Source organism: Bufo gargarizans, chromosome 4, assembly GCF_014858855.1.
Source record: "Bufo gargarizans isolate SCDJY-AF-19 chromosome 4, ASM1485885v1, whole genome shotgun sequence".
In the NCBI taxonomy this organism is placed as follows: Eukaryota; Metazoa; Chordata; class Amphibia; order Anura; family Bufonidae; genus Bufo; species Bufo gargarizans.
This window is the reverse complement of record NC_058083.1, coordinates 457,933,853-458,078,031: the sequence shown is the minus strand read 5'-3', so window position 1 is coordinate 458,078,031 and position 144,179 is coordinate 457,933,853. Positions and strand designations below refer to the sequence as shown.

The 144,179-nt window shown below is 45.3% G+C and overlaps 3 protein-coding genes across 3 annotated transcripts; 1 reads left to right on the top strand and 2 right to left on the bottom strand.

Moving 5' to 3' along the window:
- The first annotated feature begins 10,316 nt into the window (after positions 1 to 10,316).
- Positions 10,317 to 50,246, top strand: LRRN4 (leucine rich repeat neuronal 4). Its single transcript, XM_044291406.1, has 5 exons — positions 10,317 to 10,444; positions 22,964 to 23,636; positions 33,247 to 33,451; positions 40,582 to 40,716; positions 49,149 to 50,246. Exons 2-5 carry the CDS (start codon positions 22,997 to 22,999, stop codon positions 50,230 to 50,232), a joined length of 2,064 nt encoding a protein of 687 aa, XP_044147341.1. The 5' UTR covers positions 10,317 to 10,444; positions 22,964 to 22,996; the 3' UTR covers positions 50,233 to 50,246.
- A 10,608-nt stretch (positions 50,247 to 60,854) lies between these two features.
- On the bottom strand, positions 60,855 to 75,491 carry CRLS1 (cardiolipin synthase 1). The gene is made up of 7 exons (XM_044289842.1): positions 75,005 to 75,491; positions 72,688 to 72,825; positions 68,871 to 69,000; positions 66,454 to 66,539; positions 65,770 to 65,838; positions 62,985 to 63,076; positions 60,855 to 61,320 (listed from the first exon to the last, which is right to left on the bottom strand). Exons 1-7 carry the CDS (start codon positions 75,341 to 75,343, stop codon positions 61,233 to 61,235), a joined length of 942 nt encoding a protein of 313 aa, XP_044145777.1. The 5' UTR covers positions 75,344 to 75,491; the 3' UTR covers positions 60,855 to 61,232.
- An 8,813-nt stretch (positions 75,492 to 84,304) lies between these two features.
- Positions 84,305 to 143,072, bottom strand: MCM8 (minichromosome maintenance 8 homologous recombination repair factor). Its single transcript, XM_044290857.1, has 18 exons — positions 142,883 to 143,072; positions 141,111 to 141,203; positions 135,369 to 135,451; positions 131,786 to 131,932; positions 126,349 to 126,452; positions 126,071 to 126,269; positions 124,349 to 124,434; positions 118,077 to 118,228; positions 113,331 to 113,529; positions 111,245 to 111,275; positions 109,314 to 109,454; positions 108,710 to 108,851; positions 102,298 to 102,493; positions 99,713 to 99,932; positions 99,417 to 99,626; positions 98,760 to 98,836; positions 95,986 to 96,175; positions 84,305 to 84,896 (listed from the first exon to the last, which is right to left on the bottom strand). Exons 1-18 carry the CDS (start codon positions 143,034 to 143,036, stop codon positions 84,804 to 84,806), a joined length of 2,517 nt encoding a protein of 838 aa, XP_044146792.1. The 5' UTR covers positions 143,037 to 143,072; the 3' UTR covers positions 84,305 to 84,803.
- Between the last annotated feature and the right edge of the window lie 1,107 nt (positions 143,073 to 144,179).

The window sequence follows — 144,179 nt, the reverse complement described above, 5'->3', positions numbered from 1 at the left end:
CGTTTATGTAGAATACAATTATACTTATTATAACAGACATGTCAGGAGAGGTGACGGGTCCTCTTTTAAGGGTTTTCCCACTTTTCCCATATTGATGACCTATCCTCAGGATAGGTCATCAATATCAGATCAGCGGGGTCTAACTCCCAGCACCCTCACCGACCCGTTGTTTGAAGAGAATACAGCGCTCATGCGTTCTCTTCACTGTTTGCCTGCTCGCTGTCGATATTGCAGAGGCGAACAGTGTAATTAAAGGGGCTGTCCGCTTTTTTTATATTGATGACCTATCGTTCTCTTCACGGTTTGCCTGCTCGCCATCGACATTGCAGCAGCAAGCAGTGTAATTACAGCTGCTCCATCATATTCACTTTAATGGGACGGAGTCTAACTACAACTGCTCAGTCCCATTCAAGTAATTACACTGCTTGCCGCTGCAGTGTTGGCGGCGAGCAGCTTTGTTCCTGGACTGATTTCCCCTTCCGCAGCTCATGAGGAAACTGCTGTCACTGTACAGACAGTCCCTGATGCTGAGGACTGTGTGACTCCCTCTGCTGCAGGGGGGGCTCTGCTTTCAGTCTGCACATATTCACTCCCTAAGGCCCCTTTCACATGAGCGAGTTTTCCGTGCGGGTGCAATGCGTGACGTGAACGCATAGCACTCGCACTGAGTCCTGACCCATTCACTTCAATAGGTCTGTGTACATCAGTTCTGCATTGCAGAAAAAACGCAGCATATTCTATATTCTGCGTTTTTCCCGCAGCCCTGGCCCCATAGAAGTGAATGGGGCTTCAGTGAAAAACGCATTACATCCGGAAGCAAGTGCGGGTGCGATGCGTTTTTCACTGATGGTTGCTAGGAGATGATGTTTGTAAACCTTCAGTTTTTTATCACGCGTGTGAAAAACCCATCAAAACTCATTGCACCCGCGGTGAAAAAACTGAACAACTGAACGCAATCGCAGATAAAACTGACTGAACTTTCTTGCAAAATGGTGCGAGTTTCTCTGAACGCATCCGTTACGCTCGTGTGAAAGAGGCCTAAGTGATTCTCCCCCATACAAACTTGTGCAGGATTGACTAGAGAACTGGACGCCATGATGAGCCCCTGACCCTTCATAAATTAACTGTTGGACTGCAAGGGGCCCACAAACTATTCTTGCTCAAGGGCCCTTTATTGTCTTAAGTCCACCCCTGCAGTCCAAGCTGCGGTTTTGTGTCCGGTCTGCGAAACTGAACAAACCAGGTCCGGCATGAAAATCAATGTCAGGCCTCCTGCACACGACCGTATGGCTTTTTCAGTGTTTTGCGGTTCGTTTTTCACAGAACCGCTGTTCTGTTTTTTGTTTCCGTTGTGTCTCCGTTTCCGTTCCGTTTTTCCGTATGGCACACACAGTATACAGTAATTACATAGAAAAAATTGGGCTGGGCATAATATTTTCAATAGATAGTTCCGCCAAAACAGAACGGATACGGAAGACATACAGAGTACATTTCGTATGTGTTCTGTTTTTTTGCGGACCCATTGACTTGAATAGAGCCACAGAACGTGATTTGCGGGCAATAATAGGACATGTTCTATCTTTCAACGGAATGGAAAAACGGAAATACGGAAACGTAATGCATACGGAGTACATTCCGTCTTTTTTTGCAGAACCATTGAAATGAATGGTTCTGTATATGGACCGTATACGGAACGCAAAAAACAGCCCGTAAACGGGAAAAAATACAGTCGTGTGAAAGAGGACTAAGGCCTCTTGCACACGACCGTATGGCTTTTTTAGTATTTTGTGGTCCACAATAAGGCTCCATTCACACGTCCGTAATTTGCATATTTTAAAATTACGTTTTTAACAAATTCTACTGGACCGAAATGATTATTTAGCTTATGTATGCAGAAATCGCACTATAGGGATTATAAATTAACAAAAAAAAAAAAAAAAAAAACGGTTTAGTGGGGTGACAGAAGCCCTTTAAATGTGGAATTATGAGTAAAGCTCCATGGTGACAGAGGTTCGCACACAAGCCATAGTAAAATTGTGATATTACTATGACCAACAAGCAATATTTCCTTAAGGCCTCATGCACACGACTGTGTTTTGTTTCCGTGTCCGATCCGTTTTTTTTGCGGATAGGATGCGGACCCATTCATTTCAATGGGTCCGCAAAAAACACTGTGTGCTGTCCACATCAGTATGTCTGTTCCGTTGCTCCGCAAAAAAAAAATAGTGCATGTCCTATTTTTTTCTAGTTTGCGGACAAGGATAGGCATTATTACAATGTATCCGCAAAAAAAACGGATCCGCAAAAAAACGGATGCCATACGGAACGTCATCCGTTTCTTTTGCGGATCCGCAATTTGCGGACCGCAAAACACATACGGTCGTGTGCATGTAGCCTTAAAGGAAAAATCCCCTAGTGCATTGTGTTGAAATATTCTAGAAGTCCTGTGCCTCATTATCCTATATGGGATCATTGAGGTATGGGGAGCTCTAACCTCATGACAATATTCTACTTTCATATACTCTATTAAGTACTTCTAAGTACTTATTGCGGGGGGGGGGGGGGGGGGCTGTACAGGAACTCCCTATAGTAGAGAATGGTTACAACAAGTATATCTCACTGGAGGACCTGTCCTGTCCAGCATTAGGGCTCCGTCACACGAATGTGTGAAGCCCGTGCCCGTGCTCTGGACCGCAAATTGGGGCAGGCGCATGGGGATTGCAGACTCATTCACTTGAGCAAGTTCTATCTTTTTGCGGTGCGGAACCCCAGAAAGCAGTCCGTAGTGCTTCCGTAGTGTTCCGTTCCGTTCTTCGGTTCCGCATCTCCTGATTTGCGGACCCATTGAAATGAATGGGTCCGCAATACGGCAACGGGCATCACACGTTCGTGTGAACGAGCCCTTATTCAGATCCCACTGATGTGAATGGGCAATGTGTAATACTATATCTCCCCTGTGGTGGTGCTGTAGGGAAATTAAACACTACCAGGTTTGCTAACGCTTTACATCTGATTGCTGGGAATCCTAACATGCGGAAACTTTGTCATAAAGGAAACCATTCTGACAACTCGGAAAAAGAACCGCTTTATGGATTCGTGATCCGGGGAGGTAGAATCTCTGATTAGTACATGTACAGGGCACATTTAGGTTGGCTGTATACATACACTGTACACTTGTTTTCTTATCCTCTTTCTACATCATGTCTACAAATGTACTTGGCTCTGCTTAGTCCTCATGGGGGATTCCAGGCTGGAGATGCTAAAACCTGGTACCGTTTCACACAAATGGTTCATATCAGGCTGTGCTTATCTCTCCTGCCAGCCAGGAATGCTCGGCTCATCCTTAACATTCCTCAGATTCAGCTTCTTCAAATTTACGTGTCATAGGGTATCAATCCACAGGCAACATTGAGATAAATTGCCGAAGAACACCAAACACCTTGCTTTCAAGCAGGTTCAAAGGCTAGGAAATAAGCATGTAAAAGGATCACGTGCATCATACATATGTAGCATGTGTAAACACTGCTGCCATATTGTTTGTATCAAACCTTTATGATAGTGTCATATAGCAACCAACAAGATTCAAGATTTAGCTTCTTATTACCTTATATTACGGAGAACAAATGAGAAGGTGAACAATACTTCATTCTTAGACCGTATTTTGGGTTCCTGTCCAATCCGCCTTTTTTTTTTCTGGATCACATGTGGACCCTTTCATTTCTATGGGTCCGCTTCCATATGGCCATTTCGCAAATTATAAACCATAACCTATTCCTGTCCGTTTTGCAGACAAGAATGGGCATTTCTATAACGAAACTGTGGCAGGCACAGAGGCGGTATCCGCATTTTGCGGATCAACTGTTTGCGGACTGCAAAACAGATACGATCGTGTGCATGAGGCTTTAACTGTAGCAAAAACTAGTTGATTCTCTAGATTCCACAATATTATGTAGAAATGGGAAGATTTTGAGGTCAGTATACTGTGATCTTTTAATACTAGGACTAGAGTATGTATGGAAGGTCTGAACTGCTGCTTGCCACACCAAGAAAGACAGTTAGTCAGGGTTGGCTTGTCCCACCAGAGTATCAGAGGATCATGGTCAGATTGAGCCCATGTTGTGGGCTGGTCCAAATTGACAGGAGGCAGCTCCAACAAAAGTAGGTGGGGCCAGCAATACCATATTGCGGCACAAAATACCACCCCAGCAGAGCCAAATAGCACTTTGCAGCACAATATAGTACCCCAGCAAAACCTAATAACACAGGGTATGACAAAATAATGCCCTAGCAGCAAAATACCTCCCCAAGAACTGCTCCTCTGTGGTGGTCAGGAAGCATCAGATCATTACTTACCATTCTGGATTGGTGGTCGTGAGGAGGTCTCAGATGCCCCCTGGGAAGTTTCACTGTAGGGTATATGGCCAGTCCGCCACTGTAGAGGATCCTCCAGTGAGAAGGAACTCTATATCATACAGTAACTGTCCCTGGTGGTCCAACAGAAGACAATCACATATGGAGTCCATCACTTGCCACTAGGGTCTTCTTATTTTTGACTCATGTAGGTACCTCTAAGACATACTTCCTGTTAAAGGGAGCATAAAAAGAGCCCTATGAGTCGTGGGTGTCAATTACTCCTTACTGCTCCCTGGCTGACACTTGAGGAGTAAATTCTTAATTCCAATTAGAGATGAGCGAATTTCCTGCACGGATAGACGGATCAGTTTTGCAGCCCATAGACTTCTATTATGACGGAATGAATAACGGAATGCCTCTAGAGGCACCGGGAGCAAGCAGTTCCGAGAACAGTCTGATGAAGGCCCCCGGCAGCTGTTCTCGGAACTGCCTGCTCCGGGTGACCGCATTTGATTTCGGACCGGCTCCCGACACAGGCACAGGTAAGGGCTTACCTGTGCATCGCCGGACGGGTGAGTCAAGATGGCAGCCCGCATTTGTTCGTTGGGAAACCCTGCGAACTGACCATCACTGCTGAACACTCATTTGTCTGGAAGTTAATCCTCCTGTCCCCCAAAACACATGCATGCTTAGCTCAGCTGATGAAGAGAAGGACATAAGACGTTTATACTCAGCTATCTCCTGCCGTCCCATAGAGTTGAATAGAGGCAGACATGCATGTGTATGTGCCACTTTATTCAAACAGAGAGCATGGAACCATGTTCTCAGGATTGGTGAGGAACCCAGTGGTAAGACCCCTGCCAATCAGACACTTAGTACCTATTGTGGATAGGGGATAAGTCTTTATAATGAGACAACCCTTTTAAGCCCTCAGAAATAAGCCATTCATTTACAGCAAAAAAAAATGGTTTTACCGCTTTGATCTTTAATTATTACATAAGTTGAAGAGAAGACCACGGCACTCAGTGTCTTCAAGATAGTTTCAGAGTTTATTCACCAACTGTGCAACAATTCGACTCCTATGAAAAAGACTCATAGGAATCGAAACGTCACACAGTTGGGAATAAACTCTGAAACTATCTTGAAGACACTGAGTGCCGTGGTCTTCTCTTTAACTTATGACTACCAGGGGCCCAAGGGTAGGGCCTAACACTGCTGCCACTGCCACCGTTTGGATTTACCAAATTGGGTTAGTAAGTAGTGCTGTCTGTAATCTGGACTTTATATTAATTGCAGCCACCATTTCAGTTATTTAAAAGCAATACAGGTCAGGTACACATTTCTGTGGCCTCTAGTGTGTGTGTATGCGGGGAAAGGGGTCACAGGGTCCTAAATATCTGACTGTGGTCAAGTGCTGTTTGTTATTTCTCAAAGTTCTTATCATCAGTCTCATAAAGATAACCTTAAATGGTACAATGAATTGCACTTTAGCACCTGCTTTTAGAAGACACTAATCTCTCCAGAATCCTTGGCCGTCTGTTTTTCCCCAGTTTCCTGGAATGATTGCAGCACAAGGATCCTAAATATTTTAGTTGTTTACGTTTCTTAAAGAGGGAATTTCCTTTTAGCTCAAATTTACTGGGACAAAACTGGACATCAGTATGTTATTCTGGTAGGGTAATATACAGTACAGACCAAAAGTTTGGACACACCTTTTCATTCAAAGAGTTTTCTTTATTTTCATGACTATGAAAATTGTAGATTCACACTGAAGGCATCAAAACTATGAATTGACACATGTGGAATTATATACATAACAAAAAAGTGTGAAACAACTGAAAATATGTCATATTCTAGGTTCTTCAAAGTAGCCACCTCTTGCTTTGATTACTGCTTTGCACACTCTTGGCATTCTCTTGATGAGCTTCAAGAGGTAGTCACCTGAAATGGTCTTCCAACAGTCTTGAAGGAGTTCCCAGAGATGCTTAGCACTTGTTGGCCCTTTTGCCTTCACTCTGCGGTCCAGCTCACCCCAAACCATCTGAATTGGGTTCAGGTCCGGTGACTGTGGAGGCCAGGTCATCTGGCGCAGCACCCCATCACTCTCCTTCATGGTGAAATAGCCCTTACACAGCCTGGAGGTGTGTTTGGGGTCATTGTCCTGTTGAAAAATAAATGATGGTCCAACTAAACGCAAACCGGATGGAATAGCATACCGCTGCAAGATGCTGTGGTAGCCATGCTGGTTCAGTATGCCTTCAATTTTGAATAAATCCCCAACAGTGTCACCAGCAAAGCACCCCCACACCATCACACCTCCTTCTCCATGCTTCACGGTGGGAACCAGGCATGTAGAGTCCATCCGTTCACCTTTTCTACGTCGCACAAAGACACGGCGGTTGGAACCAAAGATCTCAAATTTGGAATCATCATACCAAAGCACAGATTTCCACTGGTCTAATGTCCATTCCTTGTGTTCTTTAGCCCAAACAAGTCTCTTCTGCTTGTTGCCTGTCCTTAGCAGTGGTTTCCTAGCAGATATTCTACCATGAAGGCTTGATTCACACAGTGTCCTCTTAACAGTTGTTCTAGAGATGTGTCTGCTGCTAGAACTCTGTGTGGTATTGATCTGGTCTCTAATCTGAGCTGCTGTTAACCTGCGATTTCTGAGGCTGGTGACTCGGATGAACTTATCCTCCGCAGCAGAGGTGACTCTTGGTCTTCCTTTCCTGGGGTGGTCCGCATGTGAGCCAGTTTCTTTGTAGCGCTTGATGGTTTTTGTGACTGTACTTGGGGACACTTTCAAAGTTTTTCCAATTTTTCGGACTGACTGACCTTCATTTCTTAAAGTAATGATGGCCACTCGTTTTTCTTTACTTAGCTGCTTTTTTCTTGCCATAATTCAAATTCTAACAGTCTATTCAGTAGGACTATCAGCTGTGTATCCACCTGACTTCTCCACAACGCAACTGATGGTCCCAACCCCATTTATAAGGCAAGAAATCCCACTTATTAAACCTGACAGGGCACACCTTTGAAGTGAAAACCATTTCAGGTGACCACCTCTTGAAGCTCATCAAGAGAATGCCAAGAGTGTGCAAAGCAGTAATCAAAGCAAAAGGTGGCTACTTTGAAGAACCTAGAATATGACATATTTTCAGTTGTTTCACACTTTTTTGTTATGTATATAATTCCACACGTGTTAATTCATAGTTTTGATGCCTTCAGTGTGAATCTACAATTTTCATAGTCATGAAAATAAAGAAAACTCTTTGAATGAGAAGGTGTGTCCAAACTTTTGGTCTGTACTGTATATACATGTATATATTTTCATTTAAGCTGCTAATTATTTCTATACCCAACGGGCAAATGTATTCACTCTACACTCCTCAACACTAAAATTGTAACACCAAAAAAGACAAGACGTAAGATTATGCAAATCAAGGTATTAGCAGTTTTTCTTAAGATCTGCAGATGATTAAATTTTCAAGCACCTAGCTCCAATCTGTGGCATGGGAGAGGGGTCAGATTGAAAGTAAAGTTTTTATCCGCATGTAACCTCAAAAATTGGATTAAGTCATGTGGGATGATTGTATGATGTCCTGTTCGTCAGTGTGCCAGTTATCACAACCTGTCTCAAACTGAAAAGGTCAGAATCCTTGGTTTTTCACTGTGGCAGATCGCTACACACTTAGGCCAAGATGTCAGCATTCTTCAACATTGTGTTGGGATAAATGACAACAAACTGGAATGATAGCAAGAGGCACACAGAGGTGAACCTCTGCACGGGAGGATCATCTGATTAGAAGAATGGCACATAGTGATCCATTCTGTACTGAAAGTGAAATTTTATGTCAAATCCCATGCTTAGGGCGGCAAACATTGTCTACACAACATTGGCATACAAGCCAGATGTCCAGCTAAAGGTGTTCGACTGACCTCACGCCACTACTTTCAAAGGCTATCATGGCACACAGCAAGATGGCAATGAAGGCTGGAATGGAGGCCTATCCTCTTCAGCGATTAGCCCAGCTTTTTTCTTGGATGCAATGATAGCCAGAAAATTGTAGACTGGATGAGCAACTCCACGAAGAGTACTTCAAAAGCGAACATCACAACGATCCTACTCCTAGGATTATGTGAGGTGCCATAATGTATGGTAGTACAATAACAGCTCGGCGTTACATTGATTTGGTCATGGAACCAGTGGTACAGCCATTTCTCCAAAGTGTGCCAGGAGCCATTTTTCAACAGGATAACACCAGTTCATATGTTGCTCGTGCTACAGTGAGCTCACTGCGCGCCACCATGGCCCAAAGCATCTTTGGACTTGTCTCCCATCAAGCACATCTGCCTGGCCTATAAGACTCCTCGCGCCGTTTAAGGCGCTCTCCATAATGATCTATTATATTTCCTAAATCCTATCCTCATTGATAGCACGGCAAGGCATGTAAGCGCATGTACTTCAGCATGTGGCACTCATACTCGATACTGATTAAATAGAGTGTTTTGAATATTTTGTTTCCATTTTTTATCATTGGTGTCCATAATTCTATTACTTGTCTTTCTTGGTGTAGCAATTTCAATGTTGAGGAGTGTATATCTCCTATTCTTTATATAGCACCAACATATTCCTCGGGATTGTGCAGATATTGCAATCATTCATCAGACACCATCCTCAATGAAGTTCACAATCTAAAGCTGTCCATACACATTTAATAGCTTTCAGTGTACAATTCGTTAAGCCAACAGGTATCCCTCCAAACTCCCTCATACACATACATGTTCTCAGCCGAATATGTATGTGTTGTCGATGGGGAGAAACGTGGTGTCAGACACTTCTTCTGGAGGCTTATCTCCTGGGATGTGATGCTCAACCTGCGGCCCTCCAGCTGTTGCCAAACTACAACTCCCAGCGTGCCCGGACAGCCTACAGCTATCAGCCTACAGCAGGGCATGATGGGAGTTGTAGTTTTACAACAGCTGGAGGGCCGCTGGTTGGGCATCCCTGTTTAGATGAAAATAATTATTTTACCCAATCCATCTCTCTCCCGATGTTATCTGTCAGTGGAAAGTTGGGAGCTCCCCACACATTAGTTAGTCAACCAAACAGTTCAATCAAATCCAGGTTCTCTAACCCCAAAAAAACATGTTTTAATCAATATGCTACTTAGTTTGAAAAGAGCCTAAGGGGCTGTACCTATCCATTGTGGAGCCCGGAGGTGCCCATCAGCAGTGAGCTCAGCTCCTCCCCACTCTTCTTCTTTCCTCCTCCCAGCAGTGGTGACATCATCATGCTACCAGACTAAAATCTCGGGCCCCTTTAAATTTTATTTTTCGTCATTAATCTTTGAAGAAGATTTTCATTATTCCATTATTCCATTATTCCAGTTGAAAGTCCATTTGCACTAGACCTTGGTACTTGGTTGGTCAAAGCCAACTTGGAGTGTTCAAGAGGCAGGAGGCAACCAAGTATCACTTTTCTTTATTAAAACCATACAAAATCTCCCATATTAAGGTATTAACTTTACATTTGTTACACTATATCTTGCACTGATGAGTGCTACAAAAACTTAAACCAACTGTAAGAAAACATACAAGTTATATCTGTACATCTGAATTATGCACTCCTTCATGCTCAGCCGCAGGGACAAAGAAAGGGCAATTGCGACTCTTCTCCTATCCTAACATGAGGAATAAACCCCTTATTTTTGGGAACTGGAAGCGATGACCTATAATAATCTTCTGTTCAAGAAGATAGCGCTGTGTACTTTTATCATAGAAATCCTTGTCTTGTTCTCTAGGCACTATGCTATTACTATCATGTGGTAGGTTTTCTTCTCCAAAATAACATGTAATTATTATTTATACACAATAACCAGACCAATGTACAGGGTTCATAGTGATTAAAGGGAACAAAGACCTCCCACCGCATACCACAGGCACCAGTGTCTCATCAGAGGTGGGAGAGGGAAGGAAACCAAACACATCTTTGACAGAGCTCTTTTCTTGGCTCCTACTCTCTTCAGATTTTACAGAGCAAAGTAAGAAACTGAGATTCCTTCGTCAAGTTTTATTTGTAAAATTACAGGTAAGATGTGATTATTATTAATGTCATTTTCTATTCTTAGCATATTTTGGAAGCTTTTATTTTTTTAGTGTATACACATTTAGGAAATGGTATATATATATTATTACATATTCATGTGTATGACTTGATACCGCTTTGCTGTTTATTATTACTATTATCATACAGGTCAGTCAATATAATCATTCTGATGTCAGAACCTGATGATTATACAGAGATAAGAGGCGCTACACAGACATAATTCCTCTCTTTCTTCAGAAGTAGTTGCTTTTGGAGGAATTTTTTTCTTCTGTGCCAGCAAATCATTGGCTTACAGTAGACGTCACACTTCCTCTCTCTTTAAAAAAAAAAAAGGAGGTTCTTCAGCAGCTGCAGCTCGGATTATACAGTTCTGTGTCCGCTGCTGCAAAGCATCATAACATCAATCAAATACTGAAAACCTGCATTTTGAAAAAAAAAAGCATTTTGTATTAATCACTGGTGGGCAGTGAGAAAGAGGTTATGCAGCAGCTGAGGTATGAATATTGTACTTCCCACCCAAATTATAAAGAGTGTAGGTACTCATGTTGCAGTTCCTTAACCGGTAGATGGACTCAGCCTGCTGCGTCGTGCTGTTATATAGCCATGTAACTACTCAGTTACTTCTAATAGCCTATCTTATAGTTACTGTATCTCATATTTCAATATCATTGCTATGTTACTGTAGATTGTACAAAGTTATCACTGCAAAGTCAAGCGGGGTTATTGAGTATGCCCCTTATTATTCCTGACCAGTGGGGTGTACAAATACATACCACAGCAGCATGGTGACGCTTCTTGGGGATGTATTTTGTGCTGCTGGCGGTATTTTGTGATGGACTGTGGTATTTGACTCTGTTGGGGTGGTATAATGTGCCACAATATGCTACTTCTGGCCCAGCCATCCATCAATTTGGACCAGACTACAAAACACGGCCACTTTTGGTATTTTTTCCAGGGCCACTTTAAGTTCCCAGTCCGCCCCTGCTGGTGCCTTGCAGCGCTGGGGTCCTAGGTTCGAGGAGAACATCTGCATGGGGTTTGTCTGTTTTCCCTGGGTTTGAGAGGGTTTTTCCCCACCCTCTTAAGACAAACTGATAGGTAATTTAGATTGTGATCTCCACTTGGGACAGGGAGTGATGATAATGTCTGTAAACTACTACAGAATATGTTGGTGTCATACAAGTAAGGGCTCGTTCACACAAACGTATTTTGCGGTCCGTATACGGTCCGTTTTCTGCGTTCCGCATACGGTCCGTATACGGAACCATTCATTTCAATTGGTCCGCAAAAGATGCGGACAGCACCCTGTGTGCTGTCCGCATCCGTTGCTCCATTCCGTGGCCCCGCAAAAATTCAGTTTTGCAGACAAGAATAGGCATTTCTATAATAGGCCTCCTGTTCCGTTCCGCAAATTGCGGAAGGCACATGGGCACCATCCGTGTTTTGCGGATCCGCAATTTGCGGACCGCAAAAAACGGCAGGGTCGTGTGAACGAGCCCCAAGTATAATAAACACAACATATACATTTGATTTCTGTAAATCTTTCTAAAACCAACAAAATCTGCCCCCATAAAACAAATCTGTGCATGTTCCTTTAATTCTCTATAGGGTATAATTTTAGAAGGTTGTCAAGAAATATGTATTCTGCTAACAGCACCTGCAGAGGACTGATGTCCCCATCACCACACTACTACCTCAGTAACTATAATAATGTGGTCACATGTGACATCTGGGGTCTGGCCAATATACAGCGGTGCGCAATGCACTTCAGCAAAACGCTTCTGTTATAATAATACAACCAACTGCATCCGTTCAGAACGGATCCGGTTGTATTATATTGAAAATGAAGAAACTGGATCTGGCACTGAAACCATTGTAAGTCAATGGGAACCGGATCCGGAAAAAATGGAGCTGACACCATTGACTTATATGGTTTTTGGTGCCGGATACGGCTTCTTCAGTTTCCCATGCCACACACAAAAATGCTGCTTGCAGCGATTTTCTGTCTGTCAGAGGAAAGCAACAAACCGGAACAAAATGCATTCTGGTTGCACTGACATTGATGCTTGTTCAGTTTTGCCCCCATTGACAAAGCACTTGGCTTTCCTTATGTCATTGCTGGCTCTTAAAGGGGTTATCCAATATCATAAACAGCCCCCCATGTGCCGGGCCCCTCACAGGGAATATACTTACCTGGCTCCCCGCTCCCTGCGCCGCTCCTGGTCCCCGCACCGCCGCTGCTCCGGTGTCGGGGGGGAGCAGCCAATGGCAGACCTAGCATCGCTGTTTATGATATTGGATAACCTCTTTAAATGTCAGGGACTTTCAATCAAACAAGAAGGGATGCCCTGGGACTTTAAGGTGTTATGGCAGAAGAATGGTGCACCAAATGGAGTGGCACCATCAATGGCGCACCCAAAACTTTATTTGCATAAAAAATGCAGTTTTCTAAATTAAAGGAGCGGATTTTCAAAAAAAACGTATATGTTATGTTTCAGGGCACCTGTATGGCGGTATGCTTACTTTGAAACTGATTTTGGAGGTGAGAGACTTACTTAAAGGGAACCTGTCACCTGGATTTTGTGTATAGAGCTGAGGACATTGGTTGCTAGATGGCCGCTAGCACATCCGCAATACCCAGTCCCCATAGCTCTGTGTGCTTTTATTGTGTAAAAAAAACGATTTGATGCATATGCAAATTACCCTGAGATGAGTCCTGTCCCTGAGATGAGTCCAGCGAGAAGGAGCCCAGCGCCCCGCATCCTCAGAATCTCCTTCCTGCTCCCCGACGTCAGAAAGCCAGAGCGCTGTAATCTCGCGATGCACGAGCTAGCGCATGCGCAGTGTCGTCATAGTGTTCCTTACCTGTGCTGGCATCAGCCTCAGGGAAGGAACTGTGCATGCGCTAGCATAGCGAGATTACGGCGCTCTGGGTTTCTAACGTCAGGGAGCAAGGAGGAGATTCTGAGGATGCGGGGCGGCTCCTTTTACGCTGGACTGATCTCAGGGACAGGACTCATCTCAGGTTAATTTGCATATGTATCAAATTGTTTCTTTTACACGATAAAAGCACACAGAGCTATGGGGACTGGGTAATGCGGATGTGCTAGCGGCCATCTAGCAACCCATGTCCTCAGCTCTATATATCAAATCCCGGTGACAGGTTCCCTTTAAAACGGCATACACCCTATTTGTTTAGTTTTCTTTGGTGCTGATTAATGTAATTATATATCTATATAGCTCTATTTTTAAAATAAATAGAGCTATATAGATATGCAAATGGTTGATACAACCGCCATTGTAGTTATGTGTCTCACTTCTACGGTAGGTACTGCTCTGCTCTACTTACCATCAGATAAAAAGTCAGGGATAACTGAATGACAGTGGATGCCTGTGGATGCAGTTGACTATGAATTATTCCGTCCTAGCTGTATGTGGCCATCTTACAGCCACAGAATCTAGCTGTCTAATTAGAGTAAAAATAAATTAAAGGTGTTGTCAGTTGCAACTAAAATGTATCAGCTTTTTTAGGTTACAGCACCACTCTTGTCCATAGGTTGTGTCTGGTATTACAGCTCACTGGAACTATTCTGTTTAAGCTGCAGCACAATAAGGGCTGATTCACATCTGCATTTAACTGATCCAGCAGGCTGTTCCGGCAGAGGAACACCCACTTGAAGTTCACAGGACCCCATTGACTATAATGGGATCCGGCAGTGATCCAGAGGCTTTGCGACATAAGTATGCATGACTTTTTGTCTGGCCGAAGCCAGAAAGAGGCCAGATCCCATTATAGTCAGTTGGGTCTGGTGGTGCAAAACCATGTCTGGGCCGGGGCGCGGACTGGCCATAGACCCTACAGGGAAAATTCCAGGTGGGCCAATGCCCAGGCCCGGCATCAGCCCACTGAGCCCTCCTCATATCCGCCAGTAGTAATTAATGCTAGGAGCACCAAGTATTTATGGGGTATGCACTGTGGCCTTTGGTTCTGCTAGAGCGGTATTTTATGCTGCACTACGGTATTACTAGACCCAACTACTTCTGTTGTCCCTGCCTTCCTATGCTGCCTGGTCTTCTGTCGATTCGGACCCACCTAAGACATGAGGCCTCTTTTGTTTTGTTGTTTGTTTTTTTCCAAGACCACTGTAAGATTCCAGTACATCCCTATGTCTGGCTATGCTGGATCCAGTGAAGTTCAGCAGACTGTTCCTCTGCCAGATCAGTTAAACACAGATGTGAATCAGCCCATATAGCCCAATAACAACTGATTCTGGGGGGGAAAACTGACCTTTTTGTAATCATAGAAAACCCTTTAAACCAGAGTTTCTCAACTCCGGCTCTCGGGACCCACCTACCGGTCATGTTTTCAGGATTTCCTAAGTATTGAGCAGGTGATATAATTAGTGTCCATGCATCAGAACTTACCACATTCGATCTGTTGGATATTCTCAAATCCTGACCGGTGGGTGGGTCCCAAGGACCGGAGTTGAGAAACCCTGCTTTAGGGCTCATGCACGCGGCTGTTGTGCGGCTGTTGTGCGGCTGTTACCTGCCTTGGGGACCACAATTTGCGGTCCCCAATGCGTGGGCAACATCCGTACGGCAGCCGGGATGGGTCGAGACTCATTCAACTTGAATGTGTCTGTGATCCGTCCGCACCGTAAAAAAAAATAGAACATGTTCAAGTGAACGGGTCCGCATCCGTGATGAGGGGTGCACAAGGCCGTTGCCTGTGTCTAGCGAACCCGCTGTATGCGGTCTGCAATACGGCCACGGGCGGGCAACGGCCGTGTGCATGAGCCCTTAAAATAGTCATTGCTACAATATAGAGATCACAGAGTCTTTAGTATTTTAGAATAAAATGCATCGGTTTTATTGTTACGCCCACAAATGTCCTGCACCCGTGGTGTACTGTAGCTATGTGCAGGTGTCCACAACGGGCAGAGAACAGGAAGGTCATGGTCATGCTCATCCAGAAATAAGATTTAATCTTCCAGAATCTTTCTGATGCGGAGCAAATAAATCAAATGCATCTTGTACGTGGGCCGGTGCTCTGCTCCAGTGAATAATACGCTTCAGGTATTTCTGAAGATCCTCTTTATATCTAACTTATTAGAGATGTATATGGTACTGTAAAATCGTGCCACAAATACATTATTATTATTATTATACATGTTTTGCGGACAAGAATATACATTTCTACAATGGGCCGCCCGTTCTGTTCCGCAAATTGCGGAAGGCACACGGACGGCTTCCGTTTTTTGCGGATCCGCGGTTTGCAGACTGCAAAAAAACGAAACGGTCGTGTGCATGAGGCCTAAAGGGGAGATCAAATCAGATTCCACCTTTCATTTTTCACAGCTCCTTTGGAAAATGAAAGGTGGAATCTGATTGGTTGTTGTGGGCAACTAAGGCAGTTCTACTTTACACCAGTTTGATAAATCTCCCCCAAATACTTTTATCCTTAATGCAGATAAGGGCTTCAGTGCACTGTGGGGGGGGGGGGGGGGGGGGGCATTTCCAGCAATGTTTTTGGGGTTTATTTTTAATGATTTATTCTATGGGTCAGTACAATTTCCGCAAGACCATATTTATACAGCTTTTTTAGGGCACGTTCACACGCGCCAAATACACTGCACACATTTTCTATTCTTATTTGCAAACGGAAAATCTACAGAGTATTACTTTAGCCGCAACGTTTCCATTTTTTCTGCAGATTTTGCTGCATAGTCATCTTACCCGGCCTTGTCAATCATAAAGGAGAGGTAGAAGCTAGCAAAGGAAGCAGAAAGAGCAAGGGTGCACAGAGCAGTTTGGGTCTGCCCTCAGTGCACTCAACTGCTCATTTGTATATGGACTAAAAAGTTGGATCAGCAATGGATCACTAAATGAAAAGTAGCTGAGCCCTCTTCCTCTGTGTAACTGCAGTACTTAGATGCCATGATCACTGTTGACCATGGCATGTAAGGGGTTAAAGAGCTACGTTTTGAGTTATTGCCTATCTGTTGCAGCAGAGTGTCAGCTCTAATATATACCATGCCGCACATTTCCGACATAGCCCCAGCAATATAAATGGCGCCAAGGGGTTAAATTTAAACTGCATTAAAAAAAACAAGGGGTCGACTGGCAATGGCGATTTCTGACTATATATCCTATTGTCCCCCCGTTCATCAGAGCAAAGCACTAATAAAAAAGAGCGTTTCCCGCTCTGCATTACATGGTTACCCATTCATGTACCATCTACAAGAGAACTGCGTGCTCAGCCCCAACTTTCCGCAACACGGACCTTTCTGTTGATGAGAGTGAAAAAAAATGCTGAATGCACACAGAGGTACATATTTTGCGGATCAGTGGTTTGCGGAACGAAATATGGATGTGGTTATGTGCATGAAGCCTAAGGCCCTTTCACATGAACGATACGGATTGTGACAGGATCTGTTCAGGGAAAAACCGATGGTTTTGCATGCAAGATAGGCCTCATGCACACGTCCGTTGTTTTGAGCCGCAGTTTTTGCAGTTCGGGTGCGGACCCATTCACTTCAATGGGGTCGCAAAAGATGCGGACAGCACTCTGTGTGCTGTCCGCATCCGTTGCTCCATTCCGTAGCCCTGCAAAAAAAATATAACCTGTCCTATTCTTGTCCGTTTTGCGAACAAGAATAGGCATTACTATAATGGGCCGCCCGTTCCGTTCCGCAAATTGCGGAAGGTACACAGACAGCTTCAGTTTTTTGCGGATTGGACCGCAAAAAACGGAACGGTCATGTGCATGAGGCCAAAAACTCATTGCATCCAGATGTCATCTGTATTTCACACAAGCCCCATTCGATACTGTGGAGCCAGGGCTTCGTGAAAAACACACAATATAGAACATTCTGCTATTTTTTTCTGAACGAAAAAACAACGCTCGTGTGCACAGACCCATTGAAATGAATGGGACAGGATTCAGTCCAGATGTTATGCATTGACTACACGCATTGCACCCGGACAGAAAACCCGCTCGTGTGAGAGGCCTAATGGTGGGTTTACACAGCCAGAGGAGCAGCCGATTATCGGGAAGGTGGTGAAGCGCTGCATGTACATACGGCTGCATCGTTTCTGGGCAGTAGAGTGCTGTTTAGACTGCGCAATCTGCTGCCCAGAAACCATCATTTACTTGCCTGCACAAACAACAGTTTCACTCATTCATCGAGTGATCGGCTACACCTTTAGACGGGCAGATTGTCGGGAATGAGCATTCGTAGGAACGTTCATCCTCAATAATCTGCCTGACAATCAGCCATGATTGATGAGAGTTTAGGGGCTAGCCACACAGCAGTCAGAAGATTAGTCACTGTGTGGAGATACTTCTTATCTCAGTGGCTTCTGTGAGGAATGATACATTTGGCGCATCTGTGTCCTGTCCAGTGCAGGCCGGAATCAGGGCTGCAAGGCTGGGTGGAGGCCTGGCATGACTGGGGCTTGGAGGGAGAGGATTACAAAGGGTTAAGGAGGAAGGATAGTGACGGAAGGGATGGAGGTGTGGCTAAGGGGTTAAAAGGGTTAGCAGGGGCGGGAAAAGGGGCCATTTTGTGAGGACGGCAGTGTGGCAGCAGCCCCCGCCCACCCACCCCTTTTTGTTGTTATTTTGGCTGCTGTTTGCCTGGGTTAGGTTGGGGTCCTCGAGTGTTGCTTCGTGTTGGGGTTAGGCCGGGGGGTTGCGAGTGGATTACGGATGGTCCGGCAGTGATTGGAGGGTAAGCTTTGTCATAGCGGCCTGGGGCGGTGGGGGGTCCTTCGAGTTGGTGGTTATGGTGGCTCTGGCGTGGTGGGGAGGGAGCCAAAGGAGGCTCTGGACTCCCCATGTACTGGTTTAAGGTGTGATATGGCGGGTAGCAGCCCAAGTTGGTTGCCCTTGGTTACCGGTTCCTGCCTCTGAGCTGGCGTTTATCGGCTAGAGGTAATTTAACTGAGGGCGAGGCCAGTTATCCGTCATTTATGGGGCTCCAAGGACCCTCCCCGTGTTGGCATTCATGGGTTCTTGGTAAGGTTTTAGGGCGGGGCCTTCAGGTGGGAAGGCCAAGGGTTAAGTTATGTATTTATGATATTTATTTGTATTTATGTTATTAATAAAAGGCTGCTGTGGCCATATAATCCACTTGCTGAGTCTGTCATTATTGGGAGGGGGAGTGGAGTTTAAGAGGTAAGCGACTCGACAATACGCCGGTCAAGGCTTATTCTCCCTCTAAGCTGACTACTTTGCACTAGAATTTTGCTGAAATATTTTGGTGTACATTGTTGCATCTTAAGCCATGCCCCATTTAACGATAAACCATGACTGCAGGGAGTGACCCACTATCTTACAATTAAACCATCCAGGCTCAACCAAACCTTGTAAATAAAACCATCACACTCTTATTGGGCAGAATTTTGGGGTGGCCACGGCTTTATTTAAAGGGGTTCTGCACTTTTATTTAACTGATGATCTATCCTCTGGATAGATCATCAGCTTCTGATCGGCGGGGGTCCGACACTCGGGACCCCCGCCGATCAGCTGTTTGAGAAGGCAGCGGCGCTCCAGCAGCGCCGCGGCCTTCTCACTGTTTACCGCCGGGCCGCCCGCCCACTGACGTCACGACTTGTATCAACTAGAGTGGGCGCGGCTAAGCTCCATTCAAGTGAACAGAGCTTAGCCGCGCCCACTCTAGTTGATACAAGTCGTGACGTCAGTGGGCGGGCGGCCCGGCGGTAAACAGTGAGAAGGCCGCGGCGCTGCTGGAGCGCCGCTGCCTTCTCAAACAGCTGATCGGCGGGGGTTCCGGGTGTCGGACCCCGGCCGATCAGAAGCTGATGATCTATCCAGAGGATAGATCATCAGTTAAATGAAGGTGCAGAACCCCTTTAACCACATCTAACATTGTGAGCCCTGAAAACAGTCATTTAACGCAACCCAACTTTCTGTTTTCCAAAGACACATAACCTCCTATTATGCCGACCGCTGTAGGCAGCGACGCATGTAGGATTTCCCACTTGTTTCAGGGCGACCTTTCGCCAGCTGTGACAATTCTGAAAGAAAAAACACCACGAAAAACCAAAAACCTCCAACAAAATCAATTGATATTCCAAAAACCAAATCAGGGCGGGCAGGCGGGCATGTCCTGTCTGCCCTTGGTGGGCTCTGCCTTAGCCCCTCCTGCTCTTTTATATCTCGCTCCAGGCACTCCTCTGGTTGTGCATTAATCAACCCTTTGCCTGGATTTTCCCACCAGAGCATCAACCCCTCATGCGCCTTTTCCCTCCTCCCCCTGCAGTCCCAAGCGCCCTCGTTATTCACTTTGTCGCCACATGCTCCCTTGTCAAAAAATAATTATATAATGTGATGCAAAGTATGTTACACCAGCTTTCTGGATCCTTTTGATTAGTAAATTTCCCCCATTGTTGAAGTGGAAATGGCATCTCTCTGTCCATCTCTGTTGTATTCCTCAATAACAGCTGATTCTATTGTAGGAACTCTGGAGGGAATTTATCATTTGAGGTGTTTTTGGTGTCAGCTTTAAAGTGGTTGTTCGGCTTTTACTACTGATGACCCATCCTCGACGGGGGCAGGACACCCGCCAGCCTCAACGATCAGCTGTATCAGCAGTGCGCATATGCCATCTCCCATCGTTCTTCCTGTTCACCACTGCTGTCTATGGCAAATACATAGACGTACAGCAGCGGAGGGGAACAGAGAAGGGAAACGGCAAATGCGCACTGCACACGCCTTCTCCTCATACAACTGATCAGCAGGGTTGTCGGGTGTAGGACCCCCGGCGATCTGATATTGATGACCTATCCTGAGGATATTTGATTATAATCTAACTAATGATATACAATCATTAACTACTAAAAAGTGCCTTAGATGTATTCACTTACTGGTGTGACAGATGGTTACCTCATAATATACACACAAAGATGCCACATGCCGCATGCTAATGATCTGATTTGAGTCCAGCGTGATGTCAGTGAGTATAGCGTTTTTTTAATTCAGAGCTATAGCCACTCCCCTGCCCACCTGCTGCTGATTCATATGGAAAATAACTGTCAATCAGCAGCAGGTGGGCTGGGACAGTGAGGAGCTCATGAATATTCAGGACTCATCATTATGAGCTGGAGCTTTTCAATACAAGATGCTGGCAGATTGACTAGGTAAATTAAAGAAAATCACCCAGCATTTTGCTAAGAGAATCAGTCACTTATTTATGTTGCCCTTAGTTAAGACACCATAAAACTGGTGACAGGTTCCCTTTAAGTCTGTCTTTGGTTTGTGTTGCTGCACCAAATTTATAAAGTGGCGCTCAGTCTTATTAAATTTTGGCGCAAGTGCTATGTTGTTTTGCAAACTGTCAATGAAAGTACACCAGGGGGTTGGCTGGCGCGGAGGTGCGACTTTTTTTAAAGACTTTTTAAATAGTCACACATCATAAATGAAACATAACACTATTCTAATCTCTAACCCTGACAAACTTTTCACATCCCTTGTGAAAGTGGCGAGGCTCACCAAATGTCGCAAAAATAAGCACAAAATGTTGCACGTGACATCGCTTGCAACATTTTTATGCCACTGGCTAGCAGATTTGATAAATGTCCCCCTCTATGTTGTCCTGTTCTTCTGTTATTTCACCTACAAATGAATAAATAAATTGACAACTGGGCATTTTCATTATCTTTGTCAACACCTATAGTCTTCAACATAAATATTCAGCAGTTTGTGTATACAGTGTCTATGCAGACCTACACATCTCCATGGTCAGACTAAGATCAAAACCCTATGTACAGTCTGATCCTCCAGTCATATGTTACTTCTTTCTATCTGCCCTCCTCTAATACTGACTAAAACAGAAGGTGCGGATGGAAGGCCACTGTAATGCTGTCTTAGCTGGGTCTTTTCTAATTCGACAAACCTCTTACAAATGGATAAATCTAAATTTCTAAAAACAAATTTCTTATCACAGAATTGAGGAGCGTAAGAATATGGGAGAGGATAGCTTGAATATCCCAGCCACACAGGTCTGTAGAGTAGCCTTGCTGATTAGTAAAGACTTGTGATTATAGCAGCCTCTGCACTGTTTCGAGCAGACAGACTCTGCTGCGTAAACAAAAAAATGTAACATAGTAACATAGTACATAAGGCCGAAAAAAGACATTTGTCCATCCAGTTCGGCCTGTTATCCTTCAATTTGATCCAGAAGAAGGAAAAAAAAAACCCTGTGAGGTAGAAGCCAATTTTCCCCACTTTAGGGGAATAAAAAATTCCTTCCTGACTCCAATCAGGCAATCAGAATAACTCCCTGTATCAATGACCCCTCTCTAGTAGCTATAGCCTGTAATATTATTAAGCTCCAGAAATACATCCAGGCTCCTCTTGAATTCCTTTATTGTACTCACCATCACCACCTCCTCAGGCAGAGAGTTCCATAGTCTCACTGCTCTTACCGTAAAGAATCCTCTTCTATGTTTGTGTACAAACCTTCTTTCCTCTAGACGCAGAGGATGTCCCCTTGTCACAGTCCTGGGGATAAATAGATGATGGGATAGATCTCTGTACTGACCCCTGATATAGTTATACATATTAATTAGATCTCCCCTCAGTGGTCTTCTTTCTAAAGTGAATAACCCTAATTTTGATAATCTTTCAGGGTACTGTAGTTGCCCCATTCCAGTTATTACTTTAGTTGCCCTCCTCTGAACCCTCTCCAGCTCTGCTATGTCTGCCTTGTTTACAGGAGCCCAGAACTGTACACAGTACTCCATGTGTGGTCTGACTAGCGATTTGTAAAGTGGTAGGAATATGTTCTTATCACGGGAATCTATGCCCCTTCTGATGCAACCCATTATCTTACTGGCCTTGGCAGCAGCTGCCTGACACTGGTTTTTGCAGCTTAGTTTGCTGTTTATTAAAATTCCTAGATCCTTTTCCATGTCAGTGTTACCGAGTGTTTTACCATTTAGTATGTACGGGTGACTTGCATTTTTCCTTCCCATGTGCATAACTTTACATTTGTCAGTGTTAAACCTCATCTGCCACTTATCTGCCCAAGCCTCCAGTCTATCCAGATCCCTCTGTAGTAGTATACTGTCCTCATCAGTGTTAATTACTTTACACAGTTTAGTATCATCTGCGAAAATTGATACTTTACTATGCAAGCCTTCTACAAGATCATTAATAAATATATTGAAGAGTATAGGGCCCAGTACTAACAGAGGAAAGAGGAGTGACAAGTCTACTGTGAGTTAGCATGTTTGTACAAATAGGGAACGGTGGCTGGACGGCAGCAACACTGTGTTTATAACATGGAAGACAATCATACAATCGAATTAGGAAGGGGCAGTCTTCAGCTTAAGTGGGTGAACTTTGATGAAAAGGGTTCCACAAGGTACTACATATCTGGATCTAAGACCACTATAAAGGTTTTTTTTTCACTATAGGTACTGTTTAAATAAATGTAATAATGTTATTTTTTTATTATTTTGCTTTTGCAGGTTTGCATTAAATTTATTGGCAACCCCCAGAAAATGTTCACCTTGCTGCTGCTTTTGATTAAGATGGGGGCATTAGTGGCTCTTCTCAACAGCACAGACCAAACAGTTACCGTCTCCAAAAATCTAGCAGAACAAGTGAATATTACCGACCCTCACTGTGGGGAGCAATGCAATGTCAAATGCCACCTACAGAATCTAAACTTAGATGCGTTTCCAACGTGTCTTTCTCGAACGATAGAGGAGTTGGATTTGAGCTTCAACAACATAACTGTAATTGAGGACCATGACGTGGTTGACCTTTCCAAGCTCCGCATCTTGTCTTTAGCACACAACCAAATCGAAGAGATTCACTGGGGAATTCATGTCCTGCCTGAACTGGAGTCACTGGACCTAAGCAATAATTTGTTAACAGTTGTACCAAAGTGTCTGATGTTGAAGAATCTCAGAAAGCTATCCCTTGCTGAAAATCTCATATTTCACATCCAACCATTTGCCTTTTCCTGTTTCCCAAATCTGATGTCACTTAATTTATCATTCACGTCGATTGGAGCCAGTCGGAGCACAATGGGAGACATTGCCGAGTCAGCTTTTGCACTTAATGCAACACAAGCCCAAGAGGATTCCTTAAAGTCACTCCAGTTACTTGATCTAAGTGGTACAGACATTAGAAGTGGTGAGTCAAAATGATAAGGGGAAAAACAAGAATAATTCAGAAACGTTATACTATTAAAAGAACGTCAGTGTTCACCGTGGGTAACAAGCTGACAAGAGTAATTAATACCTGCAAAAAGTTAGCATTTTGTCCTTTATTTCTATTAGGCCCCTTTCACACGGGCGTTGCGGATTGGGGCCGGATGTGTTCAGGGTGCGTTCAGGGAAAATGGTGCGATTTTGACACTAAAACAAGTCAATTTTTACTGCGATTGCGTTCCATGTTTGCGTTTTTTCCGCGCCGGTACAAAACATTGTAATGCGTTTTGCACGCGCGTGAGAAAAATCGGCATGTTTGGTACCCAGACCCGAACCCGGACTTCTTCACAGAAGTTTGGGTTTGGTGTTGTCTAGATTGTATTATTTTCCCTTATAACATGGTTAAAATGGAAAATAATAGCATTCTTAATACAGAATGCATAGAACAATAGGGCTGAAGGGGTTAAAAAAATAAAAATAAAATTGAACTCACCTTAATCCACTTGTTCGCGCAGCCCGAACAAGTCTTCTTCTTCTGTCTTCTTCTTTGAGGAATAGGACCTTTGATGCGCTCATCACAAGGCCCATCGCATGATCTTTTACCATGGTGATGGATCATGTGACGGACCATGTGATGAGCGCAGTGACATCATCAAAGGTCCTTTTCCTGTGCATAGCAAAGATAAAGACAGAAGAGAAGCCGGGCTGCGCGATCAAGTGGATTAAGGTGAGTTATATTATTTTATTTATTTTTTTAACCCCTCCAGCCCTATTGTACTATGCATTCTGTATTCAGAATGCTATTATTTTCCCTTATAACCATGTTATAAGGGAAAATAATAATGATCGGGTCCCCATCCCGATCGTCTCCTAGCAAACGTGCGTGAAATTTGCACCGCATCTGCACTTGCTTGCGGATGCTTGTGATTTTCACGCAGCTCCATTCACTTCTATGGGGCCTGCGTTGCATGAAAAACACAGAATATAGAACGTGCTGCGATTTTCACACAACGCACAAGTGATGCGTGAAAATCACCGCTCGTGTGCACAGCCCCATCGTAATGAATGGGTCCGGATTCAGTGCGGGTGCAATGCGTTCACGTCACGCATTGCACCAGCGCGGAAAACTCGCTCGTGTGAAAGGGGCTGTGAGGAACTGCGACCGCCGCGGCCACAATACGTCACGAAACCGTTACAGCTCCCCTAGTGGTCAATCCGCAAACAGGCCTCCCAGCCACTTTCAGCACACCGACAGTCTAACTTGAGTCCGTACAGTCGATAGGCTGAAAGCGCGGGTTGACCACAAGTAAGCATGTGAACGAACGGACTGGAACCACACACAGGGTAGTTTAACTGCCACCACCTTGCAATTTATGGGAGCAAGGAACCTACTATCTGGATAACAGAACTGAGTAGCTTCCTCTTCGGAGAGGCTAGGGTAAGTTTTTGCAGTGTTTGAAAGCAGGCATATGGCTAGAGAAATGACTTGGAGGTCATTTATTATATATATACAATACAACTTCTCAATATGTGCAGTGATTAAGGAAAGTATAGTCCAATAAACAAAAAGGGAGAAAAGAAAGAAAATACTTATTTTCCGCAGAAGAGATGGTGAAATAGTCAGTTGCAGGGATAAAGTCCAAGAAACCTTTGTCCAGAGTGTAATAATCCGAATCTGCTTACAGCCCATGGGTTCTCTGGCTGAGGCCCTCTTCAGGTGTTGTTAAAAGTGGAGAACTCCTTTAGCATATTCTAGGCCCTTGTTATAAGGATCCCAGAATCAAGGCGGAGAATTGAGAGTCCGCCTGCTGGGGCCGGCTGTATTTCTGAGATGAATGCCAGTTCTGAAATATATAATGTGCCATATCTCGGGATGTCTCCGCTGTACATAAGTAACAAGCACAGATTCACATTCCCCGCAAAATATGGAGTCCAGGGATACCAAATATGACTATTATACCTGGTTCTATGATGGGGTAACACTATAACTTTACCTGGGCATCTCCTAGAGTTATGTTTGTCATATGTAAATGTCCAGTGAATTCTGAGTGACACGATAACGTAATTTTTACGTCCGTAAGATGCATGGTCTCTCTTAAAAAGGGTAAAAATCATATCTCAGATTCATGTGGAACCTTGGTGCTGGCCTGTCTCAATTCAAGCTAGCTTACAAGCCCCTTATGGCAGCGACACCAAATGGCTCCCCCCAGGTGTAGTCTTCACACCTAGCTGTAATATCTCTGCAGAAAGGGAAGTTCTTTTGTGTAGGATCAACCTAAGGAAACCAGCTGTAATTGCGTTACCTGCTGGGCATCTATTGGCTGACTTGAACAAAAGGACCCTTTTGTTTTCTGGGTACACAGAAGGAGACACTCTGAGTAATCAGATTGTAGGTTCTGGGGCCTGTAGCTTCAGGGACCTATGGAAATAAATACTGTTTAATAGACCCATTGATCAATAAGGGATAGTAATATTGATAATATTGGGAGGACGGTTCAATATTCTCGCAGATCATCCGTGACAGGGGCCTTACTTTGTTTTTACACTAATTGATCATGCTTAAAGGGGTTGTCCATACTCTTCCGCCTTAACTGACATTGAGTATGGAGAGACACAATTGCACGTTGGGCAGTCAGGTTTCCAACCCGACTGCCTAAGCATGCAGTTGAATCACTCCATGCTCAATAACAGGAAAAGCGAAGGAGCATCTATGGACAACCCCTTTAAAGAGCACCTGTCAGCAGGATCAACAAGATTAAACCAGGCTTACTCTGGTGGGGTTGATCTTGCTGATTAGAATTATACCTTTCTTGTGAAAATTGATTGTGATGTTCCCAAGAAAAAAAATGGGGGCTTTGGTGCAGCAGGGGACAGGCCCAAGCTCCTCAGTGCATCTCAGCTCCTCAGTTTTTGAGGGCTGGCCAAACCCCTTGGTCCACCCCAGATCCTTGGTTTTTCAGGGCTGGCCACATCCCTTGGTGCACTGAAGTCCTCATTTCCATAAAGAATAAAAGTCTTTTTTCTCAGGAATGTCGCCACTGATTTTCAAAGGACAGGTATCATATTAATCAGCAGAGTCAACCCTATCTTGGTCGCTTCTGCCAACAGGTCTTCTTTAATTTAACTGAGGAAACTGAACCAACATGTGCTTGCCTGAAGCATGGAAATAAGACCAGGAGCCTCACTGAGGACAGGTACAAATGGAGGGCATATACAGTGTGTATCATATTTGGAACACATTAATGTTACATAAGATAATGTATGCCCTGTATAACTCTCTGCTCGCAGGGGCCCAGAATTACTAATGTGTTTGAGCCAAAAAGTATCGCAAATTGGCGCATCCACAGTTTGTACACTTTTTTCCGATATGCTCAACAAGAGGATGGAGCTGAGCAGAAAGGAGTAAAAGGGGCGCGCCATAAGTTGTGCTATTTTGTGCCAAAATTGGGCCACAATGCTAGCATAAAGGTCTGTCTTAGGCGTCTTTCACACGTGGCTGATTGCGGTCCACAATGCACAGGCACCGATCGTAGGCCATCCGCATGCGGATCGCGGACCCATTCACTTGAATGGAGTCCGCAATCCGTCTGTTCCGCAAAAAGATAGAACAAGTTATATCTTTTTTGCGGAACAGAAGCATGGAACGGAGCCCCACGAAAGCACTCCATAGTCATTGCGCCCGCTACTTACAAATAAATGCACTTTGTGACTAAGTAATTCGTCCCGAAGAGAATTTCTTTGTGAAATTCGGTGAAGCAGCCAAATTGAATTTTCGGAAACTTCTCTCAACACTAGTGATGACTTCAATCTCGTGCAGTTTCTTCAATCAAGATGGCCGCCTCAGCCTCTCCGTGAACAAACGGATAAGGTGAATATATATATATTTTTTTAACCCTGATTAACCCCTGAAAGGCTTCAATTTTAATATCGGATGCCGCAATCAGCTATGAACATGGCATCTGAGGGAGTCAATGACAGGGGGCGGTGCGATCGCTGTTTCCTGTCATTGCGCATGCAATGGAATGCGATTCTTGACAAAGTCAATTGTTGCAAATAAAATTTCTTTGTGAAATTCTATTAAGTAGCGAATCCAGTTTTGCTCATCACTAGCAGTGACATTCAGGTTTACGACACGTGACCACTGCAGGCAATCAATGCTGGAATCGAAGGTATCTCTGATGTCGGCAGTGAGAGCTGGGTGCCTGCTGTATAATACAACTGGCACCCACAAGTAATGGTGCGATGGTATAGCAAAAGACTTTGATTGGCTGCAGTGGTCATTTTGGTAATTAGCTTGGATAACCACTTTATGAAGGTTACAAAAAGGATGAAATAACATTGACATGCATATATGAGCAAAACAGATCTAGTAATAAAAAGGGATAAAATAAAAGAATAACAGACCTCTGCGGTGAACAGTCGCTGGAAGCTGGACAGATCTGCAAAGCTGGGTCCCATCTCTAGAGTTTGGCCCTGTGTGTTTCACAGTATGAGCTTTTTAACCCATTCCCACTCTGTGATGTGCCATAATAGTGTGTCACAGTGATGGTGCAGGCTCAGGAGCTGGGCCCACACCATCGCTTGTGGTTGCCAACTGTATTATACAGCAGCCAGTCACCCAGCTCTCACCCTAAGTTCACACCTGAGCGTTTTACAGCGCGTTCAAACGCGCTGTAAAACGCTCAACACATGAAAACCAATGCTTCCCTATGGGAATGGTTCTCACCTGGGTGTTTTACAGCGCGTACGATCGCGCTGTAAAACGCCCGACGCATAATCAAGTACTTGAGCTTCTTTGGGGCGTTTTGACGCGCGTTTGTGGCCATAGGACACTGCAGTCAATCACACAAACGCGCGTCAAACGCGCGTTTACTATTACAAAAAACGCGCATAAAAACGTGCGTGAAACGCTCAGGTGTGAAAGCAGGGTCACTCGAGATCGGAGATAACCCAATTCCATAAACAGAAAAGAAGTGTCTAGGTTCCCCAATCATAGACAAATCATAATAGGTCTCTTAGGGCTACATAGCAAAATTTAGTATAGGGCCCACGTCTTTATCCCATGAGATTTCTAAAAAATGTTTGAGTTTACCCGGCTTCCAAGTCAGAAAAAGCGGAACACCATATTTCTCAACGTAGTTACACCAGAAAACTGGTATAAGCACGTAAATCTCAGCAGCTCTTTGTCTCCTTCTTTCCCTCATATAGTATATTTTAAAACTGTCTGCCTGCAGCCACCACTAGGGGGAGATCAGTTCATAGGAATACAGCTGCCACTGAAATTAATGGAGGCTCTCTTTGCACTGAGCTCCCTCTAGTTGTAGCTACCGCTACCGCTACCGTTAGCAGTTGTTTTATAGCTCCCCTCCACCTGGAGCTCATTACCATAATCTGACCCCCATTTTGTTTATGACTACGGAGCTGCGTGAGGGCTCATTTTCGATTTTTGGGGGGAGGCGTATCAACCAAAGAACAAATCAGCCATTTAGATTTTTTTTCTGTTACTCTGTTCACGAAAAATGTTTTCAAATGTATTTATTTTATGCTTTTATATAGCACTACTATATTCCACAGCGCTTTACAGATGTTATCATCAAGCTGTCCCCGATGGGGTTCACAATTAGAGATGAGCGAATCGAAGCTGACGTGGAATTTGATCGGAATTTCAGGAAAAATTTGATTCGCAAAATTTGATTCTAAAATGGCTGCTGCACGTGTGAGGACATGGAGCAAAGAACTCTGGGAACGCGGGATCAACCATAATACCATGCATGCAGCAAACCAGCAGCCAGCCAGCCCTGTGATGTCACAGCCCTATAAATAGCCTCAGCCATCTTGGATTCTGCCATTTACCAGTGTACTGTACTTAGTGCAGGGAGAGACTTCAGCAGGCGCTAGGGACAGTGTTAGAAAAAACGTCATTGTTGTAAAAAAAAAAAGATTTACAAGTTCAGGGAATGATTATTCAAGGTGTAGGGAAAGGATAGGGAGGAATCATTCCACTGGATTTATGTAGAACAGGGTTCAGTAGGGGAGGTTACAGCCTGGGTAATAGGAACAATCCTATTACACCTTGCTGCACTGACTGGGGAACCAAATTGCCATTATACAGCTCTGTAATTTCATCAAACCGTTCTTGTTATTTGGGTAAAAGTGCTGTTTGGTACAGACATTAACAAGGTTATCTACAAGGAAATATTTTGATGTTTTATTTGCCCATGTGCGGTGCAGTTGTAAGCATTTTTTGGCTTTTATTAGTGGGAAAAAGAGGGCTTATTTGCCATTGTGTGGTGAAGTGTGAAAATTACAGCCCTTTTTGTCATGTATTAGTGGCAAAAGTAAAATATATTTGCCGTGCAGCGGTGCAGTTATATGTTCTAAAGCCTTTTGTTGAGTGTTTTAGTGGAAAAAGAAAATATATATTTGCAAATCAGAGGTGCAGTTATATGTTCCAAAGCCGTTTTTGTCGTGTATTAGTGGCAAAAGAAAAATATATTTGCCGTGCAGCGGTGCAGTTATATATTGTAAAGGCGGAGGCTCAACAGACAGGATCCGTTTTTTGGAGGTTATTGTTCTGACGGATCAGAGGAGGGGCAAAATAATCTGTGACATCAACACAAACTTACTGCTGACACCCTCTCCACTCTGTCGGGGGGCTCTACTTGTATAAGCGTTTAATAGAACAGGTTCTGTAGACATCTATGTGGAATCAGCTGACGACGGTGTAAAAGGAGTGCGCTTCTTCTTGACGCTAACATTGACCTGTAAGGCTGAGTTCCTACTTGAGTTATTTGGTCAGTTTTGGCCCCGTGACTGCCCAATAAGTGAAGTGTGCAGTGATTCTAAGAGTGACGCCTGTCATCTACATGTCATACTGACTCACAGTATTGTTTCACTACCACAGCGGACTCGCTATGTCTGTTACTGCAAGGCACAGTGTTCTACACCACTATAAAGGCTCTCTGCAGCCAGAAAAAAGCCGTTTTTTTTAACGAAATTCACTGCGAATAAATTCCGATCGAACCACATTTTTTCCTAAAAATTAGGCTAACCGGCTTTTTGAAAAATTCGCTCATCCCTACTCACAATCTAAGGTCCCTATCAGTATGTCTTTGGCGTGTGGGAGAAAAGCCACGCAAACACGGGGAGAACATATAAACGCAGGATTTGAACCTAGGACCCCAACACTGCAAGGCACAAGTGATAACCACTGAGCCACCGTGCTGTATAGGTATTCATAGAGGTGCTGTTACTAAAATGGGGAAAGGCGGTAATTTGAATTTTATTTTTTAATATTTTTCAATTTTTTTTTACTTTTCTTACACATTACTTACATACATTTTAGTTCCCATAGGCCAGTGATGGCGAACCTTTTAGAGACCGAGCGCCCAAACTGCAACCCAAAACCAACGTATTTATCGCAAAGTGCCGACATGGCAATTTACCCTGAATACCACAGTCCAATATAGTATATCTTCAATGTACTGTATCATTTAGCTATGATAGCTGCCTACATTCAGTGCGCTGCCTGCGCTGTTCATAGTGCGCCTGCGCTGATGAATGGCAGGAAAAGTCAAAGGCATATTGGTACACCATAGACTTTTATCAGGGTTCGGGTGCCCACAGAGAGGGCTCTGAGTGCCGCCTCTGGCACCCGTGCCATAGGTTCGCCATCACTGCCCTAGGCGCTAACCATAGACTGCAATGATTTACTACTGCAGTCTATGTAAGACTCAGTGCAATAGGAACTTCCCTATGGCAGGCTTTAGAGCAGGCATCCTCAAACTCCGGCCCTCCAGCTGTTGTAAAACTACAACTCCCACAATGCCCTGCTGTAGGCAGATACCTGTAGGCTGTTCGGGCATGCTGGGAGTTGTAGTTTTGCAACAGCTGGAGGGCCGCAGTTTGAGGACGCCTGCTTTAGAGCCTTCAAAAGGCCCAAGGCAACCAAACGGCTCCCACAATCTCGCCATGGGGGAGCAATTCGAATGCCAGGAGAGCAGAGCTCCAAGTAATTGACCACTCAGGTGCTGTGGTCACAACTGACCACGGCATCTAAAGGGCTAAAAGTCTATGATCAGCATGATCGTAGAATCACCGACTCTGCCACCAAGTGTCTGCTGAGTGCCATCTCCTGAGCTGGTGCCATCCAAAGACCTTGCATCTGGGGCAAATGAACACCTGATGTCATGAAGGGTGTTCTGATTAAAAGGTAAGGAAAAAAGCTTCTGGTGGGAACGCATCTGGAAGTCTGCAGCAGAAAAAGGATGCAGATTTTGTTGCAGAATACATAACCAAAATGCTGCAGGTTTACGGTTGATTTCACTCTCTGAATTGCAAAGTGTAAAATCTGTGGCGAAAATGTAAAATCCACACGCACATCAAGTTATGTCCGGGATCCATTTTAAAAAATCTCATACAAGTTGCTGCTACTATAAATGCTGCAGATTTTCAACACACATGCGTCATGTGAGGCTGTACCCTAAGGGCGCTGGTCATATGGTACATGTAGTGCACCGTGCTGGCTAGTAGCCTATCGGGCAGTCATATAATGTTAGATAAGACAAGATGCTCAGCATTGTGGGCACTCTACACAGAGTACTGGTAAATATGGCCTATGATTTTTTATGATTTGTGCATTTATAGCCTTTGTAGTCTTCACTTTCATGGTTGTCCTTCAAAACCTGAAAAATGATCCGTTAATTTTTTGCATTTATACGTTTTGCACCCATCTGTATTTCAGAGAAGGAAATAATGATTGGATTAACAGTTAAAAGAGTTGTCCCATTATGAAGATTTATCTCTTATCTACAGGATAGGAGATAATTGAATGATCTGCAGATGTCTGACTGATGGGGCTCCTGCCGATCACAAGAATGGTGACCCAGTGTTCCCCTTTTGAATGCAGCGGCAGTCAGCATGTGCTCTGCCACCCCAGTCAGCTCTGTCGGACTGCCAGAGATAGCCGAGTACAAGCATTCTGATCTCTACCAGTCCCAAACAGAATAAGGGCTCATGCACACAAACATATTTTTCCTCCGTTTCTGTTCCATTTTTTACAGGTCCGTATACAGAACCATTCATTTTAATGGGGCTTGAAAAAAAAAAAAACACGAAATAATTCTGTGTGCATTCCGTGTCCGTATGTTCGTTCCTCAAAAAATAGAATATGTTCTATTCTTGTCCGTTTTGTGGACAAGGATGGGCATTGTTACAATGGATCTGGGGAAAAAACGGATGCAACACGGATGTCATCTTTTTTTTTGCATATCCATGTTTTGCACACCCCCAAATACATACAGTCGTGTGCATGAGCCCTAATAGAGCGGTGCTGCACACGCCTGACCATTGCTCCATTCAGACATTGGACACTGGGTCGCTGTTTTTGTGATCGGTGGATGCCCCAGCAATCTGACCTCCACCAATCAGATACATCCCAAGAGCTGCCGTAGATTTGTATTTAGGTGCACGGACTGCCTGAGTATGCACCTAAAATTAGACACATCCTCAGGCAGCGCTGGGGGTATCACTGGCACAGAAGGCGCCAGCCTTTATAAATCTCCTGCATGGTGATTTTTATCTTTGCATTTTAGTGAATCATTTATGGAGCAAAGATCTACCAAACCTGAGGGAGCTTCGCATCAAGGAGATGACTGTCATGGAAGTTCTAGAAGATGATCTGATCACATCATTTCCACACTTGACTCTTCTAAACTGCGCCAATTCAAAGGGAATCCATGACATCAGAACAGAAATATTTGAAAATGCAGCACATCTCAAGTATCTTAATTTTCAAAAGTAAGTGTTTGTAAAAAAAAAAAAGTGCAAAGTCTGTATAGACAGTGCAGCACAATGTGTGCGCTTAGAGGGAACCTGTCACCATGAAATGCAGTTTCATCTACAGGCAGCAGGTTATAGAGCAGGAGGAGCTGATTGATACAGGTATATAGTTTTATGGCAAAAGATACAGCAAAACTTGTAATTTATTCAATTCAACCTCTACTCTTTTTATGAGAGTCATTTTGGCAGTCCTATATACTGATTGACAGCCATCTCTCCAGGGGTGTAGCTAAAGGCTAATGGGCCCTTCCCTCAGTGTTTTGTGGAAAGGGGTAGGTGAGCACCTACCCTTTTTGCTGCCTGAGGTGAAAAATGAAAACAGTACCCCGCCATGCCAAATTCTCAACCTAACCCCTTCCCTCCTAACATTACATACAGTACTATAAAACATGCAATGTATTACAGTGCCACATACTCCTCTGAGCTAGATGTTTTTTTTCCTTGTCTTTTCCATTCAAAACAGACCACCATGATGATTCCTTCCATCCATCTCTTGTCTCTGCAGAGTTTGATAACAGACATCTTAGTTTCCTACTTTTCCATCCTCCTCCCTTCTTCTGAACACCCCATCCTGCCACCCCCAAGACTGTGCTCACTGTGCTCCCCAATACTATACTGTAGAAAGAGCCCCCCTGAAAATACTCGTACCACGCAGATAGTGCCCCCTTCAAAAATTATTGCCAAAATAACATCATCCAACAAATAGTGTCCCTGGCACTAACATATCCCACAAAATTAATTGTGCTACGCTGATACTGTGCCAGGATCCCCCCACAGTAATACTGGTCCCAAAAGTCCCACCAATAGAAATAATTATCTCCCAGAGTGCATAGTGTTAACAGTTCTCCCAATAGTAATAACATCCCATTGTGCCTATGCCCTTACTATGTGTGCCAGTACAACAATACTCCCTTATATTGTGCGTCAGTACAAAAAATACCCCTTTACCTTTCAGATCAGACCCGCATATCAGACCTTAGATCAGATCCCCATATCACACCTCAGATCAGATCTCCATACCAGATCCTCAATCATACCCCCATATCAGATCCTCAGACCCCTAATATCAGATCCTCAGATCAGACCCCCATATCAAACCTCAGATCAGACCCCCATCAGACCTTCATGTTAGACCTCCATGTCATACCCCCAAATCAGAACTCAGATCAGACCCTAGTTTCAGATCACAGATCAGACCCCTATTAGACCCCCCCCCCCACCCCCAATATTAGACCTCAGAGCAGACTCCCTTGAGAGCTCCATGTGAGATCTCCATATCAGACCTCAGATCAGACCCCCTTCAGACTTCCACATCAGATAGATCGGGACTCCATGTCAGATTCCCCCCCCCCCTCCTCTGTATCAGACCTTAGATCAGAACCCCATTAGACCTTCATGTAAGACCCCCAAAGTATCAGACCTCAGATCAGGCCTCCATGTCAGATTATCCCATATCAGACCCCCATTAGACCTCCATGTCAGACCCCACCAGTATCAGACCTTAGGTCAGACCTTAAAATAAACAAATTAACTAACCTCTCCTGCTCTGCCGCTCATTTACAGGTCTAGCTGTCTCCCTGCATTCTCAGCTCCCAGTCTTCTTCTGCAGCGTCAGGCCATAGTGCATGCCTACAGTATTTCCTGATGCTATACAGAGTCAGGACAGTGCAGCGTGGCCTGCAGGAGACCAGGGAGGACCAGAGGTGACCAGCAGCACTTCACTCCCCCCATCTCCTGCAGACTAGTGTGCGCTTTCATAATGGAAGCGCTCACTATTAACTGCTTTGCATCCTATAAAGTGAAAAATACAGTGCCACTGTCAAGGGGGCCCTATGGGTCCCCCTGGCTTAGGGGCCTGATCGCAACTGCGACCCCCTATAGCTATGCCACTGTATATCTGTATGCCTAGTTAATTACTGATCAGAATCAGGACCACCCAACTGGCTCCTAAGCCCAGAATGAGCAGAGTTGGGAATGAATAGGTTACTAGTTACACTGAATCTTTTCCGACATCGATCTTCTCAGCTCCTCCTGCTCTACAACATACTGCCCGCACAATGCACAACATTTCACTGGTTCCCTTTAATGGGCAAAGAAATAATGCCATGCAAAGTCCAGGAGGTGATGGAGTACAGTTCTCCGTGAAGTGACAAGGAGGATGCATACAGAAACGTATCCATACGACAGACCTGTCATTAAAGAGTTATTTCCATCTCAGCCATCTCAGTTATTCACATCTGAGACTGGAGAAACCTTAGTGAACGTCAGCCGGGGTTTACTGCCATGATGGAATATCCCAGCTGACTGCGCTCCATTGGTTCTGATAGCTGTGAATAAGCAAACAGTGTAGAACAGTGAGTTATACTGGTCCTGTTAACCCAAGAGTTATAGAAGCAGTCCACGGCTATGGGAGGCACGGAAATATCGGGGCACAGCCCACTCAGCCATTTTTTAAACTCTGCCCAAGCCTGGCTGGTGCTCACTAAAGTTAAAAGAATCCAAATGTGCAGAGAAAACAGGGTGCAGCTCTGCTGGAGCCCACAAGGATTGGAAAGGATTGGAAGCTTTTATTGTTGCAAGAGGAACAACGCGTTTCAGGTACAAACTGTCTCCTTCACCAGGAGAAAAAATAAAAGCCTTGTTCCTCTTGCAACAATAAAGACTTCCAATCCTTTACCATCCTGGTGGGTTCCAGCAGAGCTGCACCCTGTTTTCTCTGCACATTCTTTGTACGGACATAGGCTGTTGTCCAGACTTGGAATAAAGGTGTGCAACACTTATAGTGCAACTCTATAAGGTGAGCAGTTGACCACCTACTGAAGTCCTCCACATTATGCGCTTCTCTTTCTTGCTCTAAGTGCTCACTAAGGTTATCCAGATATCAGCCATGATTGCGGCAATGGGAACAACCATTTAAATCCCTACCATCTGCTTATTCTGTCCCAAGCAAGAAAACAAGGAAACGGAGCTCATAGTACCGTGTATAAAAATATATCATTTTATTATGACATGATTAAAATGTAAAGCAATGAATAATATACTGTTAAAAAGTGAAAAGAAGCAGAAAAAAGAAGAAAGAGAAAAAAGAACGCCACCCTGAGATAGCACACGTGTCAAATGTAAAACAGCATCTAGGATTGCTCCAAACAACATTTCATTGTATTGTACATTGTACTACATTGTATTGTACAGTGACAATAAAGGCATCTTATCTTACATGATGTCACGACCCTTGGTCATGGTCGTGACTCCTTGGGAGCCGCATGCGGTTGTCCGCGGCTTGGTGTTGTCAACCGCAGCTGGGGGCACTTAGTTGTTTGCCTCAGGTGCGGTTGCCGCGGACAATAGGCATGTGTGCGGTTGCCCTTGGCAACGTGTGATATTGTGCACTTCCTTGTTTGTTTGTTGTGCACGAGGTGATGTTTAGTATGCACCTGGACTCCTCCCTTCACCTGCGGTTGTCCGCGGCAACGTCTGGTGATGTTTGCATGCTGTGGAAGTGTCTCGGCCTGTTGGCTGTTCTGGAGGACACGGTTGCCACGCATGCCGTTGCCGTCGGAGACAGGTGAGTGAGGTTGTGTGCTTTCCCCTTTATGTGAGTTTCCCTTTTGTGGTGCTGGAAGGGTTAACTCCCTTCCCAGTGTGTGTGTGATGTCACTGGGTGTGTTCTGACCGTTGGGTGGGGCCACTTGGCCTATAAAACCTCTGTTGGGAATTTCTATGTTTCACGGTGCTATTTAGGTGTGTGTGGGGTTTTATGTTAGTGCAGCTTGTGGTCCTGGGTTCCTGTGGGATGTCTGGTGTGTGCTGTGTTCGTTGGTGTCTGAACTGCAGCACCTGCACATGGGATCCAGGGTTTGTTGTCTGTGGCAGGTGAGTGATGTGTTGGTCCCATTTGCCTGTCACTGCCATAAGTCTGTTATTGTATTCCCCTGTGTTGCTTGGCCGTTGAGACTCCTGCTCCCCCGTGCCTCACTCTGTCCCCTAGTACAGGGCCGACTTGAGGGCTCGTAGGGACTTTAAGGTTCCGGCGTATGAGTCCTCCTACCACCAAGGTCGGCTCATACAGATAGACAGGGTCAGCATTAGGGACGCAATAGGAGGTGACCTGCTCCCTAACTCTGTGGTCCCGGCCAAGGGGTAACCCTACCATCTCCTGGCACCGCACGGCTGGGGGTTTCCCCCACCGCCAGCCGTGACACATGATCAACGAAATTGGTTATATCTGGTACAGTGACCAGCCATTGACCAAAAATACAACATACGTATCGGTTGAGTCAGCAATCAAAAAGATACCTACACGGCAAAATGGACAGGGTTTGTTTGCATGCAAGTGCAGCATAAACCAGGTAGAAGCAATCCCCAATAGTACCAGGTATCAAATAGCCTGAATCTAATGCCGTATAGGTAAAAAAGAGGCAGAGACTCACCAGAAAAGACTGTGTGCTAGATCACCCAGGATGGTGTTACCCCAACGTTGGGGTAACGCCATCCTGGGTGATATAGCACACAGTCTTTTCTGGTGAGTCTCTGCCTCTTTTTTACCTATATGGCATTAGGCCTCATGCACACGACAGTTGTTTTTTGCGTCCGCTAAAAAAAACGGATGCGGCATCCGTTTTTTTGTTGGAGGATCCGTTTTTTTCCACAGATCCCTTGTATTAAATGCCTATGCTTGTCCGCAAATGTGAAAAAAGTAGGACATGCACTATTTTTTTTGTTGAAGGGAAATACGGACAACGGACGCGGAACACAAACGGATGAACTATCAGCATTTTTTTGCTGACCCATTGAAATGAATGGGTCCCCATCCTATCCGCAAAAAAAACGGAACGGAGGCCGAGGAAAACAACTGTCGTGTGCATGAGGCCTTAGATTCAGGCTATTTGATACCTGGTTACTATTGGGGTTTGCTTCTACCTGGTTCATGCTGCACTTGCATGCAAACCCTGTCCATTTTGCCGTGTAGGAATCTTTTTGATTGCTGACTCAACCGATACCTATGTTGTATTTTTGGTCAATGGCTAGTCACTGTACCATATATAACCTATTTCATTAATCATCATGTTTTACATTTGACACGTGTGCTATCTCAGGGTGGCGTTCTTTTTTCTCTTTCTTCTTTTTCTGCTTCTTTTCACTTTTTAACGGTATATTATTCATTGCTTTACATTTTAATCATGTCATAATAAAATGATATATTTTTATACACGGTACTATGAGCTCCGTTTCCTTGTTTTCTCGCTTGTTTCACTCGGGAGCTAGTATCGAGTCACATTTCCGGGTGTCCTTTTGGTTTCATTGGGTGGACACTGTTTTCCACTTTTTACCAATTGGCCACCTTTTGGTCTTGTTTTTTATTATTCTGTCCCAGTCTATAGAGGAAAGCCGTTGTAAGAATAAAACCATTGAGTTTGCTCTTGAGGCCAATGTGAAAACTGAATTACAATGAATTATTATACAGTCCGTTACCTAAAAAAAAAAATCACCAGAAATTAAAAATTAAATAGTAGATTTATAGCCCTTCTTGGACATTTTACAGTTCAGTACTGCATTATTTGTAATGACAAGGGGTTGACTGTTTTAGACAATCCTGTGTGCGGTGAACGAACATGCACACTGTAGCTCTATTCAGAGAGGGGAATCATTCTTTGGATCATGGGTGGTCCAACCACTAGGACCTTTGGATTGGTGATTATCTTTGTGGGATAATCCCCTTTAAATAACTTATTGAAGGGGAATGTACAGAAAAACATAGCTGCTTATTTCCCAAAACAGTACTACACCTGTCCACAATTTACCAGTCCTCTAATACTGACAAATTATTATTTTTATACAAATAAGGTTTTTGGTGCACTGTGGGCAGGGCTGCTCTGTTTAGTGCGCCATCACTCCGACATAACGCCGCCCAGCACCCCCCCCCCCCCCTTCTTATATGATTGCCAGTCCATGAGATTTCAGAGCTGGTAGCGATGCCACAGGGGAAGCCAGGTGCACCGAACGGAGTGGCCCTGCCCTCCATGCACCGAAAACCCCAAAGAAGCTTTTCTTAGGATAAGAACACTGGATGTTCACAAGAAAGATATGGTTATGTTTTGGGGCACCTATGCTTATTTTGAAATTGATTTTGCAGGTGACAAACGAAATATGGATGTGGTCTGTGTGCAGTCCGCTTTTTATTTGTGGACGCATTGTTTTCAACTGGTCCATGGTCAGCATTTTGTGGAACAGACATACAGTACACATGCAGAAAGCACACGGATCATCCATGTGCTCTGCATCCATATGTCCGTTCTGCAAAAAGATAGAACATGCAGACCGCATGAATGGGTCCACAAAATATGAATGCGGGCCGTGTAGCATTTTGTGGACCCATTGATTTTAATGGGTCCATGGTCTGCATTTTAAGTTTGCAGTTTGATTTACAGACCCCAAAATGGATATGGTCGTGTACATGGGGCCTAAGTCTTCCTGTCTTGGGCCAGTGGACAGGAGCTGACCCCAATAGACAGGAGGGACCCCACTGACATATATGGCCGAGTTTTCTAGGCATGCTCTGTGACCTGCGATATAAGCTGTGATATCATCTATTGTAAATGGTGGATCCTATGTTCTCTATATAGACGTGTTACTTGTCTTTGTAATTCTACCTGTGATGATAAATGATAAAGGCCACTTAGAATGTACCTGTACAGTACAGAAAAACATGACCTTATATTAGGTCTATTGGCTAGTGTGAAAATTGCAGGATTATATACATTCTTTTAAATCTAGATAGTGACATAGAAAAAAAAAAAATCACCAAAAATTATTTAAAAAAATATGTTTCACATAAAAAAAGTGATTTAAACAATAGGTCATTTTTGATGACACATTCCCTTTAAAGCATACACGTGTACTGAGGTAATCGACCGAGTGGTATTCCTGATTAGGGCCTATGCATTAACTGAAGATGAAACAGCTTTATATTTTAGCTTTCATTCACTACACTGGACTCTTTATGCTAATTGTGTGATGCTGAAATAACTTCCTATATGTAATAAAATCATGGTAAAGAAATAATATTCATTTTTCTTTTACTTTTGCAGCTGCAACCTCAAAGATCTCTCTCCTTGGAATATCACTTCAGAGTCTTTAACTATTGACCTTCGTGGCAATCCATTAACGTGCGACTGTAAACTGCAATGGCTGCTTTCAGACCAAAGAAATCTCTCCTTGATAAGGTAATGTGAAATCTAGAGATGAGCAAAAAATTCGATTTGGCAGCTTCGCCGAAGTTCGACAAGAAATTTTATTCGTCATGAATCGCTATAAATCAGGTATACCCAGACCAATCTGGCTAAAAGTAAGTGGCCTGTAATACTGATGCACAGTAATTATACAGCTAACAGAAAAGATTAACTATGAATATTGGTGCACTGCACACTTATGTACACGGCAAGAAATTAGACCTGCCTGTAATACTGACGGCACAGTAATGCCTCATTCACACAGACTCACACGGAAGAAGGCAACAGCAGGCAGGTACAGACCACCGGGAGAGGTTATGTAAGCTGTGTACCGGGGTGGTCTCCCCAGGATACAGCGAAGTCATGAAAGAGAAAAGCAACTATGACACCAGCTTTTGCAAAACAGGCTTTTTACTGCAATATGACACTGAACACAAACCCCAACCTCTGGAAACATAATATGAATTACATACACTCAGCCCACAGGCCCAAACCCTTGTGCTGCACAGCACGGCGCCCTGCAATGGATGCCAGAAAGAATTGCACTAGTTTGCCTACAGGCGGGCACAAAAAACAGCCACACCGTACCTGTTATTGCCCTAGAAATGACACGATCAATTAATAAACTACTATATTCCCCCTCCCGTAACTGGTCCTATGGCACATGCCTGCTTATTACTCCTGCGCAACACGCTGAGCTGGATTGAGCCGGTGAGACGTCTATCAGTTCTCAACTGTGCAATGTCTCTTTTTATCATGGGGTCCTTTTGTGAACCGTATAAACACTTTTTGGCCTGACACAGGAAACAGAGGCCCTAACTAGATAACTACAAGCCTGGTCTAGTCTCTAGGCGCCGATATTGCAATGAGGTGCGTGCACGATCTTACCGACCTGGGTCTGCTCTGTCTCCGCTGATGACTTTGAACCGAACAAGCAGTCTATTCAACAAACATGCGGTACCGCAGAGCAGGTAGTTTGTTCTTCAGCTCTCATCAGCACTCCTGGCAGAAGTCCTCTGTCCCCTGGGCAGAATCCTGGTCTGTAAGGCAATTTGGACCTTTTGCTTATGGCATCCCTGATACCAGAGTTTCGGTGGTCATCTTGAATTAAGTATTTTCTGGCACCAGGAGAATGAATCAGATTTAACACCAAACACGTGTCTTGTTCAAATTCACTTCCTCATAGTTCAGCCTTGCAGAGAATATAATTTACATAGTAACATCATCAACCAATCATGTGTAGACACATACATACTGTCACGACCATGTTTATGGCCGTGACTCCTTGGGAGCCGCATACAGTTGCCCGCGGTTTTCGGGTTGTTGTGTCAACCGCAGCTGGAGGCTTTTTGCTGTTTGCCTCAGGTGCGGTTGCCGCGGACAACAGTTGTGTGCAGTTCCCTTGGAGTTGTGTGCGCATTTGTATGCACTTTGGTATGTCTGTGTGCACTCTGTGTTATGTGTGGTGTGCACTGACATCTTCCCTTCACTGTGGCTGTCCGTGGCAACGTTTGGTTGTATAGTGTACATGTGGTGGCAGTGTCCCGGCTTTCGGGCTGACTCCCAGGACACGGTTGCCACCCATGTCGTTGCCTGCGGCAACAGCCACAGTGTGTTTGTTGTTTGGACACTTCCCCTTTAAGTTGTGTTTTCCCTTCTGTGGTTTTGGAAGGGTTAACTCCCTTTTCTGTGTGTGTGAGTCACGGGGTGTGTCTGATTGTTGGGTGTGGCCTCTTGGCCCTATAGCCTCAGTTGTAGGCAGTAGCCAGAGAGGGTGCTTCAGCCATGCTGGCTGGAGACATCCTCCTGGTTACTTACCAACTGCCAGTGTGGGCCATCCTTCTGGTCATAGCAAATATATAATGTTGTTTGGTGTCTAGAAGATGTGTTTGGTTTTATGCTTGTTTATTGCACCTATGGTCCTGGGTTCCCGTGTGTGGTGTGTTGTGTGCTGAGTCCTGTTGTCTGTGGGCTGTACTTCCACATGGTTTCCAGGCTTTGTGTCTGGCAGGTGAGAGTTATGTTTGTGGCAAGTACCTGCCATTGCCATAGGTTGTATTTGTTCTCCCTTCCTTGCAGCTTGGCCAGTGAGACTCCTGTTCCTCCGTATCCAGAAGGAACAGGTTGTCTTACCCTGACTCCTAGTCCAGGGACCGGTCGGAGGGTGAGTTAGGACTCTGAGGTTCCTGAGCATGGGTCCTCCTACCTTAAAGGTCGTCCCATGCAGCTAGGAGTTAGGGTCAGGTTAGGGACGCGATAGGAGGTGACCTGCTCCCTAATCCTGTCGTCCTGGTCAAGCAGCGACCATCTTCCATCATAGCACGGCTGAGGGTTTCCCCCATCCTCAGCCGTGACACATACTTAGTATGCATTAAGCTGGGATGACCTTATAAGGTGTGACAGTTTTTTTTACTAAGAAATTTAAGGGTCTCTAGAAACTGTCCACAGACAGAAAAAGTCTCTCAAATTCCACAGAGGGGAACTTAAAACTGTGCATGGACTAGATGATTTTACAATACACATTGGTAAAGCAGACAAAATGGAGTTACATATATCCCTTCAGGGTCCTGAACAGCGATCAGCTTAACTTGACTGTAGCTGTGGTTGCACAATGTTGAGCTCACGCTTGGATGTGACTGGATTCACTCCGCTCTGTGTCTGTGTCCTCTCAAAATGGCAACTTCCTCTCTCTCCTTCAGCCTGGTAACTCCACCTCCCATGAATATGGAAATATATATATATATCCAGTCAGTAGCTGTGCTTGTGAAACGGCGACATCTTGTGGATAAACAGCATAACGTCAGTCTAGAACATTTAATTCAATCCACATAAACAGTGTTCAACAATGATAGCTGTTTCCCCATCTTACAGTTAGAAGAGCAGCAGCGTCTCACAGCCACTACTGTAAAACTTAGTTTCAGTTCTTTACTATTTTCAACATATTTTTGGCCATACAGATGCAGACAGCACATGGATGAGATATTGTTTGCAGTCTTATAGAAATAAATGGGTCTGTGTGTGATCTGCAAAAAAAGTGGATTAGACGCTGACCCAAAATACCATCATGTGCATGTGGCCTTACAATAATCCATCAGAGAACAGAGACGGCTCCATGTCTAGCCCTTATCTCTGAACTCCTGACAGCTAATAAATACTCATTATATCTATACTGTTATCAAACTGATAATGGATCCCACAACAGTAAACTTTAATGCTTGCCTGTTTCTGCTCCATTTTTGCAGGCAAAACAGTAGTTTTAAATGATGCATAGCTTATAAATTGCAAACAGATCCCTGTTTAGTGCTTGTTTCCAATAGCCAAGGCCACTTACAGCACCCACTCAAATTCCTATTCTGTCACGTTCGGGTGTGGGAGGGAAACACCACACCGAAAATAGGAGGGAAAGGGGTGAGGGAATAAGACCTGAAAACTAGGGAAAGGAGAAGGACACCTCCTAGTAAAACCGTAATCAAAGTCCTGACTAACTACCAGTATGAACAGACCCAAGAGGTAGGTAAGTTCATACACAGGAATACCTAATGTCCTAACTCACCCTATAGGACCCTGGTACTAATGTCAGGACTGAGACAACCTGTTCCTCCAAAAGGAAGGACGAACAGGAGTCTTCCTCAGGCCTTAATACAAATGACAGGGAAATGCAACACACAAAATAATCCAAACAAAATACAAAAGGGAAAGAAAACACTTAAAGGGGTTGTCCAAGTTATATTTATTGATGACCTATTCTGGTTACGGATCGCTCCTATTTGTATAGGAGCGATCCGTACTATTGAAATGAATGGGACGGCTTGGGTGTAATGACACCTGCTCACCGCTGCAGATGCAACGGCTTGAAGGTAAACAGTTAAACGGAGGCAGCACTGGCATGGCGGGCGCCTTCTCTTCAAACAGTTGATCGGCGGGGGTGCCAGGTGTCGGACCCCAGCCGATCTGATGTTGATGACCTGTCCCGAGGATAGGTCATCAATAAATATAACTTGGACAACCCCCTTAACTTCAAGTGGCTATGGCAGCACCAGGAATTTGTCTGAGATCCACACACCAGCTATCCACAACACAAACTGAAGCTATAAACCGCATAGCATAGTGGGAGAAACAATAAATAGAGAAGGTTAAATGACCCTTATAGCCACACCTGGGGAAAGAAGTTGTGCCAAACACCAGAAACAACACAGACGTCATTTGATCCAAACAGAAAACATGTCCGATCAAACCACGTGTTGCCAGTCTCAACGATCTCCTGCCACCTGTCGCGGGAACATCCGTGACATATTCTTTCCAATGCCTGTGTCCTTAGGAGAGCACATTTTTTATCTTGTGCTTTGTGTTTGACAGGGACCCAGCATAAGCGGTGCTTCTACCATAAGCTGGCCCACCGATCTCTAAATTTTTCCAAATATAGCACTTGCTGCCGAAGAAGCTTTAGAAATGTGGTCCGACAGTAGAAAGAAATGCTATACATAACATTGCCAAAAGATTTATCATAGAGCAAAAATGATTGTTCCAATTGACACACTATTCTATGGAAACTTTTCTCATTAAGATATCAGTCTTGTTATGCTCGGTTTCAGTCTTTTGATGTATATTCACAGTAACAAAGCCAGGCGCTATTCTTCAAAACCGCTGATGCTAATTATCATACAGTAGATAGACGTTTAACTAGAAGGAAACGTTACAGATGAGCTGTCTTATCTCTTCAGGACATGTAAAATAATGCTTAATAAGATGCGCTCTGTTAACACTTTGTCATATGAAAGGCATCAAGATCAATCCCTAAGAACTGATGTCTTGGACCAGGACTCTGGAAGAGGCAGTGATTGAAAGGAAGTCTGTCAGAAGTTTTGACCATGCAAAACTGCAGCCAGCACTAGGTAGAGGTTGGGGAGAGCATGACAAACATACCTTTTGGGGAGCTTTTATGATCAGGAGTAGTAGGAATATGAACTTTTGTTCTGCTAGATTCTGCTCCTGCAAGTTACCAAGGCAGGGCTTCACTGTTGTTACAATGGTGGTTCATGGCTACAACTGTCCTGTGCGCACAGGTGCCAGCTTCCTATGAGTTAAGGCTTGCATTCATTGTAACTGCATGGTAGGGTTAATCATTTTGTGCTCTGTGAGCTGTTGCATGGCTGTGTCCAGTTGTTAATCAGCTGTTCCTATATAGCTGTGCTGCTGACCTCACTTCTTTGCCTGTGTAATGATTTCTGTTGGTCTACAGAGCTTGATCTTGCTACAGTAGGTCACTCTTGAGTCCAGACCTGTGCCTGCTCACCGTACTGATCCTATACAGCCTGCCCTGATCTTTGGATTGTTTCACGGATTTGCACGAACTCTGCGAGCCTGCTGCATGTCTGTTTCCTGACTACCGGTATTAAAGGGTTTCTACCACTTCAGTTTGACCAAATTAGCTTTCAGACACTAGCGATCTGCTAGTGTCTGATCTCCATAACGATGCAATTCTTAGACCTTTGTGTGGAGCCGTTTCATTAAAAAACTAACTTTTATTCCTATGCAAATGAGCCTCTAGGTGCTATGGGGACGTCTTTTCAGCACCTAGAGGCTTGGTCTACTCACACTGTATGCCGCCCCGCTCGTCCGTCAAGCCCGCCAATCTCGTCTTGAATGCCTGCCTCCATCTCAGCCATCGGACGAATTCACACGCCTGCGCCGTTCACTTCTGTCTTCGGCACAGGCGCAGTGAGTGAAGGCCGCTCTCCTGATGCCGGCATCCTCACTGTGACTTAGTCGGCGCAGGCACAGTGAGGAATCCGGCACCAGGAGCGTATCATTTACTCACTGCGCCTGTGCCGATGACAGAAGTGAACGGCGCAGGCGCGAGAATTCGTCCGATGGCTGTGATGGAGGCAGGCATTCAAGACTAGATGGGCGGGCATACAGTGTGAGTAGACCGAGCCTCTAGGTGCTGAAAAGACGCCCCCATATCACCTAGAGGCTTTTTGCATAGGAATAAAAGTTTTTTTTTTTTAATGAAACGGCTCCACACAAAGGTCTAAGAATTGCATCGTTATGGAGATCAGACACTAGCAGATCGCTAGTGTCTGAAAGCTAATTTGGTCCAACTGAAGTGGTAGAAACCCTTTAACTGTACCTTCCACACTCCAGTGTTTTTGATCCCCATGGGTCAGCAACAACCACAAAAGGACTATTCCAAGAGGTAGCGGTCTGGTGGCTATTCTGAAGCGAATTCCAGATCCCTGTGTAGGGTTTAAAGGTTAAATACCAGGGCACCGCCAAGATAATACCATTAGGTCTTGCCCAAAGTAAAACCAGTTGGTTGGCACAGTGGTTTCACAATCATTGCCCGTAACAACTGTGAAGTGCTCTCTGCACTGAGCTGCTACAAGTGACAGCTGTAGCATCCAACTACTACAGCTTGTCACTCAGAGCAGAGGAGAGGGGATGGGCTGTGAATCAGCTCAATGCAGAGCATTTCACAGTGAAGCACCACTCTGGGCACTTGCAAGAGAAGAATAAAACTTCATAATCATACTACTCCTGATGATAAAGGCTCCACAAAATGTATGTTTGTAGTGCTGTTCCCAGCCTCTACCTACTGCTGGCAGCAGTTTAGTATGGTCAGAACTGCTGATAGATTTCCTTTAAGGAACTCATACATAGTAGATATGTTAATCAAAGTCGCCAATTTCAGTGTGATTAGTTGACTACCTAATGTGTATGGGGGTGCTACAACAGCTACAACAGCTTTTGAGGGGATTAATGATTGGGCATGTTGGAGGTAAGCCACTACTAGAGGAGCCTGCCAGCGGCTTATTCCCTTACTTCTATGAAAAAACAAATGCATCTCTGAGAGCTTTGGGCAACTTTAGTCACTAATGCTCAGACCTCTGCAAAGAAAGACTTAGAAAAGAGGCATTAGGGGTTGAATCACAACTAAGGGTTCAGTTCATGGCAGGAGATTTCTCTAATCCACCCACCCCCTTAAAATACCAAAAATAACTTGCTTGCAGTTATTACATCAAGTTAAAACCAATGAACCAAGAAAGTTGGTAATTATATACCGTAATATCAAGGTTTAGCGAGCCTATTTGCATGGAGGCTGTGCATTGGCATATGTCTCTGCATGCCATCAGTACTATACATACTAATACGACAGGGGTATTTTATTGTAGAAACAATGGGCAGATTTATTTACTAGTAAAAATGCACCAGAATTCTGGCTCCAACCGAGTCAGAACTCTGGGGCACATGCCACGACTCACATTAACTGTTTTAGACACTTTTGCACCTCACTTAATAAGTGGGCACGACTTATCTGGAAAGGGTATGGCTTAGGTTGCGACATTGGGGGAATCTATCAACTTGGTATGACAGTTTTCTGGCATACAAAAGTTGCAAATGTTTCCTCAAGTATCACTTTGCACCAGAATTTGCAACTTTTTGCCTTCCTCCTCCATCCTTACCACTTTAAAAAAAATGTGAGCAGGTTGAGGGTGAGAGGAGTGGATGGGACCTCTGATGACCAACTCATTTAACAAAAAATATCTGGTGCACATTAGACCAGAAATTTACCCCAGCTTGCTTGCTCTTTCTGCCACATGGATCTCCCAACAATGCGCCAGAGTCATCAACTCTTAATAATTCTGGCACATTGCATGCCAGTGAAGTAGTCTGTTAAGACTGGCACAAGATCCGCCAGTCATAATATAGTCTACCCCCTGTTTGCGAAAATTGTGGTGCAGAGTAAAGCTTCTTTCACACCTGTGGCGAGTGTTCCATCCGGCCGGCGTTGCTGGGAATCAGCCGGACAAAAAACACTGTGTGCAGCGTTATTTCTCTGTCCGACTTCCAGCATATTTGCCGGGTAGCAGCCACATCTCTGCCAGAACCCATTATATTCCGGTACAGTTTGGCAATGTCAGATCCAGAGAGCCCTAGCAGGCTTTTCTCTGCCTGAACGCCTGCTGGCAGTGTGAAAGTAGCTTAAGCCAACTAATAGGTGGTATAACAGTGTAAAGATGCACCAAATGTATCATCCAGCATTAGTCACTAAAAATCTTGCATATGTTTAGACTATCCAAATATTCTACAGGATTACAGCATATATTAATCCATCAGGAACAAATCCTCCTTATGCCTCTGTAGAAAATCTGAGGAATGCCAAGGTTTGGTATGGCCAAGGTACAGGTCTGATACAGAGCTCCAAATACCTGACATATACATAGATTTAAAGTTTAAATCTTGTCTGCCTGCAGCCACCACTAGAGGGAGCTTACCAGCTTGTCATTGAGTTCACTGTGTAACAGAATGCAGTGAGCTTCTATGCTCCCTCTAGTGGCGGTGTACATTTCAGTGATTAATGTATTATACTTTATCCTATTTTATTTTTTATCACATCTACACCTTCTCCTTTTTTTATCATTTAGACCAAATGAAACGTTCTGCAGTTACCTGAAAGGAGACGTATCAAGCATTTCATTACTTGAGCTACACAAGCAATGCAAGTTAAAGCAGACTGAGCCCAATATTGAAACTCAGGACTTGGTGACCTCCAATACTGCAGTAACGGAATCCGATTTTCTACCAGGAACAACAGAAGATTTATTGAGCTCCCCAATAACACCACCTACAATAGGACAAAAGTATTTTCTCTTAGAAAACACTACGGATTTTACAGCCACGGTTTCTGAAATTAACTCAGCAACTTCCTTCCCCATAACACAATCTGGTATACACACCCCAGGAACAAGTGAAAGTGATTACTTATCTAAAGAAATCACATTGTCCATTAATGCCACCGACAGAACATTAACTGAACACAAGTTTCCAGAAAGTGGAAGTTCCAATGGGGAACAATTGGACATCCCAAGAGACTACCCAGAAGAATATGAAGAAGAAGAGACTGTGACAACAGTAGAAACCAAAATGACTGCGTGTGACTACAACCATTGCAGACATCTTCAAACACCTTGCTCTGAGCTTCAACTGCTAAGCCCATGTTTGTGTCCTGGTCTTTCGAGCAATAATATCATTCCAGATCCACCTTATGTACAAGGAGTATTTGAGATAACAGACACCTCAGCTCAGATTCTTTGGTGTTCCCCAAATTCTGTAGTGGAAAAGTACCAGCTAGTTTACCAGCCCAAAAGTGGGGCTAGTGAAACGGTTGATAACATTTACATGACAATGAGACAGTACACGCTATATAACTTAGTGCCCTATACAACATATAAGGTTTGTGTGTTGGCTTTTAATAAGAAGGGGCATAGTGTGCCGATAAACACCACATCAAGCACTCCATGTACTGAATTCGAGACCAGACCCAGCTACATTCTCATACTTTCCATAGTGAGCACGCTAGCTGGGCTCTTTTTAGTCACCATCGTTGTGCTTTCCACTTGTCTATACAAAGCTTGTAAAAATACCATGGTCGGCAAATATGATACGCGACTCGTGTCCTATAAGAACCCTGCTTTTGAATATCAATGCACTATCCCTTCATATCATTAAAATATTGTTACAAATCCTGTTCTCTAGAGCAACTCCTTTGGCAATCCCTATATGATCATGTGTGGATATCAGGTCCTAAGGAGAAAACCAATCTGAATGATAGCATTCTGAAAAAAGTAGGGGAAAAAAAGGATCTGTCTTTTTTTTCTCTCCAGAAACAGAACCACATCTACAGTATATAGCGATTGTGTCTGTTTTTGCAGCACATCCTCGTTCAAATGAGTCCATGAACACTGCTAAATTTCTGGTAAAAAATAAACAAAAAAACTCTGATAGATTCTTTTTTCTTTAAAGGCTATGCACATTTTGAGGGCAATTTTATTAGCACTGTATTTTACTAATTTTGGGCTGAAAAGGAATTTTGCTGAGTTGGTGTTAGGTCTGCAGTTCGTGTCTGCCACCCTCTTGCTGTCCCTTTTGAGTGTGGACTCTTCATCACTTACCATGAGATCTTGTGTCCTGATTATCTGGCGTCCCCTTCATCTTGCGGCTTTCACTAAACCTTCCCCAGCCAATGGCTAAGGGTCCCTGGGTATTTAGTGCACCGTCTCCCAGCAGTGGGTGCCTGAGATTCAAGGTTTCCTGTGACCAGCAAAGGTGTTTGGAAGACTTGTGTTTCAGGGATTCTCTTGCTTTATCCAGTCTGTGCTCCTATTCTGCCTGTGTACTCCTGATCTCACAGTTCAGATTTCAGTTAAAGTTCTCCTAGTCTGTCTGCCCTGTCTCCAGTTCTGTGTTACTTTTATCTGCAGTTCCAGTATTGTGACTGTCCAAAATGCTTCTACGATTTTGGTGTGGTTTCCCTGTGTCTCTGCCATCCAGCCACATTTTCTACAGTCAAGTTCTGCCAAAAATCACATAATCTGTATACGTGACTGTTTAGACTTTACCGGTGGTTTTAGTGGTTTAGCCCTACACCAAAACAGTTAGTTGGCGCAGTGGGTTCATACCCCCTGATCAGTAACAATTGCTCTTTATTAACAAAATATTGGATTACACTTACCGGTAATCGGTTTTCTTTGAGCCTATGACAGCACCCCTGGAGAGGCTGCCTCTACATCCTCAGGACAGGAAACCAGAACTAGAACTGACTTTTAAAAGAGGGACATCCCCTCTACCTCCAGTCTTTTTCCAAGAACTAAGAAACATAACATCTTAAACCTTAACATTATATATTTGTCTTTTTTTGGGGGGGAAGGGAATTAATCGGTTGCTGTCATAGGCTCAAAGAAAACCGATTACGGGTAAGTGTAATCCAATATTTCTCTTTCGACTATAACCCCCTGGAGAATAGGCAAGATACTCTATCTAGGGTGGGACAACAGCATGAAGCACGTTACCGCCAAAGGTAAGGCCCTCATTAGAAGGTATCTGAAGTCTATAGTGCCTAAAAAAAGTATGTGGAGAGCTCCAGGTGGCCGCTCTACAAATCTGCTGTATGGAAGCTGAAGAGCTCTCTGCCCATGAAGTGGAGACCGATTTAGTAGAGTGAGCCCCAAATCCTGAGGGCAGAACAACCCCCCATAGAAGAGTAACTAAGGAGATAGCCTGCTTAATCCACCTAGCAATAGTCTGAGAAGAAGCCGCAGATCCTTTCTTTGCTCCCTGAAACGAAAGCAGCAGATGTGAGCAGGGCCTCCTAGGCTGAGTGACCTGTAGATATTGCATAATACACCTCCTAACATCTAAACAATGGAATTCCGAATCCTTCTTTATTTTAGGACAGGCATAGAAGGAAGGTAACACTATCTCTTGGGAATGGTGAAAATGGGAAGAGGCAAAAAAGAAGGATTAGGAGAAATCACCAACCGATCCTTCAAGATTACCAAGTAGGGAGGGTCAATGGAGAGCGCAGGGATCTCACTCACCCTCCTAGCAGAGGTAATGGCCAGAATGGAATGCAATTTTAAGGGAGAGCATTTTTGGGAGATCTTATCAATAGGCTCAAAAGGATCAGAAGTGAGAGCTGAGAGGACCAAATTTAAATCCCAGGGAGGAACCCTACTTTTACAGACAAGGGACAACTTGGATACTGCTGTCACAAACCTCTTAACCCAAGGATGTTCGGCTAACTTAAACTCAAATAAAGCGCTTAATGCTAGGCCTAAGCTTTTTCTTCCATCCCTCTTGTAAAAAAATCTAATACAAGCGGAATGTCAGGAACATCTAGCACATCCACAGGTCTGTTGGCGAATCTGTAGGCCTTCCAAACTCTCAGATAGATATCAGAAGTGACCACCTTATGACTGGCCCAAAGGGTAAGGCCTGGAACTGAAGATGCAGAACTTCCCCTTCTAGCTGGACTGCTACCCTCAGAAACCTCTGGTGGCTAGGATGGATAGGGACATGATAGTACACATCCCTCAGGTCTACTGTAAAGAAAAAGGGGGGTTAGTCAGCACACAGACGGGCCCAAATAATTTTGTACAAAATGTATTTGCCAAGAATCTCAAATTTACAAAATAAGCATAGCATTAGCACCAGAATATTACTATGACATTATTGTAGTTTATTTGGTTGGCAGAGTGCTGTTGCATTGTGGTTTTTTTCCCTCAGGTCTACTGTGGCCATAAAGCAGTCTGGGAAGAGATTGTTCACAGCCAACCTCTGAGATGGTGGTCGACTGCTTTGTGGGATCTGAACGGTAATCTATTATCCCAAATCTCCCTCCTGGAATACATTGAAACTTTTTTTTTAAGCCCTCCCATATCATATAATTTATCCAAGGGCTGTTGGAGATCTTCTGCCACTGATGAGAAAAGAGAGACAGGCGACCATCAACTGGGGGCCGGCGTCATTGGGACTGCTTTTTTGAGGCATCAGACCCGGAAAAAAGAAACCCCTTAGACTTCCTAGCAGCTCCTGTAAACTGCCTTGCTCTCTCCTTCCCTTTAAAGCTCCCTCTATTAAATCTGGGACATAAAGACCTCCTAGGGGGCTGAGGCTTTTTGTAGTAAATTGTCAAGGACTGGCCCAAATAAAAATTCACCTTGACAAGGAATAGCACAAAGCTTAGCCTTGGAACTAGCATCCCCATTCCACCCCTTTAACCAAATAGCTCTACGGGCAGAGTTAGATAAGGCGGAAACCCTAGCGAAACATCTTAAAGAGTTCAGAGAAGCATCGCGTAAGGCTACTTTCACACTCGCGTTTTGGGCAGATCCGTCATGGATCTGCAAAAACGGATCCATTACAATAATACAACCGCATGCATCCGTCATGAATGGATCCGTTTGTATTATCTGTAACATGGCCAAGACGGATCCGTCATCGTCATGGACTCCTTTGAAAGTTAATGGGAGACGGATCCGTTTTCTATTGTGCCAGATTGTGTCAGAGAAAACAGATCCGTCCCGATAGACTTACATTGTATGCCAGGATGGATCCGTTTGGCCAGGGGCGTAACTACCATAGCGGCAGACCATGTGACTGCTATAGGGCAAAGGGCAAGAGGCAGCCCAGTTGGGATCATCCCCTCTTCTACTGGGGGTAAAAACTTGGTCAGGACTCTACCCTCTAGTCTAAAGGAACAACTTTTAGCAAATGAAGCAGTGGAAAAATGGCCCAAGGGTCATTGAAAAGGGTTTAGGCAGAAATCCTTCTGTTCTGTGAAGGGAGCCTGGTTTGATCCTTGCTATGGGGCCCTTACTTATCTATGTATGCCACTGCGTTTGGCTCAGTTTCGTCAAGCGGACAGCAAAACGATGCAGGCAGCGTTTTGGTGTCTGCCTCCAGAGCGGAATGAAGACTGATCGGAGGCAAACTGATGCATTTTCAGCTGATCCTTTTCCATTCTGAATACATCCGTTTTGGATCGCTTGTGAGAGCTCATGACGGATCTCACAAACGGAAAGCCAAAACGTGAGTGTAAAAGTAGCCTAAAAAATCTAAAGCATTATTTATAGTAGGGAAAGTAACTGCTCCCTAGGAGTACCCCACTTAATGTGAGCCTCTAACTCCCCCATCCACACTTTTAGGGACCTAGCAACAGTAGTAGCGGCAATAGCGGGGTTAAAAGCCGCTGCAGAGGCTTCCCAATTCTTTTTTAAATAAACCTCTGCTCTTTTGTCCATCAGGTCCTTAAGCGAACCCATATCTTCTAAAGGAAGTGCTGTTTTTCTGGACATCTTTGCCACCGGAGCATCAAGCTTTGGGGCCCTATCCCAAGGAGCGGAGATCTCCTCATCAAAAGGATATTTCCGCTTCACAGAAGAAGGAACGAAAAACTTCCTATCAGGTTTCTTCCACTCTCTGGCAATAACCTCTTGAATGTTTTTATGCACGTCAAACACCTTCTTTCTTCTGGGACCTAAACCTTCAAACATAGAGTCCTGGACTGACTGCGGTGGCTTTTGATCATCCAACCCTATTGTAGCTCTAACCGCATTGACTAGGGAGCTAGTGTTCTCAACATGAAACAGTGGCTTCCCTGCGGACTCGTCCTCAGAGGACCCATTCTCCTTCTTCTGCCAAACCAGAAAGTACCTCACTGTTACTGGAGGGGGAATCTTTAGCTGCAGCCGCAGAAGTATTGGGGCGGCTTTTAATTAAACCGCTGACTCTCTTACTTCTTCACGGATCATCTGTTTAATGCTGCCCATCAGAGCCTGCTCCTTCATTAACTTGCTTATACACACTTGGCATAGGGGTTTTGCCCAGGTAGAAGGTAGCTTCTTTTTACATACCGCACATCCCCTTTTTTTTGCTCTGGAGGTCTTACTGGAAGACTCCTAAGCACAAAACATGACCCCAAGAGCATATACTATAAAACAAGCCGGGCTACAACCCCTCTTACCTCACCGTGGTACCGGTGTATCATTGGTGGTTTCAGCACGCTGAGCCTGCTCCATGTTCATAAAGCCAAACCAGCCAGAATGAAGGAACTGCCAACCTCTCCCTCTCGGCATGGCAGTGAGCTGGCTGGGCTTTTCTCCTCGGCGCGCGCATGCCGGCTTCCTCCCACCGCCTTAACCCGGAAGTAAAGGATTCCAGAACGCGGCCAGTGGCCGAACATGCGAACATGGCCGCAGAGGTTCGCAGAAGCCCAGGAAGGCCTAAGCCCCTCAGGCCCCGGGAAGGAGAACGGAAAGGGGTAGGAGACAGAAGGGAGCCCAGTCTTCTGCAGCGGCTCCTAAAGGAGTCTTATGCTGCACGGGGTAACCCTCCTCTCACTATTACATAGCTGGGGCCCCCACAGCTCCATGTTAACTCTTAGGACAGGAAACAGAACTGGAGGTAGAGGGGATGGTCCCTCTTTTAAAAGACGGGTCTGATTCTGGTTTACTGTCCTGAGGAGGTGGAGGCAGTCTCTCCAGGGGTTCTGTCATAGGCGAAAGAGAAAAATTAAAAAAAGTTCTTTTACAGCTTTCAGTTTCAGTGCTTCTGCAGACTATTCTGCTTTACAGTGAATCTGTCAGGGAGCTGCTCTGACAGCTCAATCTGTAGCCCTAATCATTCAACTCTTCACAGCTCAAAACCACTCATTTAAGCCAAACTGATAAGAATTTCTCTATAATGAGTAAGGACAGATAAGGCTACAGATGGAGCAACAGATCTCTGACAGATTCACTGCAAGGTCTTTTTCACACAGTCGGTGTTTGACCAGTGACTTTCATCAGTGGTTGTGAGCCAAAACCAGGTGCGGCTCTAAACACAGAAGTGGTGGAAATCTTTCCATTATATCTTATACCGTGTAGGTTCCACTAGGGTTGAGCGGTAAACCGGTGTCAATGATATACCGCGGTATTAGGAAACAGCAATATGGTGATATTGCTTTTCCAAATAACCGCAGTATTTTGTGACGTCATAGGAACGGTCATATGCGTGCTGACCGCTCCTAAATCTGTCAGCCCGCCCCTACATCGTGCATATGCGTACCGTACATAACACATTAGTTCCTGCACCGGCCGTCCCCGGCTGCTCCTCGCTCCCATATTCAAGTCTGCGCCCACTGGCCGAGCACAGGAGTGAGGCGGGCAAAGTCAGTAAGCAGTCCATGTCCAAGATAGGAGAAGAGGAGTGAGGACCCTAACGGCCTGGGTGTCATAAATAAAGGTTATACTGTCTGTCTATGTCTTCTACGGCCCTGGCCCTGCTTACAAGCTGCACTGCGCATGGTGATGGCACTTGATCTCGCATAGCAGGCATTAGGGAATAATACACAGGTCATCATGAGTCCCATCAGTATAATGACTCCCTGTTGTCCCCATACGGGAGCAGCAAGAAGACAGTACTGTATGTGGGCCACAAGACATTATTATACTGATGGGGGGGTCCAAACTGTTGTCCCATACAGTATAATGTCGCCTTATGGCCCCCTTACAGTATAGTTCCTGAGTCTAGATAGTATAATGTCTCCTGGTGGCCCCATGCAGTATAGTGACTCTTGTAGCCCACTGGTCAGCCCATACAGTATATAATGTCTGCTCCTTGTGGTCCATTGCCTTCCCTGCCAGCCCATACAGTGTGTAATGTCTCCTTGTGGCCATCTGTCTGCCTAGCGGCCATCCCATACAATTAATGTCTCCTGGTGGCCCGCTGCCTGCCCATGCAGTATATAATGTCTCCTGGTGGCCCGCTGTATGCCCAGCGGAGAGCCCATACAGTATATAATGTCCCCTTGTGCCCCGCTGCCTGCCCAGCAGCCAGCCTATATAATGTCTCCTTGTGCCCCCTGCCTGCCCATACAGAATATGTCTCCTTGTGCCCCGCTGCCTGCCCATACAGTATATGTTTCCTTGTGCCCTGCTGCCTGCCCATACAGTATGTCTCCTTGTGCCCTTCTGCCTGCCCATACAGTATATAATGTCGCCTTGTGCCCTGCTGCCTGCCCATACAGAATATAATGTCTCCTTGTGGCCCATTGCCTGCCCAGCGACCAGCCCATGCAGTATATAATGTCTCCTTGTGGCCCCCATACAGTATAATATCTCCTTGTGGCCCCCATACAGTATAATATCTCGTTGTAGTCTAGTCCCCATACAGTATAATCTCTCCTTGTGGCCCCCATACAGTATAATCTCTCCTTGCAGTCCCCATACAGTATAATCTCTCCTTGCAGTCACCATACACTATAATCTCTCCTTGTGGCCCCCATACAGTATAATATCTCCCTGTAGTCCCCATACAGTAGAATCTCTCTTTGTGGCCCCCATACAGTATAATATCTCATTCTAGTCTAGTCCCCATACAGTATAATCTCTCCTTGTGGCCCCCATACAGTATAATCTATCCTTGTAGTCCCCATACATTATAATCTCTCCTTGTGGCCCCCATACTATAATATCTCCTTGTGGCCCCCATACAGTATAATCTCTCCTTGTGGCCCCCATACAGTATAATCTCTCCTTGTGGCCCCCATTCAGTATAATATCTCATTCTAGTCTAGTCCCCATACAGTATAATATCTCCTTGTGGCCCCCACAGTATAATCTATCCTTGTAGTCCCCATACAGTATAATCTATCCTTGTAGTCCCCATACAGTATACTCTCTCCTTGTGGCCCCCATACTATAATATCTCCTTGTGGCCCCCATACAGTATAATCTCTCCTTGTGGCCCCCATACAGTATAATCTCTCCTTGTGGCCCCCATACAGTATAATCTCTCCTTGTGGCCCCCATACAGTATAATCTCTCTTTGTGGCCCCCATACAGTATAATCTCTTTGTGGCCCCCATACAGTATAATCTCTCTTTGTGGCCCCCATATAGTATGATGTCTCCTCGTAGTCCCCATACTGTATAATATCTCCTTGTGGCCCCAAGTTTTAGTTTTTTTCTAAAGGGGTATTTATCACGATATATATCATTATCACGATAAATTTCTTAATATCGTTATAGTGGGAATATTTTTGATATCACCCAACCCTAGATTCCACTCCTATTTTTTGGCTCAAAATCATTGATGGAAATCACTGACCAAACACTAACTGTGTGAATAAGGCATTTAGGCAATAGTCTGCAAATGCACAGAAACTGAAAGCTGTAAGGAAAAATTATTTTAAGCCAAAATGAGTAAAATGCAATGATAAAAAAGGCCTTTAAAGGGCTTCTGTCACCCCCCAAACACCAATTTTCAGTTTTTGACAATATATTTGCTAATGTAAGCAGATTCCATGTATACCCCTCTTACATCGGTCTGTGCAGTAATTTCAGTAAAAACGTACTTTCGTGACTCTCTTCCGGGTGTAGGGCTGACGTCATTGGAGAAGGAACGGCCAAGCAAGCGTCCTTCTCTCAGAGCGCCTGCGCCGAATGAGGACCGGTATGGTGCAGGCGCGGGATTTGAGCTGCAGGCAGGGCCAGCGAGAGGAGGAGAGCGCTCGCTGGCCTTGCCAATCAAGTGGAGGAGGGGGCGCTTTTTTCAGACAGAGGATGCGGCGGCTACCAGCAAGTAACCGCCCAACTTGTTGTTAGTGAAGAAATTTACATATCACAAAAGTAAGTTTTTTTACTGAAATTACTGCACAGACCGATGTAAGTGGGTATATATGAAATCTGCTTACATTAGCAAATATATTAAGTCACAAACTGAAAATTGGTGTTTGGGGGGTGACAAGCCCTTTAAAGAAACTGTCCAGTTGAACTGGGGCAGGACAAGCTCTCCTGGTGACCAAGGTACAGGCTATAAAATGTGCCTTGTAGCTTGTTGTGTAGACTAGTTTTATCGCTGACCGCTTTGATAAAAAGACATGATGGTCATCAAAGGTGTAGTTTGGGAGGGGGTGGCGAGACACGTGCACTGGGTGCAGTTAGGAAAGGATGCGGTGGGAGCGCAGGATGCAGGTTTCTAAATACCCCTTGCAGGACCTAAAAGGGTCCTGTCTTACCCCTCTTTCTACTGCCAGTGCTCCTTTATCGTCAAACTGCTGGAGCTGTTTGCTTTCTTTTTAATGAGCTCATCGGCTATGTTCCCCTCTCCCCATTTAGAACACAGGGCTTGACCGAGCATGGATGTATATGGGAGGGACTGCAACTACAACTGTATAACCAGGTTTAGTTATGTGTATATGGAGTAAAGAGCTCCTCGCTGTAGACGCTCTTAGGCCGGGGCTGCACCTTTGTAGTCAGGCTGTGTATGACAAGATACAACCAGCTGAGTTACTCTATGATCATAACTGGATGAATAAAGTGAATCTATATCATGCTTGGCAAAGTTTTTAAAGACTATGAACACATTTGGGGCATTCTTTTAAATAGTTTTTGTCCTACCGCCTTCACTTTCAGTGTATCTGCAGACTGTTGCTTTCTGTTTTTACTCTGTCAGGGCTTGATGTGTAGCCCTTATCTCTGAACTCCTGCCAGCTCATAAACACTCATTACAGCTAAATTCTCAGCAAACTTGTGTGTTTTTGAGCTCACAGACGACTTCAGATGGCTCTCCAAGTTTTGCATGAATATCTTGGTTTAGCAAACCATGAATGGTGCATTAATAATACAGCAAGTTCCAGGCCTAAAGATTGTACTGCCTTTTTTTTAATTATGAGATACCTGGTCCACAGGTAGAGAGGGATCGCAGGGGGACGAACACCCAATAAAAGCCTCAACTCCTGAAGAGTGCTGTGGCCAGTATTCATGTTTGTGAGCTGTCAGGAGTTCAGAGATAAGGGCTACACATTGCGCTGTTAGATCAACTCCCTGACAGATTCAGTGTGAAACAGAAAGAGATAGTCTGCAGGTACACTGGTAGTGAAAGCTGTAGAACAAAAACTGCCAACATCTTTAATAAAGGTAAATTCAAATTATGATTTTTTTTAGCCCATTGAGTAATAAGAATGAGAATTTTTTTTTTTTCCCTAAAAGGTGTAATCTTTAACTTCTATTTGTCTGTTTCACATGAGCATAGATAGCCTTTTGTGCCCATATTACAACCACCAATCTTGGCCCGATTGTGGGTCTCAAAGACTCGAATTAACAGCATCACAGAGATTTGTTCACTCAGAACCACACTCCCATGAAAGGGACTTAAAGGGGTATTATGGTTATAGAAAGTTATCCCCTATCCACAGGATAAGTATCAGAACGGTGGGGGTCCTACCACTGATCACGAGAACTAGGACCCTGTACCCTGTGGAGCCCCTCTGAAATGGAAAGAGCAGCTGGTCAGTACTTGGCTATATCCATAGAAATGAACGGGGGGCTCCACGGGGTACGGGGCCCCTTGTTCTCGTAGAACCCCCACCCATATGATAGTTATACCCAAAAGGTACAGTCATATGGGGCAGTAATGATGGTAGGGAGCTTCACCATTACTACACTGCGACAAAACAGCAAGTTAATACGGTAGATGCTTTTACCACTTTTTAACATTGTTGGTTTGTATGTTTCAACATGTGGTGACATAACGTCTGATTTGTAGGTGCGTCTCCAGGTTTCATAATACTGCCCCTTCATGAACGTCCAGAGTCACGTGGGGTATTTGTGGTGCATTTCTGAGATTCACAACGCATCATACGTTGCAGATGTCTCCCTGATTTTACCCTTTGCAAACACACAGCAAATTTCGTCCATAAGATAAGCAGGGATCTGTTGTAGATTTGAAGGCCATTTCCGGCTGTGTGTGAACTCGGTCATATCCCTTCGGTACCTCATTCATTCTCCCCTATGTACCATACATGACACGTACAGAACAGATTGGTTTATTAAGTTTATAATGTATCTTCCCTTATAAAACTCCTTTACTACTATGTGCAAATCAGAATAATTAAACAGGAGAAAGTCATATTTGGCAGTGCAAAATCACATCCAAAAAAAGGGACTTGACAAAAATTCATCAGAGATTGACAGAAACCATTTACATGCTGGGGAGCTTTCGTAGAGTGTTCCACAAAATCTACCGGGTTTATTATACCACATTCAAATATTGAATATTACGTGTATAATTAGGATTATTAGACGTTGATTCGATTAGCTCCTGCTCTAGAGTCCATTGATCATTAATATCCAGTAATTACAAGGATGAGATGTGGTATCCTACATGTCCCAAGGGTAGTCCGAGACTTCACTTATTGTTCAAAACTTTTACAGTCTTTCGACCATAATGGTAGTAGCTATACCCTGAGGCCACGGTCGAGAAAGCAGTGATACACCTGTAAAAACACACATATCAGAGTTAGTCAGAAGAAGCCTCCATACAACATCGGACTCCTACCCCAGCTTAGTTCATAGGCGCACCCAAAATATCCTCATGTCCCTACAGTCCCAGTAGAGTCCTTGTGATCAGACACTGCAATGCCCTACAAATTTTACCCGGAAGTGTGTGCCCCTCCCTGCTTTTCTGTTAAAATAAATAATTGAAAAATTGTGCAAATAGCCAGAATAATCATGGGGCAGATTTACCAATACTGTCCAAGATTAAAGGAGTTTTCTATTGATGACCTATCCTATCTGATCGGTGGGGGGGGGGGGGGGGGGTCTGACCCCCAGCTGTTTGAAGAGCCTGCGTCGCCGGCGACATCACGTTCATCGGTCACATGGCCTCTGTGCAGCTCCATCCCATTCAAGTGAACGGCCTGGGCTGCAATACTAAGCACAACCATCTAATGTACGGCACTGTTCTTGGTCCGCTATGAGGAGGCCGCGGTGTGTACCAGATTACCCTGATGATAGGCTATCAATATTGGACTCCCAGAAAAACCTCTTCAGATTCTCTAAAACTATGCCAGATTTATAACAGTGACTGATGCTGGATAATACATTTTGTTGCATCTTCAGACTGTCTAGTCCAGGCATGGCCAACCTGTGGCTCTCCAGCTGTTGTAAAACTACAACTCCCACCATGCCTTGCTGTAGGCTGACAGCTATAGGCAGTCTGGGCCTGCTGGGATTTTTGCAACAGCTGGAGAGCCTCAGGTTGGCCATCCCTGGTCTAGTCTAACTTTTTACCACCCATCCTGTTAGCTTCCTAATTTTGGTACATCTTACGCCACGCTGCTTTCCATCTACGCTGCACACACTTTCTGTTAAGACATCCAAAACCCTAAATAAATGTGTCGTAAGGCAGGGGCGGCAGAAGTCTGAAAACTGAAGACATCCTGATGCATCCTGAACGGATTTCTCTCAATTCAGAATGCATGGGGATGAAACTGATCAGTTTTTTTCCGGTATTGAGCCCCTATGACAGAACTCAGCGCCGGAAAAGAAAAACGCTAGTGTGAAAGTAGCCTTACATAGCTTGATAGATGGGGACAGACGTAACCATGGCAGTATACAGCAAAGAGCGCCTGTCACCTCTCCTGACATATCCAAGTAACTACTTGCATTTCCCATGTAATATATTCAGATATTGTTATATATTATGCAAAGATATACAAGAGACTCCCGACACTTTACAAGCTGCTCTCTGAGCTGGTTCAACTAATCCATAGCAGAACACGTAGGACATATGCAGATCATAAAGGGACCCACCTCTATCAGGCAGAGTGAGAGCCACTAACAAGCAGCAGCTTGTCTTCTGGTGGACTCAGACCATGGTCATTCAACCAAATGGTCTCCATTTACTATTACATTTCAACTGTAGGAGGCATTGCAGAGGAAATGAGAAGCTAACGGCGACTTCCTCCGGGAAAAGCAGGCGTTTCGGAAAGCGTTTCATAAAAGGATTATATATCCATTCTAACATGGATTTTCAAAGTAAGTACACCAGCCTCATCAGGTCTATTTAAGAGCGAATGCAGTTTGCACTGTGAAATCTGATGACAGATCCACAAGTCTCTGTAAACCTCTTCGGGCAGTGTGTATCTGTCTAACTCACCATAACGCTTGAAGATAGACACTATCCACGTAATCAAATACAGGAGCCGCAAGTGATGCTGCCACCAGTACTAATTGGACTGCGGTGTTCATCTAAAATAGACAGAAAAGATTACATTTCTTGGTTGTTAAAATTACCGTAATAGACTAATGCTCATTATAAAGGTTGTTAAAATAACATATCAGCTCATACCTGTTCAATAAAATCCCCGCCGATTGATTGCCAGTGCTCCCAGTGATGACTTACCGACATGTGGCTGCTATGGTGGTGATACCAGTATGTACAACATGTGATTGATGCTGCATATTAAGGAAGACCAGCACAGGGGAGCACTGGATCAGCAGCGCTGGAGCAGAGATTGATTTAAAGTGGATTTCTGAGGCATGTTCTTTTTGGAAGATGATGGAAAAAAAACAGCATCTTTGCAATTTTTTGTGGTTTTGTTTTTTATGGTGTTCACTGTGTGGTATAATGACATATCAACGGTATGGTGCAGTCAGTACGATTGAGGTGATACCAAATTTATGTAGGTTTCTTCATGTTTTACTACTTTTGCACAATAAATCCAGTAAAAAAAAAATAATAAATTGTCTTTTTGTCACCATATTCTGAGAGCCATCACTTTTTTTTATAATAATAATTATTATATTATAATAATTATTATCTATTGTGACTTTTTGGTTTGTTATTTAGAAAGAAAAAATGTGAGCAATTAATGAAACAGCAAATAAACTGTAGAATACAGAATAAGGGTCAATTCACACGTCCGTGGTGTGTGTTTTACGGATCCACGAATCCGTGGATTCGCAAAACACGGACATCGGCGGTGTGCGTTCTGCATTTTGCGGACCGCACATCGCCGGCATTCTCATAGAAAATTGCGGACAAGAATAGGACATGTTCTAGTTCCGGGATCGTGCTGCCCCATAGAAATGAATGGGTCCGCATTCCGTTCCTCAAAATGCAGAACGAAATTGCGGACGTGTGAATGGACCCTTAACGTGGAATATGGCTCGAATCAGTGATCATTTAACTTTGTAAAATAAACACAGTGGACAGATGTTGGACAAACTGTGCGGGTGGGGGGGTCCTCTCGCAGGGTGGAGGGCATAGGATAGTCCTTTCTCTGCATAAATAGATGGACTCTGAAATACAGAATAGGGTTCTGTTTTGGTGATCAGTGAGAGAATTCTTGATCCAAGGGCTCCAGACCTCCAAAAACAGTCATGATGGTCTGCTAAGGTAGAAGTTCATTTTTTCGTTGAGAGACATCACTTTTTATTGTTGTGATGACTGAGCTGTTTGAGGGGTCTCTTTTTGTGGGGCAAGCTATACTTTTCATTGGTACCAATCAGGATACACAATGATTTTTTTATTCTGTTTTATAGGAGGTGGGATGAACAAAAAAAAAAAAAAAAAAAACACAGTAATTCTGGAAAGGTTTTATTTCACATTTCAACGTCACATTATTTAACTCATGTTATTTGATGAGCGGGTTAAATAATGTGATAGTTTAACAGTTCAGGTTATTACGGACATGCTGATACTTATTATTAAACAATTTACTTCACTTCTACATTCTTTTAGACCCACCAGGGGACTTGACCATGTACTAGCTTGAACGTTCATATAATATACTGCAATACTTCTATATTTAAATATTATGCCTGTCAGCTTAAAGGGGTTGTCCAGGTTCAGAGCTGAACCCGGAAATACCCATAATTTCACCCCGGCAGCCCCTCTAACTTGAGCATTGGAGCAGTTCATGCTCTGATGCTCTCCTTTTCTCTAAATCACACACTGCCCTGCGGAAGCTTCCGACCGGCAGTGTGTTCGGTGATGTCACCAGCTCTGATGGGCGTGCTTTAGTGCTGCCCTAGCTGTTTTACTGGCTAGGGCAGCGCTAAAGCCCGCCCATCAGTGCACCGGGCTTCCTAGCAGCCCCATGGAGAGCCGGGTACGTCACTGGATCTCCAAAAAAAGCCTTTGCCCTGCGTGATTTAGCGCAGGGCAAAGGAGACCATCGGAGCATGAACTACTCCAATGCTCAAGTCAGGGGGGCTGCCTGGGTGAAAATGGAGGTATGTCTGGGTTCAGCTCTGAACCCGGACAACCCCTTTAACTTTGACATGCTTGTCAGGTGTACCAAGAGGGCAGACCAGCCACCACAGCAACCCATTAGCATCCTGCAATTTTTTTGTTTGCAGGAGGCAACAGGGTATCAAGTGGAACAAGGCATCTAAGGGGTTATGGAGGTCAGCCGAAGCTTGTCGAATATGTATGGCCAACTTTATGGTGGCTGTTGTTGCTACAGAGGTGCGTCTGTGTGGTGTGGTGTGATCCGGTGCCAAAGGGGCTTAGCCTGACATCAGGGGTGCTGTTGGGCTGTTAAGAATCACCTACAGGAGCTGGGGTACAGCAGCTATGGTCGTCATTTGGCGCTGCACCACATTTTGTGCAGAGACCCACTATGATGTGGTGAGTGGGTCTATGCATTTTGAAATAAATGTATACAAAGTGACTAGTGCTCATGGTTATAAATTACGCTGAGGAGCAGCAGATCAATGCATGGCATGTGGATGCACGATCTGTGCCTTTTTCATGGGTGGAATGGATAATAACAGGAAACAATAGGCTCAGGAAGAAATTATTTACTGGTACTGTCAGTTATCTATATGAATACATATGGTGACTGTTTACATAATAAATGCTACCATATAATTAAGATTTTATGAAAATACGTTATTTCAGAGCTATGGGAAAGGCAGGGTGATTAGACACTTACCTTACTGATAAACGTTGGCTCTAACTGAGCAGTTGCATAACAAGGGTTAAAATATCTGCCAAGGGTTCTCTAATGGAGAAGAGGATTCACAGAATCAGTTTTGAAATAACTTTTAAACCTACCACAGACTGAGCGCATGCCTAGAACTGTTATCACTGAGCTCAGCATATAAACTGCATAAGTAAGCGCCCTCTAGTGGTGGCTGCAGGCAGTAAGAATTCTACCATTTAACTATACCTATGGATTTGAGCTCTGACCACTAAAAAGATAAATTAACACAAAAGGAGACACTTTAGTGGTGTATTTTAGGCTATTTTGGTCACCAAACAACACAGCAATCTAACATCTGCTGGCAGCAAATATATGTGCATGCAGTTCTCGTGCGTGGCTTTTTTGCCATCTTTCGCCTCCATGTTGAAGTATGTCTAGGTGAGGAATAAAACTTTAAAGGGGCTGTCCCATGACAACAAGTTATCCCCTATCCACAGGATGTGGGAGACAAGCGTCTGATCAGATGTGGTCTGACCGATGGTTCCCCTGCCGATCACTAGAACAGGGGCCCAAGTTCCGTTTGAAAAGAAAGGCAGATGTGCATGTCCTGTGGACAGGGGATAAGTTGTGGTCACAGGACAATCTCTTTAATATGTGTACACAGAGGCAAACACACACTTAACATATACTTACTGGAGGAGGAAGGGTTTTATAGCGGACATAAAAAACAGCACTAATCAAGGCGATGTCCCTCAAAATGATCATGACGGTCAGAGGAACTATTAAACAATAAAAGCAGGCATTATTGAGCAGAACAGCAGAAGAATCTACAATACTTATCCATAGGCACTGTCTGAACCCTATTTTCCATATACACGATTATGGCGATGGCCGTCTCGCCTGAACTACTGTTAAGGGTCCATTCACACCCCCGTAGTATATTGCGGATCCGCAATACACCTGGCCGGCACCCCCATAGAACTGCCTATTCTTGTGGACAAGAATAGGACATGTTCTATTTTTTTCCGGATCCGGGGACCGGAAGATCGGGGGAGCGCTCCGGAAATGCAGGCAGCACACTGTGTGCTGTCCGCATCCATTCCTGCCCCATAGAGAATGAATGGGTACGCACCCGTTCCGCAGAATTGCGGAATGGGTGCGGACACATTCACGGACGTGCGAATGGACCCTAACATTGAAAATATGCTGTACAGCAACCTCATGGACAATACGACTCTGTAGTCTGAAGATGACGCATTGAGTATTCTAGACATAATCTGTGCAGACCTCATTCTGCAGTCCCTGGCTGTCTGGTTTCAAGCACCCAATTTCTTTTGCCAGTTCCCCACAACGAGTAGCTGATAACGGGGGGCGGCACTGCAATCAGCTATTATTTCAGAGGAAGAGACCCAGTGCCGAGTGCAGATTTAAATTACAGCTGAAATCAAAGGGTTGGGTCTCCACGGAGGCAAAGAGTGGAATACCTCCCTCGATTAGTAGACGACAATTTATATTGGTAATTTAAAGGGTTTGTCCAAGGTGGGCAAATAATTGCCCAGAAAGGGAGAGTTATTCCTCTGTTGTTCCTGTGCAACCGCTCCTGTCCTCCCTGATGGTCTCTTCAATTAGGCTAGGGCTACACGGCGACATTTGTCAAGCGACAAAAAGGGTACAACTACATTGCGAAATTTATGTTACACCAATGTCATGCAACCTTTATTGTGATGATAGGATGGATTTTTTTGTGACTGTCGTGTCGCAATATGTTGCAAGTCACAGTGCGACACCACTGAATATCATTATAAAAAAATGTCACATGACTTTTCTGTGTAGCCCTAGCATTAGATGCAGCAGTCATGTGCCTGAGTGCCCACATGACCATTGCAGTCAATCACTGACCTCAGCAGTCTCATCATATACCACCTTTCTGTCTCAACCGAGTAACAGAGACCAGCAAAGGAGACCGGAGCGGTAGACCTGGAAAGATACGGGAATAAACGGATAAGTAATTATTTCTTATTGTTCTACGACATTCCCCACCTCCCCAAGGAAATTTTTGCCCAACTCGGATAATCCCTTATGAAATAATGTGAGACCAATGTCAAGTAACCACTAAAACATATAGCTGGATCATGTGTTCATCAACTGACAGATTTTTTTTATGTTAGGTCTTCTGTAAAGTGTCACATTAATGCCAATCTAGACGTGCACCTACTACATGCCAATCCATGAGCTGGAATAAAGCTTGCAGGATGCTTCCCTTACTTCATATGCAAAGAGATATCTTTTAAAGAAGCACTCCCACACAAATGATTATTCTCTGACCTGTTAGTGAACGTAATCTTCTTACCTGGTGACTTTATTTGTGAGTTATAACCTCCCTTCTGATCCTTAGCTGTGTCATGTGAACACTCTGATCTCCAATTGACAAAGGACAGCAAATCAGTTACTTCTCTATTCATTCCTATAAGACTGACATTGAGGCTCCCATAGGAATACACAGAGAAACTGGCTTCCTGTCCACACACAAGATGCTGTTTATTTTTAGAGTGCTGGTCACATGATATAGCTGAGGATCAGAAGGGAGGGGATAACTCACAAATACAGTCACTGGAAAGAAAATTACCTTCACTACAATTTACATCAAGTACCTTTCCAAACAGGTTAGAGAATAAAAATAATAATAATTTGTAGGAATGTTTCTTTAAGGAAAGAGAACCATCTAGTGGAAGTGGCTCCCTATGAATCGAAATCTGACTTTTTAACAAGCCTTGGAATATGACAAGAGAAATGCCAAACCAAATATCCATCCCTAGACAGCTGGTTTGTGGTGCTCTCCCCTCATCAGTATGGATTAGGATTTTCCCATGGAGCACTGCCAGTGAGTCTACATACCATGGAGCACTTTACAGTGAATCTCCATACAAGACTGTACTCTTTAGGGACAGCCAGCACCCTGCCTAAGCTGCATCCAAGGCATCGCACACAGCCAGCCAGAGCCCTTAAACACACGAGTCGCCATCAAGCACATAAGGCACCCATGATGGATGGAGCGAATCTGAATCCTATGAACGGTGTGACACAGAATATCATGGACGGCCCCTTCTTACCTGGGATCAGATGTGCATATGTTAAGCAGACGTATAGGACACTGATAAGAATTTTATCCGCCAGTGGATCAAGAGCGCTTCCCAATGCTGATTTCTGATTGGCCCAATTCCTTGCGATATATCCATCTAACTATAAAGAGGAAACTTAAATTAGAAAGTGAGCACATCATCCAAGCCTGCCAGTGCCCCAGAACGTCCATGTTTATGGGAAGGCCAGACTAGAACGCCACCAACCATCTAGGGTCTATGCATGAGGCCCAAAGGTCACCAAATTCATACACACTAAGGGCACATGTACACGACCGTATGTATTTTGTGTTCCACAAACTACAGATGACGTCAGTGTTGCATCTGTTTTTATGGTTCTGCATTTTGAAGACGAGTATGGAACATGTTCTATCCGTTTCTGGAACGGACATGCAGAAAGCAAACGGAAATCATCTGTGTCCATTCCGCAAAAGGTAGAACATGTCCTATTCTCAGCCACAAAATGTGGACCGTGGACCCATTGAAATCAATGGGAAACATTTACCAAGACCGGCTTTTTATGTCAGTCTTGGTTTCCTCCTCTGCGCTACCCGAAGATTCGTCTAATTTATGACAAGGCTTAAATAAATCTCATCAAATTAAACGCATCTGTGGCAGTCCTTGCACAAAAAATTACGCCAGCATGCGTAAATGTTAATAAATTTGGCGAGGCTGGAGTTGCGGCCCAAGCAAGCCCTTATCCCATCCAACTGGCGAAGACGGCAAAAAAACGGCCATGAGACAATATTTTAAAAATAGGACTTATGCCTAAAGGAGGGGGCGTAGTGATTGGGACCATAACCATGCCCAACGGCTGCAAAGCGATCGGCTGCACAGGATCGCAAGGCACATTATTTAGGTAAACTAGAGGAATGGTCAAAAATCTGGCAACTAAAATTTTATGTTGATAAGTGCAAGATAATGCACCTGGGGCGTAAAAACCGAAGAGCAGAATATAAAATCAGTGATACAGTCCTAACCTCAGTATCTGAGGAAAGGGATTTAGGGGTCATTATTTCAGAAGACTTAAAGGTAGGCAGACAGTGTCATAGAGAAGCAGGAAATGCTAGCAGAATGCTTGGGTGTATAGGGAGAGGCATTACCAGTAGAAAGAGGGAGGTGCTCATGCCGCTCTACAGAGCACTAGTGAGACCTCATTTGGAGTATTGTGCTCAGTACTGGAGACCATATCTCCAGAAGGATATTGATACTTTGGAGAGAGTACAGAGAAGAGCTACTAAACTAGTACATGGATTGCAGGATAAAACTTACCAGGAAAGAGTAAAGGACCTTAACATGTATAGCTTGTAAGAAAGACGAGACAGAGGGGATATGATAGAAACCTTTAAATACATAAAGGGAATCAACAAGGTAAAAGAGGAGAGAATATTTAAAAGAAGAAAAACTGCTACAAGAGGACATCGTTTTAAATTAGAGGGGCAAAAGTTTAAAAGTAATAGGAAGTATTACTTTACTGAGAGAGTAGTGGATGCATGGAATAGCCTTCCTGCAGAAGTGGTAGCTGCAAATACAGTGAAGGAGTTTAAGCATGCATGGGATAGGCATAAGGCCATCCTTCATATAAGATATGGCCAGGGCTATTCATAGTATTCAGTATATTGGGCAGACTAGATGGGCCAAATGGTTCTTATCTGCCGACACATTCTATGCCTGCGGTCCAGTCCAAACAAAATGCTGCAAGCAGCCTTGTGGACGGACCTCAGGCATAATTGTGCCTTGCGATCCTGTGCATCCGATCGCCTGCGCCTGTGGCTACAGTGCCATTCACTTCAATGGATCGTCACGCCCCCTCCTGCCCCACAACATAGTGAGCCGGCCGCGATGTAGTGCATTCTGGACAATCATCTGGTGTGAACGAGGACTAAACTCACCCCACAAAGACTGGAACGCAAGTCAGCCACCTCCCTGCATAAGGAAGCGTGGCGGTGCATTGAAATATGGTTTTGATTTAAAAAGAAAATTGTATCAGGACAAGTAGATCGAGCCCCCGCTTTAGTCCTTCGACAAGTAGTTTTTTTATTTCCACACCCCTGAATATGGATGACATCTTTGTTCTGTCAGTGGTTTTCATGGACCCATAGACTTCAAAGGTCATGATTAGGCCACATCACGGACCAAAGTAGTGCACGCTTCCATTATTTCTCCACTGACCCACGTCAGTGGAAAACTACTGACGTGTGAACAAACTAATTACAATCAATGGATCCGTGTGCTGTCCGTGGAGAACAAAGACAGTACACATCTGTAATTCACTGACGTCTGAATGAGGGCTCATGCACACAGCCGTATTTCTAGTCCGCATTCGATCCGCTTTTTTGCAGGTCAGTGGGGCAACAAAATATGCGGACAGCACTCCGAGCCGTCTGCAAAATTATGGAACATGTCCTATTCTTGTTCATATTACAGACAAGGATAGGACTATCCTATTAGGGGCTGGCCGTCCCGCAAAATGAAGAATGAACGCGGCTGGTATACGTGTTTGGCGGATCCACAATTTGTTGATGTGCATGAGACCACTTTCACATAGTAAGTGTTTGATCAATGATTTTGAGCCAAAACCAGGTGCAGGACAGGGACACAGAACAGGTGCAGATCTTTCCAATACACCTGATCTTTGTGTAGCCTCCACTTCTGGTTTTGGCTCACAATCACTGATGGAAATCACGGACCAAACACTGACTGTGAGAAGGCGGCCCAATGCCTCTTTCACACGTCAGTGAATCAAAAGAGAACTCCGACAGCACACGTACTTACTGACTTTAATGCGTTTAATCACACATCACCAATTTTCCACTGATCACGAGGCATGCACCACACTGGCCTGTGATGTGGAGCAAACAAGCCCATTCAAGATGAAAACTGTGGACCCGGTGACACAATATGGATGGCTTCCGTATTCCGTCAGTGATTTTCACGGACCACTGCTAGGCGATGATCTGGAAATTAATGGTCAGCCTAGCAGTGTACGTGGAATATGGTTGACATGCGGAGGGCAAAAAAACAGACACATGGGCTAAACATGGATCCTTCATGGACATCTTCACGGATAAACCACCTACCATCTTGACACGGAAGTCATCATGGACATGGATGTGTGAAAGAGGCTTAAGGCCTTAAAGGGGTTGTCCACTCCTATACTACTGATGGTCTAAGATCAGCGGGGGTCCAAACACCTGCCGAGCAGCTGCTTTAGAGTAAATCCAGTGACCACTTCCATGGTGTAGCGCAGGAATGCTCAACCAGCAGCCCTCCAGCTGTTGCAAAACTACAAATCCCAGCATGCCCTAATAGCTGTAGGCTGTCCAGGCATGTTGGGAGTTGTAGTTTTGCTACAGCTGGAGGGCCACAAGTTGAGCATTCCTGGTGTAGCGGATGGAGCTGGTTACTGAAGTGACTGGGAGCAGCGCTGCACTTACAATCTCCATCCACTGCACTGGGGCTACTCTGAGACGGCTGATCATGGGGGGCGGATGGAGTTGAAACCCCCCTGTTAAGATATTGCTGATCGTTAATAAAAGGAGTAGAAGCCCCCTTTAGATGTACGGACAAACAGGGTGGATTTTCCTGCGCAATTAACAAGGAATCCGCTGCGTTTGTCCCAGATTTCACCTTATAGGGTAAAATCCGCACTGAACTCCAACACGCCCCATCGCTCTATCCCTCCAATAGCGGATGACATTTATTGGTGCATGGCCTTCTTTACTAGGCCCCAGATGTTATAGGGGGTCCCCGCTGACACACAGAGGGCATGAATAGGCTGAACACTCACCAAATCTGTTACTCCAGCTAGAATGAAAATCCCCAGAGCGAGGTTAAAGTCTTCCCCAACGATGAGGTAACCGAGGACAGGAGAGAGGCCGATCCGGGTCATAGACAGAAGATTTGGGATGGTCCATGGGTTTTCATACTGCAGAACAGAGCACAGAACAGCCCCACAATCAGTCAGCATGAGAGGACTAATAGTACTCCAATAACACAGCTCAAGAGGAGCCCAATGTATCACAGCGACCCCCACTGGTCACTTCCAGTAAATGGACACCAAGTACTGCCCAGATTACGCTGCGCCAACATTTGGCCATCCATTGTCATATGTTAAGTCACTCCCACAGAAGAGCTGGGCCCAGCGCATTATTCATTCTGCTGCATTAGCTTCCTATGGGCTCATGTGTGTGCCCGGTGCCCGTATTGCGGCCCGCAAACACTTGACTGGGTCCACAATCGGCAAGATGCAGACCAGAAGCACTATGGGGCACTTCCGTGGGATTTCAGTCCGTGCCTCCGCACCACAAAAAAAAAAGTAATATTTTTTTGTGGTGCGGACTGAATCTTGTGTATCGCGGAAGTGAATGGGTCCGCATCTGCAAATGGAGGGCACGCGGCCAGTGTCCATGGATTGCGGACTGCTATTTGTGGTGCGCAGTACAGGGCGAACACGTTCGTGAGCATGATCCCTAAACTTGAGTCCAGAAAAGCACGAAATTTTACAAGAAGGTCTGGGTGCAATCACATCAGTAAATGTACCCCACTGAGCGCGAGCTGAACACTAGTAGTAATAATAGTAACTACAGCAGCATGATTAGTATGTGTAGTAGTAATAGATGTAGGATTAATACTAGTTGTAGAGGCAATTGTACTCATTAACACTAGCTCTGGAGCAGCGTCAGCAGTGACAGTCGCGGTTGGACGCCAGTGACAGCCGCGCTTGGACGCCAGTGACAGCCGCGCTTGGACGCCAGTGACAGCCGCGCTTGGACGCCAGTGACAGCCGCGCTTGGACGCCAGTGACAGCCGCGCTTGGACGCCAGTGACAGCCGCGCTTGGACGCCAGTGACAGCCGCGCTTGGACGCCAGTGACAGCCGCGCTTGGACGCCAGTGACAGCCGCGCTTGGACACCAGTGACAGCAGCGCTTGGACGCCAGCGACAGCAGCGCTTGGACGCCAGCGACAGCAGCGCTTGGACGCCAGCGACAGCAGCGCTTGGACACCAGCGACAGGAGCGCTTGGACACCAGCGACAGCAGCGCTTGGACGCCAGCGACAGCAGCGCTTGGACGCCAGCGACAGCAGCGCTTGGACGCCAGTGACACTTGGACACTAGTGACACCAGTGACAGGAGCGCTTGGACACCAGTTAAAGGAGCGCTTGGACACCAGTGACAGGAGCGCTTGGACACCAGTGACAGGAGCGCTTGGACACCAGTGACAGGAGCGCTTGGACACCAGTGACACTTGGACACTAGTGACACCAGTGACAGGAGCACTTGGACACCAGTGACGGGTGCGGTTGGACACCAGTGACGGGTGCGGTTGGACACCAGTGACGGGTGCGGTTGGACACCAGTGACAGGAGCGCTTGGACACCAGTGACAGGAGCGCTTGGACACCAGTGACAGGAGCGCTTGGACACCAGTGACAGGAGCGCTTGGACACCAGTGACACTTGGACACTAGTGACACCAGTGACAGGAGCACTTGGACACCAGTGACGGGTGCGGTTGGACACCAGTGACGGGTGCGGTTGGACACCAGTGACAGGAGCGCTTGGACACCAGTGACAGGAGCGCTTGGACACCAGTGACAGGAGCGCTTGGACACCAGTGACAGGAGCGCTTGGACACCAGTGACAGGAGCGCTTGGACACCAGTGACACTTGGACACTAGTGACACCAGTGACAGGAGCACTTGGACACCAGTGACGGGTGCGGTTGGACACCAGTGACGGGTGCGGTTGGACACCAGTGACGGGTGCGGTTGGACACCAGTGACGGGTGCGGTTGGACACCAGTGACGGGTGCGGTTGGACACCAGTGACGGGTGCGGTTGGACACCAGTGACGGGTGCGGTTGGACACCAGTGACGGGTGCGGTTGGACACCAGTGACAGGAGCGCTTGGACACCCACCAGTGACGGGAGCGCTTGCACACCAGTGACACTTGGACACCAGTGACAGGAGCGGCTGTACACCAGTGACAGCAGCGCTTGGACAGCAGGCCCAGTAATGAGGGCGCTGTGCCCGGGAGGCGGGTGACCTTGGGGTGGTGCAGGGCTCACATAGGGGTGTGAGGGGTCAGAAGGCGGCGGTCCTCACCAGGTCAGTGCTCCGGGGGGGCCCGGCCTCCTCTCCTCCCGTCTTCTCGCCGTTCCCAGACTTGTGTCGCCCCCTCCCGCACACTATCCGGGCGGAGAGCCGCAGCAGGGGCCGGTGGAGGGCGGCGCGGCCGTGCAGGCACCGGAGCGGGTGAGCGGCGGGCAGAGCGCTGGGGCCCGGGCGCCCTCTTCCAGGCCCGGGGCCGTCCCGTACCCCCAGCACATGGCGGGTCTGGGCCCAGGTGTCCTGGACCACATCGCGGCCTCTTAGTAACCGCCGGGCCGGGCAACTGAGCGCAGACAGCGGGCACCGGCCCAGCAGCACTGCCAGCACCGACATCGCGACAGCAGGGGCTCACCGCTCCCCATGCAGCCGACCTGCCCCCGGCCCTGCCTGTGCGACAAGTTGCATGCTTTACGGCGTTAACCCTTCCGGGCCGGTAACCGAGCCTGCAGGTGACGGAATGCAGAAAGAAATAACATGGCGGCCGACAATACACAGTGTAATCCGTCCCAGCAGAGGGGGCGGAGGCGAACGGGTTAAAAGGAGATACTGTCCCTTTAACGCAGAAAAGTTCCACGCTGATTTATAAAGCGGTTTTTTTGTAGGTGCGTTTTTTCACCTTTTTTTCCTTCTAACTAATGGGTGTTTACTTCCTTTCAAGACTGTTTTCCACTTGCAGTTTTTAAGCACAGATCCGCGCAAAAAACAAATGGCGTCACTCATTTCAACGAGAGCGCGGATTGCGCGCAAGGATAGGGCACACCGCTTCTTTTTTCCGGTTTCCTATTGTAATAAATGGAAGTATGCTTGGGGGATGTTCACACAATGGATTTAAACGCACTGATTTTCTGCACGGTTTTAGCTTCCCATTCCTTTCAATGGGAGAATTAGCGTGGATTCCGCTCCATGATAGAGTTTGCTGCTTTTTTTTTTATCCACACTTTTTCCCACTTCTGCCTCCCACTGTAATAAATGGAAGGCTTTTTTTTGGCACAGAAAACAGCCTGAAAAACAGCAACAAAAAACGTAGTGCGAACAGGCCCTTGGAGTTTTATTTTCTGCGCAGATTCTGATGTGGAAAATGCAGTAAAATCAGCTCCAAGTCTGTGTGAATGCGACCCAAAAGTGGACCACGGCAGATTTTCCGCATAGGCGTGTGCTCAGATCAGTGGCAGATTAACATAGGGGCGTTCGGGTCGGCAGTCCCGGGCCCGGCATCGCTGGGGGGGCAACTTGAATGCCCACATACTGCGGTGGGGCACGGGAGCGCATAGTTCCCTGCCCCGCCACCAATCACCGCCATAGGCTTCAGGCCTAGTAGGCCTGAGGCCTATGTGGTAGTATAATCCCGGCGTAGGGGGCGTGATGACATCATCCTACGTCGGGATGCAGGACCATGAAGATTGCGCGCCTGCCTCACCATCCCGGACACAGGTAGGTATGAGCTTTTATTTTTTTTCTGTGTGTGCTAACTTTGGGGGGCAGTGGAGGACATGGGGGGGATTACTACATGGGGGCAAATTACTTTATAGGGGGTAGTGTGGGGGCGTTGCTGTTAGGAGACATTATTTTGGGGCTTTATTTTTGGGGACACTATACAGGCATTATTATCTGGAGCAAAATATAATTGATCAAACTGGTGTAAAGTAGAACTGGGTTAGTTACCCATAGCAACAGATTCCACCTTTCATTTTTGACAACTCCTTTGGAAAATAAAAGGAGGAATCTGATTGGTTGCTATGGGCAACTAAGCCAGTGCTACTTTACACCAGCTTGATAAATGACCCCAATTATGAGAAATCTAATGTGTCTGTGTAACAAACTCTGCAGAGACGAGATGCGGCAGAAAGAATTTGTCATGGTGGTCTGGGTCACATGGACGAGAAGAGGAAAGAGAAGTTCTACATGACAGGAGATGTCACTGGAAGTGAGAGGTGCTGTATTCTCCTATATGTAGAGCCGGCTCACTACTTCTCCTCCAAGTCTTTTTTATTATAATCATATGTATTTTAAATTTGGCAAAAAAAATGTAATTTGTCACCTACAGTCCTATGTAACAGCCCAGATAACAGTGATAACTTTCTGTGTGCAGATAATGTAGTAGATGTTCCATGCAGTGCTATGTAACACAATAGTTCACTGTGTCTTATGTGGGGTGTTACATAGGACTGCAGGTAACACCTCTCTGAGTACAGATGTCATAGATATGAGATGGGGTCAGACTTCTGGCACCCCCGCCAATCAGCTGTTTGAGGAGAGCGTGATGTCCCAGTGGGCGCCGCAGCCTCTTTGCTCCTTACCAAGCACAGCGCTGTCCATTTGATAGCACTGCGCTTGGTATGGCAGCTCAGCCCCAATCACTCATATAGGACAGAGCTGCACCAAGACCATGTGACGATGAATGTGATGTCATATGGCCTAGGAAGAGCCTGTGACGCTCATGAAGCACCGCAGCTTCTTCATACAGAAAAAAACTAAGGCCCTTTGCAGAAGAGCGTGTCCGGATTAGGTCCGGCTGCGTTGCATCTGCGATCAGGGATACACTTTCGAGTAGGTACGCAATTGCAATCAGTTTTGACTGCGATTGCATTCCGATGTTCAGTTTTTATCGCGCGGGTGCAATGCGTTTTGCACGTGCGTGATAAAAAACTGACTGTGGTATCCAGACCCGAATCCGGACTTCTTCACTGAAGTTCGGGTTTGGGTTCGGTGTTCTGTATATTTTATTATTTTCCCTTCTAACATGGTTATAAAGGAAAATAATAGCATTCTTAATACAGAATGCTTAGTAAAATGTGGCTTTAGGGATAAAAAATAATAATAAGAATAACTCGCCTCATCCTGTTGTTCGTGCAGCCGGCATCTTCTTTCTTCCTCTTTCAGGACCTGCCAAATGACCATTGATGACGTCACCGAAGGTCCTTTTCCAGCCAGGTCCTGCAAGAGGAAGAAGACGAGCCCGGCTGCGCGATAAAGTGGATGAGGTGAGTTACATTTATTTTTAACCCCACAATGGACCTTTTACTTAGCATTCTGATTTAAAGAATGCTATTATTTTCCATTATAACCAAATAAAGTAAATGGGGTCCCGGGCAACTCATCCCGATAGTCTCCTTAGCAACCATGCGTGAAAATCGCATTGCATCCGCACTTGCTTGCGATTTTCACGCATTCCCATTCATTTCTATGGGGCCAGGGCTGCGTGAAAAATGCAGAATATAGAACATGCTGCGATTTTTACCCAACGCACAAGTGATGCGTGAAAATCACCTCTCATCTGAACAGCCCCATTGAAGTGAATGGGTCCGTATTCAGTGCGGGTGCGATGCATTCACCTCACTCATTGCACCCGCGCGGAAAACTCACCCGTGTGAAAGGGGCCTAAAACTTAAAGGGACACTGACAGGCCCAATTAGCATATTTAGGTATATATATGACAGTACAGGTCTTCTAAAGTCTATTAAAATCATCTAAGTATCCCCCCTGTCCACCTATAAATACCGAAATATAAAGTTTTATAACCTGCTTGTCCGGTCACCAATCTGCCCAAGGGGCGGCGTTTCATGTCAAAATGCGCCAAGCCAGCCGCTCCCAACTGCCGTTCTGAAGCCCCTCCCAGCTCATCAATATTCACTTCGCTGGGCGGCAGCTACAACTCTCCCGACTCAAGATCCTGCGCACGGCCCATTCAATCCTCTGGGCACGTCCTCCGTCCAATCTTCAGCGCATGCGCCCGGCCGGGGTCACATCGCGCCTGCGTACAGAGCGCTGCAGCCCCTGCTTTATGCGCATGCGCCGGGCACCTGAGTCGGGAGAGTTGTAGCCGCCACCCAGCAAAGTGAATATTGATGAGCTGGGCGGGGCTTCAGAACGCCAGTTGGGAGCGGCTGGCTGGGCGCATTTTGAGATGAAACGCCGCCCCTTGGGCAGATTGGTGACCGGACAAGCAGGTTATAAACCTTTATATTTCGGTATTTATAAAGGTGGACAGGGGGGATACTTAGATGATTTTAATAGACTTTATAAGACCTGTACTGACATATATATACCTAAATATGCTAATTGGGCCTGTCAGTGTCCCTTTAAACTAAAATGGAGGGAGGGGCCCGGGTTGGGTAGACAGCCCCAGGCCTATCATGCACTTAATCCTCCCATGGCTCAGCTTGTATTGGTCTCCCAGCTTTTCCAATAGAGTGCTGCAGCTGTCAGCGATCTGTGTTCCACCCCAACTGGCAATTCATTGAGAAGCTGCTAGAAGGAATAATAGAGGAATAGCACAACATAGAGAGTCACGGCAGAAGCTGGAGCGCAAAATCTGCCACTACACCGCTTGTGCTTATAAACAAGACATCAGCACGAGGATTGCAAGTGTGAATATTACCCCACAAAAATGAGTGGGAGGAACTGCACCCCATAGGGGCTACACTTAATAAAAGGCGAACGCAACTACACACTCTAATTGTGTCCCATGCAATACCTGACACTGACAATTTTAATAGGTTATTTTTCTGTAGTGTTTGTTTCTTTCAATCTCAATTTTAAACCAATAACTAATAAAGAAATATTTTTATTTTCAGTTAGGGACCCCTACAGGGATTTTGGTCCTAATAGACCATTGATGTATTATTAATAATATCCCGAGGGTTCCTAAAAGGGACTTTGTTTAATAAACGGCAGAAGCTGGGCACATTTTGGTGTGAAACTGTGTGGATTTCCTGCAGGATCTCCCTCTGCATGATTGCGGCCACTTTCCGCCCTGCCAGTGTAAACGCTGCAGATTTTTGGCTGTCGCCGTTCTGGTTCTCACCACTTTGCATTTCATATGAACGCAGCTGCTAATGAGGTCTATGGATTCGGCACTTAGAGAATTCCAGCAGGCTCCTCCGGCTTATAATGCTGGGAATCAGCCGGACAAAAAGCGTTGGGCGCAGCAGTATTTAACCGGCCAATTCTCAGCATATTTGCCGAATTATAGTTATTCCTGAATAGAAGAGCCTGCCGAATCTGTAAACGCCAATGTGAAACAAGCCTTAGTTATTAGGTGGATTTCATATACATGCAGTATTTGGCATCTTGATGAATATATGTAATAAACTAGATTTTTTTTTTATTGATGCTTTCAGTCTGTCTACCTACATCCCGTCTAGGGATATATGGTCTGACGGTCCTTACACAAGATTTTGCTCTGGCGTGTTTGTTTACTCAAAAAACGCCAAAGAATCCACTCCTGTTTTTTTTTTTTTTAAGGGGTTGTCCAAGTTATATTTATTGATGACCTCGGGATAGGTCATCAATATCAGATTGGCTGGGGTCTGACACCCCCGCCGATCAGCTGTTTGAAGAGAAGGCGTGCGCCGTGCCAGCGCTACCTCCTCTTCATTGTTTACCTGCTCGCCATTGCATCAGCAGCGCTGAGCAGGTGTCATTACACCCAAGCCGTCCAATTGAAATGAATGGGTGTAATGACACCTGCTCACCGCTGCTGATGCAATGGCGAGCAGGTAAACAATGAAGAGGAGGCAGCGCTGGCACGGCGCGCGCCTTCTCTTCAAACGGCTGATCGGGGGGATGCTGGGTGTCAGACCCCAGCCAATCTGATATTGATGACCTATCCGGAGGTTATCAATAAATATAACTAGGACAACCCCTTTAAGTGCTATTTTTTTCTATTGCTAAGACACCCTGAACAAATTTCTATCCATTCAGAATGCATGGGGATAAAACTGATCAGTTATTTTCCGGTATTGAGCCCCTAGGACGGAACTCAGTGCCAGAAAAGAAAAACGCTAGTGTGAAAGTACCCTTACCTGGGCAAGAAATTAACACCAGGTTGCATCGGGAATCCGGCAGAGACTTTATGGTGCTCTGGTCAAAGTTGTAGCGGGAACCTTGGATCCTGGCATTCACGTGGCCGTTACACACTACCACCTGGTTTTTCCAAGTGGCTGCAGCTTGGAGCCGCACGGCTTATATAGGTGAAGCAGAGTGGAGTCATGAGCTGCACCTCTACTGGTCCAATACCGCATTACAAAACCAGACAATTCACCGCTCAAAACAGACTAGGAAAAGTCCGCCAGCCCTGGAGTGGGGTAGAAATTAGACTGTTTTTGTGACTAAAACAGGAGCACCTACATAAATAGGTGCCTAAGTTAAAAAAAAATCTGAATTAGTATTTCAAAAAAAAAAATCTAAATTGGCAAACCAGGCACAAATGCCTCCAAAACGGGCATTTTCAGTAGTAAAAAAAAATCTAACTGCATTTTTACACCTAATAACAGGCGCAGACTGTACAGTAAATGGACCCCATTAATTACCACTACTTGTATTTGCCTATTTGTGCTTGTGTATTTAAAACATCACTTTTATTGATTCTCTTAGGGCTCATGCACACGAAAATATTATGTTTTGCGGATCAGCAAAACATAGATCCCGGTCGTGTGCATTCGGCTATTTACGGAACGGCCGGCCCCTAACAGAACAGTCCTATCCTTGTCCATAATGTGGACAACAATAGGAGATGTTTTATTTCTTTGCAAAACAGACATACGGACACGGAATGCACATGGAGTTGTTTCCTTTGTTTGCGTCCCATATGCAGAACCATGCACTACAATGGGGCTGCAAAACCAAAAACGGAACGTACATGGAAAAAAAATAAATACATTTGTGTGCATGACCCCCTAAAGGGGTTGTCCAGGTTCAGAGATGAACCCGGACATACCCTTATTTTCACCCAGGCAGCCCCCCTGAGGCTAGCATCGGAGCATCTCGTGCTCCGATGCGCTCCCTTGGCCTGCACTAAATCGCACAGGGCACGGGCTCTTTTGTTTATCACAAGGTTCCACCCGGCAGTATGTTCGGTGACGTCACCGGCTCTGATGGGCAGGCTTTAGCGCTGCCCTAGCCGTTTTACTGGCTAGGGCAGCGCTAAATCCCGCCCATCAGTGCCAGTGACATCACCGGGCTTCCTGGCAGCCCCATGGAGAACCCCGGTACGTCACCGGATCTCCAAAAAATGCCTTTGCCCTGCGCGATTTAGACATGTTCTATATTTTGACAACCGCTATGCACTAACCATTAAAAAACTACCGTGTGAATAGCCCCATACGCTTTAATTTGCTCTAAAAATGGCCATGTGATGGCATTACAAAAATGGCTGTCAAACGGCCATTTTATTCATGTGAATGAGCCTTAAGTGTGGTTTCACACACAGCGACAATTTTTGTGGCAGCTGTTCATGAAGTTTTTTTGAGCCGAAGCCAGAAGCGAATTCATAAGGATGGGAAATATAAAGTAAGGACGTATACATCTCCTTCCTACTGGATCCACTTCTGGCTTCGGCTCAAAAAACTGTTGGAGTCATTTATCAAACTGGTGTAAAGTAGAACTGGCTTAGTTGCCCATAGCAACCAATCAGATTCCACCTTTCATTTTTGACAGCTCCTTTAGAAAATAAAAGGTGGAATCTGATTGGTTGCTATGGGCAACTAAGCCAGCTCTACTTTACACCAGTTTGATAAATGACCCCATGTGTCTCTGTTCCAAAAAAAGCTTTGTTGATGCCATTTTGAATGTGGCTTATGCAGTGGAAAAATGCCGTTTTCACCTGTATGGACACAGGCTTGCACATGGAAAAGTCATTGGGAATGTGTCTAAGGCCTCTTGCACACGAACGTGTGCGCCCCGTGCTGTGGCCCACAAATTGCGGGCCGCAATGTGCACAAACACCCACCGTGGGACAGCGGATCTATTTACTTTAATGGGTCCGCGATCCGGCCGTTCCGCAAAAAGATAGGACATGTTCTATCTTTTTGCGGAACAGAAGTACGGGACGAAACCTCATGGAAGCACTCCGTAGTGCTTCCGTAGGGTTCGGTTCCGCATCTGCGGACCCATTGAAGTGAATGCATCCATGATGCGGAATGCACACGGAGCGGTGCCCGTGTATTGCGGATCCGCAAATCTGGTCCGCAATATGGCCACGTTCGTGTGAAAGAGGCCTAAGGGTGTAATAATGGTGAAAACAATTGTTCCTGTACCACTTGACTCTTCCCTGCAAGGACATTTCTGATGCTGTCTACACAGTAACATATACACACAAATAGAAACCAGTATTTTTATTTTTATAGCATATAATACATATATTACATAGAACATGAGAATGTGGCCCGTTAAAGGCTATGGTCACCCTTGGGTCAATTTTTTTTATCACTGATATCTACTCATTTGGGGCTAAAAAACATTTTATCAGTTGGTTTCTACTGAACGTTTCCAACAGTTTTTCCTCAACAGCCTTCACTCTCAGTATCTGCAGACTGCTGCTGTCTCCTTTAGAATGAATCCATCAGAGAGCTGCACTGATGGCTCAACCTCCAGCCATTATCTGTACTTTCCTAATAGATCAAACACTCGTTATAGCTACATTCTCAGCTTGATAAGAATTTAGCTTAAAGTGGTTTTCCAGGATTTATTCACTGATAACTTATCTTCTGGATAGGTCATCAGTATCTGATCGGTGGGGGTCCGATACCTGGGACCACCACTGATCAGCTGATCAGCTCACCGCGCACAGTGTCGTACATTTGGCAGCGGCTGTTCTTGGTATCGCGCTCAGTCTCATACACTTGAATGGGGCTGAGCTGCTCCTAGTCCACACGACGATGAACGTGTCGTCACTTGGTCTAGGAAAAGCAGGGAAAAGGCCTCTCAAACAGATGATCAGCAGGGGTCCCAGGTGTCGGACCCCCACTGATCAGATACTGATGACCTATTCACAGTATAGGACATCAGTACGAATCAGTTTTTCTGAGCCGACAGGAGTTTAGAGATAAGGGCTACAGATCCAGCCATAAGGTAAGCTCTACATAATAAAAATAATTTGCCCCAAAGGTGTGCATAGACTTTAATCCAAGGCTCAGGAGCCAGGCAGTGATGCCTAAGAGTGTGTTCACATAGGACATATACACTGCTGATTCGTTGTTGTGAATTTGCGTGCGGTAAATCAGCAGCATATTACTGTACCAGCAAAGCCGATGAGATTTTAGACCTGTGGTGCGTGCGGTACATGGCCATTTAGGCTCCATTCACACGTCCGCAATTGTGGTCCGCAATTGTGCGGAACAGGTGCGACCCATTCATTCTCTATGGGGATGAAATGGATGCGGACAGCACACAGTGTGCTATCCGCATTTCCGGAGCGCGCCGCCGATCTTCCGGTCCACGGCTCCGGGAAAAAAAATAAAGCATGTCCTATTCTTGTCCGCAATTGCGGACAAGAATAGGCATTTCTATGGGGGTGCTGGCCGGGTGTATTGCGGATCTGCAATGCACTACGGACGTGTGAATGGACCTGAATGCTGTGGATTTTAACACGGATTTCACCCTCTGGAATGCACAGGGGGACATTTGGGGCAAAACTGCAGCAAAATCTGCATTTAACTAAAGCTAGTTTCACATCTGCGACACATCAGCTCTTCGTCAGAGAATGCCGCAAAATGGTCGGACAAAAGTGTTGGGTGTGGCGGTTTTTGTCCGGCTAAATCCTGGCATCTTTGCCGGGAAGCGGCCGCATAGAACTATCCAGCAATGCTGGATCTGAGGAACTTCAGCAGGCTCTTCTCTGCCGGAGAGCTTTGCCGCATGGAAACAAGTCTAACACGGATTTTGCTCAGTGATTTCATTTATTTATTTTGCTGAATTTTCTGCCGCAAATTACATCCCGCGTGGACGTACCCTAGGGCTTGAGGTTGCCCTCTGTCAGGGAGCAGATGATGGGGAAAGCATCTATGAAACGGTCCTACAATGTCTGGAGCTGATAGACTTTAGGTCCTTTCTTCAGCAGGTATCCCTGGTCATTGAGGGAACACACAAAACTGTCAAAGTCAGAAACCTGAGGGAAAACAAAGCGGATAAAATTGGTAATGCAGCAATTCTCGTGATGTCATCAATCACCATTACCAACTTAGGGAGAACATTAAAATCTACATCCAAGTCTGTAAATACTTTCCTTTTCTCATCTTGTTTCCTCCTCCTTGGAATATGTTTTTATGCACCCTTAGGCTGGGTTCACACGGGCGTGTCCGGATTAGGTCCGGATGCGTCCCGGTGTATTGCGGCAAACCCGCGCGATTAGGTACGCAATTGCAGTCAGTTTTGACTGCGATTGCGTTCCGATGTTCAGTTTTTATCACGCGGGTGCAATGTGTTTTGCACTCGCGTGATAAAAAACCGACTGTGGTACCCAGACCCGAACTTCTTCACAGAAGTTCAGGTTTGGGTTAGTTGTAGTGTAGATTGTATTATTTTCCCTTCTAACATGGTTATAAGGGAAAATAATAGCATTCTGAATACAGAATGCTTAGTACAAGGTCAATTGAGGGTTAAAAAAAATAAAAGAAATTAACTCACCTTGTCCTCTTCATCGCGCAGTTCCCGGTCTCTTCTGATGAGCTGTCGGCTAAAGGACCTTTGGTGACGTCAGATCACATGCTCCAATCACATGGTACATCACCACGGTGATGTACCATGTGATTGGAGCATGTGATCTGACGTCACCAAAGGTCCTTTAGCCGACAGCTCATCAGAAGAGACCGGGAACTGCGCGATGAAGAGGACAAGGTGAGTTAATTTCTTTTATTTTTTTCAACCCTCAATTGACCTTGTACTAAGCATTCTGTATTCAGAATGCTATTATTTTCCCTTATAACCATGTTAGAAGGGAAAATAATACAGTGAATAGACTGTCACCTAGCAACCATGAGTGAAAATCGCACCGCATCCGCACTTGCTTGCGGATGCTTGCGATTTTCACTCAGCCCCATTCATTTCTATGGGGCCTGTCCTGCGTTACAAACGCAGAATATAGAGCATGCTGCGATTTTAAAGCATTGCAGAAGTGATGCGTGAAAAAAATCGCTCATGTGCACAGCCCCATAGAAATGAATGGTGCCGGATTCAGTGCGGGTGCAATACGTTCACCTACCGCATTGCACCCGCGCGGAAATCTCGCCCGTGTGAACTCAGCCTTAAGACCTTCATTGGATCTTACAGCTCTAAAGCTGTCCATATACAGTGGGTAAATGCAAATTCCTCCAACAATCTGTGTATATGGTCCACATTTCTCAGATTTTCTGCAGTGGAACTGATGTTTTACAGCTGCCTAGTGGACCAGAATCAAATAAATCTCACCCACACGCCGTGTAAATACGCAGTGCAAGATAAATGCGGACGATCACGCCGGTGCATAGGGTAAAATCTGCATACCCCACAAGCACCGACACCCTCCATTCACCATTATGGGCTACTTCCAGCAGTCACTTAGTGGTGAATGGACAGGTGGCCGCACACCCGAACTCTATGACAGGGAGCTGCGATCCGCCGCAGATAACCCCTCCCAGGTTCTAGCCCCTAAGGCGGCTAATAGGTATTAAATAAAAAGTTGAAAAGTTCTTTTTTTAAATACATCGAAATAATAAGTATAAATATAAATTTTATTAGTTTGGATTTTTCGGACGTGGCGATATGTAATATGTTTATTTATTGTTTATATATTTTATATGTAAAATTGGCAAAGGCCAATTTTACATATAAAATATATAAACAATAAATAAACATATTACATATCGCCACGTCCGAAAAATCCAAACTATTAAAATATGAAAAATATCTCCTATGCAGTGAACGCCGTAACAATAAAAACTAAAAATTTTTGTTACCTTGTCTCCCCCCAAAATAGGATAGGACTGTTCTATTTTGGGCCAGACAATCCATACAATGCGGAATGCACGCAGCTTTTTTGGCGTTTTATTTTTTTCGCGTGGTATCGAGTATCGCAAAACTTTTTGGGGTATCGAAATTGAATCAAAATTTTGGTATCGTGACAACACTAGCGCGTACCGTCTCCTCTTGCAGCAGATCGGCGGGGTTTACGGGTGTCGGACCCCTGCCAATCTGATATTGATGACCTATTCTGAGGATAGGTCATTAATATTATAAAGCCCAAACAACCCCTTTAAAGTTGTTGTCCCATCTGGACATTTATGGCCTATAACATCATATCTCAAGAACAGGCCGGGAATGGAGAGGAGGCCGCACATGTGTGGTTCTCTCCATTCACTGCTTACTGGCTATTTTCGGGAGTCTCATAGCAGGCAATAGAGAGCGAAGCGCATGCACAGCCTCCTCCCATTCCCCGTTATGCAGGACACGGCCCTATGAGAGGATCCCAGAGGCGAGACCCAAGACAACACAAGATAAGTAAAGCAACGTATTTGTAAAGATATTTAACATTTTATATAGATTTAAAGAGGACCTTTCACTACTCTACAAACTAAAAACTAACTATACCTGTGGGCAGAGCGGCGCCCAGGGGTCCCCCTGCACTTACCAGTAAGTCTGGGCGCCGCTCCGTTCGCCCGGTATAGGCTCCGGTGTCTCAGCTCCCTCTGACTGATTTCTTGTAGGAGGTGTGTCCCTTGCTGCACTGCTGGCCAATCGCAGCGCACAGCTCATAGCCAGGCTATGAGCTGTGCGCTGCGATTGGCCAGCAGTGCAGCAAGGGACACGCCTCCTACAAGAAATCAGTCAGAGGGAGCTGAGACACCGGAGCCTATACCGGGCGAACGGAGCGGCGCCAAGACTTACTGGTAAGTGCAGGGGGACCCCTGGGCGCCGCTCTGCCCACAGGTATAGTTAGTTTTTAGTTTGTAGAGTAGTGAAAGGTCCTCTTTAAAGGGGTTCTCGGAGAATGGAAACGCAATAGAGCCAGGCAGGGTGCAGCTGTTTAATAAAAACTGTCATTGGCATTGCAGGTTCTCTAGCCGAAGTTCCCAATAGAACTCGTCCAGCGTTTCATCCATTATCCCTGAATGATGCTGGACCATTATGACACGCCCAGTGTTCCATGCATTATCCCTGGACGATACTGGTCCATTATGACACGCCCAGTGTTCCATGCATTATCCCTGGACGATACTGGTCCATTATGACACGCCCAGTGTTCCATGCATTATCCCTGGACGATACTGGTCCATTATGACACGCCCAGTGTTCCATCCATTATGACTGGATGATGCTGGTCCATTATGACACGCCCAGTGTTCCATCCATTATGACACGCCCAGTGTTCCATCTATTGTCCCTGGATGATACTGGTCCATTATGACACGCCCAGTGTTCCATCCATTATCACTGGATGATACTGGTCCATTATGACATGTCCAGTGTTTCATCCATTGTCACTGGATGATACTGGTCCATTATGACATGTCCAGTGTTCCATCCATTATGACACGTCCAGTGTTCCATCCATTGTAACTGGATGATGCTGGTCCATTATGACACGCCCAGTGTTCCATCCATTGTCACTGGATGATGCTGGTCCATTATGACACGCCCAGTGTTCCATCCATTGTCACTGGATGATGCTGGTCCATTATGACACGCCCAGTGTTCCATCCATTGTCACTGGATGATACTGGTCCATTATGACACGTCCAGTTTTTCATCCATTGTCCCTGGATGATACTGGTCCATTATGACACGCCCAGTTCTCCATCCATTATGACACGCTCAGTGTTTAATCCATTGTCCCTGGAAGATACTGGTCCATTATGACATGTCCAGTGTTCCATCCATTATGACACGCCCAGTGTTCCATCCATTGTCACTGGATGATACTGGTCCATTATGACACGCCCAGTGTTCCATCCATTGTCACTGGATGATACTGGTCCATTATGACACGCCCAGTTCTCCATCCATTATGACACGCTCAGTGTTTAATCCATTGTCACTGGATGATACTGGTCCATTATGACATGTCCAGTGTTCCATCCATTATGACACGCCCAGTGTTCCATCCATTGTCACTGGATGATACTGGTCCATTATGACACGCCCAGTGTTCCATCCATTGTCACTGGATGATACTGGTCCATTATGACATGTCCAGTTTTTCATCCATTGTCCCTGGATGATACTGGTCCATTATGACACGCCCAGTTCTCCATCCATTATGACACGCTCAGTGTTTAATCCATTGTCCCTGGAAGATACTGGTCCATTATGACACGTCCAGCATTCCATCCATTATCCCGGGATGATACTGGTCTATTATGACACGCCCAGCGTTTCATCCATTGTCCCTGGATGATGCTGGTCCATTATGTCACGTCCAGTGCTTCATCCATTGTCCCTGGATGATGCTGGACCATTATGACACGCCCAGTGTTCCATCCATTGTCCTGGATGATACTGGTGCATTATGACATGCCCAGTGTTCAATCCATTGTCCCTGGATGATACTGGTCTATTATGACACGTCCAGTGTTTCATCCATTGTCCCTGGATGATACTGGTGCATTATGACATGCCCAGTGTTCAATCCATTGTCCCTGGATGATGCTGGTCCATTATTACATGTCCAGTGTTCCATCCATCCTTTATCCCTGAATGATACTGGTCCATTATGACACGTCCAGTGTTCCATCCATTGTCCCTGGACGATACTGGTCCATTATGACACGTCCAGTGTTCTATCCATTGTCACTGGATGATGCTGGTCCATTATGACACGTCCAGTGTTCTATCCATTGTCCCTGGACGATACTGGTCCATTATGACACGTCCAGTGTTCTATTCGTTGTCCCTGGATGATGCTGGTCCATTATGGCACATCCAGTGTTCTATCCAATGTCCCTGGACAATACTGGTCCATTATGACACGCCCAGTGTTCCATCCATTATCACTGGATGATGCTGGTCCATTATGACACGTCCAGTGTTCTATTCATTGTCACTGGATGATACTGGTCCATTATGACACGTCCAGCATTCCATCCATTATCCCTGGATGATACTGGTCCATTATGACACGTCCAGTGTTTCATCCATTGTCCCTGGATGATACTGGTCAAATATGACACGTCCAGTGTTCCATCCATTGTAACTGGATGATGCTGGTCCATTATGACACGCCCAGTGTTCCATCCATTGTCACTGGATGATACTGGTCCATTATGACACGTCCAGTTCTCCATCCATTATGACACGCCCAGTGCTCTATACATTGTCACTGGATGATGCTGGTCCATTATGACACGTCCCGTGTTTCATCCATTGTCACTGGATAATACTGGTCCATTATGACACGCCCAGTGTTCCATCTATTGTCCCTGGATGATACTGGTCCATTATGACACGCCCAGTGTTCCATCCATTGTCACTGGATGATACTGGTCCATTATGACACGCCCAGTGTTCCATCTATTGTCCCTGGATGATACTGGTCCATTATGACACGTCCAGCATTCCATCCATTGTCACTGGATGATACTGGTCCATTATGACACGTCCAGTGTTCTATCCATTGTCCCTGGACGATACTGGTCCATTATGACACGTCCAGCATTCCATCAATTATCCCTGGATGATACTGGTCCATTATGACACATCCAGTGTTCTATCCATTGTCACTGGATGATACTGGTCCATTATGACACGTCCAGTGTTTCATCCATTGTCACTGGATGATACTGGTCCATTATGACACGTCCAGTGTTTCATCCATTGTCCATGGATGATACTGGTCCATTATGACACATCCAGTGTTCTATCCATTGTCACTGGATGATACTGGTCCATTATGACACGCCCAGTGTTCCATCCATTATCCCTGGACGATACTGGTCCATTATGACATGTCCAGCATTCCATTCATTATCCCTGGATGATACTGGTCAATTATGACACGTCCAGTGTTTCATCCATTGTCCATGGATGATGCTGGTCCATTATGACACGTCCAGTGTTCCATCCATCCATTGTCCCTAGATGATGCTGGTCCATTATGACACGTCCAGTGTTCCATCCATCCATTATCCCTGGATGATACTGGTCCATTATGACACGTCCAGTGTTTCATCCATTGTCACTGGATGATGCTGGACCATTATGACACGTCCAGTGTTTCATCCATTATCCCTGGATGACGCTGGTCCATTAGGACACGTCCAGTGTTCCATCCATTGTCACTGGATGATGCTGGTCCATTATGACACGTCCAGTGTTCTATCCATTGTCCCTGGACGATACTGGTCCATTATGACACGTCCAGTGTTCTATTCGTTGTCCCTGGATGATGCTGGTCCATTATGGCACATCCAGTGTTCTATCCAATGTCCCTGGACAATACTGGTCCATTATGACACGCCCAGTGTTCCATCCATTGTCCCTGGACGATACTGGTCCATTATGACACGTCCAGTGTTCCATCCACTGTCACTGGATGATGCTGGTCCATTATGACATGTCCAGTGTTCCATCCATTGTCACTGGATGATGCTGGTCCACTGTGACACGTCCAGTGTTTCATCCATTGTCCCTGGATGATGCTGGTCCATTATGACACGTCCAGTGTTCTATCCATTGTCCCTGGACGATACTGGTCCATTATGACACGTCCAGTGTTCTATCCATTATCCCTGGATGATACTGGTCCATTATGACACGTCCAGTGTTTCATCCATTGTCACTGGATGATACTGGTCCATTATGACACGTCCAGTGTTTCATCCATTGTCACTGGATAATACTGGTCCATTATGACACGCCCAGTGTTCCATCCATTATCACTGGATGATGCTGGTCCATTATGACACGCCCAGTGTTCCATCTATTGTCCCTGGATGATACTGGTCCATTATGACACGCCCAGTGTTCAATCCGTTATCACTGGATGACGCTGGTCCATTATGACACGTCCAGTGTTCTATTCATTGTCACTGGATGATGCTGGTCCATTATGACACGCCCAGTGTTCCATCCATTATGACACGCCCAGTGTTCCATCCATTGTCCCTGGATGATACTGGTCCATTATGACACGCCCAGTGTTCCATCCATTATCACTGGATGATACTGGTCCATTATGACATGTCCAGTGTTCCATCCATTATCACTGGATGATACTGGTCCATTATGACACGCCCAGTGTTCCATGCATTATCCCTGGACAATACTGGTTCATTATGACACGTCCAGTGTTCCATGCATTATCCCTGGACGATACTGGTCCATTATGACACGCCCAGTGCTCTATACATTGTCACTGGATGATGCTGGTCCATTATGACACGTCCCGTGTTTCATCCATTGTCACTGGATAATACTGGTCCATTATGACACGCCCAGTGTTCCATCTATTGTCCCTGGATGATACTGGTCCATTATGACACGCCCAGTGTTCCATCCATTGTCACTGGATGATACTGGTCCATTATGACACGCCCAGTGTTCCATCTATTGTCCCTGGATGATACTGGTCCATTATGACACGTCCAGCATTCCATCCATTGTCACTGGATGATACTGGTCCATTATGACACGTCCAGTGTTCTATCCATTGTCCCTGGACGATACTGGTCCATTATGACACGTCCAGTGTTCCATCAATTATCCCTGGATGATACTGGTCCATTATGACACATCCAGTGTTCTATCCATTGTCACTGGATGATACTGGTCCATTATGACACGTCCAGTGTTTCATCCATTGTCACTGGATGATACTGGTCCATTATGACATGTCCAGTGTTTCATCCATTGTCCATGGATGATACTGGTCCATTATGACACATCCAGTGTTCTATCCATTGTCACTGGATGATACTGGTCCATTATGACACGCCCAGTGTTCCATCCATTATCCCTGGACGATACTGGTCCATTATGACATGTCCAGCATTCCATTCATTATCCCTGGATGATACTGGTCAATGTATGACACGTCCAGTGTTTCATCCATTGTCCATGGATGATGCTGGTCCATTATGACACGTCCAGTGTTCCATCCATCCATTATCCCTGGATGATACTGGTCCATTATGACACGTCCAGTGTTTCATCCATTGTCACTGGATGATGCTGGACCATTATGACACGTCCAGTGTTTCATCCATTATCCCTGGATGACGCTGGTCCATTAGGACACGTCCAGTGTTTCATCCATTGTCACTGGATGATGCTGGTCCATTATGACACGTCCAGTGTTCTATCCATTGTCCCTGGACGATACTGGTCCATTATGACACGTCCAGTGTTCTATTCGTTGTCCCTGGATGATGCTGGTCCATTATGGCACATCCAGTGTTCTATCCAATGTCCCTGGACAATACTGGTCCATTATGACACGCCCAGTGTTCCATCCATTATCACTGGATGATGCTGGTCCATTATGACACGTCCAGTGTTCTATTCATTGTCACTGGATGATACTGGTCCATTATGACACGTCCAGCATTCCATCCATTATCCCTGGATGATACTGGTCCATTATGACACGTCCAGTGTTTCATCCATTGTCCCTGGATGATACTGGTCAAATATGACACGTCCAGTGTTCCATCCATTGTAACTGGATGATGCTGGTCCATTATGACACGCCCAGTGTTCCATCCATTGTCACTGGATGATACTGGTCCATTATGACACGTCCAGTTCTCCATCCATTATGACACGCTCAGTGTTTAATCCATTGTCCCTGGACGATACTGGTCCATTATGACACGTCCAGCATTCCATCCATTATCCCTGGATGATACTGGTCTATTATGACACGTCCAGTGTTTCATCCATTATGACACGCCCAGTGTTTCATCCATTGTCCCTGGATGATGCTGGTCCATTATGTCACGTCCAGTGCTTCATCCATTGTCCCTGGATGATGCTGGACCATTATGACACGCCCAGTGTTCCATCCATTGTCCTGGATGATACTGGTGCATTATGACATGCCCAGTGTTCAATCCATTGTCCCTGGATGATACTGGTCTATTATGACACGTCCAGTGTTTCATCCATTGTCCCTGGACGATACTGGTGCATTATGACACGCCCAGTTTTCCATCCATTGTCCTTGGATGATGCTGGTCCATTATTACATGTCCAGTGTTCAATCCATCCATTATCCCTGGATGATACTGGTCCATTATGACACGTCCAGTGTTCCATCCATTGTCCCTGGACGATACTGGTGCATTATGACACGCCCAGTTTTCCATCCATTGTCCTTGGATGATACTGGTCCATTATGACACGTCCAGTATTCCATCCATTGTCCCTGGATGATACTGGTGCATTATGACACGCCCAGTTTTCCATCCATTGTCCTTGGATGATACTGGTCCATTATGACACGCCCAGTTTTCCATCCATTGTCCTTGGATGATACTGGTCCATTATGACATGTCCAGTGTTCCATCCATTGTCCCTGGATGATACTGGTCCATTATGACACGCCCAGTATTCCATCCATTGTCCCTGGACGATACTGGTCCATTATGACACGCCCAGTGTTCCATCCATTGCCCCTGGATGATACTGGTCCATTATGACACGTCCAGTGTTCCATCCATTATGACACGTCCAGTGTTTCATCCATTGTCCCTGGATGATGCTGGTCCATTATGACACGTCCAGTGTTCTATTCATTGTCCCTGGATGATACTGGTCCATTATGACACGCCCAGCGTTCCATCCATTGTCCCTGGATGATACTGGTCCATTATGACATGTCCAGTGTTCTATCCATTGTCCCTGGACGATACTGGTCCATTATGACACGCCCAGTGTTCCATCCATTATCCCTGGATGATACTGGTCCATTATGACACGCCCAGTGTTCCATCCATTATCCTTGGATGATACTGGTCCATTATGACACGTCCATTATTCCATCCATCATCCCTGGATGATACTGGTCCATTATGACACGTCCAGTGTTCCATTCATTGTCACTGGATGATACTGGTCCATTATGACACGTCCAGTGTTCCATTCATTGTCACTGGATGATACTGGTCCATTATGACACGCCCAGTGTTCCTTCCATTATCCCTGGATGATACTGGACAATTATGAAATGCACAATGTTCCATCCACTATCTTTGTAATCGTATTGACCCAGAGAATGAAGGTAACATGTCAGTTTTACTGCATAGGGAATGTGTAAAACAGAAACCCATAAAACTAAGGTAAAATTATTATTTTTTTCCCAATTTTACACCCAATTTTTTTTTCCAGGTTCCCACTACATTGTATGCAATATAAAATGGTGGCATTACAAAGGACAACTTGTCCCACAGAAAACAAGCCCTCAAACGGCTATGTGAAGAGTAAAATAAAAAAGTTATGACTCTGGGAAAATGTAAAAAATGAAAACTGGTGCGCCCCATAAGGGTTTAACTGGAATGGTTTAAAAGATGTTGCCCCTTTAAATACTAATGTACATACAGGGTAACTCCATATAGGCCAGCCACGCCTTTTCTCTTCGTGTGAAGTATTTTAAAGGTCTACTCAGCAGTCTGAACGACAACCACTACAGGAGCTTCCCAATGTCCCCGACTTTATTCAAACCCCTGAAGGGCAGAGCATGTTATATAGGAGTTCATCCCCTTCCCTTACCAGACATCAACTCAAAAAAAAAGTTTGAGACCTCAAGGACATATATTGTGCATTTTGTACATTTAAAGCGGTTGTCTCACTTGTGCTGCAGTGTGAATATGAGGATGGCACTTTTTCAGATAGTGTGCAAGCACGGCCACCGCTGCTGGATTGTAGGTTGGTCGTAACTCCTGGAAACGAGCAGTGTATAATGTGATGGAAAAATGAATCAAGCCATAAAGGAGGCAATATGGACAATCACAATACATTAGTAAGTGCCTTGTATTAACTTTGTCTTCGTGATAAATGCCATTTGCTAAAGGAGCAAAATGCACAATATATGTCCTTGAGGTCTCAAACTTTTTTGAGTTGATGTCTGATAAGGGAAAGAGGTGAACTGCTATATAACATGGATAGGCTTTGCCCTTCAGAGGTTTGGAAAAAGTGTGTGACAATGGGAAGCTGATCTATAGAAGTGACACAACCCATTAAAGAGGGGGGGGGGGACGTGCTTAAAGGAGCAGTGAATGTCTCACTACCTGTATCTGCAGCTCCCTTGCGATTTGCCGAAGTTGCTGATACTCAAATAGATTATTGTAGGTTCTTTCTGCGATCCTGTTAAGGGCGGAAACAAACTTCTTTGCTTGTGACCGGTTGCTCATTCCAGAACCATGCTGAGATCTGTTGAAATCCAATCTCCCAAACTCATCTGAATATGTTCCAAGTAGACTACGGAGAATAAAAAACATAGTAATGATCATTCAAACAGTATACAGGTTAGAATTTTCTATCACGCCAATGTATTGTCCACAGTATTACCATTTCTATCGTTATAGGATTACTGTGCAAACCAATAAATGTAGGGAGTCTGAAATGTCCTCGTGCACAGATCCTTCCATGATACAAGTAGGATTGGGTTCACGCTGCGTGGTAGCCCTCTAGGTATACCCTTTAATACCTGAATACTGTATTCAAGCATACACCACAGTGGATCCATTCACTTGAGAGGGGCAAATAGAGCTCAAAGGATCCATCTTTGCCCTATTTTCCGTTTGTTGCGGTCTTTTTTGCCGGACAGGCTACGCTACTCTGTCCGGCAAAAGAAAAGCAGGTCAAATAGAGTCCAAAGTGGAATCCATCAGACTCCATTTGGCCCACTGAAGTGAATGGCTCCATGGCAGTATACTTTTGAATATGGTTTTTGGGTATACCCCTGATGGGAACCTCAGCAAAGAGCTAAAACGAAGTGTGAACCCAACCTTATTAAAACATTACAGTAATCGTTGATGGACATTTGGGAAAAAGTCCATAATATTCTGGCTTTGCCTATAATAGCCAATGGTGTCCATGTGGTCAGCTTGAAAAAGAAATGTCGAAATAAACCAAAACAGAATGACAGAAATAAACATTGATATCAAGCATAAAAAGATCACAAAAATGATTTTGGCAGTCTAACAAAAAAGATAAAGGTAAGGGTACTTTCACACATGCGGCAGAGTGATCCGGCAAGCAGTTCAGTCGCCAGAACTGTCTGCTGGATTCGGCAAAACATATGCCAACTGATGGCATTTGTTAGGCCTCTTTCACACTTGCGTTGTCCGGATCCGGCGTGTACTCCACTTGCCGGAATTACACGCCGGATCCGGAAAAACACGAGTGTACTGAAAGCATTTGAAGACGGATCCGTCTTCAAAATGCGTTCAGTGTTACTATGGCAGCCAGGACGCTATTAAAGTCCTGGTTGCCATAGTAGTAGTGGGGAGCGGTATACTTACCGTCCGTGCGGCTCCCGGGGCGCTCCAGAATGACGTCAGAGCGCCCCATGCGCATGGGTGACGGGCCATGCGATCACGTGATCCATGCACGTGGGGCGCCCTGACGTCACTCTGGAGCGCCCCGGGAGCCGCACGGATGGTAAGTATGCTGCTCCCCGCTCCCCACTACACTTTACCATGGCTGCCAGGACTTTAGCGTCCCGGCAGCCATGGTAACCACTCTAAAAAAGCTAAACGTTGGATCCGGCAATGCGCCGAAACGACGTTTAGCTTAAGGCCGGATCCGGATCAATGCCTTTCAATGGGCATTAATTCCGGATCCGGCCTTGCGGCAAGTCTTCAGGATTTTTGGCCGGAGCAAAAAGTGCAGCATGCTGCGGTATTTTCTCCGGCCAAAAAACGTTCCGGTCCGGAACTGAAGACATCCTGATGCATCCTGAACGGATTTCTCTCCATTCAGAATGCATTAGAATAAAACTGATCAGGATTCTTCCGGCATAGAGCCCCGACGACGGAACTCTATGCCGGAAGAAAAGAATGCAGATGTGAAAGAGCCCTAAGACTGATCAAGATCCTGATCAGTCTTAAAAATGCATTGAAATGCCGAATCCGTCTTTCCTGTGTCATCCGGCAAAACGGATCCGGCATTTATTTTTTTCACCTTTTTTTCGGTCTGCGCATTTTGAATGCCGGGTCTGGCACTAATACATTCCTATGGGAAAAAATGCCGGATCCTTTCAGGCAAGTCTTCAGTTTTTTTGGCCGGAGATAAAACCGTAGCATGCTGCGGTATTATCTTTAGCCTGATCAGTCAAAAAAAACTGAACTGAAGACATCCTGAAAGGAATGCTCTCCATTCAGAATGCATTAGGATAAAACTGATCAGTTCTTTTCCGGCATTGAGCCCTTTTGATGGAACTCAAAAAACGCTAGTGTGAAAGTACCGTAAAACTGTTAATCAAAAGTGTCTGGTCATTAAAGGAATTGGCCAGTTTCTTATACTGATGACCTATCCTCAGGATGGGTAATCAATATTAGATTGTCAGGGTCTGACTCTTCGATGCCCCCACGATCAGCTGTTTGAAGAGAACATAGCGCTTGTGCGCTGCAACATGCAAGGCTTTCTCACAGCGTAAAAAGCTGGGACAGGGCAGGAGATCAGCATAGCACATTGCTCCTCTGCTAAAGCCTGGCTTAGCACATCTATGCCAAGCCTTAGAAAAGCAGCACTGGTACAGACAGCAGAGCCTTGTGCTACATAGTTCTTGCCTGTGAGGCACAGTACGGCCTCAGGGAAATCTCTACTCCTATACACAGCAGTGCACAGGAGTAAAGATTGCTAAGCGCTATAGGCCCATATTGCATGGAAAACAAAAAAAAGAAATAATGTATATTAAAAAAAAAAAAAACATTTTAGGGCATTTACAGTAGGTTTTAAACTTTTTTTGGTGTAAATTTAGGAACACTTTAACAAAACTGCTCAGATGTGCAAATTTAAAGAGAGTTCAGAATGTAGCATTTTTTAAAGATTGATTTACCTGTATTTCATTATCTGAACAACTTCTTCAGCGTCTTCTCTGGTGGCCTCCTCCCTCAGCTCTAATCTTGCCCTGGCCTGGGTAAAATACAAAGCAATTTTAACTAGGATTTTTTTTTCACGCGGTGTTGTGCAACGTCCATACTAGGTTTGCACTGGGCAGATTTGCCCACTGAAATCAAAAGAGCATACATCTGACAGATGTCACTGCGCGGCATATGTCACATATAAGCACCGGTATGGAAAATTCCCCCGGTATGGAAAATTGCATTGGGCTGTGATATTCCATGTAGCAAAAAATAAGATGGAGGCAAAAAAAGAAAAAAACATTATTTTGGCATTTTTTCTGTATAATGGGACCCTATGGGTCAGTCTTACCCAGTGCATGTGACAAACGTGCACTGCAGAATGACACTATGATATCTAGGACTAATCTGTAAGACACCAGAATTAGTATACTGCAATGTGCCAGCGTTCCCAGAATGTGTGTATTTTTGAAGCGATTGCACTGCTAGATCTTCAGTGTGTGCGCTGCAGAATATACTAACCGCTACCAATAATATAAAAAACTGCTGTATGTGACTAACGTTGGGGTTTATACAGCAGATTTTTTTTGCCGGTTGGTAGCAAACATGAATTTGCGATTGCGTTTCTGTACCTCGGTTAAACGGATCAAGGACTCCAGTTGTCTGGTAGTTATAGGAGTACTGTCTATGCCCTGGTTCTGTTTCCTGAGTTCCAGGTAGAAGCTCTGGAGGACCTGAGCTGCGTCCAGTGACAGTTTTGGCTGCACATACTGTCTGGCATAACCAATGTATTTTCGTAAGAGCTGGTGTGGAATGGCATCGATATGTTCCCCAGGGCGGACCTAGAATAAACCAAAGACTTCTGTATGTGCAGTATGGGTGATGCTGTATTCGTGCGTACCATTTCATGGGTGACAATGAACGATACCTTTAATCTCTCTTTTAAAGGTCTGCCTGGAGTCACCTCTAGCACAGAGATGTTGGACTCCTGCGTGTCCGCACGTGTTACGTTAGCGCTGTGTAGGACCTCCTTGGACCCAGACCTCATGGCCATGACATGTTCTGACAGTAAATGATCGTGGTCTTCATTAGGGGTATCCAGGAGGATGAAGACCAAATCAAAGCGGGACAATAAAGCGCTTCCCATTCTGTGCAGAGAAACAAACACTATGCTAATTGTAGTTTGCAAATACTGTGCTCATAGGCTTCATCACACATTTGGCGCAAGAATACTACATAGTTTGGTCTCTCTGTACCGTATGTTCGGCTTCAGAGACATGCAATGCTATCTGATCAAAAACAGGAATATTGCAAAGAGGAAAAGTACTAGTTGCCGACATCATCTGCTTTCTTATATCTTGGGCAGATGCTTCCAATGAGTCTTTGAGGTATGAAACCTCTGCTTGCTCAAGGGTGGGCAATATGCGTAGAGAAATGGCTTTCTCCCAGGATGAGCAGGGCACCTTTGGAATCCTTTTTTTTCCTATAGTGTACAATCAAGTATAGATTCAGGAAATAAACTATGGGGACAGAATGATATAGTGTATCCGACTTGTAGATGGCACTCTTGCCACGTTTTCTTTGCAGGAATATAATTATACTTTTATAAAACAATCATACATTTCTAACTACATTTATAACTTGTGCGGTCAGAAAGTCTTCAGACCCATTCTGGTTTTTCACATTCCGTTGTGCTAAAAAAAAAAAAAATTATATATATATATTTCCCTTCTATTCTGCACTTAATACTACATAATGAGAAAATAAAGAAAGAATTTTCGAAATCTATGCCAATTTATTGAAAAGGAAAAACTAAAATTGACATTAGTATTCAGCCTCTTTACTCACGACTTGAAGGGTTTCTGTCATCAGAAAAATGGTTATGTAGCCGGCGGACATTGGCGATGTGCTAATGTCAACAGAACATAACTGTATGACTTATATCTCCCCGCCTGCCGCCGTTCGCGCTAAATAATCACTTTTATATTCTGCAAATGAGCCTCTAGGTGCTAGTGGGGCGTTGCTGCAGCTCCTAGAGGCGCCGTCCTCTCACCGTTTGTAAAGGTGATTGACATCCTCGGTCTCCTCCATGCCCCGCAAATTCCCGAGCCGTTCATTTTAGTCTTAGGCGCAGTGAGTGAAGGGCGGCATTTTAATACTAAAATGGACGGCGCAGGAGCGGGATTTGCAGGGCATAGAGGAGACCGAGGATGTCAATCACCTTTACAAACGGCGAGATGGCGCCTCTAGGAGCTGCAGCAACACCCCACTAGCACCTAGAGGCTCATTTCCATATTATAAAAGTAATTATTTAGCGCGAGCGGCGGCAGGCGGGGAGATATAAGTCATACAGTTATGTTCTGCTGACATTAGCACATCGCCAATGTCTGCCGGCTACATAACCATTTTTCTGATGACAGAAACCCTTTAATTGAAGCACCTTTGCCAGCGATTACAGCCTCCAGTCTTCTTGGGTATGATGCCACAAGGTTTAATATATGTACAATTACCGATACAATCACAGTATATCCTAACATCTATCAATATTCCCAGTCACAGAGTAGCCATAATAACCGCTATTTTAGCTCCAACCAAAACACTAAAAGTGAAAGGGTCTGAAGACTTTCTGAATTCACTGTATTCGTCCTGTTGTAAGGTTCCGTGTTTTCACTTTTCACTTACTTAAAGGGGTTGGCCACTTTCTGGGTGCTGTTGACAAATGTGTTTGTAAGAGGACTATATGGCACTTACTAATATAGCCTTTGTTGATATTCTGCACAATTTTGTATATTTCATGAGGTATTCTCCCTTGTTGGTAGAGTCTTTGGCGCTGTCCACACAGAAGTTCTGTACATAAAATGGCTACTGTTGGAGGGTCATGTGACCAGGCAAATCACTCAGTCTCCTCCACTAAAACACACAACACCAGCACTAAACTCTCAACATTGCAAGTGCAGATGGCAGATGTGGTGTATTTCAGTGTAGAAGGCTGAGTGAGGTGTCTGGAGTTTTTTTTTTTTTGCCTGGTCACCTGACCCTCCATCAGCAGCCATCTTATGGACAGGTCTTCTGTGTGGACAGCACAGAAGATATGCCCAGCAAGGGGGCATGACTTATGAAATATAGTAAATGGCACAGAAAATCAACAAAGGCTATATTAGTAAGTGTCATATAGTCATCCTACCTACGATTGGTCAAAAGTAGCCAGAAAGTGGCCAACCACTTTAAGTGTACTTCTTAATTTGCATGTGTATTGAAAAAGGTCCTCAAGTGTTCCCAAACGCCTACCCAGGAGCCTCTGAACGCAATGGGTTGTGTTGGAGGAAAATAGTAAAAAGCTACACAGGGTGAGAGGCGGCTTTGGATTATGTGTAAGCTTCAACATGGACCTCCCAGCACCCCTGGTATTCTTATACTGAGACAGCTTCTGCAAACATAGATAACAAACTGCAGCAACAGAAAATCACTGCAGATCATGTTTCCTTCCTCCAATAATAGAACTGCTTCACTTACTTGAGGTTCTCAGAGACAGTCTTGCCTTTGTTGTAGTGTCCTCCCACGGGGTTGGCAGCAGCGATTATAGATGTCCTGGCTGGTAAACTGCAGACAATCCCAGCTTTGGCAAGGCTAATGCTCTGCTGTTCCATGGCTTCCAATAAAGCCTGGTGCTGGTTACCCATCTTATCAAATTCATCGATTCCACATACACCTAAATGTTAAAAAAAAATTATATAAATAAAAAATAAAATAAAAAAGAATAAAATGGAAGCAGGAGAGTTGTCCAGAACATATACACACAATATATACAAACATTGAGCTGTTCATCGTTTATATGACCACTGCAGCCAATCAATGGCCTCCATGAATGGCATATGACTGCTAAAACTGGTGACTATGTGTAGCAGTCATATGAACGGGAATCGTAACGTCGAAGACCAAGGAGCCATTTAAAAGGTGTGTTTTATTTTTTCTTGCAGATACACATACTGGCTAAACAAACGCCAAAAATACTCTTTTCGCAAATGTCTGGTATGGCATATAGACTGGGAGATTTTCCAGGCATATACCCTGGACATATACATCAGATGTCATATGAACTGGGACAAAACAAGATTTTTGGAATCACCTGTAAAATCTCTCTCTCGCTGAGTTCATTGGGGGACACAGGACCGTGGGTATAGCTGCTGCCGCCGCTAGGGGGCGGCACTAGGCTAAAAAGTGTTAGCTCCTCCCACCGGCTATACCCCCTCCAGCCTGGAGAGAGCATATTAGTTTGTGCACAAGCAGTAGGAGGAAAATAAATCAGAAATAAAATAACATAACAATAACCAGTGTGTCCGAACCCAAAACTGAGGACCCTACCAGTTAATCAACTGCCGTCGCCTACGGCAAAATTAGAAACAAAAACAACGGGTGGAAGCTGTGTCCCCAGGGAACTCAGCGAGAAAGAGATTTTACAGGCGAGTCCACAAAAATTTTGTTTTCTCGCTCGCTCGCTCGTATCATTGGGGGACACAGGACCGTGGGACGTTCCAAAGCAGTCCACGGGGAGGGAATAAACCACACACCCATGGACGACACAGTCGCAGGAGTCTAACATACCACAGCCCGCAAGACCTTGCGACCCAGAGTGGCATCTGCCGACGCAAAGGTATGCACCTGGTACAAAGGTATGCACCTGGTAGGACCTGTTAAACATGTTTAAGGAAGACCAGGCTGCCACCTTACACAGCTGCAAAGCGGAAGCCTGGTGGAAACAGACCCAAGAAGCGCCCAGTGCCCTAGTCGAGTGAGCCGTGATACAGAGGGGCGGAGCCTTGCCCCAGGAGCGATACGCCTCAGCAATGGCCAAGCGGATCCACTTGGCAATCGTCCCTTTGGAAGTTGCCAAACCCTTGCGAGGACCCTCAGGAATAACAAACAGAGCATCGGTACGCCGAAAAGACTGAAGCGGATAAATAAGTCCGCAGGGCACGAACCACGTCCAGCTGGTGGAGGGCCCGATCGCTAGGATGCAAAGGCGAGGGACAAAATGAGGGAAGAACGATGTCCTTGTTGAGATGGAAGGCGGAGACTACCTTCGGAAGAAAGTAAGGCACAGGACGAAGCTCGCCTTATCTTGGTGCAGAATAAGAAAGGGTTCCCTACAGGAGAGCGCCGCCAATTCCGACAAGCGCCTGATGGAGGTGACCGCTATCAGAAAGGCCACTTTCCAGGAAAGAATGTGGCAAGAAACCATGTCAAGAGGCTTGAAGGGAACTGATTGGAGAGAACCAAGCACAAGGTTCAAATCCCAAGAGGGTAAAGGAGGGACAGTGTGATCCACCACCTGGAGAAAGGTCTTAACCGGGGCCTTTTGCGCCAGAGGTTGCTGGAAAAAGATTGCAAGCGCCGACACCTGCCCCTTTAGGGAACTAAGGCCAAGACCCAAATCCAGCCCCATTTGCAAAAAGGAGAGGATTGCGGGAAGGGAGAAACTGAGCGGAGGGAGGCGGCGGTCCGCACAGAAGCACAGGAAAGACTTATAAGTCCTGTGATATAACTTGGCGTATACGTCGGCTTCCTGGCCTTAATCATGGTGCGAACAACTCCATCGGAAAAACCCTGACGCTTTAGAATGGCGGTTTCAATAGCTACGTAGTCAAACGTAGCAACTCTAAATGCTGGTGGAAGACGGGTCCCTGAGAAGGATGAGATCGGTGCACCAGGCTCAGCGCAGCTAATCTGGGGCGATGAGAATCGTCTAGATGCCCTCCCTCTTGAAACCGTCGAAGGACCCGAGAGGGGGGGGGGGGGGGGGGGGGAGACATACAGGAGGGATAAGCCGTCCCATGGGGCCACCAGTGCGTTTACTGCGCACTGGGTGCAGAGACCACGGTCTTCCGGCTGAGGAAGTCCACCGTCCAATTCTTTACGCCTGGAATGTAGACTGCCGATAGCGCTGGTACATGTTTCTCCGCCCACTTTAGAATTTTGTACGACTCTACCATCACAATTTGGTCCTTGAGACCTAACTACATCCTTTTTTTTATGTGCTATTTTATTTAAAACTTCTTTTATTTATACAGTATGTTACCTTTAAAATCTTATAAAAAATTATCACAAAAACTGTAACAGACTAAAACTCTCAGTGGCTTCAGGCTGGCTCCCTCTCATAGTCTGCGAACTACTGTTTATGTTTCTTCACAGCAGCGTCCTGATTCTAATAGTCTGTAGCCACTTTAGCCTCAGAGCGCTCTGACTGACAACTGTTACAACCTTCCTATCTTGCTATAATTTAGCTCCTATAGCGGAGCTCCCTGCCGGTCTGCCACTGAATCTAAAAACACACACATATATACACCCTGCATAGTTTGGTCTCAAGGAACAAATTTTAGTGGCACTATTTAAGTAAATGTTGTACATGTGCTGAGAGATCCGACTGCGTGTTGTTCCCTAGTGGTTAATGTACACCACCACTGTGGCATTGTCCGACTTGATCCGGACTGGCAGTCCCCTAAGGAGAGGAGTCCAATAAACAGGGACAAATAAATGGCCCGAAGTTCCAGGATGTTGATGGGCAGTCTGGATTTCAACAGAGACCATTTGCCTTAGACTGTCCGAGGTGGAAAGATTCCGCCCCATCCGAGGAGGCTGGCATCGGTGGTGATGACCGACCATGAGACCGAGAGAAAGGATTTGCCGGAGTCGAGAGCCACCACCTGAGGTCTGACCACACCTGCGGAGGAAGGGCAATGGTATGGTCCAAGGAACTCTGTGTCTTGTCCCAGGACGACAAGATCGCCAGCTGGAGAGGACGAGTGTGAAATTACGCAAACGGAAGCGCCTCAAAAGGAAGAGACTATTGTTCCCAACACTCGCATGCAAAACCGTATCGATGGACGTCTGCGCCGGAGGAAAAGACAAACCGACCAATGAAGGGATAACCGCTTGTCCGAAGGGAGGTAGACTCTCGCCGCGGTCGTGTCGAGGATCATGCCGAGGAACGTAATCCGCCTGTTGGGATGCAGTGCTGACTTCTGGAAGTTCACCATCCAGCCGAAACGTGCCAGGGTGTCCAGGGTGACGAGTAAACTGTCCTCGTTCTGATCAAAGGTTGCAGCCTTGACGAGGATGTCGTCCAGATAGGGGATCAGGGTGATGCCCCTGGAATGGAGAAGGGCGAGGAGAGGAGCGAGTGGTGCTGTTGCTAGGCCGAAGGGTAGAGCCACGAACTGATAGTGGTGAGACACCACCGAAAACTCTGATGTGCGGGAGCAATGGGAATGTGAAGGTACGCGTCCTGAATGTCCACCGAGGAAAGGAACTCGCCCCGTTCCAGAGAGGCAACCACGGAGCAGAGAGACTCCATCCTGAAGTGCTGGACCCTGACAAACCGGTTCAGCAACTTGAGGTCTAGCACCGGGTAAACTGATCCCTCTTTCTTGGGGTTTGAATAAACAAGCGGAACTGGGGAGACCACTCTGAGGCGGCGGCCTGAACTCGGTCTTTGTGCAACTGGGAGAGGAAGAATTGGTCCGGTGGGGTGGAGGCCAACTCGATCTTGTAACCCGAGGTTACTATCTTGATTACCCATTCGTCGAAAATGTGGGACCGCCAAACTTCCTGAAAAAGGAGGAACCAACCCCCCTCCCAGACTTTAAGCCGCACCTCGCGCCGTAAGACGACCGCGAGAGCGGATAACAAGAGCACCAGCATCCAAAGAGGCCTTGTAGAGGTACTTCCCCGCCTCAGAGATCTGCAGGGCCAAAGACTGGAGGTCTGCCGGGGGAAGATCAACCACGATGTCCTGGTGCAGGCGAAGGGCCCATTCAGAGACCGCCTTAGGCACCCACGCCGAGGCAAAAATGGGACGAAGCGCGGAGCCAGCCGCCGCAAAGGCGGACTTATTAAAAGGCTCCAGGCGGCGATCCACGGGGTCCTGAAGAGACGTGTCATCGGTCACGGGGAGAGCGGTATGCTTAGAGAGACGCTCTACAGACGGGTCTACTTTGGGCGGGGACAACTATTTCGTGACCAGGTCTGGCGGAAAGGGATATAACAGACCGAGATGCTTCGAAGCGCTGAAAGGACAATCTGGATGGTCCCATGCCTTGGCAATGACGACTGAAAAATCGTCATGCAAGGGAAAGGCTTTAGGGGCTTGTCTCAGGCGGAGAAACGAAACTCCCTGGCGGCTAGACGAAGGAGAGTCGTACTGAACCTGGCTATCTACCATGGAAGCAATCTTAGAAGATTGTTTCTGATCCAGATCTGATTCTGAATCAAGTACTTCCCCTTCGGACAGTGTCTCGCCTGTGAGGGAGGATATGTTCGAGAGTGGCCTCGGAGGAGGTGGAGACACCGAGGCGTCAGAAGAGGAAAAGTTGGTCGCCCGAGGATGGCGCGGGATGCGCAGGTGAGGACTGGTCAGCCAATCGAACCATGAGAGAAAGGGTGGATTGGGAAAGTTTTGATAGGTCCTCTACTGCCCGGGACAGGGCGCGGGCCCAATCCGGTTCCACGCGGTCAGGGGGCAGTGCAGCTTCTCGGGAGGGATGGCTAGGGCCGGTCTGGGTGCACGGCATGCGGTACACAGGGAGTCCGATTGGCCGTGAGGAAACTTGAGCTTGCATTTTGAGTGGGTTCGGACATGGCTCTAAGAGCTGGTCCCAGGGCCGTAGGGATATAGGGTTGTCCTACTAGAAAAGCTGCAGGTGGAACCAGGTGCTGATGTCCCCCTCTAAATCTTCCTGCCGACCGAGGTGAAGAGGGAGGGGAATGCCAGCTTCTCCCAGGGCCAGTGCGGGATAAAGAGGCCACCCCGTCCTCCTAGGAGTGTTCGGTGGCGTAGGAGGAGGGTCTAGAGAAAATGAGGCCTAGTAGGCCCTGAGACCGGACGTTAAATTAGTTGCTGCGACCGGCCTGCGACACACTTCTGGTCGGCGAAAAAACAGCAGCGGAACGGGAGGAGCAGAGGCAGCCCGGAAGAAAGGGCACACGCCGGAGACCCCACCAGAGGAGGAAACGAGCCCAAGGCACGCAGTGGCCGGCTGCGAAGCACTTCCGGCTGGCTGAAAACTAAAGGAGGAACGCGAAGAGTGGGGGCTGACCGGGAGAAAGGGCCCACAACGGAGACTACCCAGAGAAGAAGGAAAAAGGGGCCGAGGCATGCGGGGACTGGGAAGGCCGCCGACCGGGATAGGCCCAAAAAGGAACTGGGGCCGAAATTAGAGGGGCGGGCAGCCGGAAACGACACTTCCAGGCGGCCGCCAGAAGGAGATGCGACCCCAAGACCCCCTGAGCTAGGGCCACCCAAGGGAGGAGAACATTTGGGCCCCAGGGAGGGAAAAAGGGAAGGAGGGGAGCGGACAAGGGTGGAAAGGGGGAGAATACTACATACCCCATCTTTATCCTCTTTTGTTCACCCTCCCGCAGTGGGTCCAGCAGGGTCACCTCTTCAGCTGCTGGCACTGAAGTGGTAAGAAGCTGGCAAGGAGGGAAGGCCAGATCCAGGTGACCCTTGGCTGGCAGTAGGCAGGTGAGCGAGGCTGCCCTGTTCCTCTTTTTCTTCTTGGGGGAGCTGTACTGGGAGGGGAGCCGACCAAGGCCATGGACCCGGGGAGAACGGGGAGGCCAGGCGGCCCTGTTCTCCCAGCCTGAAAAGGAAACATAAAAAATAGCAGACTCTGCAGAGCAGGGAAGTCTGCCTCCTACGACACTAAGCTAAAAAGTGATATACTCTCTCCAGGCTCGAGGGGATATACCCGACGGGAGGAGCTAACACTTTTTAGCCTAGTGTTGCCTCCTAGCGGCGGCAGCAGCTATAACCACGGTCCTGTGTCCAATGATACAAGCGAGAAAGATCTGTCTGCAAGTACATTTTATCACAAATAGGGATGCACGCTTTTTTAATTTGTTTCAAATTTAAGAGCAAGATTCATACCTTGATCCCCCAAAACAAGAGCCCCAGCTTCCAAACCAAAATCTCCTGTAGCGCTGTCTCTGGATAAAGTCACAGTCAGTCCAGACGTGGTGGTTGTATTTCCACATACATAAATGCCGCGGGGTGCGACGTTACACACGGCCTACAAATACACAATGATATACATCACACTTTTATTAACTTTAATTCCATTCAGTAATTGTCTGTGTAAATACATCTAACACTGGACTAGCTGGCCTACAGGCATTTGAGTCATTTCTACCAACCAGACTGATATGACATTACGTCAGGTGGGTACATCCTACTGACATGCCATCCTCCCCATTCAGAAGTCCGTGAGGACATCAATTACTGTTTAAATTACAGCTTCATGATAGGGCCCATGCAAAGAAGTAGTAGTCTAAAAGGCATACAAATAGTGCAATCCTCATATCTGCATGTGATAAAGCTGCAAGAGGTGACCACAAATGGTCTCAATAGAGACCAACATCAATATCTAGCTACTTTTTCTATTTTGCATGAAATGGTATACTGGGTCAAGGAGGAGGGGAGCATCTTCTAAATGCCATTATAGTTGTCTGCTAGAGAAAAAGGCCATCCATACCTGCAACATTTGACTCTTTCCTAATCCAGGGTCTCCAACCACAAGTATATGGGGATCTCCTCGAATCGGAATCCTGTTTTTGTCATCCACGTATTTTTGGCAACCTCCAAAAAGGGCAAGCAACAGACCAGCTTTTACCACCTGAAAAATATAAAATAAAGTATCTTTATCCGAGAAGAAACCAACATATTAGGCTGCTTTCACATCTGTGTTTTCAATTCCGCTATTGAGATCCGTCATAGGATCTCAACAGCGGAAGAAGACGCTTCAGTTTTGTCCCTATTCATTGTCAATGGGGACAAAACTCAACTGAACGAAACAGAATGCACCAAAATGCATTTCGTTCGGTTGCGTCCCCATCGCAGACAGAATAACGCTGCAAGCGGCATTTTTCTGTCCGCATTGTGGTATGGAGCAAGACGGATCCGTCCTGACACACAATGTAAGTCAATGGGGACGGATCCGTTTTCTCTGACACAATAGAAAACGGATCCGTCCCCCAATGACTTTCAATGGTGTTCATGATGGATCCGTCATGGCTTTAGAAGACATGATACAACCGGGTCCGTTCATGACGGATGCATGCTGTTGTATTATTGTAACAGAAGCGTTTTTGCAGATCCATCACGGAGCTAGTGTGAAAGTAGCCTTACAGAGTCGTCAGACTCCCTTTTTTGAAGCACCATCACCAACATGGCCACTAAGACCAGACTAATGCACGGTATTTCTATGAAGAAAGCAGAAAGCACTAGGATTACACAATTTGAAATCCAACCGGTCCCATTCATTTTCCTTGACTTCTGGATCTGCCAACAATTACGCTATGGCCTGCTTTACTGCAGTATATCGAGTGAGGGAGTTACTATGTTAAGCATGTTCTGCATCGAGGTATAACATAAATGTTTGCAATTAAGTATTCTAATGAATTTAAATAAAGTAAATGTAATGAACAGAATTTTAGATATGGTGTGTCAAGAAAGATGGTAAAATACAAAAGTTTGAAATTCTCACAGTTAATATCCTTGTTCTGATGACAATCATCACCGACAACCGTATGTCCCCTTTAGGTCTCATGCACACGACGATATAAATTTTGTGGTCTGCAAATAGCAGATCCACAAAATAAGCATGCAGTCTGCGTTGCATCCACATTTTTTTAGGGTCCATTCACACGTCCGTATGTGTTTTGCGAAAAACCGTCAATATGCGTTCCGCATTTTGCGGACAACACATTGCCATCGCTCTCATAGAAAATGCCTTTTCTTGTCCGCAATTTCGGACAAGAATAGGACATGTTCTATTTTTTCACGGAACGGAAGTGCGAATCCGCAAATGCGGACAGCACATTCCAGCCCCATTGAAAATTAATGGGTCCACACCTGTTCCGCAAAATTGCGGAACGGATGAGGACCCATTTTGCGGATGTGTGAATGGACCCTTAAGGAGCCATTTTTTAAGGACGCATTTTGCGGACAAATATAGGACAAGTTCTATCCTTTTGCCAAACGGACATACGGAAGTGGAAATCACATGGGATAATCCGTGTGTTTTCCACATCCGTATGTGCGTTCCGAAAAATGCAGACCACAGGCCCACTGAAAACAGTGGGTCTGCAAATAAATTGCGGACAGCACACGGACTTGTGGTCAAGCCCTGTTTAGTCCATAGTAGCTGCTTCCCAGTGTGTTTTAGCAGGAGAAATGGGAGCCTGCTCAGGGAGAAGAATAGGGCAGAATGCCAGCATAGACAGGTGTGTGTCATTTTATTTCAATACAATGATTCCAGAAAACTGCCAGTAAAGTGTAATTTTTCCTGTACGTTTAAGACACGTAGCGGTGTTCAAGGATGATCCATTTCTTCTATATAACAGGGCATAATGCAGACAGGTACTCTTTATAGGGTCCTTGCATAGGTATTTTGGATTGGCTTACCTCGTGTCCATATATTGCAGGGCAAAGTGAGCTAAAAAGAAAAAGAAATGATAATGAGACTAATTAAATGGTGGTAACTGATGACTTCCATTGGCCAATATCACTAACTGACAATGAAATGGAACGGTACATTGAGAAAACGGTTGTGTTGAAGGTTAAGGATCACGGACGCTGTAATGAGAGGTTCTCAGATGCCATTTACTAGTTTGTAGAAGAATATGGTTTCAATGGGCAAATCCTCCACTTTGCCATTGCACCAATTCTGATACATCTCTCCCAGCTAGTGTTGTGCAGTGTAGAAAGCTCCAACTGTGCTGTATACATGAGTCCGAGCAGTCACAATTGTGGAAAAACCTTGTGTATCCCACTTGTGTTAAAGGGAACCTGTCACCGGGATTTTGGGTATAGAGCTGAGGACATGGGTTGCTAGATGGCCACTAGCACATCCGCAATACCCAGTCCCTATAGCTCTGTGTGCTTTTATTGTGTAAAAACCCATTTGATAGATATGCAAATTAACCTGAGATGAGTCAGAGCTTGAAAATATGACTCTTCTCTGGTCACACAAGTAAGATATGACTCTTATGTTAATTTGCATATATATCAAATAGTTTTTGTTTTTTTACACAATAAAAGCACACAGAGCTATGGGGACTGGGTATTGCGGATGTGCTAGTGGCCATCTAGCAGCCCATGTCCTCAGCTCTATACCCAAAATCCCAGTAACAGGTTCCCTTTAAAGTTGTCTCATCACAGAAAATACCTTTTAAGATGCAGCCTGTGGTCACCCGAGAGCCCACTTCTGACACACATATATATCACTGTTGGCAGAGCCTAAAGCCTCTCAATTAAAGGGGTTGTCCAGGTTCAGAGCTGAACCTGGACATCCCTCCATTTTCACCCCGGCAGCCCCCCTGACATGAGCATCGGAGCAGTTCATGCTCCGATGCTCTCCTTTGCCCTGCGCTAAATCGCGCAGGGCAAAGGCATTTTTCTGAGTTCCGGTGACGTACCGGGCTCTCTATGGGGCTGACAGGCAGCCCGGTGACGTCACCGGCACTGATGGGCGGGATTTGGCTCTGCCCTAGCCAGTACAACGGCTAGGGCAGAGCTAAAGCCCGCCCCTCAGAGCCGGTGACGTCACCGAACACACTGCTGGGCGGAAGTTACCGCCCGGCAGTGTGTTATTGAAAACACAAGAGCCTGTGCCCTGCGCGATCTAGCGCAGGGCACTGGAGCGCATCGGAGCAGGAGATGCTCCGATGCCAGGCTCAGGAGGGCTGCCGGGGTGAAAATAAGGGTATGTCCGGGTTCAGCTCTGAACCCGGACAACCCCTTTAAAACATAGATTTTATTTTCAATAGTCAAAATTTTCATATTTTAGACTATTTAAAATAAAAGTTAATGTTTTAATGTTGATGCCAGAGGTTTCTGCTAAGAGCGATATACTCGATACTGTCTTCTCGTGATATTATATTCTTTCAGTGAATTCCCACTTCTGACACCGAAACAGCAAACAGCTGATTTTGTCGGGAAAGGCCACATCCAGCTTCTCTAACTGTTTAATGGCGGCCATTCAGATGAAAAGTCATCTATGTAATGGAAAGAAGGCTCAAATCTGCCAGGACATGAGCTGCTCTAATAGAGTGGCTCTCTATTCAGGTTCCTCCTCTATGAGGTCCATAGGGCCTAATGTGGAGAGGGGTAGTCTTCACGAGACAACCCTTTAGCATGCCATACATACATTTGATTATTTTGTTTTTGTATAAATACTAATAGTCTAAAAGTAAAATAAAAATCCACAAAATATCTTCAGTTCTGGAGAGAATGTGAAATTAGTTGCAGATATTGTATCAGGATTTCCTTTCACTGGTTGATCTGCGGCCTCCGCCTCTATCAAACAAACCTTGCAGATAAATTAAATGTCTGACCTAAATATAAATCATCAGCAATAGTCCTATCTGGGAGGGAGGATGCGATTACAGCTGAAGGTTGCTTAGTAAAGCAAGCTTCTACTTTTCAATTTTAATGAACACATAAATCATTAACATCAGTCAGCGAGAAATACTAAAAGAAGCATACTTACTGGACTATTAATCTGAAAAGATTCTCCTGAGACTGGATCTCCTGAACAGCATAGAGGTCTTTTAAGGAGAAGTCCATGGCGGCTCCATGACCGACACTTTCATCTGTGTCTTTAGTTTTGTGGCCTTTGCTGTTGCTGACAGAATTTGCCTCAATGTATAACAGGAACATACATTTATTATTTTTATTTTTAAATCCTCCTGTATAGAATATAAAATGTAAGGCATGCGTTTCATAAAAAACGTAGTACACGAAAAAATGTACTGAAATAAAATGTACAAATAAAATGCACTGAAACATGATGTCGTTTAGGAAGCAACACATTGGTGGACATTTAATAAGCCCCTTCCACCGCTATTGTGGCGTAAAAAAAAGGGTGCACATTATAGAACATGCCATATGCGCACCATAATTTGTGAGTTTTTAGGATTCTTACCACTTTTTACCACAGTGGAAAGAAAAAAAGGACAGACTTTGCGGGAGAGGGCAGGGCATCTGCCTCTTAATAAATTAGGCGTATCTCACACCAGCGCAGAGAGATCAAGACTGGTGCATGTGTACGTCAGTCTTGATAAACTTCCCCACTGGATTTTAGGCTTTCAAAGGGTTTACCCGGTAGGTACTACACTCCATCCCAAATTAGAGGAGCTGCACGCGATGCGAGCTTGTCATCTACATTGTACAACATGCGCTGTTACTAAAACCATTCTGCCTAGCTAACAAGTTCAGCTGGTATACTGTCATGGTGACTTGAGGAACTGGATTTTTATCAGGCTTGGCTGGGTATACCCATCTGGACATTTATCAAATATCCACAAGTATGTGGTTTCACGTCTTACTTGGCTATTTGTGAGCTGCCAAAGAAGTGAAAGGAGAAGGCAGCACATGCACAGCTACTGTATTTCCCCTTCATATCAGCCAAAGTACGCGGCCTTGTTCTGGAGACACATACAGGTCCACGAGGTGGGTCCTACAGCAATCGGATATTTATGATGTATCCTGTGGATACACCATAAAATGTCCACATATAACCCTGTGAGTAACGAAAAACACTGCACTAAGGCTACTTTCACACTTGCGTTCGGGGCTCCGCTTGTGAGTTCCGTTTGAAGGCTCTCACAAGCGGCCCCGAACTGATCCGTCCAGCCCTAATGCATTCTGAGTGGATACGGATCCGCTCAGAATGCATCAGTCTGGCACCGTTTGTCCTCCGCTCCGCTCAGCAGGCGGACACCTGAACGCTGCTTGCAGCGTTCGGGTGTCCGCCTGGCCGTGCGGAGGCAAACGGATCCGTCCAGACTTACAATGTAAGTCAATGGGGACGGATCCGTTTGAAGTTGACACAGTATGGCTCAATTTTCAAACGGATCCGTCCCCCATTGACTTTCAATGTAAAGTCAAAACGGATCCGTTTGCACTATCATGAAAAAAAAATAAAAAATAAAAAAAAATAGTTTTTATTTATTTATTTTTTTGTTCATGGTAATGCAAACGGATCCGTTCTGAACGGAGCCACAGTCTGCATTAATATGAGCGGATCCGTTCAGAACGGATCCGATCGAACGCTAGTGTGAAAGTAGCCTAAATATCACCAATGCAGCCACTCAATATTTCTCAAGGAGATTAATACGAGGTTTCTAATCATCAAACACATTGATGCACCTCGATATCCCCTACCAATTTCAAAGGGTTACAGGATGATAAGCAATTATACAGTCAGGTCCATAAATATTGGGACATTGACACAATTCTAACATTTCTGGCTCTATACACCACCACAATGGATTTGAAATGGAACAAACAAGATGTGCTTTAACTGCAGACTGTCAGCTTTAATTTGAGGGTATTTACATCCAAATCAGGTGAACGGTGCAGGAATTACAACAGTTTGCATGTGTGCTTCCTGCTTGTTAAGGGACCAAAAGTAATGGGACAATTGTCTTCTCAGCTGTCCCATGGCCAGGTGTGTGTCATTCCCTCATTATCCCAATTACAATCAGCAGATAAAAGGTCCAGAGTTCATTTCAAGTGTGCTATTTGCATTTGGAATCTGTTGCTGTCAACTCTCAAGATGAGATCCAAAGAGCTGTCACTATCAGTGAAGCAAGCCATCATTAGGCTGGAAAAAAACAAAAAAAACCATCAGAGAGATAGCAAAAACATTAGGCGTGGCCAAAACAACTGTTTTGAACATTCTTAAAAAGAAGGAACGCACCGATGAGCTCAGCAACACCAAAAGACCCGGAAGACCACGGGAAACGACTGTGGTGGATGACCGACTAATTCTTTCCCTGGTGAAGAAAACACCCTTCACAACAGTTGGCCAGATCAAGAACACTCTCCAGGAGGTAGGTGTATGTGTGTCAAAGTCAACAATCAAGAGAAGACTTCACCAGAGTGAATACAGAGGGTTCACCACAAGATGTAAACCATTGGTGAGCCTCAAAAACAGGAAGGCCAGATTAGAGTTTGCCAAACGACATCTAAAAAAGCCTTCACAGTTCTGGAACAACATCCTGTGGACAGATGAGACCAAGATCAACTTGTACCAGAGTGATGGGAAGAGAAGAGTATGGAGAAGGAAAGGAACTGCTCATGATCCTAAGCATACCACCTCATCAGTGAAGCATGGTGGTGGTAGTGTCATGGCGTGGGCATGTATGGCTGCCAATGGAACTGGTTCTCTTGTATTTATTGATGATGTGACTGCTGACAAAAGCAGCAGGATGAATTCTGAAGTGTTTCGGGCAATATTATCTGCTCATATTCAGCCAAATGCTTCAGAACTCATTGGATGGCGCTTCACAGTGCAGATGGACAATGACCCAAAGCATACTGCAAAAGCAACCAAAGAGTTTTTTAAGGGAAAGAAGTGGAATGTTATGCAATGGCCAAGTCAATCACCTGACCTGAATGCGATTGAGAATGCATTTCACTTGCTGAAGACAAAACTGAAGGGAAAATGCCCCAAGAACAAGCAGGAACTGAAGACAGTTGCAGTAGAGGCCTGGCAGAGCATCACCAGGGATGAAACCCAGCGTCTGGTGACGTCTATGCGTTCCAGACTTCAGGCTGTAATTGACTGCAAAGGATTTGCAACCAAGTATTAAAAAGTTAAAGTTTGATTTATGATTATTATTCAGTCCCATTACTTTTGGTCCCTTAACAAGCGGGAGGCACATATGCAAACTGTTGTAATTCCTACACCGTTCACCTGATTTGGATGTAAATACCCTCAAATTAAAGCTGACAGTCTGCAGTTAAACCATTGTGGTGGTGTATAGAGCCAAAAATGTTAGAATTGTGTAGATGTCCCAATATTTATGGACCTGACTGTATATGTATCATATAATGCTGTTAATACAATATGCATGCAAACAAGCAATCAGATACAAATCGCTGTAGGTTTATGGACCCGTTGCCATGACATTCAAGTTGCTTAATCACTCATGGACAGTAAAGAAAAGAGATATAAAAAAGGAAATAGAGCAGTACAGCAAGTAATATCAGATTGGTGTGCCTGAATTTGCGGACTTGACCAAAAACATCCAAAATAAGTAGTAGAAAGAAATCCATGGCACTCCCAAATGTGAATAGTGTCCCGTGCAACGTTTTAGTCCTTTTACTGGGACTTTTGCAAAGAATCACAAAAATGCAAGGTGCTTTTATATAAACTTCTCAAACTCTAATAAAGAGGAAAAGGTAAGTAAACTTCCTTAAAAACTGGATAATTATTGTCAGGTACTCAGTCAAAATTGTTCAAAAACCTTATTAGTTAGCTCTCCTCCAGAGGTAGAAAGAAAACACTCACCAGTGCCACCTACTAGGACACTGACTTACAGGGATGCTACCCATAGATGGCACTAAAGAGACAGTTTAATTACTTCCTTCCAAAGGGAACTGATTTGTATACTTTTCCCAGGCACTCTTCCACAAGATGGATCTCCGCAATGAGAACCAGTACCTTCCAGGAGCAAGTATCTGACAAATGTTTGAATTTAATCAGTATAATTCATAAAAGCACTTAAAGGGGTTCTCTCCCTTCAGTAAGTGGCATAGTGTTGGTCGTGCTTGCACAATATAGGAAAAAGCACTAGCCTATGTGCACTCCCATGGTCCCGGCCAAGAGAGGCTGAAGCTTTTTCTTATATTGTGCCAGCACGACCACCACATGGATTGCAGGGTGGTCTGTAACCATGGAAACAAGCAGTGTATAATGTGATGAAAAAATGAATCCAGCCAGCAAAGGAAGCAATATGGACAATCACAATACATTAGTAAGTGCCTGGTATAAACTTTCTCTACATGATAAATGCCACTTACTGAAGTGAGACAACCCCTTTAAAGGGAACCTGTCACCGGGATTTTGTGTATAGAGCTGAGGACATGGGTTGCTAGATGGCCACTAGCACATCTGCAATACCCAGTCCCCATAGCTCTGTGTGCTTTTATTGTGTAAAAAAAACTATTTGATACATATGCAAATTAGCCTGAGATGAGTCAGAGCTAGAAAATATGACTCTTCTCTGGTCACACAAGTAAGATATGACTCTTTTATGTTAATTTGCATATGTATCAAATTGTTTTTTTTACACAATAAAAGCACACAGAGCTATGGGGATTGGATATTGCGGATGTGCTAGCCGCCATCTAGCAACCCATGTCCTCAGCTCTATACCCAAAATCCCGGTGACAGGTTCCCTTTAAGCTTTCGTATGTGACCTTGTATAAAAGAAGTAGGACGCACCATCTTTAATATTTGATACTTTAACTATCCCAGTAATGGTCACCATATCTCCAGGGACACAACTGTCCACTAAATCCTGGCTCAGTTCACATTCTACAGTTCTTGGGATCCTACCAGCTTCCCGTTGATCATCGGACATCAACTCTTGGACTCTGTAAGAGAAAATATATTCCGGTAAGGGACTGCCTAATATGTATATTTTGGCTAAAACATATTGTTATTCTTTTGTAGGTTAGTAGAGGGCACCATGTAAACGGCAGAATAGTCAGTTTACTCACCCCAGCACTTCTTTGTAATACCGGCTCAATTTGGGTCCCCTGTTATGTGATCTGCAAACTGACCTGCCAATTTACACAGTGTCCTGTGTGGACCAGAAGTCACCCTTTCTATTCAGGTTTATGAGAGTCACATCCAAGCTCTCAGAGACTTACAAGCAGCAGCACTGGGTGGTAAACTCACATGATACCCTCTACTAACGGGCAAACAATAAAGAGATATTGTCGCCGGGTAGCTTTAAAAGGCAATCCAGAGTTAAGCCATACAGTACCTGCTGTTTCAGGTGACGTTTCAGAATGTGTGTACATGAGGTATAACACTAAAGCTGGCTATAATAAGACTTGTATATGGCATTTTTCACCAGTTTTCTCTTTTTGTAGGCCCATCTCTAATTGTCGGTTTTTATAGAGCTAGTGAGCAGACACTGGTTTCCATGATGTCTCCTATACACAGCAGACAAAGAAGAGGAGATTCTTCTCTCCCATCTCTCTGTAGCACCCGTTTAGTAGCCTCAGCAACACTGAGGACATTATACAACAGTACTGAGCAGTGTAGCTGTGAAGCCAGCACTGGGGCGAAATAGAAAACCGACTAGAGCCTTCAGTGGCCTTTGTTTATGTCAGTTCCTCCTCTCTCAAGCTGCACCAGCCTTCCTTCCCCTCTCTACAAACTTCTATGGATAGCAGATGTAATCTGATCTCTCAGTGAAGCTGAAAATCTGTCTCCTCTCTCAAGACTGGCAAAGAAGGGGCTGATAAGTGTAGAAAGAAGCATTTTACTTTAAAAAGATATATTACTGAGTTTCTTATCTTTGTTTTTACTAATGATTTATGCAAAGTTTGTGAAAATGTCAAGACTTTTTAAGCCCTCTTAATAAGTCCCTTGGTTAGTTAGACTGAGAGCCATATTAATTGTAGCTTTCCGATATGAAGGACCACAGACATCCAGTGAAAACAAAGTGATTTCAATGGGTCTTTGCACAGCTTAGTTTTCTCACAATCCATGTGTTACTAGTTCCACTTCCATAACCATAGAGAGCGGGGGGGGGACGGGGGACTTAAAGAGGACCTTTCACTACTCCTGACATGCCTGTTTTATTAGCTTCACGCATTCCCTGTGTAATAACCATTCTGGAACTCCTATTCTTATGAATGTATGTTGTGCCGTTCCTTTATTATTTCTACTAGAAGCTATTAATGAATTGCTATTAGCCTTCAGTAAGGGTACAGAGGGGAGGTAACCAGTTGGGGGGGGGGGGGGGGTACCTGCACTGACTTACTCTATCCAATCAGCACTGCCATTTTCAGACTGTGCAGGAACACCCCCCCAACTGGTTACCCCCCCCCCCCCCCCCTCTGTACCCTTACTGAAGGCTAATAGCAATTCATTCATAACTTCTACTAGAAACAATAAAGGAATAGCACAACATACAGACATAAGAATAGATGCTCCAGAATCGTTATTACACAGTGAATGCATGAAGCTAATAAAACAGGTATGTCCTGGGGTCTATCTCGGGGAACTCATCGCCAGGACTGGATGGCCTTCCATATGAGGTTTATCGCAAGTACAGTGAGGTGACTCTCCCTCAGATGCTAGAGGTTTTTACTCAGGCATTAAAGGGAGGGGGACTACCATGCTCTATGATGGAGGCTCTCATTGTTTTAATCCCAAAAAAGGATAAGGACCCGGCAGAATTGAGCTCCTACAGGCCAATCTCCTTATTAAATACTGATGTTAAGTTACTATCAAAAGTTTTGGCTAGGAGGCTTTCGCGAGTAATATCTACTATCATTCATCCAGATCAAAATGGCTTTATGCCAAAAAGAGGCACCCAGCATAATCTCCATAGGCTATTTATGAATATTCAGTCCCCGGAGTGTGGCACTCGCTCCATCCTGTCGCTGGACGCTACTAAAGCCTTCGACAGGGTGGAGTGGACTTTCCTCTGGGAGGTGATGAAAAAAATGGGCTTTGGCCCAAGATTTATGGCGATGGTTCAGCTATTATATAACTCTCCAGTAGCTAGGATTAGGATCAATGATATGACGACAGAGAGCTTCGCTCTAGAAAGAGGTACCCGTCAAGGCTGTCCCCTCTCCCCCCTTTTATTTAACATTTACATCGAACCCCTAGCGGCTAGTATAAGGCAGGATCCGAAGGTGGTCGGCTTCGGTATAATGGGGAAGCACGATCGGGTATCCCTCTATGCAGACGATATTCTGCTCTTTATTCACCAAACAGATACCACTCTCCCTCGTATAATGGACCTGGTTGGTCTCTTTTCTGATCCATCTGGTCTGGAGATCAACTGGGACAAGACCGTTCTTCTCCCTATAGACGAGTTGCGGGGCGAATGGGATAACCAGTTAACGATCTCGGACTCAATAAAGTACCTGGGGATAACAGTTTCTGCTAAACCACAGGAATATTTACAACTCAATTTGATCCCTTTGCTGATAAAACTGAGGGCTAAAATTAAGATATGGCAAAAAATTCTGTTTGCAAGAGCGGACAGAATTTCCTTAATAAAAATGGTAGTGCTTCCCCAGGTTCTTTACGTCCTGCGTAACTCACCTGTTTGGATTGCAGATAAATACTTTAGATTGATAGAGCGGATGCTTAACGACTTAGTATGGGGGAGGAAGCGCGTGAGACTGAAGGCACTTTATTTTTCTATGCCCTATAATCGGGGAGGTCTTAACCTCCCCTATTTTAAGGGCTACTTTGTGGCTTCCCAACTCTGCCTTTTCAATGATTGGGAAAATAGCCATTTCTGCAGCAGAGTGGTGAAGGACTCAGGTTTTTCGGATTTTTTTACCGTATTGGAATCTGACTACTTATTAAACATACTGGGTGGTTATACACTTTTCTGCAGAATGGCTACAAAGACTTGGGCGGCCATAAGGAGTTGGTGCGGAGTCAAGGCATCACTCGTTTGTACCCCATTGTGGCATAATTCAAAGCTTATGAACCTGAGAGATCTGAGCTGTAGCCAGTACTGGAGGACCAAAAATATCCAGTATTTACATCAAGTGGTTAGTGGTGGACAAATCCTGCCCCTTAAGGAACTAAAGCAAAGGGCAAATTTAGATGAGGTGGCTTGGTATGCATACTTTCAATTGAGGTCAGCACTCTCTAGCACTACGAATAGTCACGTCTTTATTATAGACACTCCTGAATTTTTACACGATTTAATTTGTAAGAAAACTGTCACGAGAATTAAAATATCACATTGTTATAGTCACTTAATGAAGAATTTTTTTTTAGATGTTCTCTCTCCAGGACAGAAATCCTGGTCTTCTTTGCTCTCAGAGGTGGGCCCTCCAAATTGGGAGAATATAGGGGAAAGTTTAAAGTTGGTTTCACATAATTTTAATCACACGGTTGTACAATTTAATATTATGCATAAAATCTATGTGACACCTGTATGGTTATATAGGAGGGGACTTAGAGCCTCCTCTGACTGCCCACGCTGTGGTGACTCCGAGGCAGATCACTTACATCTGTTTTGGGACTGCCCAATGGTGAGCAGCTATTGGAGACAGGTCCAATCCAATCTGGCTCGTAAACTCGGTATTGTGGTTCCTTTGTCTCCCAGGATATGGGTCCTGGGAGACCTATCGGAGGTGGATTACCAGCCTATAAAACGCTGTTTGTTGATCAAGGTGATGTTTTTGGCTAGGCTTCTCATCTCCAGATCATGGTTTTGCTCTTCTACTCCAGACTGCAGTAATTGGCTGGGTCTGGTTGAGAAAGTGAGAAACTATGAAAGGATTCTGTACAAACAAAGAGGATCCTGCGCAAAGTGGAGTCAGCTGTGGGAAGATTGGGACACGGATAATTAATTGGGAATTATTATTTTTTTTCCTTTTTTTTTTTTTTTTTTTTTTTTTTTTTTTTCCTGCAAGGTGGGGGGTTTGGGGGGCGGGATGGGGAAGATCTCATAAGTCCGGTCTTTTCTACTTGTCTGTATCGGCAAAGAATGTGCAGTTGTTCTGGAGTATTGCAGAAGCTGTAGAGATGCTGGGGGATGGCAGGTCCCTCAGGCATTAAATGACGGATGCTGGGGGATTCTGGCCTCTCCCCCAGAGGGTGGGATCTCCATTTGATTTTCAATACTCATATGGTTATGGGCATTTGTCTTTATGTAATTATTGCCGAGTATGCTCAGGGTTGGAATAGACGGACTTGTGGATTTTATAGTATTACAAATGTTGTATTGATCTGTATTTTTTTGTATTATAATTAATAAAATATTTAAAATTAAAAAAAATAAAACAGGTATGTCAGGAGAGGTGACAGGTCCTCTTTAAAGGGAACCTGTAACCTAAAAAACGCCTCCAAGCCGCCAGCATTACCTTAAGGTAGCCAGCTGTATGTTTCTAAAGATCCTTTTCTTCCTCGGGCCAGATGGGCTAAAATCTTGAAAAACAAACTTGAATCCCCTGCACTCCGGTCTTGGATAAAACCATAGGTTTTTTATTTCAAATATCTTAAAAAAAAAAAAGCCCTAAAATGGCACACAGCAGGAAATCTCCCCACACCAGTCAATGCATTTTGGACTGTACTCAGTCCTTACTCATGACAAGTTGCTGTGATAAATAAGGACCAAGTAGATCCTTACATGCTTTTATCCAAGACCCGAGTGCTGGACCCGCTACATCTGACCGGAGGAAGAAAAGGATCTTTAGAAACATACCGCTGGCTACTTTAAGGTAGTGCTGGCGGCTTGGGAGGGGGTTTTTAGGTGACAGTTTCCCTTTAAACCTTTGTTTCTAAACACCCCCTTGAGACCATGTTCACGTGGCAGATTTTCCGCTCAGATTCTGGCACATTTTCCACACCAAAATCCATATGGAATCTGCTTTTAATCCATTTCCCACTGTTTTGAATGGAAAAACCAAGCTGTATTTTGTATGGAGCATTTTGTTCTGCATATTGATTGATAATCCGTATCACATTTAAAAAAAAAAGCTCATTCATTCCTATTGCAGATTTCGCATGGAAATACCCAATTAAATCAATTGTAGGCCCAAGAGCCATATCAAAATCCACCCCAAAACCCACTTAATAACAGAAAACTGCACAGAAAAATAACTTTTGATGCAGATCCCAAACCTACATTTTCTGGGTATTAAATACAACCTTGTGACCATCAACTGTGTGGCCAGAAAATGAAGGAAAGAGCAGGAAAATTGATTCATCAGGTTATGCATAGTTCAGGGCCTGACGGGGTTCCAAAGAACATAGAAGATGAAAATAATGCACCACCTCATCTGAACCTGCACTGGGCATAAAACAGTGGAGTGTTCCTTTAATGTCATGGGTGGGGTAAGATCTCCCAGAGAGGATCCAAAATAATCCTTTCCCCAACCCTCCGGACCAAAAGGCCCTGCAGAGATCGGGGAACGATGTGACCTAGAGAAAAACACTTTAATGAGGATATGTCATTTATTAGACTCACTGTACGGATAGAAATATACTATCATTAGCATAATGTCTATCTAACGGAGACATCAAATAAGAGATAAAGCAGAATATATCTGTAAAGCAATAAAACTACACAATAGTCAAAACACATATCCTGTGCTGCATATGAACTATAATCTTCTGAAGCATGAATAGAGGAAAAACACCTGGATGAATCAAATAGAATAAAAAATATGAACTCTTCTTTTCCATTTTGAAATAATTGTATGATCACGATTTCTTTCATATGGAAATATCACCGAATAGCTGCTTTTTGGATTGAAGAAGGCACTATAACTGTATTTTGCATAAGAGCGAATAAGCCTTCTAGGACATAGGCAGTAAAGTGTACGTATGATGACTAGCTGCTGCATTGTTCTTGTGCCTTTGTAACAGGCACTTTGATCTATGGAAGCTTTTGTCAAGAACAGAGATGTGGGGAAATGGAAAACATACATAAAGCAGATGAAGGGCGCCGCTTTATGTCTTGCAGTTCAATAAGACAGATGACACACTCTACTTGCCTGATCGTCTGCCAGTCCACGGTCACTGTCAGAGGAGAACCTCGGTTCGGTGTAAATGAACGGCCTCGGCACTCTGGGACTGGGCACTGAAACAGCAAATTTTGGAGATAAATAGGAGCATTGTAGTGTTATAGGAACTGATACATTCAAATATACCGCTTAAAAGTTTTTCGGTAAGATGGACACACTGTACACATTAGGATTTGTCTGCAGGACTGTATACGTTTTACGCCTAGTATTTTGACCCTTTGACAATCATCCATTTGTAACCTGAAGGGCGTGCCCATTTTGGACAAGCCCTTTCTGTCACAAGGGACCCAAATCATAAATTGTATACAACGTCCTGCTGCTGGGACCCCAGCCGTAACCTGTGAGGATCCTGGCAAGAAGAGTTTAAAACTCATCTCAGATACTGATGGCGTATCACTAGGATATGCCACCTCTGGGACCCGCTCCTATTTCCAGAACATGAGGATTATTACGCCACTTGGATAATTTCAGAACTACCATAGTGGTGAATGGAGGGTGGCTACACTTGCAGGGGAGCCTGTTCTGGAGATGGGAGCAGGTCCCAGAGATGGTACCCACACCTAACGGACACTGGTGGCATATCCCAGCGAAATGCCATTAAAGTCTGAGATGGGAAGAGTTTTGACTGTGTTTCCTTAGGATATGTCATCAATATCAGATCAGTGGGGGTCTGACACCCCAACTTATCACTGTTTCGGGCAGCCGCTAGCTCTGGAAACCATACAGTGGACAGACACGGGAGCAGAAGGTTCCATCCACTGTGTAGTGGCTGTGCAGGGGTACTGCAGCTCAGCTCCCATTCAAGAGAAGGCTCTGTCCACTGAGTAGTGCCTAGTAGTACCTAGTACCCCACCCCCAAACTGATACTGGTGACGTATCCTAAGGATGGTCGATATCAACTCTGTATCATAACAGTGGCCATGCACATGCATGTTGGATCCTCCAGAGAGAGAGAGAGAGAGAGATATGCTCTTGTAAGAGAGAATTGAGGGGGAACCCATGCACCCATTTTAGCACTTCATTTTCCTTTTTGTTTTCCTCAGGGGCCCACCTGCCAGTCATGTTTTCAGGATTTCCTTAGTATTGAGCAGGTTAGATAATTAGTGTCAATATGGTGGGACCGCGCTGCTCCTCATTCACACTGAACATTTTTTCATTAAATGCAGGTATTTACTTAATTAGGGTCCATGCATCAGGACTTACCACAGGAATTCATTCTGTGGGATATTCTCAAATCATGACCGGTAGGTGGGTCCCGAGGACCGGGGTTGGGGAACACTGTCCTAAACGATTCCAGAATTCTATTACCTCAGAATTCCCAGATGGGGATATTTTATGGGCCATACAGAGGGTACACTCCGGTTGCGTGGATTAGGTCAGCCATATGATCAGACGATTACTTCTGCATTCCTACAGACAATTCTCTGTGCTACTTTCAAAACCTTAAAGGGATTGTCCACATGAGAACAGGATTCTACCTAATTTGTTAACCACATACTTGTGGCAATAGAGGAGCGCCCCCAATCAGAACCCCTTCTCTATTAGATACAGCCAAGAGTCATGTCCAGCTTACTACATCCAGTTATTCTACTAGGTGACCTACAGATGTCCATATTATTTTACAACAGGCAATATCTGCGGCAGTGACAGTCCTAAAACATGTCTCCTCCACGATAAAGAAAAAGGGGTTACCTTTGTTGGAATGGTGTACTTTCCATCCGGCAGCGGGAGGCTCTGGACATCACCACACATGTTACATACAAAAGCCATTTTGGTGCAAAGGGGTTTAATATTACTGACTCGCACAACTGTGCCTCGTAACGCAACATATTTTCCATAAAGGTTGGCCCTAAGGTTTTTCAAAGCAGTCAATGGATCATAATTATATACCCTGTGGGAAAAAAGTCAGTTATCAAACATAATTCCATCATATATATAGCTGCATACTAATATTAATTTATAATACCTACCTTGTATGTATGTACGGCACATTGACAATGGGGGTCTCCTCTAATGGAAGGCCCTCCTGCTCCTGTAACTCAGCCGCATGTCTCTCAAGGTCCTTAGTTAACACCTGAAAATATATCCAAATTTACAAAAAAAAAGAAAGCTGGCCATACACAGATTAATGTCCATGTCAGCAGGACCAGCCAACCATCTAATGTTTATGGGGGCCTCTGGCAGTTGGATATCATCATACCCAATACTTTTGTTCTCAGGGAGATATGCTGCTGCCAGAGGTGTCTGGTAGGAACATGCGTCCCTCTCTCCATTCAGAACATATGCACGCTTGGCTGAGCCGAGTGTGCATGGGAAGGACGGGCGGAATAGCTTTCGGGAGAGATTCTTGTAAGCCCAAGAGCTATCTAAAATACATGATCATCTCATCAGAAAATTCACTATTAAAGCACAATGGCTTATAGGGCTATCTCAGCTCAGGGCCAAGCAAGATGACTGTGCAGAAACCTGACCATGCCAATAAAGAAAGAGACAGAGGGGCTGGCAGAGGAAGCAGGAGGAGCAAGGGTGCACAGTTTGGCTTGGACCTGCCCCCGTTACACTTAACTTCTCATCTACATATGGATTAGGCCTCATGCACATGACCACATGTGGTTGGTGGTCTACAAACTACAGATCTGTAAAACAGATACCGGCCGTGTGCTTCCCGCATTGTCCTGTTCTGCACGTCCCACCCTATAGTAAAAATGCCTAGTCTTGTCTGCCAAATGGACAATAAAACATTTTTTTTGCAGGATGGACATATGGCCACATGGATGCAAACAGCAATGCTGACCGTGGCATCTAAAGAGTATACAAAAGGAGGGAGCGCCTTCTCTAACTCCATCAGCTTCCGGTTGCCATGTAAGGAAGTCTATGAGGACCATCCCCCAAGCAGGGTCCGTTAGGCAACTGTCAGTGTAAGGGCCCATTCACATCACCGTATGGCAGATCACAAATAGCAGTCTCCGATATAAGGACAGTGGTCTTGTGAACTCCATGCTGTGGACACATTAACTTAAATGGGTCCGCGATCCTCAAGATACAGCAAAAGATAAGACATATCCTATATTTTGCAGACATGGCACCCAAAAACCAGTCAAGCAAATTTTGCCCTCCATATGGTGCTCCTTCCCCTCTTAGCCCTGCCTTTTGCCCATACTGCAGTGTATGGCCACATATGGGGTGTTTCTGTAAACTGCTAAATCAGGGTAATAAAGTAGAGGTTTGCTTTGCTGTTAACCCTTGCTGTGTTACAGGAAAAGTGGAAAATCTGAATTAAAAAAAAAGTAATTGTTAGAAGTCACCTCCATTTTACTTTATGTAATTTTACTTTAATTCCTGTGGAACACTGAAAGGGTTAACAAAATTTCTAAAATCTGTTTTGAATAATTTGAGAGGTGTAGTTTCTCAAATGGGCTAATTTATAGGTGATTTCTATTATATAAGCCACTCAAACTCACTTAAAATCTGAACTGGTCCTTAAAAAAAAAATCTGTTTTGGAAATTATCTTGAAAATGTGAAAAATTGCTTGTAAAATTCTTAGCCTTCTAAAGGCCTTATAAAAGTAAAATGACATTTACAAAGTGATCCAACATAATGGAAACACAGGGTGAATGTTAATAAATAACTATTTGTGAGGTCTCTGTCTTAAAAGCAGAGAAATTCAAGTTTAGATTGTTTAAAAAATAAAGGTAAAACATATTTACCCAGATTTACCGCTAACATTAAGTACTATGTGTCACGAGAAAATCTCAGAATCGCTTGGATAAGTAAAAGCGTTCCAAAGTTAATACCCCATAAAGTGACACATCAGTGCCAATATTCAAAAAGGGTCCAAAAACAGAGCCTGGAAACTATAGGCCGATAAGTTTAACATCTGTTGTGGGTAAACTGTTTGAAGGTTTTCTGAGAGATGCTATCTTAGAGCATCTCAACGGAAATAAGCAAATAACGCCATATCAGCATGGCTTCGTGAGGGATCGGTCATGTCAAACTAATTTAATCAGTTTCTATGAGGAGATAAGTTCTAGACTTGACAGCGGCGAATCAATGGATGTCGTATATCTGGACTTCTCCAAAGCATTTGATACTGTACCACATAAAAGGTTAGTATATAAAATGAGAATGCTCGGACTGGGAGAAAACATCTGTATGTGGGTAAGTAACTGGCTCAGTGATAGAAAACAGAGGGGGGTTATTAACGGTACACACTCAGATTGGGTCACTGTCACTAGTGGGGCACCTCAGGGGTCAGTACTGGGCCCTATTCTCTTCAATATATTTATTAATGATCTTGTAGAAGGCTTGCATAGTAAAGTATCAATTTTCGCAGATGACACTAAACTGTGTAAAGTAATTAACACTGAAGAGGACAGTATACTACTACAGAGGGATCTGGATAGATTGGAGGCTTGGGCAGATAAGTGGCAGATGAGGTTCAACACTGACAAATGTAAGGTTATGCACATGGGAAGGAATAATGCAAGTCACCCGTACATACTAAATTATAAAACACTCAGTAACACTGACATGGAAAAGGATCTAGGAATTTTAATAAACAGCAAACTAAGCTGCAAAAAACAGTGTCAGGCAGCTGCTGCCAAGGCCAATACGATAATGGGTTGCATCAGAAGGGGCATAGATGCCTGTGATGAGAACATAGTCCTGCCACTTTACAAATCATTAGTCAGACCACACATGGAGTACTGTGTACAGTTCTGGGCTCCTATAAACAAGGCAGACATACAGTCAGGTCCATAAATATTGGGACATCTACACAATTCTAACATGTTTGGCTCTATACACCACCACAATGGATTTAAAATTAAACGAACAAGATGTGACTTAACTGCAGACTGTCGGCTTTAATTTGAGGGTATTTACATCCAAATCAGGTGAACGGTGTAGGAATTACAACAGTTTGCATATGTGCCTCCCACTTGTTAAGGAACCAAAAGTAATGGGACAGAATAATAATCATAAATCAAACTTTCACTTTTTAATACTTGGTTGCAAATCCTTTGCAGTCAATTACAGCCTTAAGTCTGGAACGCATAGACGTCACCAGACGCTGGGTTTCATCCCTGGTGACGCTCTTCCAGGCCTCTACTGCAACGGTCTTCGGTTCCTGCTTGTTCTTGGGGCATTTTCTCTTTAGTTTTGTCTTCAGTAAGTGAAATGCATGCTTAATCAGATTCAGGTCAGGAGACTGACTTGGCCATTGCAGCACATTCCACTTCTTTCCCTTAAAAAACTCTTTGGTTGCTTTTGCAGTATGCTTTGGGTCATTGTCCATCTGCACTGTGAAGCGCCGTCCAATGAGTTCTGAAGCATTTGGCTGAATATGAGCAGATAAAATTGCCCGAAACACCTCAGAATTCATCCTGCTGCTTTTGTCAGCAGTCACATCATTAATAAATACAAGAGAACCAGTTCCTTTAGCAGCCATACATGCCCACGCCATGACACTGCCACCACCATGCTTCACTGATGGGGTGGTATGCTTAGGATCATGAGCAGTTCCTTTCCTTCTACATACTCTTCTCTTCCCATCACTCTGGTACAAGTTGATCTTGGTCTCATCCCTCCATAGGATGTTGTTCCAGAACTGTGAAAGCTGTTTTAGATGTCGTTTGGCAAACTCTAATCTGGCCTTCCTGTTTTTGAGGCTCACCAATGGTTTACATCTTGTGGTGAATCCTCTGTATTCACTCTGGTGAAGTCTTCTCTTGATTATTGACTTTGACACACATACACCTACCTCCTGGAGAGTGTTCTTGATCTGGCCAACTGTTGTGAAGGGTGTTTTCTTCACCAGGGAAATAATTCTTCGGTCATCTACCACAGTTGTTTTTCGTGGTCTTCCGGGTCTTCTGGTGTTGCTGAGCTCACCGGTGCGTTCCTTCTTTTCATGAATGTTCCAAACAGTTGTTTTGGCCACGCCTAATGTTTTTGCTATCTCTCTGATGGGTTTGTTTTGTTTTTTTTCAGCCTAATGATGGCTTGCTTCACTGATAGTGACAGCTCTTTGGATCTCATCTTGAGAGTTGACAGCAAGATTCCAAATGCAAATAGCACACTTGAAATTAACTCTGGACCTTTTATCTGCTCATTGTAATTGGGATAATGAGGGAATAACACACGCCTGGCCATGGAACAGCTGAGAAGCCAATTGTCCCATTACTTTTGGTCCCTTAACAAGCGGGAGGCACACATGCAAACTGTTGTAATTCCTACACCGTTCACCTGATTTGGATGTAAATACCCTCAAATTAAAGCTGACAGTCTGCAGTTAAATCACATCTTGTTCGTTTCATGTCAAATCCATTGTGGTGGTGTATAGAGCCAAAAATGTTAGAATTGTGTTGATGTCCCAATATTTATGGACCTGACTGTAGCAGAGCTGGAGAGGGTCCAGAGGAGGGCAACTAAAGTAATAACTGGAATGGGGGGACTACAGTACCCTGAAAGATTATGAAAATTAGGGTTATTCCCTTTAGAAAAAAGATGACTGAGGGGAGATCTAATTACTATGTATAAATATATCAGGGGTCAGTACAGAGGTCTATCCCATCAGCTATTTATCCCCAGGACGGTGACTGTGACGAGGGGACATCCTCTGCGTCTGGAGGAAAGAAGGTTTGTACACAAACATAGAAGAGGATTCTTTACGGTAAGAGCAGTGAGACTATGGAACTCTCTGCCTGAGGAGGTGGTGATGGTGAGTACAATAAAGGAATTCAAGAGGGGCCTGGATGTATTTCTGGAGTGTAATAATATTACAGGCTATAGCTACTAGAGAGGGGTCGTTGATCCAGGGAGTTATTCTGATTGCCTGATTGGAGTCGGGAAGGAATTTTTTATTCCCCTAAAGTGGAGAAAATTGGCTTCTACCTGACAGTTTTTTTTTTTTGCCTTCCTCTGGATCAACTTGCAGGATAACAGGCCGATATGGATGGACAAATGTCTTTTTTCGGCCTTATATACTATGGTACTATCAGATTACCAAAATTACGATTGGCCCATAAGCTGAAAACGGTCTGGGTCCTGAAGGGGTTAAATGCAAATTGCAAATAACACAGCACAACAGGTATGGTAAAAACCAAGAACTGGAGCCTACAGAGTGACTTCCGATGTGTTACAGAATTTTCTGCAACTGCACATCAAATGCATTTGTCTAAATTGAGAGTTCCCTGCAGCAGGTGCGTTCTGCGCGCCCCTTTCAGATAAAATAAATTTCTGCAGCAAACCTGCCACCATGTTTCAGCCGTCACATTCACATTGGCAAGCCTGAGAAAGGCTCCAATGCAAGAGATGAAACGTTGCATTTGGACGGGTGAATGGAAATACAAATTTGATGATAGATTTTTGAGTATATTTAGATGTTTTGTCACTTAGTGGCACACCTGGTGGATTGCTAGCCCCATACAATCCAGGACTTTCTCAGGCATGTCTTTTAGGTCCGTTGTCAGTAGAACAGAAGACATGAGTTCGGTGTCCTGAAGAAGTTCCTTATAGTCAACAAGGATGCTGCCTTTCCTTTCAATTTCATCCTGTGTCACATAAAAGAGAGAACATCAATGATGCAGGCGTGGATTACACAGGCGATGTGACATCACATTAGACCCAGGGCACGCTAATATTGATCAAATGTTTGACAGTGACATGAATGCTCATAGATCACGAGGGCCATGAACTGATCAGAGTGATGGAAATATCTCTACGGTGCCACTATATAAGCCCATGTTCACACAGCATTATTTTGCATGCCAAAGTCCACTGCAAACACCTTAACATAACGGTCTATTCATCTAAATTGGAATCCGTTCTTTTTTCCGAGACTTTTTATCCTCTGGATAAGTCATCAGTATGAGACTGGTAGGGGGTTGACACACAGGACCCCCGGTAATCAGCTGTTTGTGCTCCTGTGAGTGACGCCTTCTCGCCGCTTTCCCTAGGCCTTGTGATATCACATTGATCAGTCACATGGCCTAGGCGCAGCTATTCAAGCGAATGGGGCTGAGAGCGATACGAAGCATAGCTGCTATACAATGTATGGCGGTGTGCTTGGTGGCTTCTCAAACAGCTGATTGGCGGAGATCCCAGTTGTCAGACCTCCATAGATCAGATACTGATGACCTATCCTGAAGATGGGTCATCAGGTAAAAAGCCTCAGAAAAACCCTTTTAAAGGACATCTGTCAGAAGTTTTGTACCTAAAAACTGGCTGACCTGTTACATGTGCGCTTGGCAGCTGAAGGCATCTGTGTTGGTCCCATGTTCATATGTGCCCGCATTGCTACAAAATTATGTTTTCATATATGTAAATGAGCTTCTAGGAGCAACGGGGGCGTTACCATTACACCTAGAGGCTCTGCAGCTGCCACGTCCTCTGCACTTTGACAAGGCCAGGCAGTGTAAACATTATCACGCCTGCCTGACCCTGTGAATCAAAGTGCAGAGGGTGCAGCACTTGCAGAGAGAGCAGAGCCTCTACTTGTAATGGCAACACCCCCATTGCTCCTAGAGGCTCATTTACATACATTAAAACATCATTTTTCTCCGCAATGTGGGCACATATGAACATGGGACCAACACAGGTGCCTTCAGCTGCCAAGCGCACATGTAACAGGTCAGCCAGTTTCATAGGTACAAAACTGCTGACAGATGCCCTTTAAGGGTATGGCTACACGGCGACAATGGTCGCAAGGCAGCCTTTGTGGCATGGTTTGCTGATTAGTGGGGATCCTTTAGAAATTAATAGGATCGCTATGCCCATCGCAAGAAATACAACACGGCTGGATTTCTTGCGATGGATGCAGCAATCTCATTCTCATTTCTATGGGATGACCGCTACTCAGCGAGCCTGGCCGCAACCAGTGTCACTGTGTAGGCGCAGCATAAGGGTCCATTCACACATCCGTGTGTGTTTTGCGGATCCACAAAACACGGACAGCGGCATTGTGCGCTCCGCATTTTGCGGACCGCACATTGCCGGCACAAATAGAATATGCCTATTCTTGTCCGCTATTGCGGACAAGAATAGGACATGTCCTATTTTTTTCGGGATCGGAATTGCGGAATGGGTCCGCAATTCCGTTCCGCAAAATGCGGAACGAATTTGCGGACGTGTGAATGGACCCTTATTCATACAGCACATATCTGAAATATGAGTCACAGAGAAAAAACGATTGACGTGGCAAATCCGAGGCTAAATCCACAAGTGTATCTGCAACATGTGCAGCTGCAATTACAAGGCAGAAATCCAAAGGTCGGGTTCTAATTTTTACCACAAATTCTGTGGCAAAAAAAATTAAAAATAGAAAAAAAAAATCACCATGGGAACATACCCTAAGACAGAGAAATTAATTTGGATATTTATCCTATAGGTGGGATCCACACCTATCGACCTATCGGACATTTATGGTGTATCCTATAGATCCAGATAAGACAATCCCTTTAAGTTCATTGCTTTCATAGAAATAAAAACACTGAGGCTTTTCGGGCCACAAAAATTAATTAATAAATAAATAAAAATTCTGAACCTGGCAGCTAGATGGCGCTTTTCTGATACACATTATTTAGCTAACCATTCCTCTGATAGTGCAGAATTGATTTCATCAAGAAATTAACGTCATACCCACTATTTTTAAGTTGTCCCTTGAGACAAGAAAACAAGCAAAGGTGATCAATACTCAGAAATGTCATGACACCTGTATCAAGCAACATGAGCCAGAAACTTGGAAACAAAAGTGTGCTATAAAATGACCTCTAAATATAAAAATGGCATGTGGACAAGTCTGGGGAACGTGGTGGCCATAACCCCTCGCTCACAGTTCGCTGCTCCGTAAATAGTTCATGAACCCATGAGATGTGGCATGTTGTCCCATCTTGTTGGAAACCGCAGGACATTTTTTCTTCTGCAGCATCACTGGTGAAGAGCTGCAAGCAGTATCAGCCAACATACTCCGATGTGCCCGAAGATGCATAGCCCGGAACGGGGACCACTTTCCGCATCTATTCTGACTTGTGGGTAATTGAAGGGGTTATCCAAAACTATAAAATGCCCCCCCATATGCCGGGCCTCTCTCACTGGTGACGCTAGGGAGGCTTGTCCCCGCCTGATATTGGCTGCTGCCCCCCCCCCCCCCCCCGACACCGGAGGTTTTCATCCACGCATGGGGAGAAGCAGCAGCGGCGGTGCAGGGACCAGCGCAGGGAGTGGGGAGCCAGGTAAGTACATTCAATGTGAGGGACAGCATATGGGGGGGGGGGGGGGGGGAGGGCTTTTATAGCCTTGGATAACCCCTTTAAAAAAAAAAAAAACAACAATCCACTTGCTCGTTCATCTTGTCCTACTTTTTCATGAGCCACCCTGTATTATGTATGTTATATATTATATGTATATTATAACCTCATTCGGCTATCAGGTATCAGCTTTCACTGCCCTTGTTAAGGCTACTTTCACACTAGCGTTTTGGTTTCCGTTTCCGAGACCCGTTCAGGGCTCTCACAAGCGGTCCAAAACGGATCAGTTTGCATTCTAATGCATTCTGAATGGAAAAGGATCCGCTCAGAATGCATCAGTTTGCCTCCGTTCCGTCTCCATTCCGCTTTGGAGGCGGACAGCAAAAGGCTGCTTGCAGCCTTTTGGTGTCCGTCTGACAAAATTGAGCCAAACGGATCCGTCCTGGCACACAATGTAAGTCAATGGGGACAGATCCGTTTTCTATGGCACAATAGAAAACGGATCCTTCCTCTATTGACTTTCAATGGTGTTCAAGACGAATCCGTCTTGGATATGTTAAAGATAAAACAAACAAATCCGTTCTGAACGGATGCAGACGTTTGTATCATCTGAACGGATCCGTCTGTGCAGATCCATGACGGATCCGCACCAAAGGAAAGTGTGAAAGTAGCCTTAGCTGACCAAAGACATAAAGATCCTAACCCCATATGATGATTGAGTGGATGACCTTGAGTTACTTACCTTATCATACAACTCTAAGCGTTTTGTAAAGAACTTCTCAAAGGCCTGCACCTTCAGCACAAACGGGGAATTGTCACTGTACACTAAAATACAATGGAAATGCTTTAAGGAAATCTCTTCTACCACTTGTCTCCCGCAGCTTGCATGTGTTCCTATAGACGATAATCTCCAAAACCTCTCTCTCTCCCCAGGAAGCTCATATCTAATTTGACTTTACTGGATTAGCTTTCAATATAGGTGAGCGTTCAGAAGAGGACAAAGAGCAGTCTGGCAAATTTAACACAGAACAGAATCGAGCAGCTTGCAGTCTATGGGAATACATGAAAGATGCAGAAAAGACAGACGGTACACAATTTTTTATGCAATTGCAAATATGTGTTGGTTCAATAACAGCAATTCTGATACCGAAGCGGGAAATAACATGGTTTAAAAAAAAATATGAATTAAAAAAAAAAAGTTATTCTCCATACATGTGCTGATTTTACCATAACTATGGTAAAAAAATCCACTTGGTTATGAGGTTATATGATAATAGTTCAGTAAAACACTGAGGAAGTCTAGCTTGTGGCAGATACAGATGCATTTACACACAACAGTATGTATTTTGCTGTTTGCAAAACCCAGATCTGCAAAAAAACAAGATTTTTGTATAACTTACCAGTAAAATCTCTTTCTCGCTCTTCCTTGGGGCACACAGGAGACCTTGCATATAGCTCAGCTCCCTAGGAGGCGTGACACTAACTGAAAACTGTCAAGCCCCTCCTCCAGGATCGTGGGAATGTCTTCTGCCGCGATCTTCCGGAGAACCCGAGGCAGTAAGGCAGGGATGGCCATCCTGAGGTTCTCCAGCTGTTGCAAAACTACAACTCCCAGCATGCTCACACTGCAAACAGCTATCAGCCAACAGCAGGGCATGGTGGGAGTTGTAGTTTTACAACAGCTGGAGAGCCGCAGGTTGGCCATCCCTGCAGTAAGGGAATGGGAGGAAACATACAGAAGGGAAAATTCTTGCCACGGAAGAACGAGGGCGTTGGCGCTGTACACCCTCGGATCCCTTGTCCTGGCCAGAAAGGTGGGAAGCTTGTGGTTGAACCTGGAGGCCATGTGGTCCACATCCGGACGACCCAAACGAAGGCAAATGGACTCGAACGCGTCCGGGTGTCGCGACCACTCGCCCAGGTCGATGGTGGTCCGGCTGAGGAAGTCCGCCGTCCAGTTCTCCACCCCTGGAATATAAATCGCTGACAAGGCCGGAACGTGAGCTTCCACCCAGAGGAGAATGCGACTTACCTCTCGCATTGCCGAGGTGCTGCGAGTGCCCCCCTGGTGGTTTATGTACACCACGGCCGTGGCATTGTCCAATTGTACACGGACGGGATGGCTTTTTAGCAGGGGAGTCTAGTGTCGGAGCAAAAAGAGGATCGCCCTCAATTCCAGGACGTTGATCTGAAGCTTGGACTCCGATCAAGACCAAGTGCCCTGGACGGGATGGGGAGGAAACACTCCCCCCAACCCTGCAGACTGGCGTCGGTGGTAACCACCAGCCAGGTCAGGTCAGTGGAAGGAAGGATTTCCCCTGGAGAGGGGTCCCCAACCACCAGCGGAGGGAGGCCCGAACTTGAGGAGTTCTCCGGCGACTTGTCCCAGGCAGAGAGGATCGCCCTTTGAAAGATGCGGGAATGAAACTTTGCAAACGGAATTGCCTCGAAGCAGGCAACCATTTGTCCCAATACCCGCATGCTGGATTGGAAGGACGGACGGTGGTGGAGAAGAAGATTGCGAACCGACCGGTGGAGGGCCAGACGCTTGTCCGTTGGAAGACGGACCTCCGCCGCCTCCGTATCCAGCAGCATCCCCAGGAAGATCAACCGCCTGGAGGGGCGCAGGGAAGACTTGGGAGGGTTGACAAGCCAACCAAACCGCCCCAGGGTCTCCAGAGTGAGGTCCACGCTGGCGGACGTCTGAGAAAAGGGGGGCGCCTTGATGAGGACGTCGTCCAAGTAAGGCAGCAGAAAAACACGGAGCGGAGCAAAGCCAGGACAGGGGCCAGGACCTTGGTGAACACCCGAGGAGCTGTCGCCAGGGAAGGGCGACAAACTGATAGTGATCGTTCCCCACTGCAAAGCGAAGGAAACGATGGTGACACCGAGCGACCGAAACGTGGAGGTAGGCATCCTGAATGTCGATTGATGACATAAAATCTCCCTTCTCCAGGGAAGCCACCGCGGATCGGAGGGACTCCACCCGGAATCGCCAAAGAAAACAGTTTAGCCGTTTTAGATCTAGTATCAGCCGCATCGAGCCTTCTTTTTTGGGGACCACGAAGAGGTTCAAGTAGAACCCCTTGAATCGGTCCATCGGAGGCACGGGAACGATGACTCCCTTGTCCAGTAGGGTGTGAATGCCTGCGGAGAAGGCGGCCGCACACTCGGGGTCCCGCGGAGAACGGGACCGAAAGAAACGATCCGGAGGGAGAGACGCAAACTCGATTTTGTATCTGGAGGATACAATTTCGAGCGCCCAGGCGTCGAAGACATGAGCCCTCCAGACGTCCCCAAAAAGGAGAAGGCGGCCCCCCACCCGGGTGGGTAGGGGCGCACCTTCAGGCGGGGGACTGCTTGGCCGTGGAGGGGCGGGCAGCCTGTGACTTGCGCCAGGTGGCCTGTGCCAGATAAAAAAGGACTTCTAGCACCTATCTTGGGAGGGGCCAGATGAGGAACCCGCTGCGAAACGAGGCCCGGAGGACCGAAAACTAGACGAACCAGAGCGACCTCGAGGGGTGCCTTTGGTTCTGGACTGGGGAAGATGGGTGCTCTGGCCACCCGTGGCTTCTGAAATAATTTCGTCCAAACGGGAATGGTAGCCCAGTAAGAGAACGCTTTGAGGCGGCGTCCGCCGCCCAAACTGTCAGCCAAAGTTCCCTCCTGACGGAAACGACTAGGGCAGATGAGCGTGCTATGAGGGCACCCGCATCGAGAGAAGCCTCGCAGATAAATTAAGTATTGGAGGTCCTGAATGGGGACGTCCGACCCCAATTCCTGTTCAAGCTGGGAGCCCCATTCGGAGACCCATTCGTTTTCCCCACCCAGGCGGAGGCAAAGACCGGTCTGAGGGCTGAACCTGAGGCAGCAAAGATGGCTTTGGAGAGGGACTCCATACGACGGTCCTCGGTGGAATGAAGCGAGGAGCCGTCTGCTACAGGAATGGCCGGGCTTTTAGACAGACGGGCCACGGGAGGATCAACCTTAGGCGGGGACGCCCACGTGGCAACACAATCCGCTGTTAATGGGTAACATATGTCCAGCTTTTTGAGGGAGGTAAAGCGGGCATCAGGGCGAGCCCAAGCTTTAGAGACCACTGAAGAGAAGTCAGCGTGGAGGGGAAAAACTTTGGACGCCTGTTTGGAGCGGAAAAAAGACACACCGGCCTGGTCAGTGCTGGGAGGATCATCGTGTATCTTAAAGGTATCACGAATGTTGGTGATGAGGTGACCCACTGCGGAGGCTAGTTTGGACGGCAATGCCGAGTCCATGTCCCAAGCCGAATCCGCCAGATCTCTCTCAGAGGGCGTGTCCTGAGGGGAGGAGAGGCCCGACTGAGTCTGCACGTGTGGCCAGGAAAGAGACGCATCTGAGGAGGATGCGCACTCTGTCCTGGAGCGCTTCTGAGAGAGTGCCGGACCGTAGAGGAATCACTGGGAGCGAGGGGTGGCAGAAGCGGTAGAAGGAGGGTGCGACAAGAGGTGTGGCAGCCTGCAGGGTAGGCGGTCTATCTATAAGGCGGCCTACTATGTGGGTGAGGCTTTCCACGGCCTGGGACAGGGATCTAGCCCAGTCAGGCAGACCAGAGGGAACGGGGGGCGGCACGACCGGTGGCGGACCCTGCATTGGGGCCTGGCATGCAGAGCAATGCGGATCAGATTGCCCACGTGGAAAGGGTTCTTTACAGGCGGTACAGGCATGGTACCAGGGCTTAGAGGCCCCTGTGAAATCCGACATGTTGGTGATGAGGGGACAATATAACCCAGGAAAAGAGGCCTAAACCCAGGCTGGGGCCACTGGCGCTGGGAGGGGGTTAACAGACCTACCAGGAGCCAGAAAACGAGGAGCAGTAGCAGCGATAGTATGTGTGCAGCTCTGGACAACTGGAGGCAGCAGCGGTGGCCAGTAGGTTCCTTAGGCTGGGTTCACACGGGCGAGATTTCCTCGCGGGTGCAATGCGTGAGGTGAACGCATTGCACCCGCACTGAATCCGGACCCATTCACTTCTATGGGGCTGTTCACATGAGCAGTAATTTTCACGCTGAAGAACCTTTCCTGGGTGAAAGGTGTGGATGAAGCTGAGCGGCGGGAAGAGATCGGAGTGCGGGAACATAGGCCCTGCCCCCCGCTGCTGGGAAGTGCCGTGCACGGCCAAAATTGACCCCTAAGGTGCCGCGCTGGGCGCCCCTTGCTGGGAAGCGCTAGACCTGCTGTGCCGATAATAAGAGAAAAACGGCAGCCCGCCAGGAGTCCCGGCGGAGTTGAGTGAGGGGGCGCTCGACCGCCGGCCATTTCGAGCGCCCAGGGGAGGAGAAGTGACCGGCGGAAGTATGTAACGACCGCAGACGCGGTCCTGGATACCGGCCGGGGTAGTAAGAAAACGCTGCGGCCACCTGCAGCGCCGGTGTTCCCAGATGTAATTGCGGCAAGTAGTGAGGGACATATTAAGAGCCGGCCATTTGTGTCTTGCCTCCTTGGACACCAAGCAAAAACTGTCAGTCTCTCTCTCCAGGCTGAGGGTATAGCTGCTGGAGGAGGGGCTTAACAGTTTTCACTTAGTGTTACGCCTCCTAGGGAGCTGAGCTATACCCAAGATCCCGTGTCCCCCAAGGAAATGGGCGAGAAATATGCATGATGTCCGTGTGACGTCCATGTTGAATCCGTTTTTTTGCGGACCCAGTGTAACAATGCCTATTCTTGTCTGCAAAATGGACAAGAACCTAAGGGTTTGATGCTCTCCAGCCACAGTGAGCATCACTACATATGCTGCGATTACACACAAGACCACGTGACCTCCTTGTAACCGATAGACAATATTATAAAATTGATGAGCAAGGACAGACTTATATATATATACACAAAGGAAAAATGGCGGCACTGGCTGTAATTAGATGAATTAGGGTGCACGATCCTAGGGTATAGACTTCTCACCCCACAAGTAGAATCCAGAAAAAGGACGGCACTCCAGTAAGATGAAAAGAAAAGGATACCTTTATTCAACCATCAAGTGCTGGATGGTTGAATAAAGGTATCCTTTTCTTTTCATCTTACTGGAGTGCCGTCCTTTTTCTGGATTCTATATATATATATATATATATATATATATATATATACTGTAGGGGATTAGACATTTCTTTCATTACATGAATATCACAGAAACGATGCGTCCATCCTAATCAGTCCATGTGTATTCAGCTGTACAAAGCACTTTAGCCTCAATACAAAGAAGTGGCCAATAATAACATGGAGGCATAGGTTGCACTAATGGAATCTGTTCCTGCCAGAAAGGTATTTGCCCTCTGACCGTGACACAGATGTATTTGATGTGATACCGGGAGAAACCTGCCACCGCCCTGACTCCTGACCCCAGTAATCATGAGCACTACATGAAAATGCTCAGTAGTAAAGTGTATTGGATGATTGCAGAGAAGAGTGTGATCTAGATGCTATCAGGGGTGTAATGCATTTCTCCATGCTGTACCTTCAGAGAAGTAAAGCTTCCAGCCTTTGTATGGAACATACTTATCCAGTGTAGTCTGAATTAATCGAGGACCGGTGGGGCTGCTGGAATGACCTGGGAAAAAAAATAAAGATCAAGATAAGGTTCCTCAGAGGTGGAATTCTATACATTTAGTGGGTCCCACACAGTGTATTCCCGTCTATGAAGAAAACATGGGACCTGACAGAGGAGCAGCTGGAGTGACCATATTATCAAGATGGACCACCGGGGTATCCTCCAGGAACAATATGAGATGCAAAATGGCAAGAGGTACCACCTGCAGGACAAAGGGAGAGATGGAAGTGAGGAAGCAAAGGAAGAGAGAGGAGGGGTGCAGGACCCAATGAATCATGGGGATATCAAGGTACTGCATCGATTGAGAGTAGAAACAATAAGTCCCTTGGGATGAGTTTGGGCCTCTTTTCCAAGGAACCTTACGTGTTTGGATGATGGGGCGAGGTGGGAAAGCGCTGACCATGCTTGATTGCTGCTCCATTCAAACTCTCTCACATTGTGGTCGTACAGTGAGAAAGAAAGGGGTCTCGGGACCACTGCTCTAGTGATTGGTGGAAGTCCCAGCAGCGGTGATCACCTATACTGTGCCGCCACCACTAGGGGGAGTTTAAAGGGGTTGTGCCAGTAATATAAATGTATCCCACCCAACAGATATAACTACACAATACACCTATCATCAAAACTGCCTTATTCTAAAGTTATTAGCCTATCATTGCACCCTGTGACAAATCTGTTGGTTACATCCTGCATTGGAGTCTTGTAATACAGTAGGCGTATTGTGATTGGTGAGAACAAGGGGTGTGGTGAGCGTCACATGATCTACTGATGTCAGGACACATTTGACTGCCCTAAGGCATAATAGGAGGGCAGGCGCATGATAAACCAGGAAGTAGGATTTAAGAGAAAACTGAGGATGAGGTAAATTGAAAAAAATAAAAAACACCATCCAAGGAGGAATGGGAGCCAATTGATGAACATACACTTTCGGGTGAAAAGTAGTTTATGGAACAACCCCTTTAAGAATTCATAGCATCCTGTCTATTATTCAAATCAATGTATAAATAGTATAAGCACACAAATAAGAAATTAATCAGTAAAGACTTTTGGACCAATAAAAAAAAAAATGTGGAAATCACTTTACCCTCTCAGGGCATCCACCGTCCATGTATGATAAAGTCTGGTCATTAAATATGACCTAAAAACGTACCCAAAATTAAAATAAACAATAAAAATATAAAAAAAAAATACATCACGTGCATCGCCGCGTCTGAAAACACCTGTACTATTAAAATATAAAAATATTTATCCCATATGACAAATGGCACAATGGAAAAAAACATTAAAACAAAAGAAAAACATGGTATTAAAACAGAAAGTACAACCTGCAAAAAATAAAGCCCTCATACGTCTATGTGAACGGAAAAATAAAAAAGTTATGGCTCTGGGAAGGCAAGGATTGAAAAACGAAACCACATTAAAAGTGAAAAATTGCCCGGTCCTGAAGGGGTTAAGAAAAACTGAATAGAATTGTTAACCACTTATTGACCAGTATCTACTATTTTCACATCATCATTTTTTTTCCGTTCTGCTGATCCATCAGAAGAACAGAAAAATAAAGAAAAGAATGGACCCTGTATTTAAAGAATCCCTTATGCACATTTGGAATCCGTTTTAGCCATTTGCATCCGAGATTTTAGACGGAAAAAAAGTCTGACGTGCATCCCAAAGGTCTGACTCACTTGAGGGGTTGGTGACAAGGTTTCTGTTCCAGTTTCCATTCTGGCCCCTTCCGTTGTCTCTTTGCTTCCAGGGGCGACCTCCCCATCCTCCTGAGTAATTTGCTCCTCCACCTCCTCTCCATCCTCGTGATCCACCTCTCCAGCTTTGACTCATTCCATAACCTTTAGTTGCACTCACACAAATCTATACGGTTTCTTAAGAAATAAACAGAATAAATGAAAACTAACATTTAACATGAAAGGGAATGTTTGGACCCCAAAACCAGTTTTAGTAATGGCCATGGACATATGCAAGTGAAAGAATAAAAGCCACCTAGTCATCATGGCTGCATCCCAGCACCGAGGCTCCCATTCCCACTCCTTCTGGTCCCCGGCAGACTGTAGGCGTGACGTCCAGCGCTGAGCTTCTATAACCTATTGCGGACACGTTACTGCCGGTACGCAGGACTACGGATGGGACGTCACACTTCCAGTGCGCCGAGGACCAGGACAATTGAGTGGCTATTTTTCATTCATTTGCACACTTTCAGGACAATAACTAAAATTGGTTGTGGGGTCAGACAACCCCTTTAAAGGATAAAAGCAGAGTTTTCAGTTTTTACCAACATTATTTAAAACGTACTTGTGCAGTACTAAAACATCCAAACGCTGCACCTACAGAATTTTGTATCACCGTATTCACATCCACCCATAGAATAAAGTTAACATGTTATTATCATCACATAGTAAAAAAAATAAGGCTACTTTCACACTAGCGTTCGTCGGTCCGCTCGTGAGCTCCGTTTGAAGGGGCTCACGAGCGGACCCGAACGCCTCCGTCCAGCCCTGATGCAGTCTGAATGGAGCGGATCCGCTCAGACTGCATCAGTCTGGCGGCGTTCAGCCTCGCCTCCGCACGGACAGGCGGACAGCTGAACGCTGCTTGCAGCGTTCGGGTGTCCGCCTGGCCGTGCGGAGGCGTGCGGATCCGTCCAGACTTACAATGTAAGTCAATGGGGACGGATCCGTTTGAAGATGCCACAATATGGCTCAATCTTCAGGCGGATCCGTCCCCCATTGACTTTACATTGAAAGTCTGGACGGATCCGTACGAGGCTATTTTCACACTTAGCTGTTATATGCTAAAATAATGCAGACGGATCCGTACTGAACGGATCCGATAGAACGCTAGTGTGAAAGTAGCCTAAAAATCTGAAATTGTAGGGATTTTTTGTATCTCCCCCAATAATAAAACAATTAAAAAACATTACGTGTGCCAAAATGTTAAAAAGTTGACAAACACAACTTGTCAAGCCGA

Bases quoted from the DNA above. Each gene is read 5' to 3' on its own strand.
- LRRN4 (XM_044291406.1), top strand. From the start codon at position 22,997: ATGTTCACCTTGCTGCTGCTTTTGATTAAGATGGGGGCATTAGTGGCT. The intron at 23,637-33,246 runs GTGAGTCAAAAT...TTTGCATTTTAG, and splicing joins TGGTACAGACATTAGAAGTG to TGAATCATTTATGGAGCAAA. The intron at 40,717-49,148 runs GTAATGTGAAAT...TTTATCATTTAG, and splicing joins AGAAATCTCTCCTTGATAAG to ACCAAATGAAACGTTCTGCA.
- MCM8 (XM_044290857.1), bottom strand. From the start codon at position 143,036: ATGAGTCAAAGCTGGAGAGGTGGATCACGAGGATGGAGAGGAGGTGGA. The intron at 131,933-135,368 runs GTAAGTAACTCA...TATGTGACACAG, and splicing joins GCTTAGAGTTGTATGATAAG to GATGAAATTGAAAGGAAAGG. The intron at 126,453-131,785 runs GTGTGCCACTAA...ATATATTTTCAG, and splicing joins TGGGGCTAGCAATCCACCAG to GTGTTAACTAAGGACCTTGA.
- CRLS1 (XM_044289842.1), bottom strand. From the start codon at position 75,343: ATGTCGGTGCTGGCAGTGCTGCTGGGCCGGTGCCCGCTGTCTGCGCTC. The intron at 72,826-75,004 runs GTGAGGACCGCC...TCTGTTCTGCAG, and splicing joins CCCCCCGGAGCACTGACCTG to TATGAAAACCCATGGACCAT. The intron at 66,540-68,870 runs GTAAGAAGGGGC...ATTGTTTAATAG, and splicing joins ATATGCACATCTGATCCCAG to TTCCTCTGACCGTCATGATC.